The following is a 124,682-nucleotide window of genomic DNA, read 5'->3' as shown; positions in this document are numbered from 1 at the left end:
TTAGGCTACATGTCAAGTTTACAGGGGTTTTATGGACCCTTATCAGATTGGACCAGACAGGATCTTGTATATTGGGGATTAAAAAGTCTGGTATTTGGGGGGGGGGGGGGGGGTCACTTATATAGGAGATTTTCTTTGCCATTAAAGGCACTGACCTTAAGATTTTGGCTAAAAACGATCTTTCTTACAATTCGAAATTTGGTCATATTATGAACATTAGAATTTTTTTATTAAGTTTTTGCTTCTAAACGATCTTAAAAAATGCCAAATCAAGACAAAAAATGATGATCGTTTCGGGAATCGAACCTGGACTGCAGCGGCAATAGAAATGTTTTCCGCTGTCGCTATAAGGATTAAGTATAAACTGCGCAGTAAGATAGATATTTATAATCGAGCCAGTTTACCTCTAGTAAAGCGTTACAAACACTTTATCGATTTTCATCGTAAAAAGTGGTAAAAACAACTAGTTATCATGTGTGTCTGTAACATATAATCTGTCATTAATTTAGTTTCAAAGCATTCTTAAGAAACATAGCATTAATTTCCAGATATCTAAAAAGTATCGTTTTTATCAAACGATCTCGAGACCTATGATATTCTTTATTATAGACATCCAAAATATGGCCATGGATAAACCAGCATATCAGAGCTCAACATACATAAATAACACTGCACATCTGGCAACAGACGGTATATGGAAAACAGAATTCTCAGTATGTACTCACACTGATGTATTTGTGGAGGACACAGCGTGGTGGGAGGTGGACTTATTACAAGTATACTCCATCCGGCGGCTGAAGATTTTAAACAGAAAAGCTGGTAAATCATTTCGATTTGAGCGAATTAACTTATCCAGTAAAAATATGTTTCATACCATTACGGCGTTGTTTATTTCTCATTACTTTGTTATCGATACATGAAGCCCCATTCCTATTTCATATATTGATATAGAGGAAATATAGAGTTTAAAATCTAAAGAGAAAAAGACATACAATTAACACAGACATTTCATGAGATATATTAACTTTGGCCATAAAATTAAAAAAGCTGACATTTTTTCTAAGTTCTAAAACATGTGAATACTTATATTACAGATATTAGAAACATTAAAATTTTATAAAACTTTTAAATTTCCTGTTGAACTTCTTGTAAGAATTCGATGAAACTCTAAGATTTTAAATGGCAATAGACAGTTTAACAGTTTAATTTAAAATCAATATTTTGATATTTTCGCATCTCTCCAGTATACGAAACTTTGAAACAATTTCGCTAAGTAGCCATTTTCGTTTATCCTCTGATCAGTATAAATATTATCATTTTAGCTTTCTTCTGACTTTAAATTAACAAATGTTCTTTACTGCGTATTGGATATTGTCAGTTTTGCAATGAAAAAAAGAGAATAGAAATGACTGCGTCCTTCTGTCCGTCCGTACGTCTTGTGCCGGTGTATAACTCTTCCAACCATGAAGGGATTTTAAAATAACTTGGCACAAATGTTTCCTATAATGAGACAATATGTCTCATGCAAGACACAGACCCCTAGCTCCAAGGTCGAATGTTAGCAAAGTCTGTCGCATGCAAAAAACAGACCCTAGCTCCAAGTTCAAATGTTAACAGAATCTGTTTAATGTCCGGTCTGTAACTCTGTCATTCAATTAGTTGTCACAAATGTTCTCAATAATGCGACGATATGTCATGCTTAAGATACAGGCACTTCGCTTAGAGGTCAAGGTCACACATGGAGTGTTTAACTATTTGGCTTTTTTTATTTCCCTTTTTTTACCATAGCAATTTTTTGTTAAATGTTCCTCATAAGCATTTTTTAAGATCAAAATTCTGTCAGCATTTGGCCCTTTTTTACTTGCGAGATGTTTTCGTATTTTAAATATTATTTTGGGGGCCAGTTTTAGGAATGAAGATTTTTTAAAATGGGTGGGGTTTCGTGATTTTTTTTGGGACAATTAATTTTTATTAGTCTTCCAAACGGCTTTTAAATTTTTCTTAAGTTCCCTTCAACTTGGTATGGAAAGGTTTAAAATTAGAAAAAAACCCTACAGTTGGGGGAAATTCTAAAAAAACGTTTTTTTCAATTTAAACTTTTGGCACTGGTCTTCGCACCCCCATAAAAATTATAAATTTTAAAAAATGTTGATTTTGATTTAATCATTTTAAACAGTAGAATGATTAAAAAATTTATTTTCATATTTTGTTTTTTTCTCTGTTACGAAATGCTTTTCGAAAAGGTGCTTTTTTTAATCTTTTTTTTTAAATTTTATTTTTATTTTCAGGAAATTTCCCTTTTGTATAATTTTCAATTTTTGAAAAAGGAATAAACTATTTTCCCTTTCTTCTCCTTTTCTTTTCTTAAAACTTTAAAAATTTTAAAAAATATTAATTTCTTATAAACAGTTTTAAAAATAAAAAAGAAAATCAGTGTTTCTTTGATGCAAAAACAGACCTAGTCAAGGGGTCAAAATTAAAGAAATTGTAAGGGTCTGTACTGTCTTAAGTAACCAATTTTTATTTTTCACATTACCTTTCCTTTAAAAGGGTGGACTATGTGGGTTGATCATTTTTGAAATTTTCTTTTCTGATGCAAACATTGAAAAAAAATTTGTTGTATCAGAAAGGCATCTAAATACAATTTAAACTTTTTTTATTCATTTTTTTAAATTTTTCTTTAAATTTAGGTCAAGGGACATTATGGACTCTTTTGGAAGAACCCCAAAAAACTAATCAACCTGGGGTTTGATTTTTAAAAAATATTTGCTTTCCCGTTACAAAATTTAATGTTTCAAACCCCAGATAGAATTCTGTCGTATAACATTTTTTTAAAGCGCGTTCCCGTTGGTTTCATACGCTGATGAAATTGTTTTATATTGTTTTAAAAAAAGTCTTTTGGGCCCCGCCTCGGCGGGATATATTAGATGGATAGTATAAAACCGAACTTCGTAAGCCAGCGGATGTTTCCTCCATGAAAAATTTTAAATCCCCCGGGTAAATTTAAAACCCAATCGTGTGGGCAAGTGATTTGAAGTCAGCGCCCTTTAAACCACTCGGCCACGGAGGCCCCGTACTTTATGTTTAAAAGGTATATATTCACAAAACATACACGCGCACATTCTTGGAAGTACATTTGAATATTGTAACCAATAAAATGTTACCAAGCGTATGAAATCACCTTAATGTTTGTATTTTTTCATCCTGCCATCTAAATGCAAATTATAATGTCATGTATTATAATTATAATGTCAATGCAATGTTAAAGACATTGAGTAACTATATACCTTTTAGTTTCTTTTATTATTACTTTAGTACCACAAATCAATTTCAAGAAAGGGGGAAAATTTGTCTACAGCATGTACTAAGAAATTTTTCAAAACAGATTGCAAATATTTCACACAGTTATAAATAGGCTAATTATTATTATCGTTTAAAGCGCCTCCGATTTCACGAGACAGTGAAGTCGGAACCATCCAATCCCCTAGAGTTGCGCTTTTAAAAAGGCCCAGGATTACAGAAAAAAATGTTTTTTAAATTGTGTGGCCTGTTATTGTTGGACAATACGGGAATAACGAAAAAAACCAAAAAGGTTGGCGAAACTTGACTTTTTGCCAGGTTGGAATTATGAAAAAAAATTCTTGGAAAAATGAACTATGTCAAGGTTGAAAAACAAAAAAAAAAAAAAAAAACTTTTGGTTTTTAAAAAATTTTCCCCTAATGTTTAAAGATAAAAAAAACCAAGAGATTCTAAAAAATCTTAAAGTAAACTGAAAAAATAAAATTAGGTCCATATTTTTCAAAGGAAAGGGAAATGGAACAAGGTGATATAGTTCAGGGGATAGTTTTCGGGGCATAGATGTCGCCATAGTTTTAGGAAACTAGAAATAGGGATAAAAAATTTTTGACAATGTAAACCATGTTTGTTTGATAGAAATGTACAAAAACCATAATAAAAAAATCGACACGTTCGTTTTAGCAACGCAAAAATATTAAACAAATAAATTAAAATTTCTATATTTTTTTTCTTTTTGTTGGTATAAAGTTTTTTGGCTAATAGATGTTAAAATGTCCCGTTTCCCTCCATTCAAATTCAGTGCATTTTAACCTTTGGCCCGTTTTGGGCTTTTTAAAACAGTTAAACTCCTTTACAACGATTCGGCTTTTCCTCGTTTTTAAAGTCCTACATGGTTATATCCTAACTTCGAATAAGAGATATCGAAAAACGGGGTAAATATCCAAAGACTCGTTTTTAAGACGTTACGAAGTATGGATATTGCTTTTTTACGTTCTTTGTCGAGATGTTAGTGTTTAATTTTTCTTCTGGTTTTTCCCCTTACATCTTTTTTTCTTTTCCCTTTTTTCCTTTTGGGGCCCTGATGCCCTCATATGTGTCTTCTTATACGCTAAAATCTATTCAAGAAAAAGAATTGAAAACCCAAAATAAATTCTTTCGCAATTTTGTGTTGTTTTTTTTTTGTTTTTTTTTTTGGGGGGGGGGGGGGGGGGTTTTTGTTTATTATTGCGAGGTTGTTTTTTTTCATTTCCCTTTCCCTTTTAAAATTTCTTTCTTCTTACAGCTTGACTTCTTTTTTATCCCTTTTTTTGTTTTTTTGAAAAGACAAAGAAAATTTTTTTTTAAGATTTATGATCAGCGTAAAAAAAAAAATTTTAGTAATAGCTTTTATTCAAGACTAAGTAGAAATATGATTTAGTAAATTGTAAAAATTCCGATGTCTGGAAAGAATTTATTATTTTCTTTTATGAAGTGTTACTATGTAGAAATTAAGTACATACTGTAGACTCTACTCAAACTTGTATAATTGTAGTTTGTTTTTTCTCGTTCATGCTTTATTTTTATAGTTTAATAGTATGTGGGAAATTTTTGAACTAGAGAAAAAAATCAAGAACGGGGGGTTTGCTGCAAGGGACCCAAAAATTTAAAAAAGAAAAAACCCAAAAAAACCCCTCTTAGAAAGATGCCCCCCACTTTTTTATTGTTTTATTTTGGGTGATGGGTTTTTTTAAAAACCTAAACTGTAAATTTTTTTTTTTAAAAAGGGTTTGGCGTGCGTACACTCTCAGAAATGGTTAATTTTAATAAAAAATATGCAAATTCATTTACGCCCGTCAGCCCAATAGCAATAAAAACAGAATGGGGTTTGTGAAAAATAATTGATGACTTTACCCCATCCCAAATTATAATTGATGATTTGTTTTAAACTTTAAAAAAGTGATCCCCCAACATGCACCAATGATTGACACAAGGTGCGCTTCTTGACAGAAATTTCCCGAATTAAGATTTTTTATTTTGAAATGTTGGTTAATGGTTTGAAGTACTTACTTGCCTCATTCATTCTGGAGGATTTGACTAAAAAAATTGTCAAATATCACCATCCATATCGGGGTGCGTAAGAGGGTGGGTGGGGAAATTTTTAAAACACCAAGGGGAAAATTAGGTTCTTCCATTTTTTATGCGCTATTTAATATCAAGCTCCAAATAATCAAAAACGCGTCGTCATAGGACATTATGGAAATATGTCCAGATGCACTCTCTCGTTGAAACTTCAATATCATTTAAAAACGTGGCGGATAAAAAAATTTTTGGGACAATAAAGGGCATGTATAAAAGCTTGTATTATTTATACCCCCTTTTGTTGTTTTATTGGTGGGTTTCTTTTTTTGTGAGTCTATTTAGCTTGGTTGTTTATATGGTTGTTTATTGCATTTGGTTATCCCCCTGCTATTTTTTTACAATATCAAAAATTTTTAGAACTTTCGGTACTATAGAAAATTTTCCGCGTTATCACCCCCCGAAAGCTGATGAATATAGATTTGGGGTCGCCATCCCGCCGTTGTCGAAAAAACGGCTGCGTCGTGAAAAAATTGAAACCTATAATTAAAAGCATTTTCCCGAACCCCCAAAACCTCAAAAACTTTTGAAAGCAAAGGGCATTTGCTCACAAAAGGCATTATATCCCCGCGCTTTGAAACCCATTTATGATCTTTATGAACCTTAACCAATTTTGATCATTAGGGCGGTGGGCATCAGAAGGATCATTCGTAATATTTAAATTTTTAACAACAAAAAAATTTCCCCCATTAAATAAACCATTGATTGACTTTTATGATATTTACCAGAAATATTGATCATAATAGGGTGGTGGTGTTTAGTGTTCGTCACGGTTTCTTCAGCAGCTGCAGATTTATTGTCCTTTAATTGTTTTAAAATTCATTAATTCCCAAAAACAATATGAAATTGTGAAAGTTTAAATAAAAGTAGATCATGTAGGGAGTGGCAATGCAAATTTTTTTTGGTTTTCTTGTTTTAATTTAAATACGTCAGTGAAAACAAAATTTATGGCACGTCCTTTATCATAACTTGTGTATATTTGAAAATTTAAAAATCTTTTGAAAATATACCTTCGTCACAAATCAACATTCCCCGGGAGTATTACTTGTTTTTTGGTGGGGAAATTTGCCCGATATTTTAAAAATATATCGAGTTTCTGTAAAGTTTAAAAGGGCTGGACTGCAAACAAAAATATAATTTATGCGAATTCATGCGCAATTAAAAAAGTCCGCCCAAAAAAATTTTTCCCTGAGTTTTATAAAGATTTTTAAACTTTCCCGTTTTTAAAGATCTACTTTTCGCAAAAATGTTATAAAAATGTTTTTTTTTTTAACGGTTATTGAAAGTAACATTGGAAAAATTCTAATGATGGTAAATTAATTCGCCTCCAGAATGAAAAATCCTATGAATGGAACTAACTAGTTGACCCCTTCATTAAGATTATGCCTCGGTCTTAAGGGCTAAGAAAAAAAACGCTGGTTCCGAGAACAAACGTCGAAAGTTATACTGGATTTTTCGACGCCTGACATAAGTGGAAATAAGAAAAAAGAAAATCAAATTTAAATGAAAATTATAGTGATTGGTTTTTTCATATCTTTTATTTAGGGCTTAAATTTTTAAGAAAAATTTCTTTTGTCTTTGCTTTGGATAAGGGGCGAAGCTGCCCTGTTGCCCCGTAACGTGTAAGAAACAAATGACCACATTTACCCGTTTTTTTGGCTTTTTTTTATTAAATTGTTTTTTTTAAATTTTGACGAATACTGAAAAATATCTGTAAAAAACGCTTTTCACCAATTTTTTTACGGGGGGGGTTTTTTAGTGTAGCGAGTTTTTTTTTAAACACCGTTTTCAACTTTTTTTTTCAGGTTATATTAAAATGGGACCCCTATTGGTATGTTTACCCTTTCACTAACTTGAACAGTTTTGAAGTTAAAAATTTTTTCGCACTGTGATTCATCTTTAAAGACTTTTTTCCCCTGTCGTTGTTGTTTTTTTGTTTGTTTTTTTTTTGTTAATTTGTATAAGGTTTTTGTCTTTTTTTTCCTCAAACTGAAAAAAGACAAATTTCAAAGGATAACCCTTGTGCAAAACATCACGGAAATTCTTTACCAAAATTTTTTTAAAGAAACCCCCAAAATATTGGCGTAACAATTAAAAACACAAAATAAAATTTGGCGATAACAATTTTTCTGGGGAGCCCGAGTCAAGGGGTTTAAAGGAAAGAATTTGCTCCAACTTTTGAAAATTATGGCCTTTCTCTAACTTCAAAAGAACCCTAGGGCGAAGTAAAACCCACCTACCTACATTTTTTCAAAACTTTGTAAAAAAAATGCAAAAACAAAAACCTTTTTCAAAGTATTTAATATTTTTTTAAAGATGTCTCAATACCTTCAGGTCAAATTTTTTGGAAACAACAAGAAAGATAAAAGAGGCTAATAAATAAACATTTCCGCTTTTGTAGACAGATAAAAGTAATATGTCTTAAAAAAAACAGTTTATCTTCCCCCGAAAAAGAAAAATAATGAACAAAATTTGGTCCTGTAGGGTTTGAACCCACGCCCTCCTGAAAAAATTAGTTAAGATCTATGGGGGAATTGGGAAAACCTTTTAAAAAAAAGCTTATAGGGTACGTCAAATTTTCCAACCATCGTTTAAGGAAGCAAAATGACTAGACATTAATATTAACAGTCCCGGTTTAAAAAGCGGGGTTCGGCCCCAAAAAATTTCCCCCTACCGACAAGAAAAACGCCCCATTTTTTCAATGTTATACATTCAAACAATGTGTGGTGGGGGGGGGATTTTATCGAAATATAGATGTTGTGTTTGCTACCTTTTTATTTTTTTGATTTATACCCTCAAGGTTTTTTAATTCGTTCGTAAAAAACTAATAAACGGTTTTGGCACGCCAATTTTCCCTAAAAACGAACCCGGGTTTTCGGTTAAAAAAAGTAGAATTAAAAATTAAGATAAACAAAGGGTTTTTTGAGCGTTTAAAAAAGGTTTTTCTAACATTTCCATATTTTCGGACGAAAAAACGCCCGTAAACCCCGGTTTCAATAGGTTTTTCAATTGAATTTGAATTTTGGCCCTTATTTTAAGTTCACGAGCTGGGAAACCCATGTTTCGGAAGAAAACCAGGGTTTTCGGGTGTAAAACCCAAACTTTCGAACGTGGAATATGTTAACGTCGGAACTTTTGGTTTACGACCGTGAACTGGGTTTACAACCGTAACATAGGTTACGTGGTGAACATGGATAAAGACCAAAAAATCATTGTTTTTTTCGAGAAACCAAGTTTTTGATTAAAACCTACGTTCACGTCATAAAAATATGGGTTCCCCCTCGTAAAACCCAATTCTGGTCGTAAAAAATAGATTCAGTTCGTATACAATGGTTCTCGGCAATCAAAAGTCCCAACAATTACTTCTTTGTCGAAAAATATGATTAAACGAATCCCAACATAAATTTTCGGGAGCACACAGTATAATGGGCTTAAATGTAGCCAGCCTTTCTGTACTTTCAGTACTTTGATTATTCTATGCACAGACTTTTGCTACGCAAATGAAATTTTGGAACCCCTATTTTTTATGTTTAGAAGTTGGGAAAAGCTCTACAAAATTTTATTTCATGAAAGGATTTTTTTTTCTGATCTGGTTATAACTAGTACAGCTTAAATTTTTTGTAGAATGAAATAAAATTCTATATGAACCAATTATTACTATGGTATTTCATTATAGTTTTCATACAAGTGTAAATTGTTAATTAAACTTAATAGAACCATATTAAAGGTACAACACCATAAGATTTTACTCATTTGTTTGATATTATAAATTAGAACTTTGTTTCTTGTATTGTATAATGTGAACTTTGTAAATTTCTTTGAATAAATGTTGTTATCATTTCAAGTTTGTTGCGTTTTTCAACTTAGTTCTGCTTGACATGTAACACAGTGGTTGCTTTATATGTATAATAAAAAAAACAAAATACAAAAGCACTACGGCGACGTTAAAGTTATCAAATGTGAAATACGCATGGAAAGTAAGAGAGATATGCTTGTATATATAAGGAGTTCTGTGCAATCGGGGCTAGGGGGGCCCTATTTGGGTTTTTCCTTTTCCCTTGGTTCTTTAAAAGACTCAGACAGACAGAGTGACTATTTTGTGCTTGATGCGATGGTTTCTTTTCTAATTTTTCCAAAAAAGTTTTGGGAAAAACTGATGTGTTTGGGTTGGAAAACTTATATACGCAAAACATATAAGTCCTTTTTTTTTTTCCTTTTTTGAGCCACAATTTAAAGATAATACGCTTTGTCAATCTGTAAAATGATAAAACGTTAAAACAAAAAACAAGTTGAAAAAAAAAAAACAAAAGATTTTACAATAATTTGACAATTAATGTTGAACCATGGAAAATATGTCATAAAAACGAAAAAGTAATAAAAAAAAAATCACTACAAAATATACGTTATTTTAAAAAGAAAGTTCTCTAAATATGTTTCCCAAAAATTATGATTTTTTTTTTAAAAAAAGGGGTTAAATTAAAATCAGAAAGTTATTAAAAAGTTACTAGAATCTGAAAAAATATTAAAAGGGAAATTTTTACTGAAAGATACAAATTTTCCCTCCTTTTAAAAGACGGAGATGAAGTTATTAATTGACGGAGATGAAATCGTAAAGGGAGATAAAGTTCTACCCCTGGAGACGCACAATCAAGTGTAAACATGGCACTAACTGATACCTCTGTATAGAAATATAGGTTAATATAGAAGGTGTTTTTATCGTTTTCAAATCTTGCGATCCTTTGCGAGCCAAAGAACGAAGCAAAATAAACCGCCCCGTTTATAATGAAATTCGCAAAATATTTTGTCTTAATTTTAGTCTTTTTTTTCTCCTTTATATAAATTTCCATGACAATCTAATAGATACTAATACTAAAGCAGGAATTGCTTTACAACTTTTAAAAGTAAAAAAAAAAAAGAAAAAAATGACCAAAAGTTTTTTTTTCCCCCTCAATAAAAAATTTTTCTAAAAAAAAAAGGTTTAAACATATTTTTAAAAATAAAAATTTACAATTTAAAAGGTTTACCTTCCAAGAAGATTTCACATAGGTATTAAATTCCTAATTTTTTTAATTATACTATCTGTATAGAGTACCAACGCATCATTTGTCTCATTTAATACTGCGTCCGTCATGGTGAGTAATGGTATTTTAAAAAAAAAAAGGTCGTTGTGGGAAAAAGAAAAACCCCTTTGCCATGACGAACTACTTTGTTTTTGTTTTTAAGAGTGAAAAAAAAAACTTATAGTAAATCAAAAACTATTTCTATATCTAAACGATGGCAAAGTATGTTTATTTTCCCCTTTCACGTTTTCATGACCCCCTTTCTTTTATAACAATAGTTTTAAATCTTTTACGCATACTGAGGGGAGTTATTCGAAGTATTTCGTTTCTCTTATTTTCAAAATGTTTTTCTGAAATTTTTTAAATTTTGATCTAAAGATTCTACCCCCGAAAGAACGCAAAAAGTCTCTGCTGATTAGAAAGTTTTATGAATGTAAAAAAAAATAGCAAATGGAAAAAGTGAAAATTAATGAATAACCATACTATTTTTGTCAATGACTGTTTTAGATTTTGGGCAAGTGATTGTTTTTTTTTTTTCATTTGAGTCCCCTAAATGTACCAAAATCTAAAATAATTTTAATTCATTTGGGGAATTTAATTGTCACTGCGTTGTTCCTTTTTTTCAAACTCTTTCATATTTTAAGAATGTACACGGTTTGATGCTTACTTTTATGAAACAACACTTCTCATTAAGGAACATAATGGGTTGAATTCCTTTTTTCGGGTCCCAATGGCCACCGCATCGTTGGGCTAGTTTTGGCCTTTTGTTTTGGTTGATGAGAAGTGGAAATCAAAACCCACCAGGACCCCCGGGGGCTCCATTTATTGGAAACGCTTTGGTTGTAGAATTATGAACATTCATATAAAACTAAAATCTTATAAAAACTTGTGCTTACACTTGCAAATTGATTAAAAGGAAAATTATATAAGGAACTGTTTTGGACGTTATCTTTTTTATCTTTATTTTAAAGCCCTTGTATTATCTCGTTTTGCTCAAATTGAGCCATTCAGGTTTTTTGACGAGAGAAAAAGCATGAAATTTTTAAAAACAATTAAAAGGGGAAAAGAGTTAAATTCGGGGAAAAAAAATTTTTGTTAAGAGTGAAAATAGGGAAAACGCATTACTGCTTCAAATTTTGGCACTCGTTTTGTGTGTGTGTTTTGTAATTATTTTATTTACACGAGTAATTACTTTTGATTTTACTTAAAAAATGGTAGGCAAATTCTTTTAGAAAACCTGTCTAAAACTATGTTCTTTAATACGTGACTAGTTTGGAAAGCAGTTTTTTCTTTGTTTTTGTATTGCAATAAGCCTTTGCGTTTTAATTGATTAGCCACTGAAATGGTAATTTTTCAATGATAAAATTTAAAAATGGATTTATGCAAAGTCATTGAATTATAAAATTAAGCTTGCTATCCAAAATATTTTATCGTTTTTTTTTGTTTTAGGATCGTTTGAACAAAACTTCCGAACAAGCTTGGGAAAGGTCAAAGAAAATTGGGCCTGTAAAAACAGTTCGAATTGGTTACGAAATTTCTTTAAATTTTCATCTTTGGTTATATTTTTTTGTGTGTGCCTCATGACCGATTCATTAAGGTCGTTACATTCACCTTTCCCCCCAAATAACGGTTTAAGGTTAAATTTGGAGTAGTATTTTTCCTTATTTATGTCTGACAGAAGACAGTGATCACACAGGTCCTAGCCATTGCTTAAAACCCAAAAAACTGTCTTTATGTTGCAATGTAAATGTAAAAAAAAATATAAAACACAAAAAGAAAGGGTGGAATTTTATACTTCATAAAAATTTCCCTAAATGATATTTTACTATGTATTATATTCTCCTTGCATTTTAGTTTATTTTTTATCCTATTTTAGACCCCCGAAAAATAGTTTCTAATATTGGTATTCTGCAAGAAACAAGAAACATCAGAAAATGTCTTTTTTAGGGATTAAAATGTATCTTTTTTTTATATTTAATTTCCAAAAAAACAGAACGTGAGATGTACGGTTCTTCAATTTCTTTAATGTCTTAGTTGTATGAAGGAAAGTAGATAAAAAACGAAAAAAAAACACACATATATAAAAAAAAATATATTTTCATATAAGTCAAATAGACAAAGAGGAAAACTTGTGAAGGAGATGTTTACCTGTTTACCCATGCATCCGAGGCGATATCGTGTTTGGCTGAAGGCTTGAAACTTGTGGACATAGCACACCTTCAAATATTTGGAAGTATAAACATGATCTCATTTGTTTCTGGCTACATTTGTAAAACAACACCTTATGAAAATTTCAAACATTATCAAGTTTAAACTGAGTTAAACACCATTTGCAAGTATGATAGTTTAACTCTCCTCATTTGATTTTTTTTACAATGAATTTCTATTGTAACAGTTACATATTACCTTTAATTTTAAAATACAGTCGTTTTATCATTAATTGTATCCAGCACCTCGTCCTTAGAACATTCAGTGACATTTGTACAATCGTCTGGGGATTCAACATAGTCGCATGACAAACAACGTGGACCTCTAATTAGATTTCCAGAACCTGAAACAAAAGTTTTCACTTCTTTCCTTTTACTGATTCAGATTCATGCATTTGTCATTTGAATTACGCCAAAACGTGCAAAATGATAAGAAATATTTACTTGTATTCGAGAACATTTTTTTATCCATCAAAGGCCTGCAAAATCTTAATCTAGGTTAAGGCATGTGTTTCATTGTTAAAATTTCAAAAAGGGTACCTTTTACACATTCTTCGAAGTTGCAGAGGTTTTCGTGACATGCATGACTGCAAAATGTGGTTGCACCAGAACCATTTGCTTTAACAGGATTCTGTAAATTTAAAACTGAATATCTGAACGCTGCATTAGTTAAAATTACGAACATTGATACATGTTTCTATCCGCAATCCATTATTTTATAACATTTTTTTGTCAGTCACAAAAGTGGATCCAGAGATACGGTAAGCTCATGAAGCCTGATATTTATATTGATTATTTATTCTTGTATTTTTAGATAAACAGATCCTTTCAGTTGGAAACCTGATTTAAACTAGAACTGTCACAGGAGTGACTTATACCCCCACCATACGGTCTTGTCACAGAAGAGTGGCAACCATCAACCAAGAGAATTTTCAAAAATACTTAGAATAATATAAAACGTAAAAAAAAAATTAATACTTAAAACAAAATTTTACTCGTCTTTGGAGTACTTCCTTTTGGGCTTCCTCGGCACATATAAGTAATACTAGTATATGTGCCCAGGATGAGGGATGAGGTAAATATAAAAATCTCTAATATAAGAGATACACTAAAAATGAATACAAAAAAAAAGTGTCTTACCACACAGAAAAATGTTTTTACTTTTTACACAGGACTAATAATCAAAAAGAAAGAAAGAAAAATACCTAAAATATTGAAGATCTAAATATAGAATTTCTAAAATTTAAGAATTTAAGGGGAAGTAACTTAGTACAAAAGTTTTAAAAGGTTACTTCCCTTTGGCTCTAAGCCAATAAGAATGATATATAGTGAAAATGCATCAAAATTAGTCTTAAATTCTAAGTAAAAGGGGCCATGATTCATGAAAAATTGTTGTCAGAGTTATGCACCTTGTGTCACATGATGTGGGTGATAAGGTGGAACATCTATTTTAAGTTTGAATCAAATCCGTTTAGTTATAAGTGAGATATAGTGAAAATGCATCAAAATTAACCTTAAATTCTAATTTAAAGTGGGCATAATTCATGAAAAATTGGTGTCAGAGTTATGCACCTTGTGTCACATGATGGTGGTGATAACGTGGAACATCTATTTTAAGTTTGAATCAAACCCATTTAGAAATAACTGAGACATAGTGAAAATGCATCAAAATTAACCTTAAATTCTAAGTAAAAGGGGGCATAATTCATGAAAAGTTGGTGTCAGAGTTATGCACCTTGTGCCACATGATGTGAGTGATAAGGTGATAAGGTGATACATCTGAATCAAATCCATATAGTAGTAACTGAGATAATAGATTTCGGGACGGGACGGGCCGGGACGGGCCGGGACGCGACGCGACGGGACGGGACAAAACTGACTCCTATATAGCCCCCCCCCCCCTTCAACCCAAACATGTTTGGGTATAATGAACAGAACAGTAGGTTGAATATGCAAGCCAAAGAGAAGCTAGATGCCCACGAGCAACATGTCTAGCCCGCCATCTGTCAAAAAGACTGATTGCGACAAACATTTCTGCCAAGTTATTTCAGAACACCATCTTCCATGGCTAAACCCAGACAAGAGAAACTATATCAACTTTTGACCTTTGAGTCCTAACTGTGACCTTGACCTTTCAAGTAGTACTAACGCCTAACAGACTGTCTTATTGGGGCAAACATTTAAGAAACCCTCAATCACATCCCGGACAAGAAAAACTGCACCGAGTTTTGACATTTGTCCTCTAAGTTTGACCTTGGCCTTTGAGGCAGTGGTCTGGGAGATGCACGCGATACTCTGTCTCATTGAAGCAAACATTTATGCCAAATACAAACAAAATGCTTTATGCATGGCAAACAAACAGCCAGGACAAGCTCTAAAATGACCATTGACCCCACAGTGTAACCTTTACCTTTAAAATAGGGACCCAAGGTTTGCGCAGAACACTCCGTCTCACCGAGGTGAACATTTACATCAAAGAAGAAAAAGATTGCTACATACTTATCAAAGTTATGAAAAGATCAGACATACCATTGACCTCCAACTGTGACTCTAACCTTTAAGATAGTAAACTGATGTTTTTTATCATGACACTCCGTCTCACCGAGGTTAACATTCATGCCAAATATAAACAAGATTGTTCCACGCATGTTAAAAATAGCGCTTGTCTTATCATTTGATTATGCATAACATTTATTTGGAGAGCTATTTTATCTATGTTTTTACAAACAAAAAATAGAGCCTTATGGAACTTTAATGCTGGTCAAGACAATGCTATGAGGGTAAGATTGGTTAGCATATAGCTGTATGTGAGCCTGTACACAACGAAACCATCTTTCGATCAGAAAATTGGAAAGTTCTACTTAAAGATTTCTGTTGCCTCTCTGAAATGGCTTTTTCTGGCAGTTTTGTTTTAATTAAGATCTGAGCTGAATTGTCAAATCTTAAAGTGCCAAAAAGTAGGCAAAGAGGAATAATGTAATTATGTATAATATCCATATATAGGTTTTGTTGAATGAAAATCTAACATGACAACGTATAATTGACCTGTAGTTTCCTTTTGATGATGCGATGACTAATAAAGTGTAAGACTCCATGACACTTTTCTCCTAAATCCTACATAAAACGGACGGAAGGAGTAGAATTTGTCTTGCAGCTTTCTTAATCGTGCCTTTAAAAATTTGGCGCTTGGTGCTCTGACTTCAGACAAGTTGTTGAGTACATTGGTGAATTATACCTTAGATTACCTTAAATTTATGCTTTATTTGATATGATCAGGTATTTGTTCGCTAATGTTAGAGCCTTTCTCAGTGGGAATTTTATTTACATTCAATTTGTGTTATCTAACTTGTTGAAAATACGGTATATGCAAGGTTGGCATGCCCTAAACGCGTTTAACGCGTTTAACCTCACAACCCCCAGTTTCCGTTATATAGGTTACTGATAGGTCTTTTATTTTGTGTTACGTAAGTTGTCTTGTTTGCTGTTAGCATTTTATCCTCTTCCTCACTCCCCCTATCGCCCCCCCCCCCCCCCCCCCCCCCCCTACTTTCCCCTTGCATTTGCGCTCCCTTGTTTTGGCATCCCCCTTCCCTTTTAATATTAATTAGTTTTCGTGCTCGCTTTTTTGGTTGCCGGAATCCTAAGGCGGTACACGATTGCTTTTTCCTGCTTTTGTGTGTGGGTTTGTGTGCTTGTGTGTCTAAGGCGGTGCCCTACAGTATTGTTGTATCTTACTTGTTAGTTAGTTGGGTGTGGTTTTGTGTGTTGATCTTTAGTACATAAATATCTGCGCTATAGTGGTTTACGTTGTAGTGTAACTGTAATTAAGGAACCTAGCATTCCCTTTGTATATTCATCCTTGTTCTCCTTTCCCTTCAAACTCCCCCACCCCCTTTCCCCTTTCCTCCCCCTCTATCTATACTTTGCCTAAAATTAAATGTACTTGTTGGATTTTTGAAGCTACCCGTCTGTAATATTTTGCCGTTACAGCTTCTTTTTGTTGTGGACCTAATTTGCAAACACGTGGCTATGAGGCTGTGTTTTGGTGCTCTGTGCTTCCAAGATATCTACCTTTACCTATTATCTTTCGAACAAACCCATTACTCGACCAAGATCTGACTAACCACCTTAAATAGAAACTGAGAATTTGTTAAATAAACTTGAAACTTGAATGACCATGCATATGCAAAACGTATAAATATACCGAAAATCTTTACATAAAGTCAATTCATTCAAATCAAATTCAGTATTCTAAATTATCGTGTAACTTACCATTTCCTTTGTACATCCAGTAGTGTGTTTAACATCCCCTGTTAGAAAACCGTCAGCTCTGCCATAGCATAGCTGCATAGAAATAATTAAGTGTTACTCAAATAATGTCATAATGTACTACAAAATTTGCTTCTAAAAATTAGAATAAATAGTTCATCAAAATTTTTTAAACATCTTAGAAACTATTGATACTACATTTTGAAAGTACGGCATATTTTTATCATATACATGAAGTATCTTTACTTTTATTCCAACCATAATTTTTATTTATTTTACGACATCATCCATGTAAAACAACCCATAAAACATGGGTATACATGCAGCTTAAAAGGATACCTCAGCAGATGGACATTTGCTGATGTTGAAGCACGCCTCGTTGGACAAAACATCTTTGCAGGAGTAGCACAGTAAACTGAAGACCTCTTTAAATTGAAAAATAAAGAGAAGACATTTTTTTTATAATATAATTACTTATACATGTACGATAAACAAAAGAAACTGATGTGTTTATAACTGATGTTTGTTCTTTAAGTGAGAACAGCAAACCCGTTGTTATAGTTATTAGCACACTACAGCAAAGCAAATTGTGTCATGAAATAAATAAATGAATATAAAAATTCGAAAAAGACGCATGACAGGGTGAAAAAATGCAGAACAGAAATATGAATCCTATGCATTGACTGTCAGATTACCACAGTAAATTGTTGTATATAGTTAAGTTTTATAATTATCTCTGTAAAAATAAAGCAACACGGCGCTTGCCATTAATCAATAAATAATAAATGATAATTTTTTACTTACGTTTGTTAGCTATGCCAAAGAGAAGAAGTAGAATGCTCGTAGCTGAAAATACAGTTACTAAACTAACAGTATTTACATTCACTACATATTTTGTATAGAATAAAAAAACGTTTATATTAAAAAGAAATAATTTATTGTACAGTAATATCAAAGATGTCCCTTTCCGCGAGATCGCACGCGCGATCTGACGTCCTTCAAATTGGAGACCAAAATTTCAATAAGCACCTAAAGTAATAGCTTAAACTTAATTTTCTGGCGGTAAAAATCAAAATGAATCAACTAGACTATATGTTTTATATGGATTTAAGGACAAAAACTGTAGTTCTATTGGAAGGTTAATTACAAGTAAATTCAAGTGGGTTTCTTTTGGCTGTTCTGTTTAGAAGTTGGAGAGATAGATATGCTGATAATATTTTGATTTTCTGATACTCATGACAAAAATGTTATTATAAGAACTGTGCGATCAAATTGTTATTTTAGAACTTCTTGCAAATAATCAAAACGAACTGCGTGTATCTTTGATAAAAAAGTTAGATCTCTATTCAGTATCAAATATTTTGTTTTAAATTAGGGAAATATTAAACTGTGTTTTAAAGTTAAACAGAGGCAGTTCAAACATAACGAAGCATATACATTTTCTTTTACAGATATCTTGTTAATATCACATCCAAATTTTGTTTACTGGGATGAAGCTCTCTCTCTCTCTCTCTCTCTCTCTCTCTCCTACCAAACTACCTACCTACCTATCTGTCTGCCTTCTGCCTGCCTGTCAGCCTACCAATCCGCCCTACCCAACCTACATACCTACCCCACGAAGCAAGTTGTAAACTTAATTGAATTTAAAGGAAATAAACCATGTCAGTTAAACGCACGATTTGAATATCACATGCAAAATCATTTACCTATTCACTACATGAAAACGTAAAAAAGAAATCTGACATGCCAGTTAAAGTGAGCAGTCTTGATAATTCAAACGTCTATAACACTTGGTTATTCAAGTTTTATTCAATCGAATTCAGACAAACGTTATCCAATTGAGCAAGATTTGTAGATTAGCACAATTGAACTGCATTATAACAGTATAAAATTTCGAGTAGGACGGTTATGTTAGTATGTAAATATACACTGGGATGGTCCCTTCTACATAAAATCTGTAAATGTCAATTATTTTTGCTGTGGATTTTATGAATTACTTATAAATAAAAGTACTCAATTAGCGTGGCATTTATGACTTAATTCGTTCTACAATCTATCGATCGTCTTTTAATATTTAAAATTTAAGGAAAAATAACAAAATGGCTTATATAATTTGTCTAATGTACTTACCAAACATGCTTATCTTAACATAGTAAAACGTCCTCTGATAAGCAAACTACGAATGACGCTATAAACCTACAGAGTTTTAACCTTTAAAGACTGATAAACTCCCTAAGTGAAGTCATGTTTCTATACACATGTACACAATTTCGTGACTGTTCTTCAGAAAGTTAATTTAGCTAAACATTGTCTTATTTAAGAGCTCCACTTTCCAGTTGATGAGAAAAGACCGGCTAAAAGCAGATAATTTAACAATTAACGTCAGCTAGAAAAGTTTGTGTCCCATCAACAGGGTCACGACCCAAAGTAATCTTACAATAGTTCGAACTGTTGCAAAATCCGTTAAGGAATTTCCTTTAACATACACGAGCTCGTCGGATTGATTCAGCATTTAATATAACACGTGATCACAGATATGCGACTTCAAGTGTGTGTTCCGGAAATCACGACTTTGGTATATACGAGTCAATATGTTGGTGCGTCAGTGCCTTTTTGATACACTTGAAAGGATGAATGGATTGAGTTTGTTTTGTTTTGTTCACATACAGGTGGATGATGATTGTGGTTACAATCCTCCTATATTTGCAAGACTTATATGGCCCCCTTTTGACCTTCAACAATATGTTGATGACAGTTCGATAACTCTTGATAGGATGAGTGGATTTGATTTAGTTTCATGGCAACCGTTATAAAATGGAGGTTCTGTTCGATTTCGGTTACAATACATCTATTGCCGGCAAAACTACGGCCCCTTTTCGACTTAAATTTCAGCAAAATGTCGATGACCGTACAATAGAATAGACTGTTTTTAGTTTGAGTACAGTTTATAGAATGCAGTTAAAACCTATCATAACTGGCCGATGGCCCATTTTTGACTGAAAATTTTACAAAATGCCGATGTCCGTTCAATAGAATTGGTTGAATTTAGTTTGGGTACATCTTATAGAATGCAGTTATAATCTACCATAACTGGCGGATGGTCCATTGTCGACTGAAAATTTTACAAAATGTCGATGTCAGTTCGATAACTTTTGAAAAGTTTAATGGATTGAATTCAGTTTTGGTACATGTATAGGAATATGAAATTCAGGCCAAGTTTCATTCAGTTACTATTAATACATTTTGGGGGAGTTATGGCTCTTTTTGTGACCTGAATGTGCATAACAGACATTTACATTGTATTTCGTACAGTGTAACGGCGGTACAATTTAGCCGAAAGGCCAACAGTTCTAGTTCATTTTGAAAGTGTAAGACCACAGGACATTTGATAGGTCTCTTTGACGGTTTCTCGTTTATGTTGAAATGTAGGTGTCTTATTAATTAAAATAAGACAATTTATGGCAATGATTGAGATAAGGGAAATGAAAACAAGCTTTGGATAAGATCATACTAAACCGAATAGCGTCTTGAAAGTATACAAAAGCGTACTGATTTTCGTCATGCTTCTTATCGTATAGTGCTTTTAAGGTTCCAATTTTATTTGGTTATTAGGTATGTTGTCACTAGAGTCAAACGCGATCCCTTCTCCGCGGTACTGCAATCTAAGGTTACAACTTGCTTTTTGTCCGTACCTTTCCACACCCTACGTTACGGATGTTGTTGCGAATGTACTTTGTGTTACATCTCTATTTTGAGTTTTTACAACAACGTAAGGTTTGTTCTGTCTTTTTATTCCAGTATCGATTCCTGTGTGACAGGTTTGGGTAGATGTACAATGTTTCAAATGCCTCTTCTATTTTTCACTTTTATATTTACACTCATGCTACTTAATGACATTTTTGTCTAATTGACATTATACATGTAGTGTACATCTGAATGACAAGTCTCAGATACAAGAACAGACATGTTAATTTTACATGCATTGGTGTCCGAAAGTTCGAGTAATAACTACCATGCATAAAGTTGAATGGTTCCTAATTCCTGCGCCTCCTGCAATTGTGCTTCATTTAGAAAGCTTTGTCTTTAATAAGAAAAAGTTGTTATGGTAATATAATACTAGTATAATACTGGACTTACACTGAAAAATTGCTGTATTACTACTGGTAATACAATTGAAATCTGAGATTGCTATGAAATGATATTGTTTTAAACAGACAGGAGAAAATTCCCCCTGCCTTTAAAGTATCAACTTTGTTTACCTGACTGACTTTGAATAAATCAAAAACAATTTGTTCGCTTACTACAATTATTAAGATTACGGGTATTTTGGAAACATTTTAGAATTTTGAAACAAAGGACCCTACTTTATACAATTTAGTTGTACTGTAAATGGTACATTTTCATAATTGATGGCATCCATTAATGTTGCAAAACAACCCGTGTATTGCTAAATCGTAACTCCAACTATTCCCTTAAAAGGAGATTCCATGCTGTATGCTCCTGATAATGAATGTCATTAGTTCCCAGTTTCTTTGTTAGTAAGACCATAGACTGACTGACTATACATTGAAATCCGAAGTTCTACCTCTTGTAATACTGTTGCCAGTTTGATACCAAACATTATTTTCTATTGTCAGTTGTTTGAGTTATAGTCATACTAAAGCCAGTATGTTGCAAGATTTATTTCAAATGTTATGACAAGTTTAGTCTATTGTCAGTTTGGCGATAGACTGGTAAGAAGCTGTCCACACACTGGAATGTCCGAAATGTCAAATATGGTCATTAAGTTGCCAGTTCGTTGCCAGTTTTTTTCTCTATTGTCATGCGGAAGCAATCCTGATGTCAGATGTGTAGAGAACACTAAGTTGATCTATCCATGGATTACAGCAAAGACATTATATCATAGTCTAAAATGCAGTTGATGGAAACCATTTGATCTAAATGATAACTAATCTCACTACTAGTCAACCCACCAGAACGAAATGGCAGAAATCTACTGATGAAGAAAGGATAATTACTTTTGAAGCTGACACACGCACAGAAATGGAAACATATTTATCACAAAAAATATTTCATTTCGTTAAAAAAAGCTACCCTTTTAGACGCATATTTAACTTCAATACTCATACCGCTTATACTAAATTTGCATATTCAGTACGCATGAAGACATCTACTCATCAGTCTCATGCACACATTAAATGAAGTAAACAACTCCTATAGGTATCACACAGTATTATGGCGTTTTGAAATGTAAACAAAGAAAAGAATAATAAAATATAAAGACCATATACGATGTATCAGATGCAGAACACTAATTCCTCGTTGGCCAGTCGTTCGTACTCTTCGTAGCGAGTTCGATTCCCAGGCCCGTTTAATTTTTATTTCTAAAACTTTATATAATTTCTTTTTTACAGTTACGTTCGAGGAAGACAGCTCAAGTTAGTTAATGTTGTTCCAGCTTTTTCTATTAATTGAAATTTGTCATTACTAACGCGTAATTATACATTTAAAGAGGCATACCCTATAACTTGGTGCACCCGAAAACCGCCCGAAACTGGTTTATAACAGAGAAATTATAATTTTACTTCTGCAGACGTTAATAACAAAACAAACGTGTATTGTCGCTATTCTTGCATAAAAATGTGATGACTTAACGATTCCGGTTCATTTTTAATTACCATTCTGTTGTTCTTAGAAATGGTAAACATGTTTTAAATATCCATAACCGGGGCCCAGAAATCAACAACACTACCAAAAGCATACGCTTGAACTGAAGGTTTTAAAACATTTTTTTATTTCCCGTTATTACAAACGTGACATTACCCATAATTTTGCATATTACTTGAAACTTTTGTAAACATGAACAAAATTTCAAGAATAATAACTTACATTCGGTTTATTTTAAGGGTTCGCATATTGCTACATTCACAGTTCATACAGAAATGCGGAAGGGGTGCATATTCAAGAAATCGATGGTGGGAAAATAAAAAACATATTCCTAAACTGATATAATACTGATGGACACCTGTAATATTCAGTATTTTGTGGATAAGGATGTGGTACTATGAATGTAATAGGAAAACAGAGGTCTTTGTGAAAGTACATTCAACACAAAATATTAAGCTTTTGTATAAGGAAAAAACAGGTTTTTTACAATAACAGTGTTCCAAATAATGTTGAAGGGATGAGATTTTCTTTCTAACACACCAGGTTTGCTTAAACATGAAAAAATTTAACGCCACGTCATTTCAGCTCGGGATGGACGCCATATTTCTCATTGATAAAAATGTAAACAAAAAAAATCAGAGTGGGATTAGCATTGCAAGGGCATAACATGACATTCTACACAATGAATACCTTAGAACAGACATAAGATGCTACACAGGTCAGGCGGGTTAAATGCATAATGACGATCACTTGAAATTCATCTTGAAAAGGTGGTTAATTTTAGTTTATTTACATGGTTTTTAATTTTCCCACGACTTCTCGGCGATTCACTGCAAATGTATTACTGCGCCGGACGAAAGGTAACTCTAATAAACAACGGGAGACAACTTAGGTGTCAGCACGTGTACGATTTTTAAAAAAACATGTCGATGATTATAATTTCTTATCAAATAATGAATCCTATTCAGATATTCGTCTTTAATATTAGAAAATTATTAATTTCTGTGGACATTTGTCAAAAAATGTTACTTACATTGAACTACTTTGCGCATCAAACTGGTTTCCGCTTCAGTTGTGAGGCACTTCCATTATACTTTTTGACAACAATAACAAAACACAAAATGAATCAATAAAATCACTTATAAACCGACTGCTACTTAAAGCAGTGTAAGTAAAGTTGTTGTTACAAAATTATACATGTTCGTTACGTTATGAGATAAAGTTTATCTTGAACTGCATAATCCATTAATTACGTTTAGATGATATTGCATTTACAACTTATTTGACCCAATTTTTTACGTGAATGACAGCATTCTCGTGCAACTCGTGCAAACAGAGTTATGAAAAGTATGGTGGAGAATTCAAGGACAAATTATAAATGACATTAAAGTGAGGATAACTGTATATTCGTCCAGTTTTGATCATTGACATGCCTGCTGTGTATTAGTAAATTTTGTGAACAAGATTAGAATGTTACTTTTGCACATATACACATTGATTGGACCTCTCAACCAAATTTCATACCTTATTTTAGGGATTTTTAAGACAATACATTTTCAAAAGTTTGTTGAATGTGTTTTGATATTTAAGTGCATTGTAGTTCATGAATACCAAGTTAAAAATTAATAATGGCAACATTTCTAGGCCCTTATTGTAAGCCACTAGACTTCTGTAACGATAAATGTTTAATGTATTAATGGGAATATACTCTTTTAGTTTTGGAATGTGGCATTCCTTGACCACCGTATCTTTTCTTATGCACTACTTTGTAAACAAACTAAATAATGTGTTTTAGCTTACATATGCGAAATGAAAAGCAAGACAGTGACCATATTTCACATTCTTTCTTTAAAATTAGAATCTGTAGGTCATTGATAAATGTTTGGACAAGGTGAAGCACTATTATTTTCGCACCAAAAAGTCTTAATTGTTGACTTTGAATGTACACAATAAGTCTTATGTAATTCAACAATAACTTTCTTGTTTCAGTTTTCTCATTTTTATTTTAGTGAGCAATCCTTTGTGTACTTATAACAGTTGAAACAGTATTCATTTCATGTACCAAAACCTTGTACTTTTTTGCAGGTAAATTTTATCATACCCCACCCACTTTTTTCTAATTTCAAAGTATGCGTCCCCTTAAGTACGAAAACACTTCGTGTACGGATTAGTAAGAACGCAGTGAATAGCTTTCAAGATTTATATGAATTCTGCTAGAAATTAGATAAAAACATACCGACTGATACTTCCCAAAAACATTCATGATTCCTAAAAACAAACAATCGCACAAGTTGCACGCAATTCAATACTTTCAGGGTTATCAACAAATTGAACGACGCTAAATTATGTTTTAAAAAAGGGGTGTAAACAGGGGCAGAAGCGAGTAAAGACAGTGCATTTTTTAGTAGCAAACTGATGCAACAAAGCATACTATGGATTAGAATGCATCTTTTGTGCTATAAAAAAGAGGTTGTTATGGAAGGATCAAGACACAGATATCAGATATCAGTTTGCGCAAGGATGTATGTCCGTCCCAGGAAAAGCATTTCAAAAATAAAAATAGTGTATTATTAGCACGGGAATTGCCTTGTTTGTATACGATTTTTCTCCCGTTAATACAAAAAAGTGGGCGGATTCAGTGAAAAAAGTAGTTTATGCAAAAATGTAATCTAACATACAACTTCCCCACAAAATTTGGACAGAGAACAACAGTTCGGATGTATTCTCTCTGGTCAAATTGTCGCAGAGATCGAACTCGCAAAATTTTGATTGGCCCAACTGAATTGGCTAACAGGCTGCTGATGTTTTGTTTGTTTAAACTAAACTTTAAACCTTCTTATAAAATAAGAAAGATGTTCATGAATGAGAATTCTGTTTTCACCACTTCGTTCTCAAAAAAAAGAGAAATTGTTTTATACACATAGAACTACGGAAGAGCATAAGTGCGAGGTGTTTGTTATTTATTAACTCGAAATTTTGAGTTACTAACTACAAGTTGATGTGTAGGTCCTGGCGTATCCATCGGGTAGCCCTACAGGGTCATATGATTAAGATGACAGGGCAGCGTTTGCTTAAAAATATATCACTATTTAAACCATGTTTAAGTCTGGAAGGTTTTCGACCTAGTTTGAGACCATATGGCAAGGAAATATAGACATACCCTACTTGAACGTGTAGTAATGAGTATGACCAAGACTGGGTACTTGGATAGATGTAGGTATTGAGGAGAGGTCAAAGAAGGTGACCTGGAAGTAATCAAACTTGGAACATTTCACTGTTTTGACCATATCTGGAAGGTTTTCGACCTAGTTCGAGCCCCTACCACTTGAACATACTATACATGTAAATAAAGGTATATATCCTGGATAAAGTTTGAAATCTGGAGTAGTTCTAGAGGCTACGGAGTAGGTCATACATTGATGTATGGTAGTATATGTTCAAGTCGCTACATGCTGGGTACAATATATGGATGTGTAGATAGTTGATTCCACTTCGGAGAGTAAAAGTCGTCCACTACATTTTTGGCCTTTGACAGACGGACAGACGTTCAAATTTTGCGGATAAAAAATGGCAAGATACGAAGTCGAACTTTGGTGTTATTAACTTGAAATTTCGACTTAGTAGCTCGAAATTTCGACTTAGTAACTTGAAATTTCGATATACGTAACTCGAAATTTCGAGATATTAAATTGAAATTTCGACTTAGTAACTCAAAATTTCGAGTTACTATATAAATAATATGCACTTGGCACTAATGCTCTTCCGTATAGAACAATTTATATAACTTACATATTTGTAATTTGTTTTTTATTTAACATTGATTTCAATCAGGTGGTGTCCTTTCAGTTCTCATATACATAGGCTTCAATGACATGCGCTTTATTTTCACATGCGCTTTATTTTCACTTGGTGTAATGTTTGTTTTTCACCAATGAGAGTAGGTGATTTAATTTTATTTATTTTTTTCTGAAATATTATTTTTTATACAACTAATGTAGATCTTAGTATAATCAATCTAAAGTATAATCAGATAATCTACAACCGGAGCTATTTGGTATAAAAGCGCTGCATTTTGATCATCACAAAGTTTTCAACCAACTCTAGGACATGCTTGAAAAATGTTTGTAAAAATACGTATAACATCATACACACTGACTTATTAACCTGTAAACCTGGCTGTTATCGGGTCATTCTAAAAATAGACAGAGATACACTGTTTTTTAAATGACACTGTGCGGACTTATAATAGTAATGACAGTTTTATGTGTTTTTATATGTTAATAAAGTACAACCGATACAAAATTTGCTTGACTTTACCTCATGTTAACAGTTGGTTTAATTCACCTTGAAAGTATTTCACACTTGATGCAACCAGTATAAATGGTGTTTAAATAAAAACAAAGTCGCTGAATCACGGAGACATGTTAAAGGAAGTGGTTGTAGTTTTAAGCGGAATGCTTCTCGGTTATTGGCTGATAGAAGATTTTAATCCAGGTAGGTGATACACCAACTGTCAAGGGACAGGACGTAAAGTGGTTGCACAATTACTTCAAGCGAGCAAAATGGTTGCAAACTTACAAAATGGCGGATATTTGCTAAAATTATCGCACGTCCGTTTGTTTTTGTGTGTTTTTTTATATCAAGTAAGTGGGTTTCTATGGTATTTTGAACTTTACGGATATGTGCATTGCGTCAGTTCTATATCTGCGTTACACTCGGTTTCGAATTGTCAAAGTTATTGAAGGTAAAAGATGGGTCATGTCCATGTTTTGATATTTGAACGAGCTCGTTTCTTGCCGATTTTTTAATCATTATGATCAAACCAGCCTGTTCTGGAACCCTTCAACGTGAAAAGACAACTGATTGTGAAGACTGTTTTAAAAGATTGGTTCTACATGCTTCTTAGATTGTTTTATACTCAAATATATCTTGTTCAAGCTTTTTTTGTTGCAAACTTGTACTTCAAACAATTTCGGACGGAAACTTGTATTTGGAAAATAATGTCTCGGAACATGTATTTTGTTACTTGTACACATTTTGTCCTGATCAGGGTTGTACATTTTGTCCAGCATCATGCAGCCCGTTGATGTTTTAAAATAATTTGTTTGAATAAAAACCTTGTCATATTTTCATGAAACTTGATAGATAGTATTGCGCGAATTACAATTGAATGCACTGATTATATTAGACTCTATATAAAACGATCTCGTTAAACAATAAATTTAAAATAAATTTAATGTTCTTTCATCTGTAAGGTTTAAGACACGCTTCTATCACATAAAAAGGTCCTGATATTTAGCAATCGAAAAGAAAATGTGCAATTAATGGCACAATGAAGAGGTGACGGATATACATATTTTAAAAAAGAGATGAACCATTTGTTTAAACTGTGCAGCCACTTCACGTCCTGCCCCTTGATATGTACATGTATATAAGTATATATGTTGAGGCCGCGAGACAAAGTTAAAAGCTAGGTGCGTATCTGTGTACCTTTTCATAAAACACTAGAGTAGTGTACGGATATCCGCTCCTGGAACTTCTGTAATTTGAGTACGTCATACTGTGTATTTGACGTATATTTGGAGTCTATGAAACGTAAAAGAAAACCTTGTTCATACTTGAAAAAATCTATTTTACTTGATGTTCATATATGCCTGAACCAGATCAGCATATTGTTCACTGTGTCTGGGTAGAGCGGATCACAACTAAAATTGTGTACAAATTATGAGAAAAGAAGGTTTTCCGACATGTTTTAGAAAATACAGGTGACGTGTTTACATTGGCTCGTTTAAAGTTCCATAAGGTTTTTAAATGTATGTTAAAACACGTAAAGTAGGTGTCCATTTACTAGTAGATGTTATGCACAATTATATTTTAACGACAATTAGTGAGACGTGACTTATCCGCTATCCTCGGTGTTTACCGCTGTATTGTTATGAACTAAAAGTGCAGGCACGCCTTGGTGCATAAAGTTGATCTATACATACATAATTCACAATTCACTCGATATTTACTTAAACCAAAAGTACGTGTTTTAAGTTTCATTTTTTCTTTTAAATCCAGCCAGACTTAATAGCAACTTTTTTGTATTAAATCTCTTTTAGTTTATTAATAAGTAAAGACACATTTTATCCCGCGCAATATGACTTGACGTTTTTATCATTTATCAGTTAAGAAACAAGTGTAAAACTCAGCCGTTTATTTACATATGTACTTGTATCTACCCGTTAATACCGTAGTCGTACCACAGTACATTAACCGTACCAATATGCGCTTTTAATTGCAGACTACTTCATACGTTTATTGTGTAGCACCATTTAGTCATTTTCCAATTATTATCGTATCGTTTTCCATTCCATTTTGTAATTAGTATCATGCTTACAAATGGATATGAGTATTGTATACGTTTCAGCCGAACTAAAGGGAAAGCGAGTCTTTATCACAGGGGCATCCACTGGAATTGGCGAACAGTTAGCATACCAGTTTTCCAAGATTGGCGCAAGTGTTGTCATAACTGCAAGACGGGAAAACAAATTAAAAGAGGTAATTAAACTACACTGATCCTATTCCGCGGGTTTCCTAGTTATATGTATAGCTAGTAGTCCAGACTTCATTGTGTTAAATAGTTCTTTCATGAGAATGCTAATTTTATGCATTACAGCTCGGAGGCGTAACATTTTAACATTTTCGATTTGTACAAAACTTTAAAATGAAATCAAAAGACTACCTACATCCCTTTCTACCCAATCTAACTTTAAGATATCAGAGGAAGAATTTCATAAGTTTCAGCAGACAAGACGGCTTCAAATACAATAAATATTTGTTGCTTATACTCCGTTGTTCTACGTATCGAGCTTTTTGGTACGAATGCCTATATCTTGAGTCTTTCTATTGAGCAGGATGGACAAACTAATCACAGCTGTCTAATTTCTAATTTCGATGCTCGCAGAGAAGATCAGCAACATGAACTTGCTGGATCCCTAAATTTCATAAACAACATTTTAAAGCTCGTTTCATAGCAAATTAAGCACTTGTACCACAGCTACGTCGTCTAACCTTTGTCCTCATGCTTTACTGCTGGTAAAGCCACCAAGTAGAGATATGTCATAAAGTGATTGAAAACTTTGGTCAGTAAAACATGCCGACAAAATCCTGGTTAAATTTGAATTTTATAATTGTAATGTTTTGTACAAAAAACAAGGAAAAATATCCAATATGGAAAGCCACGTACAAAAAAACGCAGCCTCCTGAAAGGTTAATCCAGCACGCGGACGTGTTCACGATCAACACACACATACACACACAAAGCAAACACACCAACACTCACACCCTTATACAAAACAAACACACTAGGGCATATCGAACAAATATTTAACAACCTTTCAGGATAATCTGGATGATATTTTAGACATGGATAATTTGGAGATTTTGTTTTAGTTGTTGATACTATTTATCACAACGAGTTTCCGTTGCTTGATTTTAGTTATCATGCATCGACTTTTCTATGTACTGCAGGTTACAGAACAATGCCGTAAAACTGGATCAAGAGAACAGGTTTACGACTACGTTGTCGCCGATATGACAGAACTGGATTCTATAGAAACTGTCGTCGAGGTTGAACAACTAGATAAAATTTTCTAGAGTTTATAGAATGGTCTGGAGAAGAGATAATCCATAATGATAGAAGTTTGCAAATATTTATGAAGTGTAAATGAAATGCATATTGAAAGATTCTCGAAATCAGTAATATGGTCCTTTGTTTCCTTCATTCTAGTAGAGTGTTAAATAGTCATGAGAAATATAATTGACATACATTCGTAGTACTCATTCTTGAAACTTTATTTCTGAAAAATATTTTTGAAGTGGGAATAATCTTCTCCTGAGCACTACCATTCTCATTGTCTTTCATTTATCTTGCAGGCTGCTGTCCAAATGCTTGGTGACCTTGACATCATAGTGTTGAACCATGTCTTTTATTTGCCTCTTACTTTTTGGACTGGTTCGAAACAAAATCTATCATCAATTAAACAAGTTATGACTGTGAACTTCGAATCGTACATTCATCTTGCGTCCTACGCACTTCCTCACTTGGACAAAAGTAACGGAAGAATTACAATCGTCAACTCCATATGCGGTATAATTTTTCATTATATACCTATTTAAAACATTGTCATGACGTCACTCCTTTGTTCTCGCTGTACTGTATTTTTGATATTGGACTGCTTTCAATGGGACTTAGTACAGTATTTTCCACGTGGAGTCCAATATTATTTTAATATTGGACTGTGTATTTAATATTGGACTGCACGAGGAAAACGATTTATATACAGAATTAATGTTTTCGTGTAGTCCAATATTTATCAATACATGTAGTGAAATTCCATATAGAAATATTATAATCAAATGAAAGCAGTCCAATATAATAACACAGTACTGATAATAAAAAGGAAAATTAATATCAAAACTAAGTTTTATGTATAGATCTAGATGCATAATATATATGGACAAAATCGCAAAAAGTTAAAAATAGCATTATACATATTTTGCATGCATCAACGTAGTCTTACTCCCTAAACAACAACTTCCTAGAGCAACAACTTCCTCAATATTGTTCACGTTTCCAGTTTCAAAAATTGTCCAAGAATATGTTGCTTTCTGCACAGGAGACTGAAATTCTATCTGTAATGTTCCAAAATGGCTAAATATAAAAATGACCCCTCCTATATATATAAAAAAGAACAGGAATGAAACAAAACCGTACCCCGCCCACTTTGTGTAAACAAAAAACTTCGAAAAACAGCAAAGCATCTCTATATGAGCGGTCTTATTTTGAAGAGGACAAAAAATATACTAGAAACACTGCTTACTGTAAACTGTCTTCCTTTTAACTAACACAAAATCATCATTTTCAATACCTTTTCGTTCATCGCCGAAACCATTGCGTGACGTCACATATACATGTACCTGTTTCACAGCCTCGCAGTTAATTCGATGTACTTTCACTTCGATAAGAAATAAAGGTAAGATATTGTTTATGTTCTATATTTTATTGTTCATTTTTCCATGAATAAAAATTATATATTTGCATTTGTTTGTCAATGTATTCAACTAATATTTTCAAAACAAAAACGTAAACAAAAGGGGAAGTAACTCCATTATTCACTGGAGGGAAATTTAAAAATTGGAAACTTCCATAGTGACTATTTTTTATTATGGCAGATAACCTGAGCGCTGCGATATGGTATGGAAATCCTGTGTTTTTTATAAAAATGTTGCATTTGACCCTTAATTAGTTATGACACATCGAAGTGAAAGTACATCGAATTAACTGCGAGGCTGTGAAACAGGTACATGTATGTGACGTCACGCAATGGTTTCGGCGATGAACGAAAAGGTATTGAAAATGATGATTTTATGTTAGTTAAAAGGAAGACAGTTTACAGTAAGCAGTGTTTCTTTTAGATTTTTTTGTCCTCTTCAAAATAAGACCGCTCGTATAGAGATGCTTTGCTGTTTTTCGAAGTTTCTTGTTTACACAAAGTGGGCGGGGTACGGTTTTGTTTCATTCCTGTTCTTTTTTATATATATAGGAGGGGTCATTTTTATATTTAGCCATTTTGGAGCATTACAGATAGAATTTCAGGCTCCTGTGCTTTCTGTTTAAAAAGCGGTTTTATTAGACCGATCATGATAATTCTTTGAGGCCGTACTGTCAATGGCCTTTATGATTTTGTGAAGTTTACATGAAATGTCATAATACTTTTCAAGTAATGCTCCGGACAAGCCTTATTTTGTATAATAAAGGGAGATAATTCAAAAGCTAGGTAAGGTAGAGTTATGGTCCTGTAACACTCCTCTTTGTCTCAATGGCCTCTATGATTATGCAAAATTTTAATAAAATGCCGTTAATACTTTTCAAGTTATACTACGGAACGGGCGGACGGACGGAAGGACGGACAAAGTGTCAACTATATTCTCGCCTTTCGGGAAGCATAAAAATAATAGTAATAATCATTTACGATTTACGAAAGTTAAGTGAAGCATTACATCCTCGTATACATAGCTCATTTTTGTTATGTCACAATCCATTTTTTCTGAATTTATCCATACATCTGTACATAGAAAAAACTAAACAAATGCTTATACGTTTATGAATGTGCATGTAAACCCCTGAAAATGATTTGAGCCGCGTCGTGAGAAAACCACACAGTGCGTTTGCCAGGCTGGTTACATTGTCCGATCGGGCTTTCGACATAAAAACTAATATTTCTTGAAAAACAGTAAAGATATTTCTTTCAAACTTGCTCTATTTATTAAGCATTTCATATGATACAAAGCGAAACAAAAATAACTTTGTTGCCTTTAGTTTTGGTAGAATTATTTCCCCTTTTCAATAGGATGGTTTTCGCATGGTGCAGCTCATGTTTTTGTTGTCGGTATTGATCGTTACAGTTTATGTTTATTTGAGTATTATATTCGTATTGAAAAAAAATGTAAAAATAACAGGATGTTCATAAACCTTTCAAAATATAAACGTTTATAGCACCCTACTAAGAACAAATTGCCTTCATTTCTTGTGTTTGATGCCAGTATGAAGCATTTGTTCACATTTGTTCAGTCTGTGAGACTGCCTATTGGAAAAGAAAAACAACTGCAATTAAGGGACACATGTACTTACATGAACCTTAGTTTTGCCGAAATATCTTTTAATTTTGTACTCGTATATTCTATTTCTGCTATTTTTTATGAAATACTGAGATTTTAGTGAAAATAAATCTAATAAATTCAAAGTGAATGATATCAAATATATTTTTCAGTACTACAGTTGGGACCACATTAAACATCCATTGTGATAATAACTTAAATAAGAGTAGCTTCGAGTGCATAGAAAAAATTCATATTGAAAGCAAGTTTTCCTTAGTTTTCAGCTTCCGCCTGGCTGTTATGTTCCGTGTATTAAACGGTTTAAAGGAACGAAAATAATATCACAAGTTTAGAATGGCTTTGACTTACCAGTAGCTGTATCCGATAATATATTAAAATTGTCTGTTCTGTATAAGTCTTCTTGCACTAAATTTGAAGATTTTCGGGCAAATTCATGTACAACCCAACAAAAACTGTCATTGAACTAATAAATCACAACAGTATATTGCCAGGCGTGTAAACAAACAACCCATTTTCTCATTTAGTGCACATGCAGCAATCATTTTCTCCAGCTGTCCGATTCCAACTACGCTTTCAGTGAAACATTATCCTAATTCGCCATACCCTTGTAAATTTTAATTTGGCAAAGCAAGTTTCCTTGCTCACAGTTAAATAAAAAGAACATAATCACTTTACCCTTGACATGAATTAAAATAAATCCAGTTTTTTTTTGTTTCTAAAATGTCACAAAATTTCTTTCCTCCCACCACCACTTGTGATAATACTACTGCTTATTCCGTACATGTGTAAACACAATTAATAGCATGACGAGAATCCCGGGCTAAAGAAAGTCCAATATTACGAAGGCGAGAAACCCGAGAAAAACGCAGTCATGCATTATGAGAAAAACGTGCGTAAAATAGTCATGAGGTTCTACTGAGTATTTCATAATCATATAGCAACTGTTATTAAATGCGGTAAAGTGAATAAAAACCGAATTAATTTAAGAAAATTTAACGTCAATGGCTTATACGTATTTTCTTATTGGTTATGCCATAAAAACAATGTTTTAAGTAAGATATAAGCCTCAAACGATCCAATATGTAAAATACTGGACGGTCCTCTGCGTTGACGCGCTTCGGACAGTCCAGTATTTTACATATTGGATCGTTTTCGTCTTATATCCTATACATAAATTCAGCTTGAATTTCATAAGTATATATAAACTAGCAGTAAAAAATCCGCACTATACATTTTGTATTGTACAATGTATGTTGCCGGACTACTTTCATTTAAGGCGTAAAAAAATTATTTGTTTCCGGTATCCCGACCTACCCTAAATTTTTGGTCCGACCCTAGATGTTTTTATGGCCTTGGAGAATAATTGTTTCAACTTTTTGATAAAAAAATGCAAAACTGCACTTTTTATGCTTTAAACATGGTCAGTGATGTTAGAAATCAACTAACTGATGCTCTAAAGGCATAACTCTCCTATTTGTATTCATTTTTTGATACAAAAATATTTTCAGAAAAGTCTCCCTTAATAAAAAAAAATCAAAAAAAAAATATTTTTCCGACCTACCTACCCTATTTTTTTAGCATGTTACCGGAAACAAAGAATTTTTGTAGGCCTAATATGCATGACCTGACACAGTTCTATAAATAGCGCATACAGAAACTTCACTCATTTCTATTTTAACATTGACACACATTTGAAGATTTCGTTCAATAGCAAAACAAAAAACAAAAAGGTGAGTGTATATAATAAAATAGTTATTACAACATGAGCTAGATCTGGGATTTTGTATTTGACTTTCGTGGATTTTGCACAGACGATTCAAACTCTGCGCGCCTCGTGATATCCAAAAATTCACTCGAGCCGAATACAGCATCCCAGATCGAGCTACTATTGTAAATACACTTTTGTATTTAGTAATTATGTTAATGAGAGGTCTCATAATAGAATAATTTGTATATATTTTCTGAACAGTACGCTTTGCTTAAAGTTCTGAATTTGTACAAATAGCAAACTATTTTAAGGTGATTGACCCGCAATGACAATCAGAACCTTCTTTTTGATAACATATTTTCCGTAACCTGACTTGTAGCGCAAAACGTGTCTAAGGTCCTCCTCAGATCAGCGACTAAGTCCTCTTATAAAAAGTACATGGTTTCATATACTTCATAATTTTACATTTTATGAAAGTTTAGAATAATCGTGAAATTGTGACATTCAAGATTTCATACGTCATGATTTGCAGTAATATGATTTTATTTAAATCTTGAACTTAGCCTTTCATATTTTCATACTTCATGATTTAACAAAATTTTAGAACATCGTGAAATCGTGAAGGGTGCAGCTGATCTTACGTATTTACTGCAATAAACAATTTGAAATATATTTACAATATCAATATCTGACATAGATGTTTGCAGTTTTATGCAGCATATTCAGAAGCACCTTTGAAATAGAAATTTAATCAGAGATGGTCATATGATAATTCATGAAATGAAGTTACATCATCTTTTTTTCAGGCAAGTTTGCTGCATCCCTCACTGCATCTTATAGTGAAGCAAAATTTGCACTGGATGGATTTTTCAGCGCACTACGTCAGGAATTAATGACACATAATAGTGGAATTTCTATAACACAGTGTGTTTTAGGGTATATTAGTAAGTAGTTTTAACGTCTTTAACATACTGTCCTTGAAAATGCCTATTTATCAAGGTAAATTCCGTTTTATCAGAGAAAATGTGTATTTATAAAGGAAAATACATATCTGTCCAGTACAATTGTGTTGTGACTTCTGTATATGATTGCACTGTAATGATTAGTGTAGAAAATCAACAATTGAGGACCTTGCGAAGGGCAGTGATCATACGAAAACTTGATTTTTAAAGCATTCAGTAAGGTCTCACATTTCAGGCTCCTTAAATACCTTATCCATATGTTGTAGAATGTACACCAGTATTACTTATTAAATAACACTATGAAAACCACAGAGATAGTCATTCATTCCTTAATCACACAGGCGCTTGACAGAAGAAGAATATTCTTGATTTATTCGCGAATAAGTCATAGTTGACCAACACTGAAGTACATAACTGTCTAATTTGTTAATAACAGTTAACAAATATTAAATGCATTCATTAAATAATGACAAATGGATTATTCTTCTGGACAATCTTGCTATCATAGTATGCAATTATTCCTTGTTAGCCTACTGACTGTAATCAGACATTATTAGAATTGATCGGGAAAATATTAATTGATATAGTTTTCAGTGGTACATGTTTATCCCGACAATATGTGAGATATATAAAACAAACGATTTCCTGAGAGCTGTCACACAGTCCCATTTCGGAAGGATTACTAGCCTTATATCCAAAATGACCTTTTCATCACAAAAATCCCTATGAATCTTTGCATCAAGACAATACAGAGGTTCCAAACCCACAAAAAGATGACAGCAGGCCAGACCTTGACATGATGAATAAGAAGACTTTACAGATGTATGAGGTATTTCGAATAATATTGTTTACTGGTAATTGGATAACATAATCAGAAGTCAAATAATCATTCTTTTTATTTTATAATACTTAAAACCGACATAAAAGACAGGGCAATTGTGCTTCTACCGATCACAAGTCTAGAGTGTTTAAATCATTAACAGTACCGATTGTTATGGCGATGTTGTTTATAAAATTCGGAAAATAAACACAGTTCTTATTTTGATCAGATATTTGTAAAATGTGTTAAAAATTTATCAAAAGAGGATACGATGCGAAAATGGTGGAGCCAAGTGCATGTTTTTGATTGATCCCACTTCGATTTCCTATTTTTAAACTTGGCCTAGATTTTATCAAAGATATCATTCTGAACAAATTCATGAAGATCAGTTGCAAAAATAAAGCCTCTATCGCATATACACAAGGTTTTTCTTTGATTTGACCTATTGACCTAGTATTTGATTCTAAATAACCCATTTTCAAACTTGGCCTAGATTTTATCAAGGTTATCATTCTGACAATATTTCATGAAGATCAGTTGAAAAATACAGCCTCTATCGCATACACAAGCTAAATGTTGACAGACAGACAGACGACAGACGCCGGACACCGAGCGATCACAAAAACTCACACTGCTCAGGTGAGCGAAAAAGTGTAGGTGTTGTTTATATATATATATATATATATATATTTTAATATGAGATTTTAACAAAATTTCGTTAGCAATTTATATTAACCTTTATCATGCTGGACTTTTGCGATCAGTGTAGATCATGTATTGTTTGCCATTCAGACAGTATCATTTTGATAAGCGCTCCCTTAAACAGTTAATGGTACTCTCCAAATTGACGATGGAAAAGTTCATTAAAGAAATTTCACAGGGTAAGGGTTATGGCCGCCGTCTTGGTAGCCACCTATGATATCTCAGATTTATGATAGTTGATGCCGTTGGTAGATTGCAAACACTAACAAAAATGTGGTATATAAGTCCCGCTCCATCATTTATAGACCTAGACTTTTACACTACCAATAATCATTACTCATTTCTTTTTGGTTACTGTGACGTATACCTGAATAATATGAACATGACACATTTATTATTTCTATATATATTGTGTACTTTTTTCCATATTCATTTTACAATTGTTATTTATGACATTGTATTTATCTAAACAGACCGATTCTTAACAGAAATAAATCCTCCTTTTGCACACACTTTCATATATCTATTATGGTTTCAGTTCTATTAATGAAAAAGAATGTTTAGTCGGTCAGTATAACAGTATAAACAAATGTACTATTTCATATCAGGAATATGCAAAATTACTTTAGAGAGTAATCATATCTCTCGTCTCAGTTTACTTTAAAATGGCACAGATCTCTGCTTTTTAAGTTTAATCAATAAAACATAAAATTAATAAAAGTGCCAATAAGCTTGCCATCACCATGATAATAGAAACTATACATGTATAAGGTATTTAAACAATTTTCATTTTTTTTACCTTATTCATTTGTAGTTTAGTTACAAGTTAGAATAACGCATTGCTGTCATTTTATCAAACAAATGTCGCTGAACAGTAAAACAAACTGTTTCTCCTTATAATAATTGTATGACACTTTTAACCTCTATCGTATGAACAAAACTGTAAAACTAATAGTTTTGTTTCGATTTCTCGCAAAAGTTTTGAAACAACGGTTGTCTAATAATCGTGCAGTCAAAATAAACAACAACAACAAAACAAAAACAGACGCAGTGTTAAATTAGTTACAAGCGTATTAAAAGCATCGCACAAATAAAAATTAAAATGCATAGAAAAATGAACTAAATTTATCAAAATGAGCTTAGGTATGTTTATCCCTTAAATGCTATTCTTACACACAAAAAAGATAAAGTAAAAATGACATTTGGATAGTTCGAAATACTTTTCATATATTTTGTATTGCTGTCGACTGAGGTATAAAACAACATTTCTTAACACAAGGACAGTCATATTCGAAATACTTTTCATACATCTTATATAACTGTCGTCTGAAGTATAAAAAACAATTTTTGTAATATAAGGACAATCATTTTTTATCACTTATCAATATTTTTTTCTTTATTGTAAACAAAAGAACTGAAGTAAAAATGACATCTAGATAATTAGAAAAATAACTTTTCATGCATCATATATCACGGTCGTCTGAAGTATGAAAACAACTTTTCTTAACACAAGAACAGGTATATTTTTATTCCTTATCTATAAGTTTCACTTCATTGTAAACAAGGCAGTACTAGTCTGAGAGATAGCTAAATCCCCCGCCAGTCTTATTGATAGTGAAAGGGTATACCTTTGATTTTGAGTTGTGACCTTGACCTTTAACTGATATGGCTGACTCATAAATCTTGCACATCGTCTTGATAAGGTGATTATTTGACCCAAGTTTCATGAAAATCCTTCAAGGGGTTTTGGAGATAAAGTGTGAACACCAAAAGGAAGGCTCAAACATTTGGTCATAAGTTGTGACCTTGGCGTTGAGCCAGCATGGCTGACTCATGAGTTCTGCACATCGTCTTGATGAGGTAATCATTTGACCCAGGTTTCATATGAATCCTTCAAGAGGATTAGGAGAAACAGAGCTGACACTAAATGAAAGATTCAAACATTTGACCCTGAGTTGTGACCTTGACCCTGAGTCAACATGGCTGACTCATAAGTGCTGTACGTTGTTTTGATGAGGTGATCATTTGACTCAAGTTTCATGAAAATCCCTCCAGTGGTTTAGAAGATACAGAGCGGACGCAAAATGGAAGGCTCAAAACTTTGACCTTAAGTTTTGACATTGACCTTGAGCCGGCATGGCTGACTCATATATTTTGCACGTTGTCTTGATACGTTGATCATATGGCCTAAGCTTTATAAAATTCCTTCGAGGGGTTTAGGAGATACAGAGCGGACACAAAATGGAAGGCAAAAACATTTCACCTTGAGTTGTGTCCTTTACCTTGAGCCGACATGGCTGACTCATACGTTCTGCACATAGTCTTGATGATGAGATCATTTGAACCAAGTTTCATGAAAATCATTCAAGGGGTTTAAGAGATATGGAGCGAACACAAAATGGAAGGCAAAATTATTTGACCTTGAGTTGTGTCCTTTACCTGGAGCCGACATGGCTGACTCATAAGTTCTGCACATAGTCTTGATGATGAGATCATTTGAATCAAGTTTCATGAAAATCTTTCAAGGGGTTTAAGAGATATGGAGCGGACACGAAAATGTTACAAACGGACGGAAGGACGGACAGACGGAGACCATTCCTATAAAACACAAATAAACAAAAAAACAACATATGAAATGAAAATGACATCTGGATAATTCAAAATACTTTTCATACATCTTATATTTTTGACAACTAAGGTTTAAAACAACTTTTCTTAACACAACGACAGTCATATTTTCATCCCTCATCTATAATTTTCACTTCATTTGAAAAGGTAAACAAGAGGGCCATGATGGCTCTATATCGCTCAACAGATTTTATCTGGCCTATTGACCAAGTTTTTGACCACATTACCCAGTTTTGAATTTGTTTTAGAGATCATCAATGCAAACATTCTGACCAAGTTTCATAGAGACTGGGTCACAAGTGTGGCCTCTAGAGTGTTCACAAGCTTTTCCTCTGATGTGACCAGGTGACCTAGTTTTTTATCCCACATGACCCAGATTCATACTTTAACTATAGATCATCAAGACAAACATTCTGACTAATTTGCATGAGTTTTAAACTTAAACTGTGGTCTCTAGAGTGTTAACAAGGTATTTCTTTGATCTGGGCTAGTGACCTAGTCTTTGACCTTACATAACCTAGTTTCAAACTTGACCTAGAAATAATCAAGACAAACATTCTGATTCAGTTGCATAAAGATTGAGTCACAATTATTGCCTCTAGAGTGTTCACAAGCTTTTTCTTTGATCTGACCATTTGACCTACTTTTTGACCCCATATAATCCAGATTAAAACTTGACCTAGGGATTATCAAGGCAAACATTCTGACAAAGTTTCATAAAGATTGGTTTACAACTATGGTCTCTAGATTGTTCACAAGTTTGTCCTGTGATCTGGCCTAGTGACCTAGTTTTTAATTCCATATGACCCAGTTTCAAACTTGAACTAGAAATCATCAAAACTAATATTCTGACCAAATTTCATAAAGGTTTGGTCAAAACAGTGGCCTCTAAAGTGTTAAAAGGCAAATGTTGACGGACGACTGACGACGGACAACGGACGACGAGCGCCGACGGACGCCGGACAATGACCTGTCACAACAGCTCACCTTGAGCACTTCACACATCGTGCTCTGGTGAGCTTAAATGACATTTTGATAATTCAAAATACTTTTCATACATCTTATATTACTGTCGACTAAGGTATACAAACAACATTTTTTACAAAAGGACAGTCATATTTTCACCCTTATCTGCAATTTTCAGTTCATTGTTAAAAGGACAACAGAATAACGAGAATAACGAAACACATGGTTAATGCCTGGAACTAATAACATACAACTCGTTCAGGCAAGACGATAAACTCTAATATAGGACCTCTCACGTTATGAACGTAAGTGCATTCAATGTGTTGAAGCAAATTGTTGTTTAGTAAATTCTCCTTAAGAAGTTTCAGATCTAGAAAGCTTTGAATAGTCTTCAGAAGTTTCCATTCTAGAAAGCTTTGAATAATCGTCAGTTTTAGTGTCCTTTAGATTATAATACCGTACTCCTATGTTTTCATCATTTCCGAATGTAAGATAGCCATCAGCATCCTTAGCTGGTCCAACAACTGATGCTGGAGATAGATAATCATCCAAATCCCCTTCTTTTATTTCAGCATATACTTCGCCATGGTCTGTTTCGAAAGCATTCTCTTTCACAGAATGGTAAATATGTTTGTACCCCTCTTGCTCTGTGGTATTTTTTTCTTGGCCTGCTCCCTCCTCAGGTTTTGGTTTACTGTAACGCAAAACAAAATTAGAATATAACTGTTTCGAGTTCGCTATAACCTCTCTTACATACAATAATATCAAAACGCCTCATAAATTTGTTTCGAGAACATTTTTCTTATTAATGTGACTGTGACAATCGCAAGCAAGCTATACTTTATATGCCGGGGCGTCGTTTGGAACCCGCCAAACGACGTTTGGCGAGCAATCCTTCGTCGGGGCAGCGTTCAGGTTGTTGACGTTCGGCGAACGCCATGAGGTTTGTCGTTGTATAAGTGCAACAGAACAACATAATGAAATGGCTCATTATGTTATTCTGTTACACGCAAAATACACGCAAAAAAGCAATAAAATATGTGCGTGCCGTACAAGGATGAGGCGCTTTCAGTTTTCTTCAGTGTATATTCTTTATATCAGATGAACTGTTATTAAAGCCATATCGTTTTAACCATTTTTATCACAGAGCTGAGAAAAAATAAATTTGGGTTACCAATACTCCGAATTTTATTAATTGTACCTGCGTTTACACTAATAATCAAACAAGAAATGTATAAGGTTACTTTTTTAATTTCAGAATGCGAATTATATATCGTATAATTAGTGTTTACTTACGGCTCTTCTTTTGATTCTAAAAACAAAAATGTTACATGTGGAAGTATTGAATGCGATATTTATTTAAGAAATAATATATCTCAAACAGTGATTTGTCATTGATTGGAGTCTAGATGCAAGGGAAATATATCACGAGGGTGCAGTTTGAGTGAAATAATAATACGCATCTAAACGATAGTGATTTTATTTATGAGCAAATCACTGTTTGAAATATATTAATTCGATTCTAACACGTTATCAACTATTATTATGTACGTCCTTGACAATATCTATCAAATATTTGTCTGATTCCAGCTGATTTCTTTTTCAGCGCGCCGTTATGCCCGCTTACGCTATGCTAATTGTGACGTCAAAAAATGAAATTTTGAATAATAACACACAGTTTTAACCTTCTTTGTTTCATAGGAAAGCAAATCGGGCCGTGTTAGAGTTATCGGTTTCTTTCCATTTACAACTATATTTACGTATGAGAGAGATAAACATTAATGGCTATGTCAGACAGTTCTATATGCATAGTATGTGTCGTTGTATTGGAAATATCTATATCATGAACTCATTTAATTTCGTGTGCAGGAAATGTTGAGGTCTATTCGCAGATTTTAACATCTGAACATATAATGGATGGAAATTTTACTGCTTCGTTAGGATTTTATATTTGTTTCAAGGACTGATTAAATGTACGGAAAACCAAGGATACAATTCAATATCGTGTAAGTTTTAGCATTTAATTGTGGAGGAAAACGAACAACGTTGAACGCACTCCCTTGAACAAGCACAAAATACGGTATTTTTAAACATATAGGTCATTATTAGATGCACCCATTAAAGAGTGCAACTGGAACTTTTATCAAAGAAAGTTTACTACGGAGAAACACTATGAAAAGCACGGCATTCAATCAGGTACAAATGAATAAAAAGCGAGACCTGAACACTGTTATAAAGATCAAATAAATGAAAAAAGGAGGTGCAAAATGTTTTCCTCCCTGACTCATGCGGATATGTAAAGATGTCAGCTGTTTGAATAGACTCGTTCTTGTTTTGAGATCAATGTCTAACTTACTACCTAACAGAATTTTTCTGTTGAAAACAGCAAGAAATTGCTTTAAAAAGCAAACACGGGTTCGTTAATACCCGAATTGCTTTTCGCCTCTACTTAGGTCATTATTTTTTTACTACTAGTTTACCATATAGATAAGCTTATTGACCAACTTACTTGTCTTTTTCTGTTTCCTCCTGTACCTGAGACAAAGACAACCAATCAGGACCATGCCAAGTAGTAACAAACAAGTTGCTGACGTAAGTACTGCTATCAACGTAGTTTGGCTTTCAATTTCTATAAGTAAAAGTGCAAAACGAGCTCATTTTAAGCTATTCAGGCCCGTCTCGACGTGTTGGTAACACGATAGGCTAGTTTGTTTAAAAAAACAACGAAAATTACCGAAGCACTCGAACCACATTTATACTTTTTTTTCACCTCGCTTTCTGTGTGAGTAAGGTCATTTAAAAGCTGAGAAACCATCTAATGCAAAGTATTAACTTAAGCGACAATTCCTTAATGAAAGTTGTTTCTGTGTTCGATGGTACACCTGTATATTTACTATCTCAGTTATGTTGACATTAGCATAGTCCACAGGCCGCTGATTGACATTTACAAAAAGCTAACCTTGTTATTGTTCTGTTGATTCTCTACATTCGTACAAAATAATTGCAGCCACAGTGATGCTAGTTCATCATTTTCAAAAGATAATAGGCAAGGGTAGATTTCTTGGAAGCACAGAGCACCACAAACACAAAAAGCGGGCGTTCCCTAATTAGCTTATTATCTGAGCAAAATTGAATATATTATGTTCAACAACGAATGTGTCTTCACAGGGTTTGCGAAATAATGATGTTTAAACAACTTTAAAGCCTCAATCATTTATGAAAGATTTTTTATCGATACTGGCCAGTGTTAGAAATAATTGCATTAAATTTAATACATTTGATAAATTTAGATTTTTAAATGTATTAATTAAGAATATTTATATATAAATGAATTATCCTAAATATCTAGTCTTCTAATAATAAGCTTAAGTTAGAATACCTACATTACAATAATAGTTGTTATTATTTAAACTCTTTAAGAAGCTGTTAGAATGGTATATCGATTTATATTACTTTGTATATCCAAACATTCACCATCTACGCAAGATTTGCATTCATCTATATCTTTGAGCAAAAGGAATATATGCATAGTTTTATTGTATTCGTATAACTGTTCTATATGTTTACTTATTATACCATTTGGCGTTCAAGCTACCGTAAATTATAAATATTTGTTATGTACTTATAGGGAGGCGAGTTTCTCTTTCTTTCGTTTCACATCTCAGTTACATCGAAATGAAAATACGAGATCGGGATTTTTTTCACCGCCTTGGATCGGAAGGATAAAACAAAACCTAGTGTATAGACTCTACTTGACACGACCATGAAAAGGTGAGGTAGCCGTTCTGGTTTTCGTACACATGTTGTCGTTCCAAATCCATGTGGGACAACTAGTTTTTAACCTAGCTTTTATCTTATTTAACAAAAGTCAATCAACCAAGTATGTTCATTTCTTATCTGATTTTCTTACGCCCACACTTTAGCACATAATGCTTATCAATTCAATTAATACGGCACTAGCATACAGTATATTGCAAATGTTTTGTCTTTCTATAACTTGAAAATAGAAGACCATTCAAGCTTTTAGTAGACTTAATACTGTCGTTCAATTTATCAGACTAGACAGTATTGAAAGTTTACTAAAATCTACATAATGTATCAAACATCATTTTTCATGAATTTATATATCTAAAGTATATATGAAAGCGAAAGATAGATATTCTATGTTAAACCTGCAATGATGATCAGTAAAAAATCTATTGCAAGTTTGGCATTATATTGGCAAAAGTCATTTATGGGATAATAAGCATATCTGCACAAACTGCTTAATCGCGGGAAATTATTAACAAAAATATGTTAAGAGAATTTCAAAGTTCTACTACAATTTAGACAATTACTTCATACTTATGTATTTGCTTCAATAGTTTTTTGTGTGTTTATTTGGGGGGAGCAGGTGGGTTGGGGTTTAGAGTTCCATCGACACAACGAAAGTCATATGGCTACTTTTTTATCTTTTGACTGTGACGAAGAGCCACATGTACCACTCTAGGCATTATTTCAAGATTCGGCTGGCACCTGGATAGAACCAACGACCACCTGTAAGCTAGCTGTATGGCTTCCATTCAACAAGCAAAGTTTTGAACTCACTTGAAATCAGTGGGAGGCAAGTGACTCGAAATCAAAAGTTTTACTCCTGATGATGCTTACAAGAGTCTGGCTTTATTTAGGATAGATAATGAGATCATATCCTTAATTAATAAAAAATTCTTGTCAATCAACTTCAATATAATCATTCAGCTGATGTATATGAGTAGTATCAATAGTACTAAGAAAATTGGATTTATACTTAGTTTAACACATGCGCACCTGCTTATCATGACAATGATTTCTACAGTTTATCTTAGACAATTAAATACCTATTTGACAATTAATGCCAGAGTATCCATTTAGACAGTAACACTTGAATCCGTTGACTCTGTCCTCACAACTGCCTCCATTTCTACATGGTGGTGGTTCACAGTCATTGATATCTGTTAGGTTAAATAATGTATAGACAAGATTCAACTTGTTAAGTGAAAAAAACTGATTCAACCTCTTAAACGTGATATCATCAACAGGGGGGTGACAAGATATAGTTCAAAACAATGGAACATCTATTAATGCCCAAACCATTTAAAAACTGAAAATGTCAATGATTGAATCCTTCCCCATCAGTAATTCAGAATGCCTAATTGCCAACTACGTTTAAAGATACATTTTATTTCTGGAGTCAGATTTACTTTATTTTGGTATACAGCTTTAAGCAATTTTATCTCCGAAATAATCTCTGTTCACAACGCTGTACAGGAAATAGTATGTAAAAACTTACTATTTTGACAAATATCCCCATCGAATCCAATAGCACAAACACATTGAAATCCTTCAAGTAAATCTTTGCAAGTTCCATTGTTGAGACACGGTTTGTCTATACAGGCATCATATTCTAGATCTGAAACATTCAATGGATAAAATATAAAATCAGTAAGAAGATCCTTTGGAAGCATAGAATGGTACCTAGCAAAATAATAGCAGACTAGGTTTGACAGCCATGAAATTCCCAAGAAACACTTACGCCTGTAGCACCGGCTGTAGTACCGTCTTTGAAGAGCACGTTTTTTTTGTTTACTTTTTGTTTGTTTGTTTGTTTATTGAAATTAAACTGTATAAAGTAAATACAAGCTTTTGTAACCCAGCCCAAACACTCCGCCGAAAAAGCTGACATAACTCTAAAATTGAAAAGAGATTAAATGACAGACTACGTTATAGTGACTATCAAACAGCGTTTTTGCAGGGGAACTGACCGGTGGCAAATTTCTTTCGTTTCGGGTATCCAATAATTACTCACAGTGGATCAATGATAAGGAGATGTTTAAAGTCAATTTATATAATCGTAGTATAATGAAGAACTGCACGTTATAAATCATTTGAATTAGATACATCATTGAAAACAAAATAGAAAATGTAATCATGTCTACCTATCTCACAGTTTGTACCGCTCCATTTGCCAAGACACTGACATGAGTATGACATATTTCCATTTTCACACGAACCTCCATTAAGACACGGACTTGATAAACATTCATCTATATCTAAAAATAAATGAAATTTAAACAGATCCGTAATAATAGATTTTAGCAAACTGCATATAGTTTAGCGCCTGAATGACTGATTATATTTCTAACTTGTCTGAGCAGTTAAGATAATTGTACTCAGCTTCCACTTTAAACCAGTTAACAATTTGATGTAATGGGGAAGCGTCATAATACCAGTACATCATGCATTGTTGAATTAATGACTGTTATCTGTATTAGGAAGGAAGACCGATGTACAAAAGGCATTCTTTATATAATTGCCTCATGAGCTTTTTACAGAGACCTTGAGTCATATTTTCATATTTTCGTATTTTCGTAACAAAAACAGGCAAGACATGCAGAGGTCAGCCAACTCACGAGACTTTTGGGTATCGTATCCACACGGAAAATCGCTCGATTCGGGTAACATTTTGCTTATGATTTCCTCATTCCCTGGTCAATTTACTGAAATAAAAAGCGTCGAAGACAGGAAAATTGTTTTTTTCTTCGGTACAAAGCATCTGCTAAACATTTTGAAAATTTTCTTAACATTTTACCTTTTTTTTTCACGGACCAAACGTGTAGGTAACGTATACAATGAAATCTGAGCAGGTAAGTATAATAAAGTCTGACAGACATTTTATGACCGGGAAAGCATTTATTTTCTGTCTTCGACAATTTTCTTTACTGAAATCAATCTAGTAACAAGGATATTATAAACAAAAAAATATTAAAATAATCGAGCGATATTTAACGTGTGTACAATACCGAACAGTCACGTGGGTTGGCCACCCCGATGTAGTAAATATGATACCAATGCACTGAACAGCCAGATGCTCGGGATTGTAGTTACAAGGAAGTATCGGCCCTTTAGTGAATGTGCAGTCCATTAAGCTCGATTCAGTTCCATTGCATAATAATTGCGACATCCAAAATAATTCACCACGGTGACCGCTATTTATATCTTCAATCAGTTTGTTCATCCCCCTGTAAAATCACATTTAACTTGGCTATATAATGTTATTGAAATTGCAAAAGCGACGATCAAAGAGATATTTTACTTAAATATTTTAAATATTTAGTTTTATTCATATTCAGATTGGGATTCCCTTCCTATTACAAAGGTGTAGCATTTGACTGTCATTTAGTTTTATCCTCCTTAAAAGAAGACAATTTTTTCAGCAGTTTTCAGCAGAATTATATTTAATGTCAGAAAACTGCTTTCAAATCGATACGCTATGAATAAATTTCATATGTACTCTGCACTTGCTATTCACAATCGGCACATTTTTAAATCCAATGAATAACTCTATTTCTTTAGTCAGTGCTTATTTCCGATCACTAACCCTCACCTCTGAGGGTTTCAAACCCCGCACGGAATGTGAATTTCTTTTAAGTGTTGAGCTGACTTAAGTTGATAATACCTAAAAGATTTCATCTACATACAGTCGCTTTGTTATAAGGATAACGTTAAAGCAAGCATATCTTTAACATATATTCATTGCAGAATTCCAGCTCACATATTTCTGAAAAAAAATGGAAAGAAATCACTCTAGCTTATATTCTTTTGTCTGAATGTTTGACAACCTGGGGCCGTATTCATAAAGCATCTTAAGTATAAGTTTTGACTTAAGTTGAAGATTTACTTAAGTTTGTGGTGATTTCAGCTTAAGTCGTAGTAAAAAACTTAAGTCCTATTCATAAAACAGCTTAAACTTAAGATACGTAAGAAATGACTTAAGTCAGAAAACAAAATGGCATCGTGAGTACGATTAAAGTGTTGTTTTTCAGATAAAAGCACTTTAAACATATTTGTGCATGTTGTATCTCGAGGGTTCAACGCAGTAAGGGCGTATCTACATATAATAATCATATGTAGATACGCCCTTATTGCATTGAACCCTCGATCTGTCTGAAATTAATGTTGGTTTTTTAATGTTTTCGTCCACAATAAAAGCCAAGAATTACTTAATAAGTTGTTTTATGAATAACAAATATACTTAAGTAACATAAATTTCTTACCTAAATAATACTTAAGTAAATAATCAATTTCTTATACTTAAGATGCTTTATGAATACGGCCCCAGATAAAGAAAATGTTAGCTTAGAAGCACTTCTGATCAATACCATTCATGTGTTAGTATGACTGAAATATGGACATATCTACGTGTAAAAATTAACACCCTCGTACAGTTCATAAAGATAAGTGAGTCCATTTCTTTTTCATTATAGACATATAAAATCTATCACCATATTTTTCTATGTGTAAGAATGTTAAAGTTTTTTTATGTTGAATTACATAATTTTATTTCGATTGGCTGTTAAAGCCACTTACTCACACATTGTGATTTGTGATTTTTAAAATAAATCATCGAAAGGCAAAATACCACCATTGTTTCGTATATTTACGCGAAGCTTAATGGTTGTCCAGTTTCTACTTTCCAGAATTACGGGAACATCAGAATTTGTGCAGTTTTTCTCATGCTCTTTTATAAACCATTGTCACGATTTATTTTTTGTAAATATTGATAAATATAAACGAGAAGCGACAGTATTTTTAGACATTATCATCACGTGGGCAGCTACCAAAACCGCGCCTGCACATATTTTGCTTACGTCACTAATAATAAAGTGCACACGTAAGTATAGGTAATGCACATTATTATGGCGTTTTTATTTTTAGCAATAAGTATTTTAAACGTTATACTTAGTTAAATCAATCATTGGCTTGATGGCGCAGCAGGTTGCGCGAACTGATTTATATTCATTTTGTAGTGACATATTTTGACGGTTTACTGACTGCCTCGTAAAGGTAGTGTCCTGACTTCATACGCTAAAATACCTTGCGATACCTATACGTGTACGCTCAATTGATTATCATGTTTGTTGTTATTCTCTTTCACTGTCATATGATGTTTTCAAGATGCGCGTTGAACGGAATTCGTTTTTTTCCTTAACCGGCAAACCCTGATTAGAAATAGTAGACGAATGTTTTTATTTTCAATTTGTTTTGAAAACACCGATTTTCATCAGAATTCCAAGAAAAACACATTATTAGAACATCAAATATGCGACATAAAGCTGATTATAGAAAACGTTTGATTTTTTTAAATATCTCACACCACGACATGTGGGTTAATCGCTTTAAACATTTTGCAATTATTATAAATCATGAACACGAAATGCTCCCCTTGATGCATTAGTAGCTGCACAAGGATCAGAAATTATTTTGTAACTGTGCACTGGACGTTTGACGTACTGACATAAAACAAATAATTATGGGTCACTTACCAGTCATTTACGTTCGTGTTCTTAAGCCCAAGTGTTTATGAGTTATCATCCGGACTCCAATTAGTCTACAGGCGGATCGTCCGACCAACCGACATCTTCAAAACAATATACCCCCCTTCATCGAAGAGCAGCCTAATTATTTCTCGTCCAGGTTGAACGTGTGTTTGTTTACTTACGAAAAACCTAGGTATTTACACACAACTTCGGCGGCAGACTCCTTCAGTTCTGTAGAAAGCATGTAATATGTACAAACTGATCCCCACCGACCATTAACATCTAACTCAACTCTGCCTTCATAAAACGTAGACCCATTTACCAGTCGTATGGATCTTATATTAAAGTCTGAAGAAAACAAATACTTAATTAAGAACAAGACACATACGGCCTCGTAGGTGCATTAAATAAGATACTAATATGAAGGGATAACTTTGGTGGCTGATTTCTGCCATTTCGCGTTTTCGCCCCGCGACCCCGCCGAGCGAAAACACGAGAATTAACAAGTTAAAATGGCGGGGGCGCGGGGCGATAGAAAATTCGCTACTTAGCTGGGTCTCGGAGCGAAAACACGATAATTAGCGGGGCAGCGGGGAGAGATTTAGTAACTGGTATGTCAGGGGCGCGGGGCGAAAACACGATAATTAGCGCTGCTTAAACGTCAAAGTTTTCGCACCACGCCCCCGACATTCCAGTTTCTAAATCTCGCCCCGCGACTCCAATAATAATATTGTTTTAGCTCCGCGCCCCTGCAAAATAGCGAGTTTTCTGACCAGTCTTTTTGGCGTAGGCGCTCTGTAAACAAAAAAACACAAAAACATTTTGATATTCCCATCACCATTCACTATGGTGGCTCATTTCTGCTATTTTGCGTTTTCGTCCAGCGACACCACTGAGCGAAAACACGAGCATTAACAAGTTAAAATGGCGAGGGCGCGGGGCGATAACTCGCTATCAAGCGGGGGCGCGGAGAGAAAACACGATAATTATCGGGATAGCGGGACGACATTTAGTAACTGAAATGTCGGGGCGCGGTGCGAAAACTCGACGTTTAAGCAGCGCTAATTATCGTGTTTTTGCCCCGCGCCCCCGACAATTATCGTGTTTGTTTTCGCTCCGCGTCCCCGTTAAATAGCGAGTTACCGCCCCGCGCCCCCGCCATTTTAACTTGTTAATTCTCGTGTTTTCGCTCGATGGGGTCGCGGGGCGAAAACGCGAAATGGCAGAATCAGCCACCATAGATAACGCATGTTGTAACATGAAAAGAGTATGCGCTAGCGCTATTCTAGCATAGAACGCGTAAAACCGTAGCAAATGAATATAATTATTATCCCACAATTTCTTTAACTTTCAATGAAATTTGCAGGAAAGTCTATGTTGCTTTTTTTTCACGCTGACGTCATTTCCTTCCGAATTATCCGTTTTTGGGCCGTAATACGTTTACGCTTTGCAACGGAACGTGAATATATACCAAAGTATTATAACAGCACGTGAGCGCGAGAATATCTCTGTTAACACACGTTTTCTCTCCTGTTAAAACACCGCCGAAAAGTGACACTAACTGCAGTCATATGCTAGAATAGTTTGTTATACATGAAAATTAAACTAATGCCTTAATTATTATAATATGCTACGCTTTCTTCCCTAAATAATGCAGTTAGCTGTCTGTGAAACCCATACCTCATGTCACGGATAGATTTCAAGGACGCAAAGATATAGCCGGGTTGCAGAAGGGAATTGTTAGAAGTGCCAGTCAATACCTGAAATAATGCGCATACAGAACTGAAAAAGTTTGCGGAAAACTCGAAATATGACCCTTGCCTGTCAGTGTGATTTTGCAACAAACAAAACAGACTAAAATAATTATACCGCAGTAGCATTACTTTATTGGTAACACATAACATATGCATCATCTGTTATCTTGTCTGATCTACGCGAACCGTACACAGCTACTGTTGTAACAACCATTCTATTATATACTAATGACATTATTCCTGTTTATTCAATCTCAATTCCCGCACCTCCTTTACAAATAATGTCACTGTCAGTGAATATATGTAACAATGGGCTTAACATATAATCTATAAGGCCCATTCTTCATTACTTATATATGTTTATGATAAAATATTTGGTGTTCAGGGTAAAAAGTGTTGTGATCTAAAAGAGAAACGAACTTATATTCCTTTCCTTTCAAGTTTTTGCAATGGACTCATCAGTTAAAACTAGAATGGCTGGCGGGTTGTTACATTATCCTTATATAATAATTGGCACCAGACCAGAAAGAAAATGCCTCTGTACATATTATAACCTACCGTTAGGTATAATATAAAAACCATGGTCATGAACCCATTTCAATCGCGCATTTCTCATCTAAAAATGTGTACTTGGGATATTAAACAAGTGGTAATTTATCTTCCATTGTGTACCGGTCACATTACTTCAGTATTTATTATCTTAGAGAAACAATGCGTAGTTTATACTTTTATCAACGTTACAGAAAAAAAAACTTTGATGAACTTCCCTGTTTAAGTTCCGGTCTAGATTACCAAATAGTTCTGAGTGGTTGATGTGCAAATTTAGGTCAGTCATCGTTTATACTTCTGTACACGTGTTTCTCTCAAATGTGTTTTTGTAGCATAAATATGCAACGAGAAAAAAATAAACAAAACAGATGTATGACTTCAGATTCAAAACATTTCTAAGATCATCATTTTAAGTTTAATTGTTTAACTGTGAATATTAACATTCTGTTTTTGTTCAAAAACATTTCTAAGATGATCATTTTAAGATTTACTGTATAACTGTGAATATTTTGCATTTTTTTGTGCACATTGTTGTGACCTCTAGACCGGATTTTCGTTAAGGAAGTTCACGCAAGTCTTATTTCTGTAACGTTGACGAAAGCATAAAATATACGGGGTATCTCTGCAATATGAAATATTGAGAAATATGACTTGTGCAAGATGGAAGATAAATTTCCACTTGTTCAATACGTTTGTTACCCATTCATCGAACTGCGCGTTTTATTTGAGAAATGTACGCTTGTAATGGGTTAGTGCATTTTACCGGTAATGGTCATGGTTCTTATATTATACCTAGTGTAGGGTTTAACATGTACAGAGGCATTTTTGCTAGTCTGGTGTCAGTGGATTTAATGGACAACATATTGAAAAAACGTGTGTCTACTCAATCGTATAGCAGACACAAATTTTAGTCATGCATCACCCCTCCGCAAATTAAAAAAAAGAAACGTTTATGATTAGGTAAGGGAAATCTTACATTAATGCCAAGCTTACATGTATCTGTTTTGTATTGGACAACCGGATATGAAAAGTGCACTAGTATATCAATGATGAATAAAATTTCCTATGAAGTTTCACTAAATTCCACAGAGTGGTTGCTGATGGATACTCCGGATAAAAATGTCGGGACGAATGAACCGTGCATCTTTCGGGGAGCATGACATTGATGCTGCAAAAACGAATACAGAAACCAAAGTCATACCAAAACAATGAAGCCATGTGCCTGTCTTATATGTAAGCCTCACAGAAGTTACGACATTAAAGTCCGAACGATCACACTGCATTATATGAGTCTCGTTCCCTTTGCACGTCAAAGAACTTAGCCAAGCCTTTCCGTAATACGTCTCCAAAAGATGATCAGATGTACTGAAGGCGCCATTTCTGATACAATTTTGAAAAAATGAAATACAAAGTCATTTTTCAATCAGTTCGTATATATCTACAGTCAATATGTTTACTATCAGATATACGTTTGATCTAAATATGGGCAGAGTCTATATATTCTATATACGAAGATTTTGTATTTTTGTATCTTAATGCTTTGTTTAATTAAATGTACGTTAAATTAGTAGTACTTTTCCTGATAACAAAGTTTATAAGTTGCTATTGTCTTAAAAATCTCGAGTATAAAAGTCTATAATTGAAACAAATGTTACATACTGAAAACCAAATATCTCGCACAGGTACGTAGCTGTTACTTCATCAAAACTATATTGAGAAGAACCAACGAATCCCCAAGATCCATTGTGGTAAATTTCGACAGCTCCCTCATAATTGTACTCGTTCCGGTGGGTGAAACGTACGGCTAGAGTTAACAATAGTACTATGCATCAAGAAGGACAAGGCTGGTCCTATGCATGATTTTTTACAATTATTATTACTACAGCAGCTATGATATACATAGGAGACATCATGGCTAAAATCAGTTTATAAGCATCCAGTCTATGGTATTTATTGACCACGGTTTTAAACTTTGGTTTCTTTATTAAGCTGTATAAGTAAATGTCATCTTGGCTTATAAGTTTAACCTCCTCTTTAGCCTATTGCCTGAGCGTCCGCTTCCAGTGCAGGAGGTCGTGGGTTCAATCCCTTGCCGCGTTATACCAAAGAAGCGAAAAAAGGTACCAGTAACTCCCTTTGCTGGCGTTCAACATTTAAGTAGGATTCTACCGAGAATTAAATGTCGAGAGTGATTAATATAAGTTTCACGACGTGCTTCACAATAGACATTAATAAATTCAATATGATGTAATCGTATTCAACAACTCACAAGAAATGTAAAACTAAACCTTGATAGCAAGAAATCATGCTGGGAAAATAATAAAACACTGACCTCTGCATGTGATATAAACAGCTTTGGAACAGTTTATATCATTGGTTGTGTTGCACTGTGTTAATGAACTTTCAATTCCTCCACAGATTAGATTTTTGTAATATATATGTGTTGAGCCAGGTTCACCACTACTGAAATTCACTGCCCCACTAGCAAGTGTATAAGCAAACAAAACGTCATTTATATCATTTTACAATTGTTTTAACAACATAAATCTTTGGTCATGATAATTTTAATTTCAGCTGGAAATTTATGTCCTCATTTTCGTTCCAGCCAGAGATGTCCGATTGAATCAAAGATTCATAAACAACATTTGCGTAATGATATCAAGGGTAACACTTACCATGAGATTGCGCGTACAATCTAACGTCATATCAAACTTATAAACCAATCACGTCCGACTGATTAAAAGATCACTTTTGAGATAAATATATATCAAAATAAACAACATAGGCGTAATGATATCAAGGATACGCCTTTCCGCAAGATAGCGCGCAATTTGACGTCATGCCAAGATACGTGCACAAAATAGCGTCATTTGAAAAAAAAATCTTTCAAGATTCGATTACAAAATTTCAAAAACAGAAGTACACTGACGAGAAAATATAACGCCTCATGCAAACTAATTGTACAGTGCTTTGTTAACCGTGATTCAAAATAAGAAATGAACAATTTGATTCGCAAATTCAGTGATTTACAAGAATTTATGGTTAACTGTTAATACAACATTTCACAGCCGCATTATATTTCAAATCTTGATTTTAAATAGACTGATCAGAGGAATTTAACTGACACAATCTTAAGCGCGTGCGGCCACCTCTCTAAGTGCAACCGCAGCAGCAAACGTCACTCCACGGATCCGCACCAGTTACGTAGTAGATAAAGTGGGATTCTGGCTCACTCCTAATGGAGCGCTGCTATCAATCTGGACGTTGTCAGGCTGAGGTTAAAGTTTACGTATTACTTACCGCCGTCTAGAATAATCTATGGCGTGTTCAATCAATAGTAGTCCTGTGAGCACACCTGCCAATGAAAACCATCAACGTTGCTCGTCTTTAAAAAAGTTCCTCGTGATACGTTCACTAGAGGTCGCCCGTTGTCATGCTGAAACCAAGCCTTGACGTTGACGGAATAAAGGGTCAACCAGATGACGTAATAGTTGGTCTATGTAACGCCTCACTGTAAGATTATCTTTGCAAAAGACGAGCTGGGCTTAAACCTATGGTCTGATTGCGCTGCAGATTGCAATTTTCAGTGTAGCGTTCATGACATTAGCGTTCACGGGTATATCCGACGGCGTTCCACAAGTTGAAACATGCATCAACACTATGTTCTTCAAATGCTGACCGCAATGATTGCGGGTCCAAATTAGACGATGGTGACGGTTACGAAGCTTAAGAACTAGACCACAGTAGGGCGTGGAGCAGATAGTTTTCCGTTCTCTAAGCCGATTTCTCACTGTATGTCGACTTATAGACTGTCTACGATTACCTAACAATGAACGTGACGTGGATTCAGCTGTCACAAATCTATAAAATGGCGTTGATATAGTTGCCCTGCTGTACTGACGCTTCCTAAACGAGGTATATCGAAAAGCGTTCCCGTGTCTTTGACACGTCGAACATGACGCAGTATTGTCAACCAAGAGATGTTAAAACGACTAACGACTTGCATATCAAGCATGACCAAAACTTGTGACATCTCTTCGAACTTTAGCCTCGGCTTTATCAAAACTGATTTATTTTAAGAAAATCTCTGAAAATATGGTCGTATGTCAAGTAACAAATGTACCTAGTATGTAAAATTCGCTCAATAAAACCACAGGGTTGGCACATACGGGTTGTGCGAGGAAACGTGAGCAGGTACATGAATTTAACAATGGACTGAAATGATTCGAACAATGTAACGAAAATAACGCCGACTTTCGATGAGGCGTTACTTGATCTCGTCAGTATATTTTTTTCAGACGGCAAAGACAAAAACTGAATCGACACAACTATAGAATTTTTTCGTTAGGTTTAACGATTTCAAGTTAAAGCCAGGAACTGTACTTTTTACTAGTTGAGTTTGGTGGTGTCTTTTTGGGTTGTTCTATTAAGAATATTAAATGATCGTTATTCTGTATTTTGATAATCTGATGCTCATAGACACTGGAACCATACCAGAAAGAAAACACCTCTGTATATGTTTTATCCTACACCATGGGTATACTATTTTAGGACACATGGTCATGGACGGGAAAATATTCTAACCAATTTCAATCAGGCATTTCTCATCTAAAACGGTAAATGTGTACTATAGATATTGAACGAGTGGTAATTTATCTTCCATTGTGTACAGGTCAAATTCCTTATATCTCAGAATTTATTACACGTTTCATCAACGTTACAAAAAAAATACTTAAATGAACTTCCGAACTAATGATGTTCCAGTCTGGATTACAAAATTATTCTTATTGGCTGAAGTGAAAATGTATGCCAGATGTCGTTTAAGTACACGTGTACGCTAAAATGTGTATAAGTTGCATTAAATGAATTTCATTCATCATTACGAATTTTATTGTTTAACTGTGATTATTTTGCATTCTGTTTTTATTCCTTTACAATTCGCGTAACATGTGCACACTACTCTTGACCGGATATTTATTATGGAAGTTCACGCAAGTTCTTTTTTTTCTGTATTGTTGACGAAAGTATTAATGATGTGGGGCATCTCTGCAATATGAAATATTGAGAAAATGTGACTGGCGCACAATTGAAACTAAATCAGTGCTTGGTATACATTAATCGAACTGCAGAAATGAATGATTGGAATGAGTTAGTACATTTTTCCCGTTCAAGACCATGGTTCTTAAAGTATATATAGGGGTATAGTTCCTTTTTCTTTCTGGTCTGGTGCCAGTGCTAATGGATAGCAAACCACTTATTTTGTTGCTAGTTTCTCTGAAATTGTAAACAGAAGAACTCTTATTTTTAAGCGTATGTACTGTTATAAACCAATTGTGACTTTTGCAACTCACTCAAGAATCGCTAGAGAGATTCGTGGATTTGCAAGAACTCCCAATATGGTTTATACCTGTACAAACGCATAAAAATAATTCTTAATACATATACATGCTCACTAAATAAAACGGCTATGTCGTCATTTGCTACATTGAAAATATTTAAAAAACTACTTAAACGACTTCTTGAAATTCTACATAAAAATTATTCTGATTGTCTGCTATGAAAATATATGTCAGTCGTTGTTTAACTGAATGTGTATATGCAACATAAATTTTCAAAGAGAATTGAATAAATTAACGAATGAGAACCACTTTATGATTTCTTCATTTATACATCATTCTTAGTATGAATAATTTACATTCAGTCTGTTTTTGTTTGTCACATGTACAAACGCCCGTGTTGTCTAGATCGAAGTTCATTACGGAAATGCATCCATGTTTTCCTGTAACGTTAACGAAAACATAAAAAATGCGGAGTGTTTCTACGACATCACATATTGAGTTAATGTGCAGGATAGAAGATAAATTATCACGTACGGTACCCATTTACCGAACTGCGCCTTTAGGTTAGAAATGGTTTAGTACATTTTCCCGTTCATAACCATGGTTCTTAAATATAGTAACCTTGGGGCAAGGAACAACATGTGTAGTCGTACTTTCTTCTGGTCTGTTGCCAGTGGTTTGTACATTCTAGAATTTTGATGTATCGTCTTTAAGTTTTGAAAGTGGGTTGAAGTCGTAAAATGTGTCAATTTATAAGATTATTTGATTTTCCTGACTGATATTTTAAACAACATATTGTTCTTAGCAGACGCTAAATTTGAAAATAACAACATATATTGTCTTTAAGATATGAGCACAAACAACAAATGGCAGGTTAGCTGTTTCGTTCAGGATATTTAAGAATTTATCAATAGCATGTGACTTACGAGTTAGTTTAAACAAAGCTGTTCACATAATAAAACAATGCCCAGTCTGAGTAAACCATATTTAAAGAAAGAAAGAAAACATACTTGTATCGTAGATGGTTACACACAACATTAGCTGCATTCATATCAAAGACATCGTAACAAATGGTATAAATCTTCCCCGAAAATGTTGTGTAGACGATACCTGTATTCTCCGTTTCCCCATCCATTAGTTTCGTATCTATATTAAGATTGAACATAATTTTTTTAGTATCTGATTTTAGATTGATCAATACCATTAGTGTCGTAATTGGGTTGAGATTGAACATAGCCATTAGTTTTGTCTCTATACTGAGATTTAACAATACCATTAGTTTTGTATCTGGCTTGATGTTGAACATAACCATTAATTTTGTATCTAGATTGATGTTGAATAATACCATTAGCTTCGTATCTTGATTGAGATTGAACATAAACATAAGTGTCGTGTCTAGAATGATGATGAACATAACCATTAGTTTCGTATCCAGATCGATGTTGAACTTATCATTAGTTTCGTATCAAGATTGTGTTGAACATAATCATTAGTTTAGTATCTATATTGTAGGTCGAGATTGAACCAAGCGAAAGAAAATAGTTAAGTTCATCTGTAGATTTCTAAAAAGAATATTTCAATAAGCTATGGTGTTTTGAACAGTATTTTCTTTCTCAATAAATGTTCTCTTGAATGCGTGTATGAAAATGAGGGTTATCTTAGACAGAACCAAATTTAGATGAGATTGTTTATGTAACTCTTACCAGTACAGTACAGTTTGCTGCCGTAACTGAAATCCCATAATGTCTGTTTGTAAATGTTAAAACTCCAACTGGATCTCATACATTGATCAACAGTAGTCTCATTTCCGAAACATTCAAGTGCATCCAGCCAGGAATGTCCTGTATAGTTTTCTATTGGTGTCCAACTAGAACTATAACCGAACTGACTGTAAAATAAACATTCATGCCTGAGATAAACTCTTTTGAAGGAAAGATAAAATATGATTTCCTACAAATTTGACATTTTGTGTAGTTTAGCGACCGTAAAACCAATACTGTGGCATCTACTCAGATGCAACTCGGATATAAATTCTCAGCAAGTGTCGGAGCTGAATTTCTTAAACGAGTTGAATAAAATGATACACTGTGAAACATGGCGCATTAAGGTGCATTCATGTGCACCTCTGACGAACATATGTTTGTGTAATTTTATAGAACTGAACATTTAAAGCTAAACGAAAATCTCTTGGAAACAGTTAAGTAACAGCAGGATTCGTTTGGAAGAGTTTTTTTTTTTTAATCTGTATGAAGTAATGTGCAGCTCCCCTATAGCCCAACCTTATTTCAGGCAAAGATGGGAATTGGCTGAGGAAAAGCAACCAATCGCCGTTGGCCAAATTTCAAATCACAAAACGCGACTGTGAACGAGGGAGATTTTTATTTTTCGTTTTATGGGTATCCTCATGCAGGTACGTATACATATACAATGTTGCCACTATAACAAATACGGTAATAATGAATTTCCGGTTATACAGAACAATTTCAATTGTCTAGATGTAAACCATTCTTTGTTGTATGTAAAATAAAATGGTTATATTGAAATATCGAATATAAGGAACACCGTTTCTTGTCCAAATGTTCGAAAATACTTATAAATAACATACATTTCAACGAACCCCATAAGCAGTATTGTAGCGTAGTTCAATAAGGCATCCTGACCCCTTGGAGTACGCTATAAAGTGGACTACTAGATAGAGTTGTTTCAATACACCAGCCGTAGTATTACTTAAGAAATAGAAATCGACAACGATATCAGTTTTAGTATTCTGTATCAGACGCAATAATGCATTAATATAACGAACATATATCATCAAAATAGCAATTCTAAATCCTAAATAATCATGAAGTTCGTCAGCTCTCAAATGGGACAGTTGCCTTAGTAAATAGTAGACTGTAGTCCTAAAAACAATAAACTCCTAAGTTTAAGATTTATTCCCTAAACTTCTTACTAAAACTATTTCATATATTATTATACCTATAGTTGTACATAAATAATGCTATTTATTGAATCTGTAGTTTGTTTACATATACTTAGGACATATTCCTAAAACACTTACTAAATGATTTACGATTTGTATAGTAGTTGTATTGACATATGAATTTACATAATAGTGCCTTCGCAACTGTCCTAACCAAAGTGAGATACGTCGCTCTGTTTGTCAGCTTTGATCCATTTAGGATTTTAGGAGCGAGGTCTCAATCGTTAAGATTGCACATAGGAATTTCCCAATCAGAGTTGGGTAGAACATCTCTTCCTAAAATACGCTTAGCGGAATTACCAAATAAACTTACGAAATCAAGACATGCAACAAAATGTGAGCAAAAATACACAGAGACATATCTCTTATGGTAGCAAATCAAACAATAAAGAATATTTGGGTAGATTAAATGTAACTGAGCCAATAAAACAGAGAATGCAGGTGATTGAAAGTTCCAAATTTACGCCGCGACTGAACTAACAAAATGTGCGGACTTCTTTCACAAAAATGTACAATAATGTTTTAGTGACAGCTAATGAATAAAATATGTTTCTAACATCCTATCAATGCACATTACACAAAATGATAGAAGTATACTGCATTGCAATATGAAAATGGATGTATTTCTACATGCTTCAGTACACAACATGGCAGCCTCCACCAATTTCAGGGATATTTTTTAGAAATTGACATTCACAGAAAGTACAGATGAATTGACGGAGTAAAGTTTAAACTAATACATGATGACAAAGTAGTTAAAGTATAATGTACTCCTTGGAAATATGAAATAAGAAGAAATAGATAAACGAATGAACATGGGAGAAAACATACAAGAAAGTAATTATTGAAATGCAGAATGAAAAGGGTAACTGTCATTCTTCATAAATATAAACACTATCATCATTAAGCTTTAGATGAAATAAATCATTGTAGCATTTAAAGAATACATAAGCATGATGCACATATATCCTAAAGTACTTTAATTCAGCATCGTGGTTTCTATCATATTCAATTAAGTTTCACTTATCGAATTAGATTTTATTTTCTATATTTTGAGCAGTGTAGACGGCGTTTGGTTGAGCATAATTAAGTTTCATACAATTATTAAACACAACAGTGACATCTAAATAGCATAATTATGCGAGATACATTGCATGCGGTGTTCTACATCTCAATGAACCTCACATGTCATTCAAAGCTTCATGGCATAAAGTATACAGCATGAGATATAATTTTAAAACATTTTAGAAATTTGTCTCTTTCACTCATCTGTACTGAAGGCGTAAGATGTTAAGATTTCTCTTGCTCACGTTTATTATAGAATAAACAAGTAAATCGTAAACTTACCAAATCAACTACATTATGATAGTATACATTTAAAAAATACCAAGACAATCGAAATTCTGTTCACTTTCAATCAGTTTGTTACATAAATGAATGTATTATTCAAATTACGTTCCCTGTATTTATCACATAGTACACATATTACGAACGCATTCTGTTGGAATCTCAAGTTATTGTAGTTAAAATGTGACAATAAGACAAGTTATCACATACTTGACGTTGTGAGAGTGAAATAAAGCCATAACACTAGTGTAATAAAGCTTTTACGTTGACGTTATTTTAAGTATAGGAGAGGTTGCCCGAATTTTGTTGGTATATAGGTAAAGAAATCAGACATTTTATATGTTTCAACAATAAAAGCTTAAATATGATAAAACGAATGTTACATTTGTCTTTCCACATTGAATTTATATAAGTAACATCGCATATATAGGGGATGTTACACTGAATTTGTGAAATCAGAGCCTCGCATTTTATTGTGCTCTTCTTTTCAATTAATAAATTCAATGTTACATCCTCTTTATATGAAATATATTTGTAAAACGCAATCTTTGGCAAAAAAGCATGCTCCTTTCCAACATTTCTAATTGTTAATTTCATATAAGTAATTTTGTAGCACACTTAACGTTGATCCTGAAAAAAAGTTTAAAGGTTAAAACCGTCAGGTACAAGTAATACTATAGAGACAAAGTTTTTAGTAAAACAAAAAACATAAGATCTAGTCATTTAAAAGATATTCAGTTCTTCCATCCATGCATGATCAAAGGATTGAACTCAAGACAAAAAACTCGCATATATCTAGTACTGAATATAGGAATATCAAAAGTTTTGCTTTCAACCTTTTGTTTATTCCAATAGATCAGTAGACAATTGTCGAATAGGACTTGGACTCCTTGATCCACTCGAATGTAGTCCAGTTCCAGTATGTGGTGCCGATTTTCACCTAGTAAGGACCATTTTAATGCAAGATATATACTTTATTGATGTTTGATTTCTAAGATGAGTTAAAGCAACTTTATGTGCTTCCAAGTTTGTGTTGAAACTGCTGGGTAAAATGTGTTTATTTTCTGATGTCTAACTACACACAATTTGTGTTTATATCCCCTGTTTTAGGCCAAGTGACTAGTCAGCCATGTACCTAATATAAAACATTGCATTTCTTGCATAAAAGTATGAGGTTTCTCGTTACCGCCAAAGAAACTAGTATTAAATTGTGGAATTATATTTAAATATATGATAAACTTTCTTTTCAAAACTTTATCTAATATAAATATCTATTTATTTCATATTATTTGTAATAAAAAGAATGTAATATTCTGATGAATGCAGTAATGATTAATGATAGTGTGCAATGATACTAGAAAAAGTAACAGAAAATCGCACACAGAAGGTATCAGCTTTCAGTCAGAAACAATTGTGTTTATTTGCTGTTTACGTAATCATGTAATATATGAATAGCACCTTCATCAAATAATGAACACAGTAGAATTTCGTTGAACCCTTTCATGCGATATCATCCAGTCAATAAAAAGATGCCCTTCAAGGTTAGTTTCCAATTCCAAAAATAACATTATTGTTGGTTGTCGGCAGCTTGTGGACTTTTGCAGCGCCGAAAATGATCGTTTTACATAGAAAGAAATAACCAATTTTGTCAAAAAGCCCATTGGACTTTTATTGCAAAAGATAATAGGTAAGAGAAGATTTCTCGGAAGCACAGTGCACCAAATACACTGCCTCAGAGCCACGCATTTGCAAAGTAGGGCCACAACAAAAAGTAGCTGTAATGGAAAATATTACAGACGGGTTGCTTCAAACATCTAACAAGTACATATAAATTCATAAAAGAGGAGGAAGTGGTAAGGGGTAAAATGAGGGAGAGGTGGGGGTGGGGTTAGGGTGGGGGGTGGGGGGGAGCATTTGAAGGGGAAAGTTCAACAAGGATGAATATACAAAGCGAATGCTACGTTCCGTAATAACAGTCAGACTACAACGTAAGCCACAATAGCGCAGACATTCATGTACCAACGATAAACACACAACCACACCCAACTAAATGACATAGAAAAACGAACAAGATACATGAAAACAGTAGGGCAGTTTTAGATTCTCAAGCACACAAACCAAACGCACACATATATGCAGGAAAAAACAATCGTTTACCGCCTTAGGATACCGGCAGCCAAAATAAAGGGAAGCCACGAAAACTAACTCAAACTAAAGGGCAAGGTTATGCAAAACTTAGCGCAAATGCAATGGGAAAGGAGGGGGTGGGGCGGGGGGGGGGATAAAACGCTTAGAGCAAACAAGAAAACATACGCAACAGACAATACAAGACAGACACAAAACCAGCTGAAAATAAGGGCACCGCCTTGGTTGGAACGTTCAGTAACCTATATAAAGTAAACTGGGGGTTTAAACGCGTTTAGGGCATGCCAACCTCACACTTACCCTATTTTTAACAAGTTGGACAACACAATATAAATAAAATCCCCGCTGAAAAAGGCTCTAACATCAGCGCAAAAATAGCAGATAAATAAGGTAAAACATGAAAATAAGGTAAATCTAAGGTATAACTATTACACCAATGTACTCAACAACTTGTCTGAAGTCAGAGCACCCAGAGCCTAACTTCTACGGGCACGACTAAGAAAACTGCAAGACAAAAATCAACTCCCTCCGTCCGTTGTATGTAGGATTTAGGACAAAAGCATCATGGAGACTTACACTTTATTAGTCATCGCACCATCATAAAGGAAAGCGTAGCGATTAATTGTAGCGGGGCAATTGAGACCAAAAGTAAATTAAATAAATGTGTGCATGTCAAACAATGCCAGTTATAAGGAATTCATCAAAACAGAGCAAAGTGAAACCTGATATTTAAGATCAAAGAACAAATTTGTGTAAGACAATTCACAAAATCTGACAAATTTGAAATTAACAACTGATCTTTATTGTTCAAAAATATATTTTATTGTTACAGTAAATCTCTAATCTTTATTTGCTTAATTTGTACTATTATTATGTCAGTTAAAGTCAGTCATTCAAATCTTATCACAAAAGGTCAAGATCAGCCCTACGGGAATACGAGAATATTATTTTGCGGAAAAACATCTTTATGCACTGATTAAATTCTTAACATATATGAAACCAAACTTGAATTGAATAAATGTATGTGAAACTGTCTACAGGCATTTACTTTCTAAAACTATTACCTAACTGTTGAACCACAAATCTCCCTTTAGGTGCTTATGTGTAAAAAACAAATAAGTAGGTCATGTAAAACAAAATGTGTGTACAAAATCGGAAAGTTTAAAGTGCAGAAACATCTTTGTTAACGAGATATGACTTCAAACTACCCTTCATTGCCACGATGTATTTTCGGGAGCCATTTTGTTAATTCATCATAACTGTAAACAAAAATACTTATGTACATTGGTCTTAATGATGATCGTTAAAACAAAGTATGCCTATAAGAAAAAATAACACTTGTGACATTGTATACATTGCAATACCGATATAAAGCGCAATCGATTACAAGTTATTCTCCAACATTGTCGAAAGATCAAAAGTTCAATACTGCAAATCTAAAATCTGGCCTAATAACCTATAAAATCTAGAAGGAAGTACATTAATAGATTTCTAGATCTTTATGGATTAAGTCATTTTAGTAATTGTCTCCTATCGCGACACCTCCCCTGTATTTATGTAGAATTTCATTGCTTTGCTTTCATATTTAACGCACTTCGGTCTTTTCCAGTATAGCCTTACGGTTTAATATATAGATCTTCGTGTTTTTTCGGTATTTCTGTAAACAATCATAGCTTACTGGTATATATAACATAAAAATTGATAGACCGAAACTTGGCTTTATTTTATCTTAGAAAACACATTTCAACTTCAATTAAGAACACTGCGGATTCATCTATTGCTTTCACAGCACTTGGATTTCCAACACATGTGATCACTCTTTGTCCGTCGTCTACGTTAGTATTAGTTGCTGTTCTAGTCTGTCCGTTCGTCTGTCTGTCGGACAACAAAGAAAGTGTTAAAATCATTAACAGAGGATCTCAACAGGTCTTGCGTCATACACGATAGTTTCCTGAGCGCATCAGAGATCAACGCATCTAGGTACAGTAATAACTGGTATCTGGTGTTTGTGATCAACTCGTGTCTGTGACTGAATTCATACTGTGGTTGCGTGAAACGGGGCAAGAAAGAGTCAGCGCTTGAACATTTAGTGATTTGCCTGATCCCTGAAATTGGCTAGCTCATAATTAAAATCATTTACGAATCATTGGTACACGAATCGTTTAGGCTAGGTTGCAAGAGGAAAATTCTATATATGAGATATTTGGTCTCACCAGCTATTCGTTTTAACAAAGGATATTCTACATCGTTTTTCAGCTAGTCTAAGACATAGTCACCTTAGCGATAGGACCCATTTCATTGTTCAAGGCGTAGGGACTTCCCTGGGTCATATAACTCGTATCCTGAAACTGGTTGCGGGAAACGCGACAAGAGTCAGCGCTACCTTTTATCCTTATCTACTCGTGCGGCACGCAACATTTGTGTAGGTAGCGGTGGGATCCGCTTGCATTACAAGGTCGGATCTAGTGATACGAATCTGCATCCAAACAAAAGAAGTAACGGCTTATAATTCGAGTTGATCCAGTATTGAATACATTATACATAATTGCAGCATTCCACAAGCTTTCATAGACAATGGCAGACTATAGTTCACAGGACGATAGCGGGACAGAAGTTTTCTTCAATACAAATAAGTCACATGTATTTTCAAGTTTCGGAGACGCTCATTTAACTAATGAACCTCACAAATCTAGTCAAGTCCAGCATGCGCCTGTATATACTTGTGAACACTTGTCACCGCGTATCTCGAGCACTGCTGTTATCAACGTAGGGGATAAAAGACGTGACCCGTCCCAAGACCGGGAATTTTTTTTTTTTTTTTTTTTTTTTTTTTTTTTTTTGGATTTAACGTCGGACCGACACATGATAGGTCATATGGCGTCTTTCCAGCTTTAATGGTGGAGGAAGACCCCAGGTGCCCCTCCGTGCATTATTTCATCACGAGCGGGCACCTAGGTAGAACCACCGACCTTCCGTAAGCCAGCTGGATGGCTTCCTCACATGAAGAATTCAACGCCCCGAGTGTGGCTCGAACCCACATCGATGAGGGGCAAGTGATTTGAAGTCAGCGACCTTAGCCACTCGGCCACGGAGGCCCCCAAGACCGGGAAATATATCTGAGCAGGGGCGGCATGTTGTTGATGATGATTCCTTATTAGATGATGCATCGAACTTTCAAAATACTGAGGGACAAACGGGACATGAGCCTTTCAGGTATGATTTAAGACAACAACAAACCGCGCACAAACAACAACAAAACGAAATCTAGTCAGTGTTGAAGCAAATAATGGACTTTGTGTCCAAGAAAAACTAAAGGGAAGAAAGAACAAGATGTGATAGGAAAAAAAAGAGAACAATCGCAAGACACACTCCTGCAAACACGCTCACGGAATGAATATGGTGAATTTGTGATTGGAGACGACAGAAATCTTCATAACAACGGCACTGGTAATAGTAATACGTTTCAAAAACACGAGACACAATTCCACGAGGAAAACAGATAGATAGTGTTGGAGACCAAGATGAGGTATCCCTAAGCTTCAATGATAACTGTCATGCTTTACGAAATCCCGTGCAAGGAAGGCACGGGCCACATAGGACGAATCAGGACCATGCGTCGACTACAGAAGAGTCAATAAGCGAGTAAAACCCGACGGTTTTGCAATGCCTAAGGTTCAGGATTGCCTAGACGCTGTTTCTTGTGCCAGACTTTTGACTTAACCAGTGGATATTCTCAGATACCACTCAAGGAAAGTGATATACTTAAAACGGCAATTGCTTGTAAGTATGGACATTTTTAAATGACCAGAATGCCTTTTGGGCTCAATAACACAGGTAGTACTTTCCAACGCATGATGGAACTTGCTTTACAAGGCCTCCGATGGGAGATATGTCTCATATACATTGACGATATAATTGTATATGGCCCATCGTTTGAAGAAAATCTTGAAAGAGTAGAACTACTGCTTGACAGAATAAATGCGCCTGGTCTAAAACTGAAGCCGGAGAAATGTGACATACTCCAAAAAGAAGTGATATTCCTAGGACATGTCGTATCTAGTGAAGGGTTACGACCTAACCCAAGCAACGTGTACAAGATAATCTCGTGGCCTACACCAAAGACGACAAAAGAAGTGAAAAGCTGTGTTGCTCTAGGTTCCTATTACCGCAGATTTGTTAAAAATTATGCACAGATGGCGAGAACGATGGTTTAACTAACAAAGAAAGGCAAAGCTTTCATATGGTCCGAGGCGTGTCAGAAATCTTTCGACGATATCAAAGCGGCCCTTGTCAGTCCAGAGAAGATGGGATAGCCACAAAATAACGACAGTCAATTCATTCTTGATGTAGATGGATGCGACACAGGCATAAGCGGAGTCTTGCTGCAGGTACAAGATTGTAGGGAACATATAGCATGTTTTATGACGTCACGTAGTTCGTGACGTCATTGTGTTTCTAGCAGCGCGTGTTCTGCATATTAGGCTACCTACGGGTCATGTGGGATTACAAATTTAACCATTATAACCTTTCAGCGCATCATACGCACCCCACTCCTTATTCTGTGATATAATACTTATTTTATTTGCATCATTCACATAATTGTTTAGAATCGAAAGTTAAATGTTTACTTTATATTTTGTGTATTATATGACATGTCGAATATGTAGGATCCCAGTTTTGTAACTCTTTCCCGCACCCGCTCAGCGGTGTTGGATCTTGTGGGACTGGCAGATATTTAAGCGCCTATCCGCTGTGAGAAGTCACTCCGCAGCTTGGAAATCCTAATGTCAATAAGATCTACGCCATTTTGAAAACGCATTTAAATTTAAAAGCATTAGTCAAAGATATTCCTTGTTTACTATTTCCAGCCTGGTAAATCATATATTTGTAATAGCTCTATCATACTTAAGTAATCAGCCTTAAGAGAATTTACGTATTTAAGTAGTTCTTTCTACAATAAAATTATGCTTTAAATATGTTTTTTGTTTTCATTGTTCAAGTATATTTGTTGATCCAGTAAGTAAATTGTAACATAAATTAGACACTGGAAGGAAGTACATTAATAGATTTCTAGATCTTTATTGATTAAGTAATTTTAGTAATTGATTCCTAGTCTCCGACACCTCCCCTGTATTTATGCAAAATATCATTGCTTTGCTTTCATATTTAACGCACTTCGGTCTTTTCAAGTATAGCATTACGGTTTGCTATATAGATCTTTGTGTATTTTCAGTATTTATGTAAATAAACATAGCTTACACGTATACATAACATTAAAATTTATTGACCGAAACTTGTCTTTATTCTATCTTAGAAAACACATTTCAACATCAAGTACACTGCGGAGTCATCTATTGCTTTCTCAGCACTTGGCTTTCCAACACATGTGATCACTCTTTGTCCGTCGTCGACGTTAGTATTAGTTATTGTACTAGTCTGTCCGTTCGTATGTCTATCGGACAACAAAGAAAGTGTTTATATCATTAACTGAGGAGTCTCAACAGGTCTTGCGTCATACACGATAGTTTCCTGAGCCCATCAGAGATTAACGCATCTAGGTACAGTAATAACTGGTATCTAGTGTTTGTGATCAACTCGTGTCTGTGACTGAATTCATACTGTGGCTGCATGAAACGGGACAAGAGTCAGCGCTTCCTATTATCCTTATCTACCCGTGCTGCACGCAACAAAGGTATACCCGCTATAATTGTATTTGTGATGGGTGTGGTCGAAAAGAACGCACAAACATTCCTCTAATGCATATGGAGGTATAGGAGTTATTTTTGGAACTGAAACCAAGAAGTTGTTGTACATTGGGGTTTGTAATAAGTTTTGTTTGCTATGTACTAGAGCTAAGAATTAACGTGTAGAACCGTCCATGCATAACTATTTCAAAAATTAGACTGAAAGCTCACAAGCCATGGAATCCGACATAATTGTGAAGTGATTTTCGGAAGCGGTCCCGATACATGGCCTTCGCTACACTAAAGTCATTGCAGATGACGATAGTAATGCCTTTGCACATTTGCAAGAACAAATTGTAGGTTGAGGTAGAAGGGCGGAGATGTTGGAATATGCAAAGCCTATAGTAAAATTTCTCCAATCAAACCTAGAGAAATTAGTAAGTGAAAAGCCTCATTAAAAAGGAAAAGGAAAGCTCACCAAGGTAAGTCGTATTCGCCTTAACACTGAGAACAAAACAAGGAAATGTTAGTCAAATACGTAAAGATATAATTAACTCCATTTACCATGTATCAGTGTTTCATGAGCATTGTAGTGAGTTTTGCAAAAAAAGACAGTCTGCTGATTGTAATGAAGATGTTGATGGAGGACCTGAAAATGATGACACTTTAGAGGACATATTTTAATCATAATGTAATTTCTAGAATATACCTTCAAAAATGAAATGGAAAATTCTAAGCAGGCAATTAGAAGTCAATGTAAAAAAAGAAGAGTTAAAATCAATCATAACCGATGTACATGTTCTATTGAATAGAATATTGACAAATGCGATAGACTTTTAGGCAATTTCACAACCAATTTTTGTGAAAGCTGTATGGAAATAAGAGCCAAATTTGATGATGGCAAATAGATGTGGTCGAGTGTCATGGTATACCCGATGTTATGGTGGAGCTTGAGGAAAATCTTGTGAGTGTCCTGAACTCCAACTACTTTTCAAAATGTAACCCATAAACAGGCAGGTGCGCATTTTGGGAAATAGCAACACAAAAATGTCAGAGTAAACCATCTAGCAAGGATGTGAAAAGGAAAACAAATTAGAAGACTTAAAACAAAGCTGCACAAAAAAGCAAAAGTGCATCATGGAAGTAATCTTGATGACACACCAGATGTAACTGCTGAAAAAGTGCAATAAAGTTGTGAAACATTTCTAAATGCAGCTGACAGAAAAAGCTCAATTAAGAAATGAAATGATTTTTCGATGTTCATGCGAAATGAACGACAGAATAATATCGACAAATCCATGAATCGCGCTAGAAATCCATGTTTAATTTGCCAGTCCTCTTCTGTCGTTCATTTCGCATGAACACCGAAAGAATAGTTTTATTTTGTTATATTTACACTATTTATTTCTTTTTCATTTGTAAACAAGATAATATTATAAATTGCACATATTTTGTGGCATTTAACATTAAAATCAACTTCCCGGCCTTTCTGTTCAAAACACGGAATAACTGCGATGACTTTTAAGAAACGTTCTCCCTGACTATACGTCAAAACAACAAACGGTTATCACTAAGCAGCGATAACATAAATTTCGCGCCATTCATTTTGCTATTCATACGAAATAAACGTCACAATTTACAATGGAAAAGAAAAGGTCAAATGTAATATATAAAATGTAAGAAATTGATGACACACAATATAAAACAATTGATCGAAACTTATCTACACTTTGGAGGAATGAGCGAAAAGAAAGGCTTACTACTTATAAGTTTGGAAAAATTATGTATCGCAAGACTACAAAAGATTCAAACAAATCGGTTAAATTCATACTGTACCCCAATTTTAGTTGTTATATATATATATACGATACGTGGATTAGCACAAAGAAGAGAAAACAATAATTGAATACAAGAACAAAACTAAGAATGAAGTGCAAAAGACTGGATTGAACATTTGTAATTCTCATAATTTACTGGGTGCCTCAACAGATGGAATTTTTCAAGACAAGAACAGTGAAGGCTTAATTGAAATTAAGAATTTTCTGCAAACAAACACATTTTTTCTCTAAAGAATCAGTTTCAAAAGTGCCAACTTTTTGTAAGGAAAAAGTTAAGTAAAAGTCCAATTAAAGGGAAATCATTATATATATCATCAGATTCAAAGACAACCGAATATTTATGATGGTGCGACTTTGTTTAAAGGAGATGTAATATTCATGATATTTATTCAGAGAAAACAGAAAGAGATTGGTTGGAAAATGAGATGCTACCGAAATTGTAGACTTTCTGTAAAAGGCTCCCAGTACTTGGATTCAGTGTTGTTATATTTTCTGGTCTTTTGGGATTATGGAGTGCTTTCAACATATGTGTAATAGAGTTCCGCTTAAGCCGGTGCTAGGGGGCGTGATAGGTGTTGCACATTCCATTACCTCTCATGAACAAACTCAATCAAACCGAGTTTGCTATTAATCTTCTTGGTTGCATTCTTTGCTTCCGAAGGATCCTTTTACAGATTGTATAAACTATCACAACAGCAATCTTTAAGTGCCGTGTGGCGGCTGTAAAAAGTATCCCCGTACTTTGATTCAGTGTTGTTATATTTTCTATCATAAATTCTTATTACCTGGATTAGCTCTACCCGGAACCTAAATAGGAATTCGTGAACTAAAATCACCATAGGTATTTATAAAAAATGGAAACGGTTTAACCAGAACTTAATTGTTTGCAGCATTTTCTTTTTCTTTAACGCTTTTAACTTTATGCAATGATGCCTAAAGCAGATGTCCGATTAAGTTTCATCCATAATAACCTGCCTAGAAAACCTTTGATTTCAAAAAATACTCAAAAACACTTGAAACTTGAAACTGTTTTATTTAAAATCAAACGCTTATTTTTACGTAAAACATATTCAATGGCGTTTTAATAACTACATATAAACATTACGTCTAAAAAATAAGACACATAAAAGATGTATGAAATACATGAGCATAAATATTATTATTATTTATTATTATACCTAACTTATATAGCACTCTTTTCATACAAAATATGTACGTTCAAAAGTGCTTTACAAAAACATAAAGAACAAATACATACACATACATACATGAAAACATATTGGTAAAAGATAGGAATGAATAGTAACAAGAAACTGCGTTCATTAAACGCTTGATGCCCCCGGTGGCATCCTTGTCGATACAAAGCAACCTAAGTCCAAAACGAGGTCAAGTTCATGGTCAAGGTCAAACTGAGGTCAGGTGATGTCTGAAGATGAGGAATGGTCACAGGTTACATCTGAATTAGTATCAAGTCATTCTAGTAAGGGGTATTGATGCTAGACGAAACGGTCCCATTTGGTTAACCTCGTACAAACGGACGAACGAACAAACGAACGAACGAACAGGACAATCACTATATGCCTCCCGCATCAGTAGATGCCGAGAGCATAACTAAAACAAGATCATCCATAATTTATGTTCAACGTTAAATTACATTACGAGACCAATCCCTTTCTCAAACACGAAACAAACCTTTCACACGGAGTGTGTTTCTATATTCGCGAAGACATTGCTTTTTCAGAAAAACCAGAGTTACAAAGTGATAAAATTGGAGCAGTGTGGGTAGAACTATATCTCCTGAAAACCAAGCCAATTTTAATTTGTTCTTGTTACAGGCCTCCAGATCAAAATGACTTTATTGAAAAATTCGAAAATATTTTGTCTAAAATCAGAAGTGATATCGAATGGTTTATTTTTGGAGATATCAACATTTGTCTTAAAAATAAAACGACTGGGTTAATCAATAAGTATCGTAAGTTGTTGTGTATGTTTAATCTGAAACAACTTATTACAAGTCCTACTAGAATTACTGACACTACTCAATCACTATCGGACCATGTTCTTGTTAGTCATCCTGATAAAATCTCTCAGTCTGGCACACTACCTTTGAATTCAAGTGATCATTTTCCTATCTATTGCACAAGGAAGGTAACTAGAGGTAAATTTAGTGAACATAATACTGTTAATGTTAGATGCATAAAGAACTATAATGTTGATGATTTTATTACATATTTGAAACAGAAGGACTGGAATCAAATGTTCACTGTTAATTCAATACAAGAGTCTTGGTTAAGTTTCAAGGACACTTTTTTGTCTGTTTTGAACGATGTAGCTCCAATTAAAGAAGTACGCTTAAAACAACGCACAGAGCCATGGATGGATTCAAATATTTTAGATCTGATAAGACATAGAGATAATTATATGTATAAATACAAGAAATATGGTGACAAAGATTTTTATAAACAATTTTGTTCTTATAGGAATAAAGTACAAAGAGCTGTTAAAAAGGCAAAGGCAAACTATATCTCTGAATAGCTGGAAGAAAATAATCACAGCCCGAAATCTCTCTGGTCTCAATTAAAAACTTGAGGATACAGTAATAACAGCAAATCGTCACCAAATGTTGTTCTAAAGATAAAAGACCGTCTTTGGTTTGAAGCAAAATTGATAGCTGACCATTTCAACCATTTCTTCACTACTGTAGCTTCTGTGTTGGTAGACAAGCTCCCTGCAGCTCCAAATTGTTTTAATGTTGCGTCCGATGCATTTATTAAATACGTTTACAAAATAAGAAATCCAGATTCCAAAAGTTTTAAGCTTCATACAGTTTCCGAATCTTTTGTTTATAAAGAATTGTGTAAATTGAATTGTTCAAAAAGTACTGGAGTAGATGATATACCGGCTAGATTTTTGAAAGACTCAGCATCATTTATAAAAAATTCATGTAACGTTCTTAATTAATAGCACAATTGTAAACCATACCGTGCCAAATGACATGAAAAGTGCCAAAGTTAAACCTATTTTCAAAAAGAACGATAGATCAGAAGTATGTAATATAGACCGGTCATTATTTTGTCCATCGTTTCTAAAATTCTTGAGCGCGCAGTATACAACCAGTTAAAAGCCTTTTTTTGTACAGAACAATATTCTGTATGAATATCAGAGTGGATTTAGGGGGAGCTACTCTACCGACTCCTGTCTCATCCATCTTACAGATCATATCCGTGAGCAGACTTCTAAGGGTCTTTTTACGGGTATGATAATGCTGGACCTGCAGAAAGCTTTCGACACAGTGGACCATGATATCATGTGTCGGAAGCTTCGGGAGATGGGCGTAGAGTCGGTGGAGTGGTTCCGCTCTTATTTGTCTGGCAGAACTCGGTCCGTTCATGTGAATGGAGCAAAGTCTGATTTCAGCTCGGTTGTTTGCGGTGTTCCTCAGGGTAGTATTCTTGGGCCTTTACTGTTTTTAGCCTATGTTAATGATATGAAAATAAGCATAAGTTCTTTTTGTAAACTAATTCTTTACGCAGATGATAGCGCCATTTTGTTTTCTCATAAAGATCCTTCTTATATCAGTCACGTCCTTGGCAAAGAATTAGAAAACTGTAGCAAATGGCTGATTGACAATAAACTTTCTTTGCATCTTGGGAAAACGAAATGTATTCTTTTTTGATCCAAATGAAAACTCAGTAAAGTCCCAAACTTTAGCATTAAATGTAATGGTCACGGGATCAAGTCTCAAACTTCAGTTAAGTACCTAGGTTCGTTTTTAGATGCAGACTTGTCCGGCACATCCATTGTAGAAAATATTGTCAAAAAAGTGAATAATAGGATTAAATTTTTATGTCGTCAACAAAGTTTTTTTAAAAAATCTCTCAGAAAAACTCTTTGTAATTCTTTGATACAATGCCATCTAGATTATGCATCAACCTCGTGGTACTGTGGTCTTACTAAAAAGCTGAAGAGTAAACTACAAGTGGCTCAGAACAAAGTAATTCGTTTTATTCACAATTACCATTGTAGAACATATCTTTGCGTCGCAGATTTTAAAGATCTTGGTTTTTTGAATATCGAATTCAGGTGTAGACAACTGAGACTGAATCATGTCTATAAGATTTTCCATAACAAGTCTCCCAGTTACATGCATGAACACTTTACAAAATGCGGTGATATCCATTCTTACGGGAGGAGATCACATTTAAATTTTTATATGCCACAAGTCGATGGGTTTACATCAAATTCATTTTATTACAATGCAATTAAGGACTGGAATAAGTTACCAGCTGACATAAAATCAGCAAAGTCCAAGGCTACTTTTAAGAAACTTTTAAAGAAACATCTATTATATTTTATAAAATGCAGCTGTATTTGAAAATTGTTTGTGAACATTTTGAAAAGCCAAAGTGTTAAACTATATATGTACAAACTGTATTACATAAAAATTCTTCATTTAAATTTTAATGTTTTCAGGAGTGTGTTTTACGTTTTTCTGTCTATTTAATGTCTATAAATACCCATAACTGTTAAAGAAAATTTTGTTAATCTTTATCAAATTTCATTTTCAGATATACCCATCAATTTACAAAGAGAAAGAATAGTATTTCAGCCTTACAAAAGCAAAGAAATACAACAGATCATATTCATGAAAGCAATGTATCAGATAGCCAGAACATTGATTCAGAGAAACCTTCTCCTTCGGTAAATGAATAGAGATGATAAATAATTTGTATCAAAATTAAAAAAATTTCAATTGAATTTAGATTTTGTTCTACGTATTCGAGAAAACTGCCAATCTATTTTAAATATTTTATCGGGGAACTGATTGTAAGATTATCTAATGAATTTCATGATACTGGACATAGGATATAGACCGGCTACATTCACAACTTCAAAAATATATATAAAAGAAATAATATAGTGTAAGAGCTAGTGTACAGAAAAGTATAGATTCTTATACATATTTTTATAGTTTTTTTTTTTCCAATAAATCTTAAATCAATTCATTTCCATATTAGATTAGAACAAATTTGCCTTAAGATTGAAGATTAGTGCATTATTTCCAGTCATAAATACAACCACATTGAAATTAAAATGATAATATATATGTTGGATAATATTTTTTCTTCATTCAAATAATGTAATGCTTAACAGTTTCCTTCAACATCCTCCTCTACCAGATCTCGTCTTTCAAAGTCAGCAGAACATTTTTGGTAGAGATATTATGCATGAGAGGGAATAAAAAACTAATTGGTACCGTGGAACAGTTCTTGATGTTATCTCTGGTAATATTAACTTGGTTATCTTTTCTTAATCTATTTGTGAAAACATTTTGTAGTAACTGTTACTACCTTTTCTTTTAATTTTATAGGGAGACCTTTGAACACAAGATATTTAAAAGGTATGAAATACACATCGTTGAGTTTACTTTAATATAGTGTAATACAGTTTATCATGGGAACACTCCTCATGAATTTGATAAACTGGACGAAGATTGGAAAGCTGGATCACTGAAGTTTATTTTTAATAAAGATAATTCAAATGTTTATTATATAGTCATTCTGGTTTCTGGAAACATTTCACTAATATTGACACAAATATGGCATTTACACTGAATATACCATTACATGAAATGCATGGAAATATATATACATAATGGGTAAGGGAAAAACACTTCCATTGCATTTTTTTGTAATTTCTTGTAAACCATACTTATTTCGTAAGTACTACTTTCATGCAAAATGTAAACACTGCATATGCCTGTTTTTTTTTTGGTTTTTTTGTTGTTGTTTTTTTTTCAAATGACAGCGGGTATGGAAGGATTATTCTTTCGCTTATTACTGGATTTGTGCACTATTCATTTTCGGACATTGTACATTGTACATAAGATTTGGTGCAGTGGATGCAATATTTATATAAAGGGGATTTAAAATATTGTTTGGTAGTCCACCAGGTAGCATATAATTTGAGTGAGCAAATGCCAAAAAAAAAAAAAAAAAAAACTTCCAGGTGTATCATTTGTTTCAAATTTTTGCATATAAATTCTTCCAAAAAAAAAAAAAACAAACAAACAAAAAAACAACTGATATAATGATATAAAGTAAGCGGTTAAAATGTAATTCAGTATTCCCATCCACTTCCTGGTTCATTCACTCCCTTGATGAATCTTTAATTATTATTTGGCGCTAATGTTAATTTCAGCAATGCAGGTCTTATTCGAAAACAGAAGCAAAGACAGTCCAGGGCACACTCATAACAACGCAGTTGTAGCATTTTAGCCAATATATTTCTATATCTAACATATTTAGAACCATGTAATCTACTATTAAAGTGTTTACTATAGTAGCCTCCCCAGTATCCGAGTATGCGAATAATGCTAATTTTAGCTCACAAGTTTTTTATTTAGCACACAAAGGCTGTATTATTGCGCTCTGTAGTACAAATGTACATGCAATAAATGCAGGTTATAGACACATTGACACAACATGATACACGACAAGCTGTTTATGGTGTAATGCATGATGGTGAAGAAACTCCCCATGAAGCTGATAAATTGCTGGTTGATAACGGAAATGTAATGCAATAGAAATGTTTGGGGGAAAAGGAGGTGGAACTACTTTTTGACACTCGGTTTAAGATTGCATACTCCGCCCAAAAAACTACAATTATATCGTCTGCTGATGACTACTGCGACTAAGCCCGATCGATTCATGATATTTTGGAAGAAGTGCACGTGTATCTGATTTTTAAAAATGCCTATTGCAATCTGAAATATTAAGCAATTAGTTGTAGTTAATTGTTAGACGCAATCGGTATACAGTATAGCTTGTAAGTGTTAGTAGTGTTGGTGTTTTAAATATAGATATAATTAAGAATTATTAACACTGTATATGTATATATTTAAAAGTTATTATGTAACGGTACTAATTACAATACATACCTTAAACCAAGCGTTTTGCATAAGAGTGTTGCCGTTGCATCGGTAAATTGTGGCCAATAATGAACAACAATGCCCCAAGAACCATTATAAAATGCCTCAACTAATCCTTCCGTACCACGTGAATTAGTTGGCCACAGCCGTATTGGGAACCCTAAAGAACAACACATGTCCTATCAGGATACAGTGATCTGTACATGCTTGTATGTACTGCATTTACACATTTAATGAGAGCTTTGTTAAAGATAAAAAAGTTTATGTACACCATCAAGTGTGTAACAGAAGTAATGTCTCATTTTCTCTTATACGACTTACTCAGTACGTGATTTTGGGTTTAAACTCCTTTCAACAACTTTTAAGCTTTGCTGAGCGCCAAGCTAGGAAACTACAAGTACCATATTTAACATCTTATGTACGAAGCGTCCATGTTTTCTTGTGGCAAAGAGCACAATGCCCAATTTTTTAGTGCTGCCTCATTGCAATATTACGTCATAGACACTCGGCATGATGCTGACTATCCTCTAAATACTGAGCGCCAAGCTAGGAAACTACAGGTACCATATCACACCCTCGAAACAGGCACTGTACAACTAAACTATCGAGGCTATGCTCCGAAAGGTAAGTATGGTCTAAATGTCAGAGTATTAGCAACAACATTTACCAACAGACAAATCGAAATCAGAATGCAGTAAATGTAATTGCAGATCCGAAAAAGTAAAAACTTGTAAAATTATTTGTCAATAGAAATAAGTATAATCTATTCAGGATGTTCGACAGTTTGTAAATCTAGAGATATATATACATCAAAGTTAACATAAAAAAGAGTACATATTTACAGTAAAATACCTTCAGAATAGTGTCCATTTGCCAGTAACACTGTGACGAAAAAAATATATCTCATAATTGTAGCCAATGGATAAATCTGAAAATAGAGTAGTATTTAAAAGTTTACTGTTTTATAAGATAAATTTTGTTCTTTTGACCTGTTTAAACCAGTTGCGAATGGGAGCTAGCAGCGCTTATTTATCTCTCTGTCTCCGAATCAAGAGTGAACTTTGTGTAAGTCATCCTTTCTTAGCATGTTGTTTATCTTTTTACAATTATATATTCGTATCAAACAGATCTTACAATAAAATATTCGTATCAAACAGATCTATATGAAGATCTTATTTACCCGAGATTTGATAATTCTTAGCTTGAATATCATCAAAGCTATCATATCATCAATTCTGCCTGTTTACCGTTTTACAATAGAAGGCCTTATAAAGATGATGTATTGTCTATGTATGTTTATATGCTGTTAACAGTACAACTAGAAATACATTCTGCATGCCTCATGGGCAGAATGTCGAGCCCGCCAGCTGTCTAAAAATGTAACATTTATTGTACTATTAGGCAGTGTCAGAAATGATTACACTAACTCTTGTATTTGCATATGATTTTTTTTGACGAATCATAAAAAAAAATCTATATAATATAAGACCTCACAAAACTCCTTACCAGGTCGAAATAGGTCAAAATACATCGAAAAGTTGGATGTAACATGCATGTTGTATCACAGAAAAGTGGTGTCAATTTTTCCCCACGGCCAGTAATTATTACAAATTTACAATAACAAGGCTGCCTCATGGTGTTGAACATATGTGCCAAGTTACATCAAATCCCCTTATGTATGAAGAAGACATGCTCCAGACAATGTCATTCTTGTATCTGACCTATGGCCTCCAAGCGTGACCTTGACATTTGACCTAGGCACCTGGTTCTTGCGCATGACACTCCGTCTCATAAAGGTGTACATTCATGCCAGGTTACATCAAAATCCACCAAGCATAAGGAAGAAATGCTCCGGAAAAGCTTGAATTTGGCCTTTGACCTCCAACTGTGACCTTGACGTTTGAGATAAGAACATAGGGTTTGCGCATGATACTCCTTCCTATTGAGGTAAACATTCATGTAAAATATAAACAAATTTGGTCCATGCATGTCAAAGTTATGGTCCAGAAAAACTTAAATTTCACCTTTGACCTCCAACTGTTACCTTGACCTTTGAGAAATTATTAGATTTAACAACCACAAGACCATTAAGTCAAGTGTTCAGTACTAAGTCTCGGTAATTCATGTAATTAATGCCCATGGATTTATAGTCCGGGGCGATATGAAAAAAAAATATAAATTTGCGATATTTTCTTGGGAATGTAGATTCTAAATTTGCCGCCCACCATTTAGAAAATTCACTACGGCTGTTGAAATGGAATAGTGAGAAAAAAATCTTTAAAACTTCAGCTCAGGCTTATCAGCGTGCTATCAAAATATGCGATCATAAGATGTACTCAAAACCGCAGACACTTGGGGTCATGTGTAACACAATCATGTATGCATGATTGGTTCCCCTATCTGCGTTGTCGGTACCTGTGCATGTCAGCTGGGCGCAACGAACAAATCCAACGGAAAGTTGATGTGGCCAACGCAAAATCACTGGCATGAGATTAAAATAACGAAGAAATTTAAAGAAAGTATATTTAAGCCTGATAGTGTATAAGAGTATTTTCAAAATGCTACCAGAAACTTTGGAAACTTGTTCATGTTCGTCATATATATCTGTGTGGTGATAATATGCAGAAAATTGTTGACTAATACTAAGATAAGCTTTTCAAAACCCCATATGTCTGTGCTCAAAACTGGCCACAAACAACTATATGAGATAAACTTTCTTTCGTAGATAATAACGGCCGTCGTTTTGGAATTCAACATGGCTGCCATGAGTGAAAGATAAATGTTCTATTTGGACTGTAAAAGAAACTTCTGTCACCTAAGAGCATGATAGATATGAAAAAAAAAATGCTTCAAAATAGCCACCATATAAATATAGGTAAATGTGTTACCAATGGACTGTGTTACTTTGATATAGCATATCATAAAAACAACATTTCGCAAACTATTGAAAAAGATCTCAAATAAAAATTTGCTCGGACTATTATTCTCAGATGATTCCAGTGACAAAGATCGTGAAGCTATGATGCAGTTATAGCAGAAGCCTGTAATTTGAAAAGCATTTAATTCCGGGGTACCTATGAACAGACTGGGTAAACTAGGGCGATATGATAATTTCATTGTACTCGCCTGTTTTTTTTTTTACTTTAAACGTTCAAAATTATATGTCAGCCTTTTCGCAAAGCAAAGTAACTATTTTCCCGGTTGGCAGTCACAGTAGACTTATAAGAATAGCTTCTGGAACAGCTTCAACTCTTGAAATAGTATCATCTTCAGTTGGAGATGGATTGATACAGACTTATCCATTGACCAAAATATTTTAGTCCTTTATCCGATTACAGCAAATCGCTAACCTCCTGGTTTTATAATGGTCTTACAATGATCGTTCTTCCCCACCCTTCATCATCAGTCATCGTTACTAGTTCCTTGTTTTACGAACATGCCTTGGTAAGATAAACGTACCCCCGCCACCCACCACGCCCTTTCCCCCGTTATATACAACATTAAATATATGAGAAACTGTAAATTGTTTTAATTCAGGGCGTATAATTATGCTTGAAATAGGTGTTTAAAATATTTATTACATACCTGAGATCAACGAAGTTGCCTTCTTGCAAGAAAATGTTAGCTTCTAAAGCACATACTTAAATATGCTCCGAAATAAGCTAAAAGTGATGTGAAAAAGTCTGAAGTCAAAATGTGAAAGTCAAAAACATTTGTAAGTCAAAACGCAACAAAAGTGGCCCTCCACGGCTTCCGTGCGTAGTGACTGTGGCAAGCAGCATTCTTGTTCCAAGTGTTTACTAGAATAGCCTGTCGAAGACATCTTTATGTGCATACTTTATCCTATTAAACTAAACATGCCTTCTATTTTGTGTTTACGCAATTATTTTAACCATTGCTATTCAAACCTTTCGCGCTTCAATTGTGATAAATGTAGTTTTCATGACTACAATGTAGTTGATTCAATTCGTGGGCTTATAGTATCGCATTACTGCTTTATTTGAAAACATTTATCAATAAAGATGTTTTAGAAATTATGTTCATCTGATCCTGTTATGTTTTTACACACAACTTCCTAGTTCTTTGTATAACCATTATAAAACAATCGACGATTTACAAACCTAATGCTTATTTTCATGTTTTTATGACTGTTTTATTATCATTATTATTTGTTTGTTTATTTGTTACTATTGCTGTTGTTTAGTTGAACGTCACATCGGAACAATTAAAGTGCTGGCCTTCTACCATTCGATGGTGGAAGCTGACCCCAGGTGCCGTGCCACTCCAGGCATGATTTTGTCAAGGGCGGTAATTGGGTTAAACAACAAATCAAATTATTAATGAAATAATTCCGTTTAAGGCAACTAAACTATTTAGATCAAGTTTGCCCGAACCAGTTGTATTTAATACAGGAGTTTCAATGTATTACTGGTCATGCAGAAAATGTGAGATATTCTTATACGAAGACCATTTATTGGTACGGACAAAACTATGGAAACAGTGTGAGCCTCCTGTTTTAAGTAGTTTCCGATTAAAGGAAATATATAACACTAAGTTAGCTTAATTAATGTGAAATTATTCCAACGTCCGAATATCACCACACTTTCTGTATAATATTATGTCGATTTGGCTTGGTGCTGCTATTTTATGTATGTTTTGGTATCAAGTGGACAATCAGAGCGAACACTCAACGGTCGAATTCAAATTGTATCTGACGAAAAGTGACCGGGCCGGTTATAACCTGGTAAAGCCTAGCTATGTTAATTTAAACGTGCTTCGCGCTGCTCATGTCAACAAAAATGTTACAAACAATATATGGCCGAATAATACAAAGATTGCGAATTACAATTATATACCTCACATTAGCTATACACATTTGCATACAATTCTTAAACCAGGATTTTTTAAGTTCAAAATGGGGCATAATTTGCGCAAATATGGGACTTGATCCTGTTAGGTTAGTTATTGACCCAGAAAAAGAAACAAATAAGTTTCAAAACCACATGCATTTTCTTAATAATTTTAAGTACTTCAATGCAAAACTTTAACCAGGTTTTCAAAAGGGGACATAATTTGGCCGAAATGCATATCCAGATCATGGCACTTGATGCTATCACCTAGTTTTATAAGCCCGAAGACACGTGTAGAGTTCCATTTATATATCTGCATTAGTTTTCAATACAGAAGCTTGCACGTAAAACTTTAACCAGGAATTTGTAAGTCCAAAAAGTGTCACAATTTGCCCAAAATACATGTCAGAGTTATGGGACTTGATCCTGTGAGGTTGCATATTGACCTATTAAACGATGAAAATAAGTTTTAACGCCATATTCCTTTAAATGATAGCTTTATGTACTTGCATGCAAATCTTTAACCAGGATTTTCTACGTCCAAAAGAGGGCATAATTTAGCCACAATGCATGTAAAGAGTAATTGGATCTGATGCTATCATCTAGAGTTATAACCCCGAAGAAACATGTGAAGTTTAGTTCAATATCTGCATTAGTGTTGGAGATAGTAACTTGCATTTAAAACTTTAACTAGGTTTTTATAAGTCCGAACGGTGGCATAATTCGGCTAAATACAGGTCAGACTTATGGAACTTGACACAGTAAGATTGGTAATTGACAAAGGAAAAGAAAAAAATAAGTTACAAAGCTACGCCTTTATATTAAAGCTATATGTACCTGCATGCAAAATTGTAATCAATGTCTGACGCCGACGCCCACGCTAGGGTGAGTAGAATAGCTCTACTATTCTTTGAGTAGCCGAGCTAAAAACTGTGTTATACTTAATTTTTGGTATTTTGAAACTGATTTTCCATTATTTAAGATGAAAATACTTTCTCTAACCTACATCATGAGCCGTATAAATAAGCAGATGTTACTGCAAAGTTACATTATATCTACAAAATAGCAGTAAAAGGTGAAACAAACCTGAGACTCCAAAAATATGAAAACTTCCTCTTTTCACAGTTTCAAAGTGCACATAACTTTACAATTTATACGTGGTGTCGATACGCTTGTATAGGCATGAAGTATTAAAGGCAGTTTAAAGGATCATAACGCGCAATCCAATTCCCATAGGGAATACACTTAAAATGGGATAGGTGACATCCGGTGCTGGTTTTGCACGTAAAAAGACCAAATTGAGGTATGTGTTATCATGATTTTGCTCAGTATGAGACAATAATAAATGTTCTCGAAAAAAAAGCAATATGCTATTCGACACCAATATGATAATACATCATATTTGTAAAACATCTTGTTTGAAATTTATGACCCGGCTCTATCATCACAAATGCTATGGCGACACGAAGCGTGAAAAATATGGCAATTTCTGACCTCTTATGCCTAGTCTGAGGACATCTGACGCTTCTAATGATAAACTTACTGCAATAAAGTTTGCGCCTACACACGTGCATAAAAAACTGTCCCTTTTCAGTGAAAATAACTGCCTGAATTATGTCAAGGAAAATAGGACCATGATTTGGATTTCATCGGAGGTAAAGAAACACACGCATTGTATCATTATGCATACCAATGGTACAGTGGATCTTAGAAATGTTAGTGTAATTATAATGGAAATTTGATCATGAGGAAACATGCGTAAGCATTTTCCGTTATGAAAATAAAATAAATTAATTTCTAGTTAAATCTTACTTTCAATAATTGTTTTCTAAAGTTCTTGTCATAAGTCACTCGTAAACGAAGTAGAAAGTATTATTGAATTTACTGATTTTGATTGCCTCCTTTTATGTCTCTAATTTTAAAAGCTCATGTGCATTATTAAAACAAATGTTTTTCCAGCCATATAAATATGCACTATATCTATTTTGACAGCTTTCTCAACTATCTTTGAAATAAAATTTAGAGTCTAACGTTTTCTTAGAAGGACATGTCACTGGAACTATTAAATATAACGTTCAGTACTTTTTCTTGCAAGGACATGGCACTGGAACAGCTCAATATCGTTCAGTATTCTTTCTAGCAAGGATATGGCACTAGAACAGCCCAAAACCCATCAGTATTCTTTCTTGCAAGGATATGGCTCTGGAACATCTGAATACCGTTCAGTATTCTTTCTTGCAAGGACAGTGCACTGGAAAAGCTGAATACCGTTCAGTATTCTTTCTTGCAAAGATATGGCACTGGAACATCTCAATAACGTTCAGTTTTCTTTCTTGCAAAGATATGGCACCGGAAAAAGACAATCGCGTTCAGTATTCTTTCTTACAAGAATATGGCACTGGAAAAGCTCAATAACGTTCAGTTTTCTTCCTTGCAAGGATATGGCACCGGAAAAAAACACAGTAGCGTTCAGTATTCTTTCTTGCGAGAATATTGCAATCGAAAAGCTCAATAACATTCAGTATTCTTTCTTGCAAGGACATGGCACTGGAACAGCTCAATAACGTTCAGTTTTCTTCCTTGCAAGGATATGGCACCGGAAAAAACACAGTAGCGTTCAGTATTCTTTCTTGCGAGAATATTGCACTGGAAAAGCTCAATAACATTCAGTATTCTTTCTTGCAAGGACATGGCACTGTAAAAGCTCAGTAACGTTCAGTATTCTTTCTTTCAAGTACATGGCACTGGAACAGCTCAAAAAGTTGTTTTCATTCTTGCAAGGACACGTTACTGCGACAGCTCAAAAACGTTGTTCAGTGTTCTTTCTGGCAAAGATTTGGCACTAGAACAGCTGACTACCGTTCAGTATTCTTTCCTGCAAGGATATGGCACTGGAACGGCTCAATAACGTTCAGTTGTCTTTCTTACAAGGATATGGCACTTGAAAAAAACAATAACGTTCAGTATTCTTTCTTGCAAGGACATGACTCTGGAACAGCTCAAAAATTGTTTTCTTTCTTGCAAGGACACGGTACTGTGACAGCTCCAAAATGTTGAGTATTCTTTCTTGCAAGGAGATGTCACTGGAACAGCTCAATAAAGTTCAGTTTTCTTTCTTGAAAGGTTATGGCACTGGAACAGCTCAATAACGTTCAGTATTCTTTCTTGCAAAGATATGGCACTGGAACAGCTCAACAAAATGTTTTCTTTCTTGCAAGGACACGGTACTGTGACAGCTCAAAAATGTTGAGTATTCTTTCTTGCAAGGAGATGTCACTGGAACAGCTCAATAAAGTTCAGTTTTCTTTCTTGAAAGGTTATGGCACTGGAACAGCTCAATAACGTTCAGTATTCTTTCTTGCAAAGATATGGCACTGGAACAGCTCAAAAAATTGTTTTCTTTCTTGCAAGGACACGGTACTGTGACAGCTCAAAAACGTTGAGTATTCTGTCTTGCAAGGATATATCACTGGAACAGCTGAATAACGTTCAGTATTCTTTCTTGCAAAGATATGGCACTGGAACCGCTGAATACCATTCAGTATTGATTCTTTTTTCCAAGGATATGGCACTGGAACAGCTCAATAACGTTCAGTATTCTTTCTTGCAAAGATATTGCATTGAAAAAGTCCAATAACCTTCAGTATTCATTCTTGCAAGGACATGGCACTGTAAAAGTCCAATAACCTTCAGTATTCTTTCTTGCAAGGACATGGCACTGTAAAAGCTCAATAACCTTCAGTATTCATTCCTGCAAGGACATGGCACTGAAAAAGTCCAGTAACCTTCAGTATTCATTCTTGCAAGGACATGGCACTGTAAAAGTCCAATAACCTTCAGTATTCTTTCTTGCAAGGACATGGCACTGTAAAAGCTCAATAGCGTTCAGTATTCTTTCTTGCAACGATATGGCACTGGAAAAGCTCAATAACGTTCAGTATTTTTTCTTGCAACGATATGACACTGGAAAAGCTCAATAACGTTCAGTATTCTTTCTTGCAACGATATGGCACTGGAAAAGCTCAATAACGTTCAGTATTTTTTCTTGCAACGATATGACACTGGAAAAGCTCAATACCATTCAGTATTCTTTCTTGCAAGGATATGGCACTGGAAAAGCTCAATACCATTCAGTATTCTTTCTTGCAACGATATGGCACTGGAAAAGCTCAATACCATTCAGTATTCTTTCCTGCAAGGACATGGCACTGTAAAAGCTTAATAACGTTCAGTATTCTTTCTTGCAACGATATGGCACTGGAAAAGCTCAATACCATTCAGTATTCTTTCTTGCAAGGACATGGCACTGTAAAAGCTCAATAACGTTCAGTATTCTTTCTTGCAAACACGTGGCACTGTAAAAGCTCAATAACGTTCAGTATTCTTTCTTGCAAGGACATGGCACTGGAAAAGCTCAATAACGTTCAATATTCTTTCTTGCAAGGACATGGCACTTGATTAGCTCAATAACGTTCAGTATGTTTGTTGCAAGGATATGGTACTGAAACTATTCCTTCTTGCAATGACACGGCGCGAGAACACAAACCAAAGTCACAAAGCATCCTCGCTCAGTATTTTGCAGTTTCAATTTTGCTCAAAACACAATATTTGGCAATCACTTTATTCAATTTTAAATTTTGACTAATGTCATTTTATCTAATGGGATGCTCTTGTTTGACTCGACAAAATAAAAAAACTCAACGTGCCTTTTAAAATACATTTATGACATCTAAACAAAATGAAAGTCAATAATAATTACCTGACATCATTATGGCACTGCGCAGTACAAACTGTATATCATACATTAAAAGGTGCATATGCATTAGCTTAACTTCTTGGGATTATTGAATTGTCTGGCAAAGCTTCCTTTACTTGAGTGACACAAAACTAAATGACTGTCGCCCTCGACTTGGAATAGTTCTACAGAGAGAGTGGAATTATCTTAAGCTTCATTACACTATTTTTGAATATTATGTTTGAAGAGTTTCTGCAAAAAGTGATAAAAAAAGTCAAAGCAAAGAGAGTTTAATTATATAACAATTTAAAACGTAATCTGTTCTAAACGAACGGTAGCAATATTTCAGGTTTTAGACCTCAAATTAAAATAATACGTTAGTTACATAATTAAAAACAAAACGGTTTATATTAATCGCTTAACAATATATTTTAGTGTAGTTCAATTAAAGTGTTATTTTGATAACTAAACACTTGAGATAGAAATTTGAAAAGTTACATTGTTGAGGTAATATAATAAAACACAAACCGAATGGCTTGGTGGTCAATAATCAAAAGGTCGTTCGCACCTCGGGTAAATAGTTCTGACAAGATTCAGAAAATGATTCAGTAAGTCTCTATATATATTATATGATGAACAGTGATATTTCGATCATAAATTTATCAAATCATTCTACAAGAAGCCCATCTCTTGATATTCAGATATTTACATACAAAACATACTGTCATGCTAGTGAAATGTATGACATGTATAAAGTGAACAATATTAAACAGAAAAATAATTCAAACTCTTCCTTCGTATGCCTTTCATGAGAGCAAAAAGAAATGTATATAAGGTCTTTATTTACAATGACATGGTCCCAATACAGACCGATAATTGGGTATCAGTATGTAACTCCTTTGCATACAAGAACTACGTAAAAACCTTCACAAACGTCTTTCGTCGGTTTATGGAATGAAAACTGTGCATGCAAGAACTATTTAAAAACCTTCACAAACGTCTTTCGTCGGTTTATGGAATGAAAACTGTGCATGCAAGAACTATTTAAAAACCTTCACAAACGTCTCTCATCAGTCTATGAAATGAAAACATGAATATATCAAACTATCAATACACGTAATAATAGACTCACTTTCAGACCGAAATATTGGCAAGAAATGACAAATCTTGCTTATTGAAGTTCTTTCATAAATAAAAAACGTTTCTTTTTTTAGCACATCTGGTAACATTTGGCATGACTCACGGCGGTTGTTACGGTCCATATATCATTAACTAGCAGTGAATTTTGGATAAATAAGCACAGTCCTTTTTTTAAACTTGATCCTGTTTTTGAAGCTTCTGAAGGCTCTTTGTTGTCTTCTGTTTTAAACACACCTGCTGTAGAAACTGGCTTTCCGAACATCATTTTATTTTTGTCATCTGCAGACCTTTCTGTACCGCTACTTTGATCAGGCTTCACAGTAACCGTGGTTTGCTGTAGACTTAAAGTACCAAAATTAATTTCAAATGATGGTTTTCCACCAAATACATGTTAGGTTTTGTTAGGTGGTGAGCCAAACAATGACTGAGAGTTTTGCTGGAACTCTGAAGCTTTTGCTGCGAAGGAAGCTGTCTGTTGTTTCTGTGGAGAACTGAATGAAACACCCTGTACCTCCTTTCTGTTGCACGTTCTGCGTCTGGCCAAAGGACTTCTTTGGTTTATCATTAATAATGCTCTGGTTTGCACCAAATACATTTTAATTTGATCTCACACTTCGCTGTTTGCTAAATACTGATGAGCCAAATAGACTTGTTGCTTTTGAATTTGTGACGATCCCCATGACGAATTCATTTTGCTGGGGTGGTTTACCAAAACCTGACTGCTGCTGATGTCCTGTTGTCCCTTCGTCAAAGAGGCTTGCTGTTGCATAGAAACAAATCCGGTTTATTGTTGTAAAAAGGGAAACGCGCTACCCTGGTGATTGCTTCCCGGCTGTTGCGTAGCACCGAACCCAAATGCCTGATTCTGACCCAAATTTCTCTGCTGACTACCGCCAAAAACCTGGATCTTGTTTGGTTCTGTCGTGTGGCTTCAAATGTAAATCTGTATTTAGCTTTTGGCCAAACAGACTACCTTGCCCTTGCTGTCAAACTTTCGTATGTTTTTTTTTCTAAAAAGACCCGGATGTGTCGCCACATGAGCTTCTGTGTCCCACTTGAAACTCAACAAAAACAACTCCTCTGCACAGCAATTCCTTCACTGTTCACTAAACACAATACACTTGGATAGCTTCACTACTTTTTACATACAAATCCGCTAATTGTCATTTTACTTTTAACAATACACAATGGACTCAGCGTTCTACTTTAAAATATTTCTCAACCATTTTCCTTTTGATCTGACACAAATTGATTAATGCAACATAATCTGAACACAAGTTATACACAAACGTTTCAAATAGTTACTGCATTCTGTAATATTTTATCCGCCATTGCAGTTGTCACCTGATAAGGGTACTTCTCATTTTGAAAACAAATTTATACATTGGCGATAGAGAATCGTTATTTGTAGAACTTTCCTGTGAACATAAATCTTCTAATATAATTATGTTTTCATGAAAATGATTATATTTATATTTAAATTAAATTAGATTAAAAATCTAATGTTGATCTTGATTTTCAAAAATAACCACATGCTCTGAACTTCTCATGACGTCATTAGTTTCTCACGAGAGGCTGTACGAGATGTTGCGAATCAATATTCAATTCGGTTAGTTAACCAAATGTGATTACACCATAACTTAATGGACGTCAGAAAGTAGACATATCGTCAGTTAAGTTATGGTAGCTAGAACTAAGATCTAATTTGGTATGGCCAAATAATGAACAAGCAAAATATAACGTAACCAGACTCCTGGAATGTACCATAGCAACAATAGGCTACATCCAGATATTACAGAACAGTGCCATGTTTGTAGATAATATATAAATATATCTGCTAAATAACACTGCCGAAAAGGAACAGACGAAAAATAACAAAGGATAATATAAGGCTGGCATAAAAGTATATTGCCTAGCTTTGAATGAAGATAAATAACCCAATACTCTAAAATAAATCTTCATAACACTTTAAGTTCGCTTTGCTCGCATTAACTACCGGTAACAGATCGCTGTGTAATAAAACACACACACACACACACACACACACACACACAACAAAAGAAACAATCATATTTCAATTGGTTTCCCCTGCTCCTTAAAGGTACACACGTGTACAACATATTGGTGAAGCATGTGATATTTTATACAAGCATGGTTCGACTTAAATGAGAACAGCACAGGGTGTTTGTTGTTCTGTTGCAATGAAAATAACGCTTCAATATTATTTAGACTCTTACCTAAACCTTGAGGGCTTTTGCTGCCAAATCGGTCAAGTAGAAGGGCCGCATGACGGTGTCAATTGAGAGAAATTCCACCATCATCTGACAAAGTACAATCATCAATTTACGCGCATGATTGTGAGAGAGTTGTACTGATAAGAGTGCCCTAGCCTTTACCTTTTGCTTAGCGACACATCAATAAAGGCAGATAGTGGGTAGTCTGGTTTAATGTCGTTTACCATCAGCAAGTTCTACGTTGAAGTCAAGTTTTTTATGTACGACAATGAAATTTCGCTTACACACTAAGCCTGACGTATTGGAAGGTCATAAATCAGATACACTCGTACAATCTATAAGAAGTGTTTACATTTGTTTAAAAACGGCGTTTATTTTTTAAACATACGAAACTTCTGTCCAGCCCATTTATAAGCATTTCAGTACACCGTTGTTATTTTCCTTTCCAGAAAAGAAGCAGATCGTGCAGAAGGTCGTTGTGAGACCCCGCTGGTTGCCGTGTTATTGTTCTTATCTGGCCGTCAAGCTCTCTCCCATCCAGATGACGATTCACAACTACCAGAAGATATGCATAAATAGTGTTGATTAACAGATACTATTTCATAACAGAGCTTAAAGAATGATGATCAATAACATAACTTTGAAGATGGCTGTCCCTATTTAACAAAACTTTGGAAATAAAGAAACGATCGCTTGGGCCGGCCACCTAAATAAAGAATTTTTGCGTTGAGACTATGAAAAACGGCAGATCTGAAATGACTTTCTTCACGATCCAGACTATTGATTTCCAGACAGATGACTACATTTCAGGACTTTCACGTTTGGCCTTGAAAAGAAACATTGTTATGAGTTTCGGTTGTTAAAAGTGTCATATTTGTACTTTTAAGGAAGTATTACCGTCTCTGGGTCTGTACTCGGAACCGTGCGGAAGAAAGAAGACCAACGGTACCATTTAACACAACAATAACAAGGATTTACCTAAAAAAAACCAAAGACATTTGAACTAATTAAAATTGACGTCATTGTTTGATTTCTTAACTGACGATAGTTCTTATAGTTATCAAGACATGGATAACATAGACTCTCTTAAACACAACATACGCAAAGCCAAATCTTCAGATAAAAAATGCCAAATTTTTACAGTGTTTACCCATACACAAATTACATATTTAGTCCATGACCTGTTTCAACGACATTTCTTGATTTCTTATAGAGATAACAAAGACTCTCTTAAACACAGCATTCGCAAGACCACATCTAAAGGTAAATAATTGCCATTTTTTTTACACAAATTAGATATCAAGTTCATGATCTGTTTCTACGATATTTCTCGAAACAGACGTTATTATATTATCAAAAGTAAAACACGTTAAAGTAACAGACCTGTTAAAACTTTTGTTATCTCTAATTTAAACGGAATAAAACGGGATAAAAATGTTATATTAAAAATCATAACCTTACAGTCTTTAATATCATGATTGTCTATAAAAGGTTATGCCAAACTTTTAAGGCAAGATATTGGACACAGTTTTAGGAAAATTACTTTTTTTCATTTCTATAGATACAGTATTACAGGGTTTTTTATTTTATAATATTCAGTTTTGTGTACATTTTAGGAAATGTTGAGATGTCGTAAGAATACTATATTGACGAAACATTAAACCTTCTTTTCCCGTTATTTTCCTTCCATAAGAATTACATTTAACATAATTCACATGTTTCACTATATTCCACTGCTCCGGTGGTCTACGTTAACAAACCCTCAAGAGATGTCATAAATGTATTATGTGTACACACTTCAGTCCTCAAAAGCAGTTTACCATATCAAATAAAAAGCCACTATAATTACTGTACAATTCAAACGCTATAAAACGCTGAATGTAAATTTTGAATTCAAATTTTAAGAACGTTCTTTTTTCCATTAACATCGTCTAGGCTTTCAGTTCCTATTTGATTTTGTGGAAATGATCAAAAATATTCTACTATGTAAATGTATTTTGAGAGTTTTTCACAATATTGGTATAATGGCTTGTCGCTTTTCTATCATGTTGCAACACACAATACAATTATTGTTTTGCCTTTAAGTTAGTATAATTTAAACATAATGGCTTCGTTAAAATGAAGTGACTTCTGTGCCAGCTTCGGATATTATTTCAATACGAGGTATTCGTATTCAAATACTTTCTCTAAATGTCATCTAGCATTATCAAAAGTTTCCTCTATTATCTACGGAAACGTTAATGGGCCTCGCAATTTATGTAGGGTAACGCAAACATCGACATATTTTCGCGAGAAATCAAAATACTATCAAAATATGTCAATATATATATTACTGAGATATTGAAAATTTAACACCACAGAACAAAATAGAAAGAAACAGAACAGAACAGTTCTGAAAAGGATAGAATAGAATAGAATAGAATAGAATAGAATGATATCTTTAGGGCGCATTCAACCACGCCCCAACAAACCATTTTTCATTGTCAGTAATTATTTCTTTCGAACGCTTGAACCTACCCCTATACACCTTTTTTCTTGTAAATGAGAGCATCGAATACGGATTCATCGTTAATAATTGAGAGTGATTTTGTACATTGACGCGACGTCAGAAGTTGGAGCTAAAAAGCTTAACGTTTTCTTACATTTGACGTTTGGAAATAACTCAAGCATTTACTTGTTCTAAAAATCATATTACCTTTATATTACATGTATTCTGTTTTTCATGAATATTTTTATATAAACGACAAAATAAATCCACAAATCTTTCTTATTTCATTTCTAATTTTTCCTTTTTTACACTAAAATATTTTCCGAGCTTATAAGTTTATAAATTGTTCCTAAATATATATCATAACATTTTGTAAATATGTTAACGAATATAAAAAAAATTAAAACAAAATATACATGTACAGTATTTTTGTAGATCAAATGACAGGATCATTATAATTCTGAACATATCTTTACAATTCAAGTTTCTTAAGTATTTCTAAAATTTTATGATGGTCATCTTCGGAAATTTAACAATACGTGCGTTCTTGAAGAAGTTTCAATTATAAATACTATGGACGACGAAGGCATGAGCGCAAAATGTTCTTTGATTAATTTTTATTTTAGCGATAGTGCTGGAGTTCTCATAGTATTTGCTCTTGATAACATTTGTTCTGGACTTCCAGTTAGCTCTCCGAGCGTCTGTTTCGTCATTTTCTAACACGAAGGAACCGGTCTTCTTGGAATTCTGGCGTTTCATGAATTTAATATATTCATTAACATGTATCTGGAATACATTTATAAGTTGTAATTATTTGTTTTCTTATTAAAGTAAAGCGATTTCGACAGAATCCTGCCCTTTAGCAAAATAAACGAGCTGGTGTGTCAACAACGCCTTTAGAGAAACTAGCTTAACGTCAGCGGAAACAAACGTACGCTATGGGACATTTTACTTCGACACGGAAAAAACGTAATAACTTTGTGATACATGGAATGAATGTTTTGAAACATGCAGCTTTCAATAGTTGGAAAAATAATATTTTAATTCTGTTTACAAAAACAACGCAACTTTGTTACCTGTAAATTAAACCAAGTTGGAACTTTAAGTTTGTTTCAGTTATACTCTTTACATATATCATGGGAAATTTGTAATAGACATGAAAACTTTACATGTACATTTCTAACATTGAAATAACATGTCAGATATAAACATTTTCCGAATAAGAACAAAAATAATGTTTTCTGTGTGAAATATTATAGATTTTTGTTAAAAAATTAAGTAAGAATTAAAATCTTTTCTTAAATCCACAAGTCCAATTTCTACTGGATCCCTACACATCAAAACTTGTTAAGTGTATCTGAAGTGTTTCTGATTACAGTTGTTTTGTTTTACGTGTATGACGTCAGTAGCTTACTGCAGACAATCATTTTACGGAAATTTCATGAGCGTCAGACATGTTTATGTTTTTCATCTGTCTGTTTTATAGTAGATGCAGTCTTTTTAGGCCTACAAAAAATCGCTAATAGCATATTTAGATTAACTAAAAGCTATAAAATGAAATAGAGCCTGGTTTCTAGTTTCAGAACATATATTACATAATATATATATCGTATCATAAATAGCGATACTGATATTTCTTTAATAGAAAATAAAGGCAAAAATAACTTATATCCAACTTATGACGTCACGTCATTGTATAATAACAGTTGGTAAGGTCGAGTACTGCGATAATACGTTGCACCCTGTTATTCAACATTCAGTCCCAAGAACGATCATTTAGCCGCATAGAGGATACGCGAGCACTTTTCTCCAGAAATCTGTTTTGCATTTATGGTCTGCTGAGGAAAATTACGAAGCAAGAAATAACTTTGAAAGTTTGAATCGTGTTCTTCGCGTGTCGCCATTACGCATCGCGTACCGTCATCGCGTTTTTGTGCTTTGACTCGATGCCGAAATTCATCGAGGAAACTGCAAAATGATGTTTGATCGTTTAATGACAAGGAAAGATATTCGAAGATACAATGGCGATACACGATAGCATGATTGCTAGGCGTTAATGTGCATTGTGGCCTTAGTCTGCACTGTTCGCAAAGGCAGAATTACTTGCCGCCAGTGGTTGCTTTTTTTCCACTGTTCTTTTAAATTGTACTCCGTAGTTTGTTAGCTTTGTTCTTCGTGTCTACATATTTGCTCTGTCAATGTAATCATTTGACGGTTTCCCCAAGATATCTTACTAGCATTATGTACGAGATGGCGCAGAGTTGACTTATACTTAGTCTACTGTATGCGCACACGTTAATTATTATTAAGTGTGTAAAAAGATTCTTTTGAAACACATGACGCAACTAAGAAACCTGAAGTGAGCATGTAATCGTAGGTAATTACATTTGAATCTAGGTATATACACGCGTTCTGCAGCGGAAATATAGAAATATGTTGCGACTTTATGAAGAATGAATGCTTAGTTATCGATGCAAATCTAAAAATCTTTTTATAATTAGTACATGTGTATAATTCATTATATCAATGATCAAAAATTTGTTGTTTAGCCCAAGTGGAACTGAAAATGTCCTAGTTAAAGACCTTAAAAACGTGACGACATTCATGAAACTGACGTCACAATTGACGACATGCACTCGAAATGAAACTGAAACGTCAATATTTATAAGTTACTGACTTTGTTTTTGGATATAATGCACTTGTTCTGCAGCAGTAATATTGCGCGACTTATGGAGCGCAATATTATCCGCGAAAGAACGAGTTCATAATTATATCCACATACAAAGTTGATAACATTTTATTACATACCTCCTATCAAGTAATTACTTCATGTCAAATTTTTCTTTCTGCTACGAAAAACAGGAAAAGTACGAGAAGAATTTCTCCGAAAATCTAATAAACAAATCAAGCTGACGCGCATTTATATTTTCCGCAAGTTGAAACGTCAAAAGGATGTTGCAACGTGCGCATGAACGTCATGGACATCACGCGATTATTTCCATTTATACGTTTAGAAATTATTCCTCTCCGATATGAAAGCGTTATCAACAATGTGTACAGTTTAATAAATGGGAGAGTGGTGCATTTGAGTAATAATGGCCCTGCCAAGGTGACAATAATCTTTTAGGGCCATTTTCACTCAAAGACACCGTTCTCCCATCTTTATTACACGTGTACTTATAATCTTGTAAGAACAGTTTCTAGTGAATTTTTCATTTGTCCAAGCATTTGCTGGACTTTTTTCAGTTTCTATACTATTTGGATAAGAGGCTATATGTTGTACAAAATCAAATGCCTTGTTAGTTGTACTTTCTTATATAAAGCATAATTTAGGGTTGAAAAAAATCATTTCATGAAGAATTACTTCGAAGTAAATATACGACTGGGTTGTGCTTTCTTGCCATAATGGCACGTCTAGTGTTTTAATCGCCCGATGGCTTTATTCCGAGGACCATTATGAAACTTGGCGTGCCATTGCGGCTAGAAGGCATGACCAGCCGTTTATTGACTTTTTTATCATTATACGTTCACTTCATATTTATCTTGGTATTTACATTTTATATATTTTCCAAACACTTAAAAGAAATATTTGTACTGCTTTTTAACAACAATGCCATCAATATTTGACAATCGATCTGATTCAGCGCTCTTTCAATCGCCATGATAATGTTGCTTCATGACGGCAACATCAGAACGCGCTGACGTTCTGGTTACCCGGGGCAGTTATGGTTATGGCGCCAGAGGCGCACTGCGCCATTGTGGATACATAAACAGAATCCGTAATGAACGTTTTAAACGGCTTTTTGTTACTATTTATAGTAACGTTTATAATAAGGAAAAATATTGCACGATCGGATCGCAGTTTATTGAAACTCAATTAAAACAAGTGTAGATATGTAGATCTAATAAGGAAAAATATTTCTTGCAAAACGGACTGGCTTTCCGTAGACTTTATCCATGCCTGCAAAACTCACCTGGCATTCCCATGCGATGGCTCTCGCGCTGGTTATGATAACATGCGCTGCTTTGATATTATATGGTATTGTATATGTGAACGCACACAATGTCAGTTACTTTGAGACCTTCTCTTTATCCTATTTACATGTAGTATTTTGTCGGTCTGAAATACGTTATTTTACGGAAAGGACATACCGGTACGCTTTAAACGATAAAACTAAAGTAGAACTTTTTTAGTGTGCTTCACTTAAATGTAATGACGTCACTTCGACTTACGGACGTTCATTTCCCGCGCTGTGGGCGCATGCTGTGCCATAAGAATGAGTACTGCAAATGAAGTATTTCTAATTGCTTTTAAATTTCGGTTGTTATTTGTAAAAATACGGTATGCAACAAAAATCATCTGTCAGAATAAAACGCTTTTTTATACGATATGCAATAAAAAAGTCAGTTATGTGTTTACGAACCCGACAGATATATCCGTCCTGAGGGCACTTGCGCCTTGTATGGTAACGAGTTTTGACGTCTTAGGTTCCTGATACACTTGCACGACGTAATAGTAATTATTATATGCAGACAAAATGAGCAATACGCCTACAAATGGTGCCGAAAACATTTGTTACGAGATGTGGAAAGTTCTTGAAGTAATGTTTTACGACCCTGATTATCTATACAGTATTGATCACCGGCGTACACATGTACGTACTATCTAATAAGTGTGAATATGTATAAGCTATTTTGTAACATTAATGAAGCGTTCTACGTCTCACCGAGATAATTAAAGATTTTAAGGTTCGTGGTGACGGAGAGCGCAAGGTGCCCCTCCGAACATTATTTCATATACGGATGGGCATCTTGGTAGAGCAAACGACCTTTTGCAAGCGTACTGAATGGATTTTTACATGGAAATCCCACATCTAAAGCTAAAGTTCAAGCACAAAGATGAAAAGGCAAGTGAATCGAAGTCAGCGACCATTGCAACCATAGATTGGACGGAGGAAATAAGTAATGATTTAAGGAGATTACTGAAAAGCGAGAAAGGGACGCAGTAAAAGTCTGTCTGAGATTATAATAATTGCTTATCTTTGGATGACTTTCAATTTAAATAAAGGAAAAAGGCGTTTCAGTAAAACGACAAAGTAAAAGAGATTCGAGTCACTGCACGACTTTTATGAATTATGTTTGAAAAAGAAAAGTGAAAAGGTGATGCAATATGCTGCATAAGTTTGGATTATCTTAGTAAATGCACAAGTTTCGAGAACTTAGAAAAAGAACTTGGGAGATGAAAACAAGGAAATGCGCGTGTTTAAAAAGGACGAGAATGAAAGACATGCAGCAAAGTTTAATAATATAATTGTTATGTTCTTCCAATTATTAAAACCTTACATGTTCGCTATCCGCTTTTAACGTAAAATGTAAACATTACAATGCATAACACGTATACACTTTTTCAAAACTGACTGTAAGAGTAATGGTTCAGCTGAGCACCACTTTTGTGTAGGAGCCATCAACAATGCTTACAAGATTCCAAGGAATTTGTGTAAATGAATGAATAGTATTTCTATAGCGAATACCTGAAGATACTTATTTCTATTGAAGAGCATGAACCTTAAATTTTAATTTTCATGCTGAAATTGTACATGATTTTAATAATCCATTTCAAAGAATTTTACTCCACCCTGTGTAATACTATAATGTGTATTATTATAACGACAAATACATTTGTCATACTGATTCATTTGTTGTATCTTTCCAAAACGACATCCAGTCATATGAAAATGTCAAAGAAATGTTCTCGACGTAAAGATAAGATCTACAAAAGAATTTTATACAAGTTCAAATGGTAATTATGATGCCGAGACTTTGCAACACTGTATGTGAGACGTTGTCACATAATGTCTGTTATCTGTAATTTTATAGAAAAAATACCGAACAGACTGCAATCTAATGCAGCTTAAGGTGTCTAAACCAAGCAAACAAGTGTTATAACGTCACCATGTTACCTGCAGCAGCGTTTATGACGTGAAATTCTTGATCATTTCTTTTATTCTTTATCAGCGGGTACTAGATATTTTCATGATATCGACTACCAAATCTATGTAAATATGCATCAACTTAGACAAGCATGGGCTTTTGCAGCTGAGTTAAAATCATTAAGACGATTATGCTTGATGCTGTCTCGATAAAGCGCCTCAACTAAAGAATGTTAGGTACATGTGTCTTTAACAAGACTAAATATATAATAATGAGTTTAGTAAGGAGATTCTTAATGCCAGAAAACACGGGGATTCTTTTAAAGAGAATGTTCAGATGGTATAGGCTTCAGTATGTTTGAATTTCACCCTGCTAACTTTTTATGACATGAATTACAGTGAAATCTCCATATAACATTAAAACGTTTATATACAAATTGCAGGAATAAAATATATGATGCGCTTTCAGTTTTCTTCAGTGTATATTCGTTATATTAGATAAAAATCATATCGCTTAAACCATTTTCAAGGCTGAGGTGAGAAGAAAAAATATTGAGTTACCTATACTCAGAAATGTATCAAATATACCTGCGTGTACACTAATAACCGAGCAAGAATTGCATACGATGACTTTCTGATTTCAGAATGTGAAAGATATATCGTATAATTAATGTTAACTTACTGCTCTCCTTTTGATTCTGAAAACAAAAATGTTACATGTGGAAGTATTGAATGCGATATATTTTTCAAGAAATAATATATCCAGAACCGTGATTTGTAACTAAATAAATTTAGATGCGAAGGAAAAAATATTAAAAGGGTGCAGCCCGATTGAAATAATAGTACGCATTTAAACGACAATGGGTTCATTCATGGGCAAATCACTGTTTGAAATAAATCATTTCGATTCTAACACATTATCAATGAAACGATTATCATGTACGTCACTATAGCTATCAAATATTTGCCTGATTTCAGCTGGTTTAATTTGGAAAACAAACCGGCCGTGTTATAATTATGTTTCTTTTCATTTACATCTGTATCTAGGCCTGAGAGAGATAAACATTAACGGCTATGTCATACGTTTATATATGCATTGTATTTGTCGTTGTCTTGCAAAACATTGAAATCATTTCACTTCGTGGGCACGAAATGTCGAGGTCTATTCGTAGATTTTAACATCTAAACATAAAATGGATGAGAGGTTTACTGCTTAGTTAGGATTTAATTTCGGCAATTGGCTCAATTTACGGAAAAGGATAGAGTTCAATATCGTGTAAACTCAAGTTATGCATCTTTTAACATTTATTTGTAGATGCAAAAAATGTCAATGTTGAACGCACTCCCTTGAGCAAATATCTAATGAGGTATATTAAACATATGGGACATTATAATGTACCCATTAATTAGTGCAACTGGAACTCTTATCAAAGAAACTTTACTACAGAGAAACACCATGAAAAACAGGGTATTTAATCAGGAACAAATGAATAAAAACACTGTTATCAAGATAAAATGATTCAGAAAATAGGCGCGAAATGTTTTAGTCCCTGACGCATGCGGATATGTAAAGATGTCAGTTGTTTGAAATAGACTCGTTTTTGTTTTGAGATTAATCCCTAACTTGCTACCTTACAGAACTTTACTGTTGAAAACGGCACGGAATTACTACAAGAGGGTCATAATAATCCTAGATTGCTCAGCTGAGTAACATGAGCTATATGTTTCAAATGTAAAACTGATGCTATTAAGAAAGAAGGTCAGTAGGTCATATTCATGGTCACTGAAAGTCAGCTTTAAGATCGGTGTGCAAAACTCTATTTGTCGTCTAAATTTCAAGGCTGTATCTTTAAAAACCAAACAAGTTAGTCAGTAGGTCAAGGTCAAAGTCGAGTGACCTCCTAATTACTTGGGGTCATCAGGTAACTATAATAAAACAGTCTGGGAAATATCATCTGAAAATGTTCCCTACAAACTCACATAACAGGTAACACTGGGACAGGGCCTCTTTTCACCACAGGGACATAATTTGAACATTCTTTTTAGAAAACCACTAGGCAATGCTACATACCTTGGCCTTGAACTGTCAGACAAGAAGGTGTTTTTCAAAAAAATAACAATTCCTATATAAGTCTATCTAAAACTTAAGACCCCCAGAATGGGGCCTCTTTTCACCCTAGGGTAACAATTTTAACCATCTTGGTAGAGGACAATTAGGCAATGCTACATACCAAATATCAATGGTCTGGGTCTTATGGTTTCACAAAAAGTTTTTCCTATATAAGTCTGTATAAACTGTTTGACCCTATTGGCGTATTTTACCAGAGGGGGATAATTTGAACAAACTTGGTAGAGGATCACGTATACTAAATATCAAAGCCCTAGGCCCTGTGGTTTTGAACAAAATGATTTTTGAAGTTTTTCCTTTCGGTTACCGTAGTAACCAGAGTTCTGTACGGAATTCAATTTGTTTAACACTATTAATAGAAGACCATCCAAGAAACATCTCTATGAAGTTTCATCAAAATTGGCCTGCTGGTTTTCAAGATGTTATTTAGAGGAAAGTGTGGACGGACGCCGGACGTTGAGTGATCACAATAGCTCACCCTGAGCTTTTGATTTAAGTGAGCTGAAAAAGATAGTAGGTCAGTAGGTCAAGGTCAAGTGACCCCTAATCACTTTTGATCATCACGTTATTATAATCATAAAATCTAGGAAATAAGATCTTATAATTTTTAAGTATTTTTTCCTAAATAATTTATGAGTTATACATACAACAGTGACCCCCGGGGCGGGGCATAATTCAAACAATCTTGTTAGAGATCAACTAGGCAATTATACATACCAAATATCAAAGGCCTAGACCTTGAACATTCAGAAGAGATTTTCAAATTTGTTTTTTCTATATAAGTTTATGTGAAACTTAGGGCCTCTTTTCACCCCAGGAGCATAGTCTCAAAAATCTTGGAAGATGACCACTAGGCAATGCAACATACCAAATATCAAAAGCTTGGGTCATCCAGTTTCAGACAAGAAGACATTTATAGGTTTTTCTATACAAGTCTATATAAACCATGTGACCCGGGTCTGGGTTGTGCCAATTTTGACCCTAAGGGGATGTTTTGAACAATATTACTAGAGGACTGTTAAATAATGCTACATACAAAACATCAAAACCCTAGGCGCTGTGATTTAAGACAAGAAGATTCTCAAAGTTGTTTTTTCCCTATATTTTAGTCCGCTATATCAGTCTATATTAATCATATGACCCCCATGGCGGGGCAATATTTGACTCTAGGGAGATGATGTGAACTTGGTAGAAAACTATTAGATGATGCTATATACCAAATATCGAAGCCATACGCCCTGTGGATTTGGACAAGAAGATTTTCAAACATTTTCCTTATATAATATAATCTGAAAAGTAGATCCCTCGGAAGCACCGAGATACAAAAATGTATAAGTCAACATAAAATAAATGACCCTCGGAGCGGGACCATATTTGACCCTATGGAACGATTTGAACAAACTTGGTAGAGAATCACTAGCTGGTGCTACATCACAAATATGAAAGCCTTAGATTTTATGGTTTTGTACAAGAAGATCTTCAAAGTTTTTTCCTATGACCACAGGCAGGGGCCATATTTGACCCTAGGGGTATATTTTGAGTAATCTAAGTAGAGGACTACTAGATCATGTCACATATAAAATATCAAAACCATAGGCCCTGTGGTTTTGAACAAGGAAGAGGTTTTCCCTATATATGTCTATATAAACAATGTGACCCCCGGGGCGGGGTCATATTTGACCCTAGGGAAAAAATTGAACAATCTTGGTAGACGCCTACTAGATAATTCTACATACAAAATAACAAAGCTCTAAGCCCTGTGATTTAAGACAAGAAGATTTTCAAACTTTTCCCCTACATTAATCTATATTTACCATGTGACCCAACGGCGGGGCAATATTTGGCCCTAGGAGAATAATTTAGACAAATCTGGTAGAAAACTATTAAATCATGCTACATTACAAATATCACAGTCCTATGCTTTGTGGTTTTAGAGAAGAAGATTTTCAAAGTTTTTCCCTATATAAGCCTATGAAGACCATGTGACCCCAGGGCGGGGTCATATTTGACCCCAGTGATATAATTTGAACAATAGTAGTATAGGACTACTAGGCGATGTCACATATGAAATATCAAACCCTGAGAGTAGTATAAGAAATGAGGGTTCTGGCCCGATTTGACCTCACTTGTCCCCTTGCTCGATTCACTAAGCACACTTTGAACTTACCCTAAGTTTCTGTCTTAAAATACTAACTCGACGCATTTGTACCCTGAAATCTTTGATGGACGTAAGGTTGAAGGGATAAAATGAAAATCAAGGCCCACTCAAATTGAAAACAACAATTAAACAGAAAAAAACACGGAAGAAAATGTCCTTATTAATTAAAATAATTTATAATTCTTTGTTCATTTACTCTTTGATTGTTAATTTTTAGTATTTTTTACGGAAATTTATACAACGGTACTTTGTCTTGTAACATTTTTATGAAAAATAAACAATAATATCCACAAAGTGTACTTGTTTTGTCTTGATATTGTATAATTTAAATTTAAATACATATAATATAGATGAGTTTACAAAATAAAATATATTGTTTGAAAGAAAGAAGATTTACTGATAATATAAATCCTCATTATGTTACAGCAAAAAAACGGGAAAAGAATGATAATGGCTACCTGTTCATCCTGTGGAAGAATGAAATCAAAGTTTGTTAAAAGTACAGGGGGCAATTTAGATATTCACAAAGCAATGTTACCTTTATTACCTAAGAAAGGTTTGACACTTCAAGGATATAACTATTGTGGGCCGGGAAATCCTTTAGATAACGGACCTCCTGTTATTGAACTAGACGCAGTATGTATGGACCATGACTTTCGCTACGGCAGCGGTGTAAAAAAAGGTACATGTGACAAGCAAATGCTTTCCAATTTAAAGAACACTAAATCAAAAACATTTGGAGAAAAGATTGCAAAACATTTAGTTGTAAAACCTGCAATTAAAACGAAATACAAACTTGGGCTTGGACAAAAGTCAAAAAACGGGAAAAGGGGGTAGAGTATTGACTTGGACATGAGTCCTTGGAAGCTAAGAGCTTACTCAAAAAGGCCCCCGAAATATTTGCAGAGCCGGTAACTCTGAGCTACCGCTGCAGTGATGAATTAGCAGAAGAATTACACAAACCAATTAAAAGAAAATTTAGGAAACGAAGAGTGATTGTCCATGACATTGATAATACTTGGTCAGCTGATTTAGTTGACATGCAAGCTTTTTCAAAATATAATAAAGGAGTAAAGTACTTGTTAACCATTATTGATTTATTCAGTAAATATGCTTGGGTTATTCCATTAAAGAATACAACTGGAGAATCTGTTACTGAAGCATTTAATAAAATAGTTTCAGAAGGTAGAACACCAACAAATTTATGGGTAGATGAAGGAAAAGAATTTTATAATAAAAAGTTTGAATCATTTTTGAATAAATATAAGATTAACATGTATCATACATTTAATAAAGGAAAGGCTGTAGTAATTGAAAGAGTTAATAGAAGTTTAAAAAGAATAATCTGGAAATATTTTACAGCAAATAATACTTATACTTATTTAAATAATTTACAGAAAATGGTTGATAAATATAACAAAACAAAACATTCTAGTATAAAAATGACACCGACCAAAGCCAGTAAAAACTTAGATAAAGGTACTGTTTACTTTAACTTATATGGCAATTTAAAGATACCAAAGAGTAAACCAAAGTTTAAAATTGGTAATCGGGTTCGCTTACGTAAACTGAAAAGACATTTTGAAAAAGGATATACACAAAATTGGACAGAGGAGATATTTATAATTCATGGAATTAATAAAACAAATCCCGGAACATACACTATAAAAGATTTAAATGATGAAATAATTCAAGGTTCATTTTATGAACAAGAACTTTTACCTACTACACAAGAAGTTTTTAGAATAGAAAAAGTTATTAGACGAGACTATAAGAAAAAACAAGCTTTAGTAAAATGGAAGGTTACAATGAAAAATTTAATAGTTGGGTTCCGTTAAGTGAATTGGAAGAAATTTAAATTGAAGATATATTATATAAATGAGTAATAAAAATCTAATTTCTAATAATGGAATAGAAACAATAGATCAATTAATTATTCACTTAACTAAACTAGCCACCGCTTACAGAAAAAGTTATAAGTTTTGTGGAAGAGTAAATACAGGATTACAGATTACAGCAGGTATCTTTGGTTGCTCAGCTGCATTAGCACTTGTTCCAGCTATTCCTATATTTGTAGCAGTTGCTGGTGCTGTTCCATCAATAATTACTATACTTATTAATAGACTAAAAGTTGAAGACAAAAAAAACTATTTTAAAATTGCATCACCACAAAATAAAACAACTTATAACAAAAGCACACATTGCAGCTTTAGCTGTTCATGGCCCTAATGATCCTGGAAAAGTAAATAAAGAAGAAGAGAAAAAAGTTATTCAGGGTATTTTTACAATACTGTGAGAAATGCAGAAAGAAAAAACTATTCAATGCCTTTTGAAACATATATGAAAGAATTTAAACTTAATGGATATAAAAGTAAAAAAGAAGAAGAGTTATATTAAAGATTTTTTCTATAAGTATTTTATATATATGAGAAAAATTATATCAGTCGAAGGTAATATTGCATCAGGAAAAAGTACGTTTTTAGATATTATTAAAGAATATAATGCTAATTTTAATATAATTCCAGAACCAATTCATGAATGGCAAAATGTTATGAACCCAAGCAGAAATTCATATAATCTTTTTGAACTTGGGGCTCAAGAACCTCTAAAATATTCATTTCCTTTTCAATTAGCAACTTTAAACAGTCACATAAAAATGTTAAATTCTGCTAAAAACTTTGATGGTGTTTCTTTTCTTGAACGATGTTATTTAACTAACAGCAATGCTTTTACAAAACAATATCGCGACAACGATGTTATAAATGACCCCGAGTGGGCAGTATACAATCTTTTCTTAATTGATCATGTTATTAAAATACATGGAAAAACCCCAATTGATGCTTTTATTTATGTTAAAACCGATCCTAAAATATTTTTCCAAAGACTTCAAAAAAGAAACAGAACTGAAGAAAACAGAGTTGGTTTAGATTATTTAGAAAAACTACACAAATTACACGAAGAATGGTTAAACAGAATATTTCAAGAAGGTATTAAAATTTTAACAGTTGATAACAATTTAGAAAAAAAGATATAGATAATATTACCTTTTTTTAAATGTTCTTAAGGTGTGTTTTTTAAAGATTTTTTCTATAAGTATATTATATATAGATGGTTAATAGAAAGGTAGATAGAATGATTATGCCAAAATTATCTAGCACTTTAGAAGAAATAATGAATCCAGACAAAAATTCATATAAAAAAGTTCTTAAAAGAAGAAATGTTATTAAATCAAAACTTGATCAAATAGTTAGCGATGAATATAAAAAACATGTCATTGATAAATTACAAAATGTTACAGATCAACATTTAGCAAAGTGTTGACAATTAACTAAGTGCATCTAGCGTATCCTGAGAAATATTTAAGTAAGTTGCAGTGTAATCGTATTTATCTTTCAGCATCAGAGTATTTTTCTTGAATGCAGCTTTGAAAATAAAGGTTATTATCAAAAGAATCTTATTTTATTGAGATTGTAAATGTAAATCTTACCAACACAATATAGCCTGCTACCATATCTGTAACCCCATGATGACTGGCTTGTGTAATTGTCAAATTTCCAACCGGACGATCCCTTACATTGATCAAGGGTAGTCTCATTTCCAAAACATTCCAGTCCACCGATCAGCCAGGAATGCCCGGTATAGTTTTCTATTGATGTCCAACCAGAACCATAACCGAATTGACTGTAAAATAAACATTCCTACCAATATTGAGGTTTCTTCAGATGTAATCTATTGAAGAAAAGAGCAAACATTTGACATTGTGTGCAGTTCAGCGGCGACCGTAAAAACAATGATGTTGTATCTACTCAGTTGCTAGTCAGATACACATTCTCAAAAAGTGCTGGAGCTGATTTTTCTAACGATCTGAATAAAATGCATGTGTGCATTAAGGTGCATTTTTAGTCAGCTCGTTGCAAAAATCAGTGTAGTATTAAAATTATGTTCCTGTATGTTTATAACATATAAAAAATATTAAGAACCCATTTTGTTGGTTATAACTGCATTTTAAATGTGTCAATTAAAACAAATCACATGTAAAGTAACAATTGCGTGCTGAAAATATCACCTGTTATCGTACTATCTGATACATTATTACACCATCACAATTGGCCCTGGGGTCATTATCGATAATGGTCCAGACGTAAACACGGGACATAAACATCTGTAAAAAGTGTGTTTAAGTGCGGTTCTGTACCGCTTAAGTCACTGACATCCTCAGCCAGCAACCGCCCGTCGTCTTTAATCCCCGGACACTCTCTATGCGGCGAGTCCGTAGTGTTGATCAGGCACTTCGAGTCGATCAGCGGTTAGCTTCTCCCTTAATCCATAATCAGGTGGATATACTTTCAGCAGCCAGACTAAGGCTTCTAATGACCTTCTTCCTCTCTCTTTCTGTGATGCAAATGGCGCTAAACATTCCCCATCAGGACTGTGCTGGAAAGCTTCTCGACCCGATTTAAACAGAGCCATATCCTCCATCCTCGCTCTCTGCACAGCTCTTGGAGTTCTGTATACTTGGCCCTATTACGTGTTTTTAGCCTCTATACTTGGCCCTCTTCACAGCGAGTTTCTCCAAGTACACAGTCATGTCTACACCTGTATAAACCTTGGGTTATCGATGTGGTGCACACTGACAGCAGATGCTCCATGGGTCCTAGCTTGTCGCAAAATGGACACTTTGGGTTATCTGTAGTCCCAAACGATGTAAGTTAGCAGGTGAAGGAAGCAGGTCGTAAACAGATCTTAGCAAAAAGCTCAGTCTGACTGGTTCTTAGCGCAATATTTCTGCCTATATCAGCTTTCTGTCTGTGGAACACCACTTCGTCAAAGTATCTTAGGCCCACATGGAAATTGCTCTTGTCCATCTTTCTTCCTCCTTCTGCAAAGCTTACTTCATTCTGTAGCATCTGCCTCCTTGTGATAGTGTCCACTAAGTACCATCTCTGGCTTTCGATGAATACGAGTCCTTTACGACCAACAGCAGTAGTGTCGACTATATCTTTGGATTGGATTCTTCTCTCCGTTTGGCAAACTGACTGCCTGGCTTACCCACAATTTCCGTCCAGTCCGCATTTCAATTCCTACTTTTTGACTCCTTAAGAGTCACCACCACTGTCCTCTCTGAAACCTTGAACTCCTTCAGCAATAACGAGAGTGGGAGCTGCAGTTCATTAGTTTTGCTGTAGAGATCAAAGTTGATGAGGCTTGTTGGGACCATTGCTTTCGACGCAGGTGTCTGCTGACCATTCCTTCCTAACATTCTACTATTGATGTTGCTGTTTTATAAAACATTAAGAGTTACATCACATTAGGATCCTGTGTTGGAAAATCCAGGCCTAAAACTTCCCAGGCAGAGTAGTCTGGTTATTCTGTTTCAACCTTTCATGTAGCTGTCTTTTAGTGTGATGTATGTTTTGGCATCCTTCAGACTTGCATGCTACTAGTTACCCTGGCACTTGATTGGACTGTCTGCAATGGTTGGTATGTCCTCTCCATGAATTTTAAGACCTCGGTTTATCTCTTGGCTGCGTTGATGATAAGGTTCATTCCTCAGAGAAAACGACGGAGATTGTTCAATTTTTGATGACTTCCTTCTCTAGGTTTTGCCAAGACGTTATTCTGTTTGTCTACTGCAAAGGGGAGCTACATGTCATTGAAGTACCTATTGAAATAAGTATGATTGTATATTTTCAGAAATGTAGTACTGCTTTATAGCTTCTACGATCAGCTGGTGTGGAATTAAAGTATATAGCAGTTTGCAATGTCCAGCCAAACAACTGTTAGGTTGTTGTTGTTTTCCTTGGCTCCCCGGATCCGTTGGCTTAAAACATTGATATGTTTAGGTTGCCTGTTCCATAAAAATGACACACTAAACTGTTCTTTCTTTATTATAGGTAAGCACATAATAAACAAGTGAATATATGAGAAAGATGTGTCTTTTAGTGATAACCGCCCTGGAAGATGGTATTATTACATGTATCACTTTGCCAGGGCCATTATTACTCAAAGTCACCACTCTGCCATTTATTAACCTGTACTAAAGATGTAACAATAAATAATGTTATCACATGTTTGATGTCGTGGAAGTGAGATAAAGCCATATAACACTATTCAATTACATGAATAACTATAAATAGTAACAATTTTGTGCTGATAATGGCCCTGATGTTAGCGCGGAAAATTAACGTCAGTAAACAGAAATGGCATCGTGACGTATCATGTAAGTAAAACAACAATATTGTAAATTTTAGTTTTATTATATTTAGCATAATACGTCGTGTATTTTTCATCAGATAACTTATTTTCAACACTAAAATATGTCATAAGCAACATAGTGCAAGACATTTGATTTGATCAAACTTATAGTCTCTATTACAAACTATACAAATAATACAGAAAACGAAAGGCTGAACGTTGTACCCATGAAAAAAATGACACAATAAACTTCCCTTATAATATTATAGGTCAACATGTAATAAACATGCAAATACATTGGATAGCGGTGCCTTTGAGCGATAATAACCCTGGAAGAAGATAATAGCCTTCGAGCAATTATCACTCAAAGGCACAACTCTCAAATTAATCAAACTATATGTAGTAAAGCTTTTACGATGACGAAATTTCAAGGTCGAATTTTCTTGTGCTTCCAAGTTTGTGTTCAAACTGGGTAAAATGAAAAAAAAAAACTGTATTGTCTACCTACGCATAGACTGGCTCCCGTCCCTATGTTTGTTCTTATTTACATATATCAGTTTTCTTCATTAAGAGGGAAGTAACTCCAGAAGGGTGTTTCTACATTGAGATTTTTTATTGCCCCTGGCTCCGAACGGTTCAGCCATCAGATAAAATTATGCTATTTTAGAGGCCTAAAATTTTCTTATAAAATGTTTCCAGTATTTATATAAAAATAACCATGCAGCCAGGGAGCCAGGATAACCTACGCATAATTTGCTTTGTATCACCTGTTTCAAGAGAAGTGACTTATCAGCCAAAAACCTGATATATAACACTTTTTTACTTGCCTACCAAACGTCAGTTTCAGGTGATTTCACCTGTGCTGAAAAACTCCATCATACATTCTCTAAGGTCTAAAATGGCAAATAAAGTACTACATCTACGTAGAATATTTATTAAGTCATTCATATTTTGTTAGTAAAAGGAAATGTCTATCCGTCTGGTAACCGGAGGCCTAGCCTGCGTTCTAGTCGTCCGGTAACCAGACCGGACGACTAGCATTTTCCCTGGCGATTTTCTAGTCGTCCGGTAATCGATTTCTCAGTGAATAAGCAGTGTTCTGGTTTTCTATTCGTTTCGTCATTATTGAGTTTTGTAAACTTCCATTTTATCGGCTGAAAAGGCAGTAAATTTCTCGAGAAGATTAAAAATACACTTTGGTATGTATTCAAACAAATTTCTGTTTGCAGATGGGTATTGATGTCTTAAATAGGTAACAGGTTATGTTAAACCAGAACACTGCTTATTCACTGAGAAATCGATTACCGGACGACTAGAAAATCGCCAGGGAAAATGCTAGTCGTCCGGTTTCGGGGCGACTAGAACGCAGGCTAGGCGTCCGGTTACAGGACGACTAGACACTTTCTTAGTAAAATGGGATAAAAGTCAAATATCTTGATAGTTTATAGTTTATTTCTCGATTTAAAATTAAAGAAAGATACATAGCTATCCGCTGGAAAACGATAAAAAGGTACCGGAACTAAATACCGTTATTTATCTTTGAAACGTCATGACGTATTCAATATATTTCGTTGATTTCCAGCGCTTTGTTTATGCGTATGTTTCTGTTTTTACTATTGTTTGTTGAATATGGCATGCGGGGAAAAGATTCTATAACTAGTTGTAGGTACTGATGGGAATATCTGGCTCTCGAGTGATTGTTTACGTGGTAACTCGTTACCACCAAAGAAACTAGTATTTGAATATGGAGCTTTATTTAAATATATTATATTGAACATTCATCATCAAAACTGACTTTTTTATTAAAATCTGTTTATTTCAATTTATTTTGTATAAGAAGAAAGTAATATTTTAATGAATGCAATGGAGATTTATAATGGTGTGCAATGATACTAAAAAGAGTAACATTGCTTCATTGATAGAAAATTAGTAAATTGCTCCATACACATACGTTATCAGCTTTGTTGAACCGCATTTCACAGATTCGAATTCGTCACATGTTTGAAAAATTCGTTCGAATTTCTAACACATTGTTTGACAACACACGTACGATTAAGTTCAACATTTGTGAAAAAAATGAGTTCTGTACCTATACCCCACTCAAAGCAGACAAAAGGAAAAAAACAGTAGAAAAACATGTAAAATATTGTTCATACGAAATATTCATACATTCCAATCAAGACTTTATGTCACTTAGATATATTAAAACCTTTTGGCATAATAAATAAACTAGGCGGAGTTTTGACATTTGGCTCTTTCGGCATTATTCGAGAATTTTATACTCGCTTCTTAGATATTAGGGTTAAGGGTAAAGTTTACATCTACTAGATTTTAATTCTTTTATTGATTACAATAACTAACTGATTGTCAATTTATGTGAGTTTCTGATCTTCATTTGTTTAATTTGTATTACCATTGTGTCAGTTAAAGTCAGCCATTTAAATTTTATCACAGAAATGTGAAGATCAGCCATGATAATTAAAGGTAAAAAAAAACAAGGAAGAATATCCAACAGGGAAAGCCACGTTCAAAACACGCATCCTCCCCAATGACACACACGAACAACCCTCGCACACAACACAGAAAATGAAACACCAAAGGACAAAACAAACAAATATAGGAACACAGTGGGGCACCGCCTTGGAACGGTCAGTGGCAAAACCACCACTGGGGAGTTTAAACCGGTTTATGGTGCGCCTAACCTCACTCTTAACCCCACCATGTTCCAAAGTTACAAGACAGTGTAAATAAAAATAATCCCGCCAGGTGAAATCCTAACATACGTAAAGGGAACAGAAGGTATGTTATGTAAAACACAAAGATGCCCTTGTAAATATAATATAAAAATGCATGTTCGTGTGAAGGAAAAACGATATTCCTGCGTTCAAAAATATCTTAATCAATTTTTGCCGTTGATGTTAACTTCAGCAAAGCAGGTCTGATCCGGAAACAGTCCAGGGCACACCCAGTACAACGCTGCCAATATACTGTTTTAATTTAAATTTAGAGCCATTTAACCTACTTTTATAGTGTTTGATGCAGTATTCTTCATCATTCTGTCCGGGTGAGCGAATAATGCTAATTTAAAGTCACCTTAGGAAAACAAAAAGCCTGAACTATTTGAAACCGTATTCAGATAATTATATACTATTATGCAAACTCCATTTTCCCAGAAGTATACGTCTGTGGAACAGTCTCCTGTGTCTTTGCGAAACATTTGTTGGGCAGCTGCCGCCTTTCTGTCAGTTCTAATTTAACTTCATGCTTTTACTTTTAACCTGGCCTGTAACATAGCTCCTTAACTTCATCTTTGTGATTCACAAAATTTATGTGTTTTTACAATTTTAAATAGGTATCCCTGACAACACGCCTTGCTCAGCAGTAGAACATAAACATATACATAGCCATAATTTTAGCTCAAATTTTAACCTATATCTTTAGTACACAAAGGCTATATTATTGAGTTCTATAGTACATGCAGTAAGTATATGGATACATACCGGTTACACACACATTGACTCTACATGATGCAAGTTGAATATGTCTGCTAATTAATTATGACAATGTAATGCAGGGCGAATCAGGCAGCACTACATTTTGAAACTCTGTGTAAGATTGCATACTCCGCCGTAAAGCTACAGATTTATCGTCTACGGATGACTTCTAGTACTTTGTTACATCATTGATACACTTAGCTCCATAAGCCCGGTCGATTAATTCGACGCCTCCTCCTGAGTATATGGGATACACTTTTATATTGGACCATGTAAAAATGATAATAAATAGTTTCGAAACGATAAATAGAACACAATGAATAGTGTGTTAAAGGACCCACGATATTGCACAATAGATTTTAATGAATTAACATATAATGTCAAAAAGAAAACATTAAAAATGTATGTAATGCAAATTATTATGTGATGTAAAACAATGTTATTTGTCATTATTCTCCTTATTTGTAGAGCAGGAAATAAATCAATTGTACAAAAATTTCTCCAAATGTTGATCCAATTTATTGATAAGAGAGGTTACTCTAAGTAAAGTTTTCCTAAAAATTGACGCTATCCAAATAGTCAATGAAATTGTAGGAAATTACGTTACTAGATTACGTTACTAGATTAGGTTAAACTATATCAGTGAATAGAAAACATGCATCATGCATCATATTAATGGTTTCTTTGAACCACGACTCTGAAATAATTAACTTTCAGCATTTCCCCATTTCCCAACAAACTGCATTTATGTGAAACTTCATACACATACTCCAGCATACAATAAATTTACAAAGTTGCTGACCTTAGATGGCAATTACTTTAGTTACCACCTACTCGATATGTCAAGGCCATTGCAGGTAGAGGATTTGTAATGCATGGTAATACTTTTTGTTATGGTTATTCTTGACTGTTTTCAAAAATTTATAACATAAATTGTGGTATGTGCTAATGTTAATAATTTCTAACCAGTCATTCTAATATAATACAAATATGTCTTGGTAATTTTTCTTATTGCAGTAAATGTACTTAAGACACAACAGTTGGCGGCGTCTTTGATGCTTGCATCAATGAATTTCCTTGTAACAATTTGGAAGAAGAACACGTCTATTTGATGGGTAAAAATGCCTACTGCAATCTGATTGTTAAGTAATGAGTTGTAGTTAGTACTCATGCGCCACTGGCACCAGATCAGAAAGAAAATGCCTCCGTGCGTGTTATACCCTACCCCTAGGTATTCTATAAGAACCATGATCGTGAACGGGAAAGTGCACTAACCCATTTCAATCGTACATTTCTCAATTTAAACGCGCAGTTCGGTGAATGGATACCTAGTATATTGAACAAGCGATAATTTATCTTCCATCGTGCACCACTCACATTGTCTCAATATTCCATATTTCTGAGATTATGAACATATTTTATGCTTTCGTCAACGTTACAGAAAAAACTTGCTTGAACTTCCCTAATGAATATCCGGTCTAGTGGTCACGGCAGTGCGCACATGTTTGGCGAAACGTAAACAAACAAAAACAGATTTAAAAAAAACAACACAATTTTACCCTAAAACTCGAAATGATGAATGAAATTCATCTTGTATAATGATCTTTAATTTAAAATCGTACATTGGTCTGCATCTGTTCTGTATATTTTATTCATTTTGCACATTTTGCTGCATTTTCACATTTTAGCGAACACGTGTAGTAAAATGACGATTGACATACATTTTCACAACAGCCAATCAGAATGATTTTGTAATCTAGAACGGAATTTCACCAGGGAAGTTCAAACAAGTTGTTTGTGTAATGTTGAAATTACTATAAACTACGCGTTGTTTTTCTAAGATAAAAGGTATTGAAAAAATGTGACCGGTACACAATGGAAGATAAATTACTACTTGTTTGATATCCACAGTACACATTTACCGCACTGCGTGTTTTAGGTATGAAATGCGCGATTGAAACGGGTTAGTATATTTTCCCGTTCACGACCATGGTTCTTATAGAATACCTAGGGGCAGGGTATAACACGTACGGAGGCATTTTCTTTCTGATCTGGTGACAGTGTCCGACGCAATCGATATACGGTATAACTTGTGTTAGCGGTGTTAATGTTTTAAATGTATACAAATGTATATGGTTAAGAATAATGAACAGAGTATATGTATTATTAAAGGGTTATTATATAAGGGTACTTAAAAAGATAGATACCTTAAACCCAGCGTTTTGCATAAATATGCTGCCGTTGCATCGGTAAACTGTAGCTCAGGATTACCAACAAAGCCCCAAGAACCATTATAAAATGCCTCAACAAATCCTTCCGTACCACGTGAATTAGTTGGCCACAGCCGTATTTGGAACCCTAAAGAACAACAATTATCATATCAGAACACAGTGATATGTAGATGCTTGTATGTGGTGTATTTACACATTTAATGAGAGGTTTGTTAAAGATTAAAAATTTAAAAACGCCATCAATTAATGTCAGAAATGTATGCCTCATTTTATCTCATACGACTCACTCATTGAGTGAGTTCGGGTTTAAACTCACTTCAACATTTTTTCAGAACCTATGCACTTAATGCTGAGCGCCAAACTAGGAAACTACAAGTACCATATTTCGATAAAAACTTTGTCAATAGAAATATGTAAAACTATTTTGGATGTCAAATTAATCGAGATGTTCAACGTATTGTAAATCTACAGGTATATATACATCGAAGTTAACATAAAAAAAATACATATTTACAGTAAAATACCTTCAGAATAGTGTCCATTTGCCAATAGCACTGTGACGAAAAAAATATATCTCATGATTGTGGCCAATGGATAAATCTGAAAATAGAGTAGTATTTAAAAGTGTACTGTTTTATGAGATAAATTTTGTTCTTTTGACCTGTTTAAAACCAGTTGTGAATGGGAGATTGCAGCGCTTAATTATCTCTCTGTCTCAGAATCAGCGCTTAATTATCTCTCTGTCTCAAAATCAGGAATGAACTTTGTGTAAGTCATCCTTTCTTCGTATTAAAGAAATCTATATGAAGATCTTATTTAACTTTAATTTGGTAATTCTTGGCTTGAATATTATCAAAACTTATCAATTCTGCCTGTTTACCGCTTTGCAATACAATGCCTTATAAAGATGATGCATGGTATATGTATGTTTATATGCTACGAACAGTACACTAGAAATACATTCTGCATGCCCACGGGCAGAATGTCGAGCCCGCCAGTTGTCTAAAAATGTAACATTTATTATATTATAAGGCGGTGTCAGAACTGATTTACACTAGCACCTATATTTGCATATGTATTTTTTTTACCAATTATAAAACAATCTACACAAGAAGTCCACACAAATCTGCTAACCAGGTAAAAATAGGTCAAAATACATCGAAAATTGGATGTAACATACATGTTGTTGCACATGTTGCAGAGAAAAGTGGTCTCAATTTTTCCCCACGGCCAATAATTATTACAAATTTACAATATAAACTATTTATAGTAACAACAAAGGAAAGTAATTCTAAAAAACAAGGTTGCTTCATGGTGTTGAACATATGTGCCAAGTTACATCAAAATCCTCTTATGTATGACATGCTTCAGACAATGTCATTCTTGTATATGACCTATGGCCTCTAAGTGTGACTTTGACCTTTGACCTAGGGACTTGGTTCTTGCGCAGGACACTCCGTCTCATAAAAGTGATTATTCATACCAAGTTTTATCAAATTCCACCATGCATGAAGACGAAATGCTCCAAACAAGCTTCAATTTGACCTTTGACCTCCAACTGTGACCTTGACATTTGAGATAGGAACATAGTGTTTGCGCATAACACTCCTTCTTATTGAGGTTAACATTCATGCCAGATATAAACAAATTTGGTCCATGCATGTTAAAGTTATGTTCCAGACAAATAAAATCTGGAAATTAGATCCCTCGGAAGCATCGAGAACAAGGCAAACAGTGAAAATTGCAGACTCGGTTTGATTGAAACTTCAATTTCACCTTTGACCTTCAACTGTGACCTTGACGTTTGGGAAAGGAACATGGGGTTTGCGCATGACACGACTTCTCATTGAGGTTAACATTCATGCCAAATATAATCAAAATTAGTTCATCCATGTCAAAAGTATGGTCCGGACAAAATCGCACGGACGCACGAACGAACGCACCCACATACACCAAAAGTGACGACTATATCGAGCTCACCGCAAGCAGGCTCGACAAAAGTGGCTAATCGTTAATACATGGTAGGTTCACTTATGAATATTTCTATTATAGGGCTTGCACTAGAAACATGATATTGTTCTTCTTTTGCACTAATCAAATATAACGTTACTGGCGGCTGAAATAGCGTGAAACCAAAATGCATATGGTATCACTAAACTGCTAAATTTGCATTGGCTAATATCTCAAACCTTGCGTCTTGTTAAAGACCCACCACAACTAGTGACCCACTTTTTTCACTCACAAAATCTTCATGAAAATCATTCTTGAAATACAGGTAATATACGTTATACTACAAGTTTTAAGGTGGACAATTTAGACCATTCCTGAATAAATGTGTTTTGACAACTTCATCTGCAAACTTATTCAATCAGTCTCTTTTCAGCATAGTTTCAAAAACATAGATGAATAACTATCTTACACTGTAGAAACAAAATGTGATTGAAATTCCACTAAATACACTGATTTCGTTACATATTGCTACAGTTATTCGATAAAATGTTAGGACATTACACACATTGTCTTGGCCTAATATATCTCACTGTCAATTTGTAACTAGATACTTGTTTTTCTCATTTTCTTCATGCAAAGCATGTATAATTACCATCATAGAAACACAAAATAATGCAGTTATTTTGTGGTGCCTCTTTAAAGCCCGGCTCCCCTCCTACCTTTCTCCCTTGAATTGTCACTGAAAAAGCATGAAAATCCTGACTATGAACAGTAACACCTGTCAAAATAGAGTCTATTTTATATAAAATTTTATATGAAATACCTGTGGTTTTGCCTGCTAAAATGTGGCACGTGGTAGTTAACTGTTACCTATTGTAATCATGGGTTGCATACACACAAAAGAATTTGAATATATGCGCGGAGCAGGGCTTTAAGTTATAATGTGCATTGTTAGTAACATAATTGTGTCATGTTGACTTCGAGGACCGTATTACAAACTATATCATTGTGCGATAGCGTCAATGGTTTTTAGCGCAAAAATAATGTTACAAGGCAGCCTAAATTAATCCGGATTTTGACGAGAAGTATTGGTTTTATCTGATCTGTAAGCATGTCATGAAATAACGTTATTGTAACAGTAGCTCGATCTGTGATGCTGTATTCTGCTCGAGTGGATTTTAGCTAGATCGGATCTAAAGAGGCGCGTTTCCGCATTTACAATATCATAAAATATTATATAACTTTTACAGAAATTATTAGATTTAACAAGCACAAGACCATTAGGTCAAGCGTTCAGTACTAAGTCTTGGTAATTCATGTAATTAATGCCATTGGATTAAGTCTTGGGCGATATGAAAAAAAAATATGAATTTGCGATATTTTCTTGTGAATGTAGATTCTAAATTTGCCACCCACCATTTAGAAAATTCACTACGGCTGTTGAAATGGAACTGTGAAAAAGAATCTGTAAAACTTCAGCTCTGGCTTATCAGCGTTCAATCAAAATATGCGTTCATAAGATATACTCAAAACCGCAGACACTTGGGGTCATATGTTTGTAAATGTACAAACATGTATTCATAATTGGTTCCCCTGTTCTGCGTTGTCGATAACTGTGCATGTCAGCCGGGTTCAACGGACAAAGCCAACGGAAAGTTGATGTGGCCAAAGCAAAATCACTGGCATGAGATTAATATAACGAAGAAATTAGCTGGTATTAGGCCAAGACAGGTAATGATATATACATGTATGGAAAGAATCGACTGACACCAAAATCAAGTGTGTTTGTGTTAGACTAAGTTAAATAAAATTGGTCGAAACAAGGTCACTGTACGTAAACTATGAGGAGAAGTTTATAATCGTGAGTATATTTAGGCCTGGTAGTGTATAAGCGTATTTTCAAAATTCTACCCGAAACTTTAGAATTTTGTTCATGTTCGTCAGATATGTCTGTGTGGTGGTAATATGCAGAAAATTGTTGACTAACACTAAAAAAAGCTGTCAAAGCCCCAAGTGTCTGTGCTCAAAACTGGCAACAAACAACTATATGAGATGAACTTTCTTGCGTAGATTATAACGGCAGTGGTTTTGGAATTCAACATGGCTGCCATGAATGCAAGTACATGTATAAATGTTCTATTTGGACTGTAAAAGAAACTTCTGTCATCTAAAAGCATGAGAGATATGAAACAAATGCTTCAAAATAAGTCGCCACATAAGTGTAGGTAAAATGTGTTAAGAATGGACTGTGTTACTTTAATATAGCACATCACAACATTTCACAAACTATTGCAAAAGATCTAAAATACAAATTTGCCCGGACTATTATTCTCAGATGATTCCAGTGACAAAGATCGTGAAGCTATAGTGCAATTATAGCAAAGCCTGTAATTTGAAAAGCATTTAATTCCGGGGTACCCATGAACAGACTGGGTAAACTAGGGCGATATGATCATTTTATTTTGCTAGCCTGTTTTTCACTTTTAACGTTCAAAATTCTACGTCAACCTTTTCGCAAAGCAAAGTAGATCTAGCTATTGTTCCGGTTTGCATTCACAGTAGACTTATAACTTAAAAGAATAGTTTCTGGAACAGCTTCAGCTTCTGAAATAGTGTCATCTTCAGTTGGAGATTGATGGGTACAGACATATCCATTGACCAAAATATCTTAGTTCTATATCCGATTACAGCAAATTGCTAATCTACTGGTTTTTTGACAATAGTCTTAATTATAATCGTTCTTTTCCCCACTCTTCATCATCAGCCATCGTTACTAGTACCTTGTTTCACGAACGTACCTTTTTAATATAAACCCACCACGCCTTTTCCCCCGTTATAAACCATATTAAATATATGACAAAATGGAAATAGTTTTAATTCAGGGCGCATAATTATGCTTGAAATAGGTGTTTAAAATATTCATTACAGACCTGAGATCAACGAAGTTGCCTTCTTGCAAAAAAATGTTTAGCTTCTAAAGCACATACTTTTAAAAATATGCTCCGAAATAAGCCAAAAGTGATGTGAAATTGTTTAAGTCTGAAATTATAAAGTGAGAGTATTAAAAGAAACTTGTATGTCAAAATTCAACAAAAGAGGCCCTCCACGGCTTCCGTACGTAGTGACTGTGGCAAGCAGCTTTCTTTTTCCAAGTTTAACGAGAATAGCCTGTACCAGGTTTTACGAGAATAGCCTTTCGAAGACATCTTTATGTGCATACTTCATCGTATTAAACTAAACATGCCTTTTATTTTGTGTCTACGCAATCATTTTAACCATTGCTATTGAAACCTTTCGCGCTTCGTTTGTGATAAATGTATTTTTCATGACTTGTTGATTCAATTTGTGGGTTTATAGTATCGCATTACTGCTATATTCGTAATCATTTAACAATAGATATTTTAGAAATTATGTAAATCAGATCCCGATATGTTTTACACACAACTTCCTAGTTCTTTGTATAACCATAATTAAGACCCTCCAAGACCTAGTGACCTACTTTTTATGCCCACTAAAACTTCATGAAAATCATTCTTAAATTACAGGTAAAGGTGCAAAATAAAGACAAATGAATAGACATAAATCTTAAAAAAAGACTACACATTTTAAAATATAGTACTAAACATTACGATAGCCGTGCAATATTCCCTTGAAATCAACACATGTACAGAAAAACAAATGATTGTTTCTGTATTTTCTTAGACTGACATGGGGGGTCATTTTGTCCTACTTTCATGTTTATCGTTTTTCCGTAATCGGTCGGAAATTCTTCGGGATCACGTGATTTTAAAATTGTTTCAAGCGAATATCCATTTAAGACGCGCAACAAAATAACTGTATTTCCATGACGGTAATTATGCACGACTTGCACGAAAAATACGAGATGTACAAAATTTAAATTTAAAATTGACAGTGACATATATTAGGCCAAGACAATGTGTTTAATGTCTAAAATCTTATTAAATTAATGCAGCCATGTGTACATAAATAAGTGTATTTAGGTAAATTTCAATCATACTTTGTTTCTGCAGTGTAAGACAGTTACTCATTTATATTCTTAAAATTATACTGAAAAGAGATTAACTGAAAAAGTTTACAGACGAAGTTGTAAAAACAGTTTTATTCGGGAAGGTCCTGAATTGTCCTTATGAAAACTTGTACTTCTAGCTGTATATTACCTGTATTATAAGAATGATTTTCATGAAGTTTTTGTGAGTTACAAAATTGTTGAATTCCATGTAGTAAGTTTGTAAAAATCACGTTATCGTTTGGGCATATGATATATTTTGCATCTATTTATAAATTATAGCCTCGTTTCGGATGATTCTTCCGAAAAAGTCCGAAGATGCTCGACGGGTTCGTAAGCAGTCGGAAAGCATACTTTCGGTTTGACATAGGCAAAATTTTTTGTTTATTTGTTAGTTATTCTTGAACATATTCATGACTATTTGGTCAGAACCGATGCAGTGGGCCATATTTTCTGTAAATAGGAAGTCTCAGCTACAAACTCTGGTTTTCATATAATACTCGTTCTGGTTTTAGTAATGGACCTTTAATATACTATACTACAAGTTTTCAGGTAGGAAATTTAATAGTCCACTGCCATTTGTAATCCCGTTCGAAAGTACATGTAGTTAAGAAATATAGCCACATATACCAAATTATTTCTTGGTCTAAGATAAAAATGTATATGTATGTATCTCTTCTGGGGACAGCAACTGGATCCGGAAATAACGTCATCAATATGGCGACCGATTACTAAAATAATACTGCTGAATAATGTCTGAAAAAAATCAGTAAAATTGCTTATAATATCGGATATTATGTCATTAAACAAGGCAATTTTGACATTTCAAGTGTTTATTTCTACAAATTTTCAGAAAAAAATATATTTAATTTATTTTAACAGTTTAATTTGTACCCCACCCACTTAATTTACAATGCATTTTATACGTCGCTTCTACCTCTTGATATTAATTATTTTCAGCTATTCTTATGGTGTTGAATTTGAAATATGATTATTTCCAAAAGTTGAAAGAAATATAACATACAATAAGGGACTATACGTTACCAGTATTTGTTTTAAATATGTACCTGGAAGGAATTCCTCCACCATTAAAGCTAGAAAGTCGCCATATAACCTATCATGTGTTGGTGCGACGTTAAATAAAAAAAACAAAAAGAAACCCCAAAAAAATATATATAACCAGGGTCTGACGCCAAGGCCGACGTTAGGGTGAGAGTAGAATAGCTCTATGTTCTTTGAATAGTCTAGCTAAAAACTGTTTTATATTTAAATTTTGGAATTTTCAAATTGATTTACAATTACTTAAATGAAAATACTTTCTCAAACCTAGATCATGAGCCATATAAATAAGCAGATGTCACTACAATGTTACATTAAAATCTACAAAATAGCAGTAAAAGTGAAACAAACCTGTGTCTCCATTAATGTAAAAACTTCCTCTTTTCCCATTTTGACAGTATACATAACTTTGATACATGGAGTCGATACGCTTATATAAGCGTGTAGTATACCACACATTTTAAAGGTTCATTACGCGCATTCCAATTTTAATTATAGGCTGAACACCACTAAATCCAGCTGTTCTTTATTTCATATAAAATCCCTTTACTTCATAACGGTTTTTTCAACATTTTCTAGCATATCAGATTTTCAGAGACTTACATTCTCATAAAGAACTAGATCGCTACTTTAGAAAAACAAAAAGAAAAGGGGGTGTTAACTTCTATATAAGAAAACTACATTCGTTAAATACAACCCGCTGAATTTACTACTTTTCGCTTATTTCCATTTCTCTTTTCGAGACATTAAATTCTTACGCCGCCATTTTTACCTAGCATGCGATAGGAACATGCCGATTTCAATGGAATGCTAAGTGATAAATACTGAAACGCGGTAGGGTAAAAGTAAGCAAGTTGGTGTCGAGAAAATGCACTAGGAAGGCTTACATTTTATTTGGTAGTGATCAGCCTTAAAAGGGTTGCGCGGCGCCCGGTGCTGGTTTCAGCGTGTAAAAAAAGACTAATTTGAGGTATGTGTCAATTTGATTTTGCTCAGTATGAGACAATAATAAATTTTCTCGAATAAAGCAGAATGCTATTCGATGTAAATATGATAATACATCATATGGTAGTCGCAACTTGACCACGATGGTT

General features: G+C 34.2%; 5 protein-coding genes across 5 annotated transcripts; 1 reads left to right on the top strand and 4 right to left on the bottom strand.

The window, feature by feature from the left end:
* Positions 1-12,887: 12,887 nt before the first annotated feature.
* LOC123554867 (low-density lipoprotein receptor 2-like) lies at positions 12,888-19,086 on the bottom strand. The gene is made up of 5 exons (XM_053547048.1): positions 19,080-19,086; positions 17,289-17,374; positions 16,953-17,024; positions 13,221-13,311; positions 12,888-13,024 (listed from the first exon to the last, which is right to left on the bottom strand). The coding sequence occupies exons 1-5, from the start codon at positions 19,084-19,086 to the stop codon at positions 12,888-12,890; spliced, it is 393 nt and encodes a 130-aa protein (XP_053403023.1).
* A 7,781-nt stretch (positions 19,087-26,867) lies between these two features.
* LOC123555597 (hydroxysteroid 11-beta-dehydrogenase 1-like protein) lies at positions 26,868-35,941 on the top strand. The gene is made up of 5 exons (XM_053547047.1): positions 26,868-27,110; positions 29,029-29,159; positions 30,132-30,230; positions 30,537-30,750; positions 35,796-35,941. The coding sequence occupies exons 1-5, from the start codon at positions 27,038-27,040 to the stop codon at positions 35,939-35,941; spliced, it is 663 nt and encodes a 220-aa protein (XP_053403022.1). The 5' UTR covers positions 26,868-27,037.
* Positions 35,942-37,448: 1,507 nt separating this feature from the next.
* Positions 37,449-48,084, bottom strand: LOC123555600 (neurogenic locus protein delta-like). Its single transcript, XM_053547625.1, has 7 exons — positions 47,932-48,084; positions 47,022-47,135; positions 46,376-46,495; positions 45,924-46,037; positions 43,577-43,696; positions 42,364-42,379; positions 37,449-41,761 (listed from the first exon to the last, which is right to left on the bottom strand). The coding sequence occupies exons 1-7, from the start codon at positions 48,044-48,046 to the stop codon at positions 41,422-41,424; spliced, it is 939 nt and encodes a 312-aa protein (XP_053403600.1). The 5' UTR covers positions 48,047-48,084; the 3' UTR covers positions 37,449-41,421.
* A 2,496-nt stretch (positions 48,085-50,580) lies between these two features.
* LOC123556042 (neurotrypsin-like) lies at positions 50,581-84,992 on the bottom strand. Its single transcript, XM_053547046.1, has 9 exons — positions 84,906-84,992; positions 79,822-79,897; positions 78,979-79,129; positions 59,748-59,932; positions 59,055-59,190; positions 55,038-55,186; positions 54,365-54,509; positions 53,907-54,085; positions 50,581-50,750 (listed from the first exon to the last, which is right to left on the bottom strand). Exons 2-9 carry the CDS (start codon positions 79,874-79,876, stop codon positions 50,581-50,583), a joined length of 1,170 nt encoding a protein of 389 aa, XP_053403021.1. The 5' UTR covers positions 79,877-79,897; positions 84,906-84,992.
* Positions 84,993-89,608: 4,616 nt separating this feature from the next.
* LOC128558202 (uncharacterized) lies at positions 89,609-124,047 on the bottom strand. Its single transcript, XM_053547045.1, has 6 exons — positions 123,940-124,047; positions 117,077-117,152; positions 116,529-116,679; positions 108,120-108,313; positions 90,306-90,454; positions 89,609-89,629 (listed from the first exon to the last, which is right to left on the bottom strand). The coding sequence occupies exons 1-6, from the start codon at positions 124,045-124,047 to the stop codon at positions 89,609-89,611; spliced, it is 699 nt and encodes a 232-aa protein (XP_053403020.1).
* Positions 124,048-124,682: the final 635 nt, after the last annotated feature.

Source organism: Mercenaria mercenaria, chromosome 7 (assembly GCF_021730395.1).
Source record: "Mercenaria mercenaria strain notata chromosome 7, MADL_Memer_1, whole genome shotgun sequence".
In the NCBI taxonomy this organism is placed as follows: domain Eukaryota; kingdom Metazoa; phylum Mollusca; class Bivalvia; order Venerida; family Veneridae; genus Mercenaria; species Mercenaria mercenaria.
The sequence above is the reverse complement of the archived record's forward strand: the minus strand, read 5'-3'. Positions and strand labels throughout refer to the sequence as shown.

Coding starts and splice junctions, on each gene's coding strand:
- LOC123554867 (XM_053547048.1), bottom strand. Junction 17,025..17,288: donor GCAAATGTCCATCTGCTGAG/GTATCCTTTTAA, acceptor ATTTCTATGCAG/CTATGCTATGGCAGAGCTGA. Junction 13,025..13,220: donor CTTCGAAGAATGTGTAAAAG/GTACCCTTTTTG, acceptor CTTTTGTTTCAG/GTTCTGGAAATCTAATTAGA.
- LOC123555597 (XM_053547047.1), top strand. CDS start 27,038: ATGTTAAAGGAAGTGGTTGTAGTTTTAAGCGGAATGCTTCTCGGTTAT. Junction 29,160..30,131: donor GGGAAAACAAATTAAAAGAG/GTAATTAAACTA, acceptor TATGTACTGCAG/GTTACAGAACAATGCCGTAA. Junction 30,231..30,536: donor CTATAGAAACTGTCGTCGAG/GTTGAACAACTA, acceptor TTTATCTTGCAG/GCTGCTGTCCAAATGCTTGG.
- LOC123555600 (XM_053547625.1), bottom strand. CDS start 48,046: ATGTCGCAATTATTATGCAATGGAACTGAATCGAGCTTAATGGACTGC. Junction 47,136..47,931: donor TCTGGCTGTTCAGTGCATTG/GTATCATATTTA, acceptor ATTTATTTTTAG/ATATAGATGAATGTTTATCA. Junction 46,038..46,375: donor TGGGGATATTTGTCAAAATA/GTAAGTTTTTAC, acceptor TTAACCTAACAG/ATATCAATGACTGTGAACCA.
- LOC123556042 (XM_053547046.1), bottom strand. CDS start 79,876: ATGAGATATATTTTTTTCGTCACAGTGTTACTGGCAAATGGACACTAT. Junction 59,933..78,978: donor TGCAAAACGCTTGGTTTAAG/GTATGTATTGTA, acceptor TTTATTTTACAG/TCAGTTCGGTTATAGTTCTA. Junction 54,510..55,037: donor TGTTTATATCACATGCAGAG/GTCAGTGTTTTA, acceptor TGTTAACTCTAG/CCGTACGTTTCACCCACCGG.
- LOC128558202 (XM_053547045.1), bottom strand. CDS start 124,047: ATGTGTGGTATACTACACGCTTATATAAGCGTATCGACTCCATGTATC. Junction 117,153..123,939: donor TTACATTAATGGAGACACAG/GTTTGTTTCACT, acceptor CTCTATTTTCAG/ATTTATCCATTGGCCACAAT. Junction 90,455..108,119: donor TAGCAGGCTATATTGTGTTG/GTAAGATTTACA, acceptor TCTATGCAACAG/CAAGCCTCTTTGACGAAGGG.